The 121896-nt window shown below is 37.0% G+C and overlaps 11 protein-coding genes across 14 annotated transcripts; 4 read left to right on the forward strand and 7 right to left on the reverse strand.

Annotated features, from left to right (window-relative positions):
* Window positions 1–10579: 10579 nt before the first annotated feature.
* LOC129569779 (phenoloxidase 2-like) lies at window positions 10580–13710 on the reverse strand. The gene is made up of 8 exons (XM_055448945.1): window positions 13356–13710; window positions 12988–13300; window positions 12761–12866; window positions 12056–12485; window positions 11811–11923; window positions 11377–11719; window positions 11175–11312; window positions 10580–11052 (listed from the first exon to the last, which is right to left on the reverse strand). Exons 1-8 carry the CDS (start codon window positions 13654–13656, stop codon window positions 10736–10738), a joined length of 2061 nt encoding a protein of 686 aa, XP_055304920.1. The 5' UTR covers window positions 13657–13710; the 3' UTR covers window positions 10580–10735.
* Window positions 13711–52983: 39273 nt separating this feature from the next.
* Window positions 52984–55842, forward strand: LOC129569728 (dorsal-ventral patterning protein tolloid-like). The gene has a single exon (XM_055448866.1). The coding sequence runs from the start codon at window positions 52984–52986 to the stop codon at window positions 55840–55842; it is 2859 nt and encodes a 952-aa protein (XP_055304841.1).
* Window positions 55843–59261: 3419 nt separating this feature from the next.
* Window positions 59262–59627, reverse strand: LOC129569729 (outer dense fiber protein 3-B-like). The gene has a single exon (XM_055448867.1). The coding sequence runs from the start codon at window positions 59625–59627 to the stop codon at window positions 59262–59264; it is 366 nt and encodes a 121-aa protein (XP_055304842.1).
* A 349-nt stretch (window positions 59628–59976) lies between these two features.
* On the reverse strand, window positions 59977–60618 carry LOC129569742 (outer dense fiber protein 3-B-like). The gene is made up of 2 exons (XM_055448885.1): window positions 60357–60618; window positions 59977–60278 (listed from the first exon to the last, which is right to left on the reverse strand). The coding sequence occupies exons 1-2, from the start codon at window positions 60549–60551 to the stop codon at window positions 60108–60110; spliced, it is 366 nt and encodes a 121-aa protein (XP_055304860.1). The 5' UTR covers window positions 60552–60618; the 3' UTR covers window positions 59977–60107.
* Window positions 60619–70374: 9756 nt separating this feature from the next.
* Window positions 70375–72875, reverse strand: LOC129569734 (uncharacterized). The gene is made up of 8 exons (XM_055448874.1): window positions 72793–72875; window positions 72632–72735; window positions 72497–72568; window positions 71914–72430; window positions 71245–71834; window positions 71120–71177; window positions 70889–71063; window positions 70375–70826 (listed from the first exon to the last, which is right to left on the reverse strand). Exons 1-8 carry the CDS (start codon window positions 72872–72874, stop codon window positions 70391–70393), a joined length of 2034 nt encoding a protein of 677 aa, XP_055304849.1. The 5' UTR covers window position 72875; the 3' UTR covers window positions 70375–70390.
* Window positions 72876–73139: 264 nt separating this feature from the next.
* Window positions 73140–74942, forward strand: LOC129569738 (phosphoglycerate kinase). The gene is made up of 4 exons (XM_055448880.1): window positions 73140–73308; window positions 73478–73586; window positions 73667–74153; window positions 74216–74942. The coding sequence occupies exons 1-4, from the start codon at window positions 73247–73249 to the stop codon at window positions 74803–74805; spliced, it is 1248 nt and encodes a 415-aa protein (XP_055304855.1). The 5' UTR covers window positions 73140–73246; the 3' UTR covers window positions 74806–74942.
* A 222-nt stretch (window positions 74943–75164) lies between these two features.
* On the reverse strand, window positions 75165–76494 carry LOC129569740 (probable ribosome production factor 1). Its single transcript, XM_055448883.1, has one exon. The coding sequence runs from the start codon at window positions 76374–76376 to the stop codon at window positions 75261–75263; it is 1116 nt and encodes a 371-aa protein (XP_055304858.1). The 5' UTR covers window positions 76377–76494; the 3' UTR covers window positions 75165–75260.
* An 85-nt stretch (window positions 76495–76579) lies between these two features.
* LOC129569741 (peroxisomal biogenesis factor 19) lies at window positions 76580–78511 on the forward strand. The gene is made up of 6 exons (XM_055448884.1): window positions 76580–77029; window positions 77219–77327; window positions 77398–77501; window positions 77567–77745; window positions 77813–78091; window positions 78155–78511. Exons 1-6 carry the CDS (start codon window positions 76966–76968, stop codon window positions 78266–78268), a joined length of 849 nt encoding a protein of 282 aa, XP_055304859.1. The 5' UTR covers window positions 76580–76965; the 3' UTR covers window positions 78269–78511.
* A 106-nt stretch (window positions 78512–78617) lies between these two features.
* Window positions 78618–83966, forward strand: LOC129569737 (protein transport protein Sec24C). 3 transcript variants are annotated; one of them, XM_055448878.1, is made up of 10 exons: window positions 78670–78887; window positions 78956–79029; window positions 79280–79404; window positions 79472–79804; window positions 79878–80279; window positions 80357–80939; window positions 81012–81127; window positions 81209–82288; window positions 82367–82948; window positions 83036–83966. In XM_055448878.1, the coding sequence occupies exons 3-10, from the start codon at window positions 79318–79320 to the stop codon at window positions 83174–83176; spliced, it is 3324 nt and encodes a 1107-aa protein (XP_055304853.1). In that variant the 5' UTR covers window positions 78670–78887; window positions 78956–79029; window positions 79280–79317; the 3' UTR covers window positions 83177–83966. The 3 variants fall into 3 exon arrangements, with proteins under 3 accessions (XP_055304852.1, XP_055304854.1, XP_055304853.1); XM_055448877.1 differs by lacking the exon at window positions 78956–79029 and having other exon boundaries at window positions 78618–78887; XM_055448879.1 differs by lacking the exon at window positions 78956–79029 and having other exon boundaries at window positions 78652–78887; window positions 80360–80939.
* A 1165-nt stretch (window positions 83967–85131) lies between these two features.
* On the reverse strand, window positions 85132–91878 carry LOC129569739 (uncharacterized). The gene is made up of 7 exons (XM_055448882.1): window positions 91576–91878; window positions 88106–88523; window positions 87809–88003; window positions 87459–87590; window positions 87045–87327; window positions 86810–86950; window positions 85132–86726 (listed from the first exon to the last, which is right to left on the reverse strand). Exons 2-7 carry the CDS (start codon window positions 88430–88432, stop codon window positions 86680–86682), a joined length of 1125 nt encoding a protein of 374 aa, XP_055304857.1. The 5' UTR covers window positions 88433–88523; window positions 91576–91878; the 3' UTR covers window positions 85132–86679.
* Window positions 91879–92433: 555 nt separating this feature from the next.
* On the reverse strand, window positions 92434–112459 carry LOC129569733 (insulin gene enhancer protein isl-1). 2 transcript variants are annotated; one of them, XM_055448872.1, is made up of 7 exons: window positions 111392–112459; window positions 97543–97732; window positions 97329–97459; window positions 97096–97257; window positions 96357–96477; window positions 93110–93266; window positions 92434–93021 (listed from the first exon to the last, which is right to left on the reverse strand). In XM_055448872.1, exons 1-7 carry the CDS (start codon window positions 111525–111527, stop codon window positions 92821–92823), a joined length of 1098 nt encoding a protein of 365 aa, XP_055304847.1. In that variant the 5' UTR covers window positions 111528–112459; the 3' UTR covers window positions 92434–92820. The 2 variants fall into 2 exon arrangements, with proteins under 2 accessions (XP_055304847.1, XP_055304846.1); XM_055448871.1 differs by lacking the exons at window positions 92434–93021; window positions 93110–93266 and adding exons at window positions 93401–94359; window positions 94451–94829.
* Window positions 112460–121896: the final 9437 nt, after the last annotated feature.

Raw genomic sequence — 121896 nt, forward strand, 5'->3', positions numbered from 1 at the left:
TTGAGGATATGTACCGTGAAGGACGATTCGTGTATGAGCTTGGAATCGACCCTGGCGTTCGAACATGGAACGCAACCGTTCGTCGCACCGTTGCAACTGGTGATGAGACATCCGAACTCATTGTGAAAAACGGCTCAAAACATTCTTCACAATGTGTGTGTACGAGTTGAACAAAGATCTCCTGAACAATAATGTGAATCCGATTTACTTTTTCAACGCCACCGATATAAAAAATGCCGTAAACTACACATACAAACGAGTAGATACCACTGGTGGTGATGTTCTTGCACAGCAACGATTGGGTGTTCTTCTCGACGAGTTGAGACAAATTGGTGCACCAGAGGATTGCAACATTCGTGATTGGGTTGGCTGTACAAATTGGTTTCAATCATTGTGTATGTGGTTACAAATGCAACGGGATGTGCAGAAATTTCACCTTGCACACGCCAATGTTTACGCCAGTTGGAATTTATTCCACAAATACCCATTGTATGTGACACGACCAGCAGTTCCGGAGCCACCGATAATTGCGAATTTCACGGTGATACCCAAGTGCAGTTTTCAGCGCAGACACATACGGATCGACACCGATATGTTGTATAACTTGTTGTGTGCTGTGAACGAAGTGCCACTCAAGTTCGGTGCAACACTCAGTCTGGTCTCACAAGCTTGATGAATATCAAAGGACCCGAATTCGGCCTCAATCAAACTGGCAGCTGGAGACTATTTTTTGATCTCGACAAAATCGCGGCGTTGGTGAACGGAACAAAGCAATTTGACCATCAAATTGTGTCGGATGGCGTCTCAGTTACGGTGTGCTATGTACGGCCAGATCGACCAGAACCGGTAATATCGGACGACGAATTGCTCCGTGAATATAGAGCTCTGACGTTTTGGTATGTGCTTGGCATCGATCCCAGTGTGCGGACGTGGAATGCTACTGTACGACGAGATGTACGCACCGGTGAAGAGGAAAGTGGATTTATTTTCATTTTTTTCTTAAATTTGGATGAAATTTTACAATTGCTTGTGTTTTTGATGAAAATTTCATAGGTCAACATGAAAACATCGGGCAAACGGTACCACTATGACACCAAACATGGCGTTCGCAAGAATAAGGATGAAAAGATGACGCGACTGTTCACTTTTGAAGAAGAGTACGATCGCAACCGAATCCAGAGTGATATCAAAGAGATGCCATCACCACGCGGCACAAAGTGGAGCTTCTGCGTTCAACATCAATTGCGGATGATGGAAAATGGCATTGAAGCGTACACAGCTCGAAGCTATGCTCGATTACGACTGGACAAGCATATTGAATGGCATCGAGCGATTGATTTATTCGCCGGTCGTTTGGTAAACCACAGACCAGCACTGCAAATGAAACGAGCAATTGAACGAACATGGCAAGAGATGCGCGATATGGGCAATGTGATTGCAGCAACTCTAACTCAATCGAATACACGACGATTGGTGTCGAAGAAACAACGTTTCTCGAAGACATGGCAACCAAACGCAAATGTGAACGACAGAGTGAAGGATGCTGCTCAACCACAACGATTACACAAAACGGTCTGGCACCGTGACATGTCAGCAGCGAAACTGATCCTGTATCGAGGTAAGTGATTTTAATGGAAAACGCTTTGCGACTTGTGGATTTATAATTGTACATTTTCAATTTGATCATAAATAGGTCTTTCTCAGCTGCGTGGTTTACCGGTGCATCCAAAATTCAAACAATATCGGCAATCCATAATGATGACATCGTCACCAGTATTCATTTCAATACCAATTCTTGATTGATGAAATTAGTTTTTAACGATCGTTAGCTCGCTAGCCTTGTAATTTGTGGGCTAGTGTTTGTACTAGGTGTAATTTTGTCTAGTACCGATGGTAAATAGGTGTTTTTTTTAGTCAACATTTGATTTTCCAAATAAGTTATATTCAGAAATCGGTTTGAAAACCGCCTAGTCGCGTCAAGTAAAGCCGTTTTTTGAGTATGCTGTTTACAACGGATCAAACAGAGGTAAGACATTTGTTTGTGCATGATGATAACATGATTGATATTCGGACTTTAGAACAGTTTTCTTTGTTTCGGGAAGTGCGAATATCAACCGCAACATTGTATAAATATTGGGTCTGGGAATTAGTTTTGTCGATTTTTTTAAATTTTCAAACATTTATTTGAATACCAAAATGAAATTACATTTCAATCAAAATATTGTCCATCGGAAGCGATGACCTTCTGCCACAATGTGGGCAATTGACGGATGCCTGCCTTAAAAAATTCCTCATCTTTTGAGGCTATAAATGCATCGAGCCAATTTTGAATTTCTTCAACTGAAGAGAACCGCTCTCCGTCCATATGGTTTTGCATCGATCGAAACAAATGGTAGTCGGAAGGAGCCAGGTCTGGGCTATACGGGGCGTGAGCCAAAACTTCCCATCCGCTATTTTCCAAGTAGTTTTTGACCGATTTCTCAATGTGTGGCCGAGCATTGTCATGTAGGAAAATCAATGTCTCTTTTCTGGTCTCCCATTTCGTGCGTTTTTCTTTGATTGCTTGTTTCAAACGTATCAATTGTTGTCGGTAGAAAGGCCCATCGATGGTTTGACCACTTCTCAGCAGCTCATAATACACCACTCCCTCCTCATCCCACCAAATAGACAGCATTACCTTGTCGCCGTGAATTTCTTGTTTTGGCTGTGATGTTGCTGGTTGGCCGGGCTTAACATACGATGCTTTGCGCTTGGGGTTATCGTAATGAATCCATTTTTCGTCACCAGTGACAATTCGATACAGAAAACCTCTTTTTTTGTGCCTTGCGAGCAGCATTTCGCAAGTCACTAAACGCCTTTCAGCTTGCGCTGGCGTCAATTCATGTGGTACCCAATTTGACAACTTGCGAATGAAACCAAGGGCCCTTAAACGATATCCAACAGTGCTTCGGTCAACATTCAATGCTCTGGCAAGCTCATCTTGAGTTTGACTCGAATCTTCATCGAGCAATGCCTCCAATTCCGCATCTTCAAACTTTTTTGGCTGGCCGGGACGTTCCTTGTCTTCCGTGCTAAAATCACCACTTTTGAACCGTGAAAACCACCGTTCACATGTACGTTCCGATGGAGCATGCTCACCATAGGCTTCCACCAACATTCGATGCGCTTCAGCCGCAGTTTTCTTCAAATGAAAGCAAAAAATTAATGCTTGCGGGAAATGTTGCTTTTTCGGTACAAAATTTGACATATTTAAGGCCCAAAAAAAAATGTTTATCCAAACTTCGATGAAATGATAGATGATGATTTTTGTAGTTTGACACTAGACCACTCATGTGAAAAAGAAAAAAGTATTGCCCGATACAACCATGCAAAGTTACGCCATCTTTTGAAAAATCGACACGATTAATTCCCAGACCCAATACCACCAACTGTTACAGAATTTGCTACTCTTTTAACTGATGCCTACCATTTTTTCTCTTCCAGATTTGAAAAACACTCTACTGTACATATAAACACGGCGCCACGAATGTATGACCGTTCATTTTATCACTAGAAGGTGATTTGGAACTCAATTTTCTCCCAATCAAATTAAATGCACAATAATCGGCTTTGAACCATTGAAAATAACGGAAAAAAATTATGATTTGATGGAATCGGGAATAGTTTCCTTTGTGGCTGTAATATTCTGTATAATACATTTGTTTGAACATATTATTAGGCAATGTGTTTAATATGCGGGGCCACACGGTACTGTGTCCATTGTGAATGATTCACAATCTTTTGTTTGAAGCAAAATTTTCCCCAGAACATTGAAATGAAACACACAAAATATATATTCTATTTTTAAATGTATATTGCATGAGCTGCAAGAAACCATCTACCTCAGTGCAACAGAAATAACATTAAACACAAAATAGCATTCACCTACAGACGCTCCATTGAGTGTCTAGTATTCATACATAAGGTATTTTTGTTGCGCTCTTTTAGAAATCAAATTTGGTTTTGTCACGAATTCAACTTGGCTGTCAAAGGAAATATTTTCATAAAAACATGTTTCCATTAAAGATAGGAGTCTTTCCAAACCTAAGAAATATTTCGAAAGGACAAGTGATTCACAAAATCACAAAGTATATGCTTATAGAAAGAATGTGTGTTAATTTCTGAATTCAAGCACGCCATCGTTGGCAGTGTGCGTTACATGCACTTGCACTTGCAATCGCACATCTATTATATCCTTGTAGCGGGACTTATTACGATTCCTCTATGCAATGTCTCTGAACTTGAGATCATTATTTTCAAATTATACTACGGAGATGAAAGTTTCAGATGCTCTGGGAGTTCATTACCAACTTTGTGTAATGAACATGATTTAAGAACAAAAGCAGCGGAAAAGAACTCGCATTCAATGAATTAAGTGGAAAAAAAGTATTTTTTTTTCTTTTTTTTCTCTCGCTATCCAAGTGTTTTTATACGAAGAAACGTCTCCCTTTATTGATATATCACATACGTATTCACTATTCACCATGCAAAGCGCCGTCAATGGGCGTGAGCGAGATGAAAATTGTAATTATATGAAGAGGAAAAAAACCTGATGCAACAAAGTCAACCCCAACGAATTCAAACGAGGGCTTCTCGCTCGTTTGTACATCAATAGAAAGAACGTAGACCCCGTTAATTATATTGTCGAATACATTTGGTTTCGTTGTGTTTGTCCAATTTCGTTTCAAACCGACTCCGTTCGATAGAAACGACCCTTTGTTTCCGTTGCATCGTTTTTAATATGCTCGATAACATACGCAACGTGTTTATATTCATGTATCTGTAAAACATCATTGAGGGAGTGAGCATTTGAATGGGAACAAGCGATTGAACAAGTGATGTTTTTTTCTTGCTCTCACTCTGTGGATCCGAATTATTGATGAAGCTGAAGGTGATGTCTGCCAGCCAGCAGACGAAATACATTCATTCCGTTGTGAATGCAAAACTGTTCTGAACGTGTTAGCTAGACATCGTATGTAGAATTCTCCGCTACAATCGAAACTTCCCCGCGTGAACGAGGGGAAATTTTATACCAATTGCAGTGAGAGAATCGAGAGAGCGAAAAGAGAACATGAGAGAGTAGTGAAAATGAACTGCCAAAGAAAATCGGTTCATTTTGCTTTTCTGACAATGTAGTCAAGTTATGAATTGGCTCGGTTCCATTTCAGCAAATCAAACAATGATTTTGAGGTCTCACTTTTGTAACTTGTTCTCTTATTAGTGCTCCGCTATCGTTACTATAGCATTTCGGTTCATTTTACGGGATGAAAACGGTTCTCGACTGCTGAAAAACTCGCTTTCGTTGTAAAACGCACACAATACGAGACAGATATCTGATATTAGGAGCGCACTTGAGCGTTGCGAAATACAATATCTTGTTTGGCGCGTGTTATCCGAACACTTGTACTATTTATTGCACCCAGAGCAGCACAAGGCATATCTATAATTCAATACCAAAATACGGCGAATACGAATCGGCACGTTGGAACACTGAATATTTTGTCTCCGAAAAAGAAAATGCAGGCGCTTTTAGTTTTATATTTTACGAGTATCACATTAAACACAGTATCGAAAAAAATGATGAGCATTCAAAATATTTCCCGTTTGCAATTCCATTTATTGCTTGAATAAAGAGAAGAAAAAAAACGCCTGTCGATTCGGCAGTGTCGAACCAATGGGTGAAAAATGAAAACGAATGTCGAATTTTCGGTGTACGTGGCATTATATGGTCTTTTTGTTTCGAATATTGTTTGGAAAATTGTATGTGGCAGGCATGTATGAGATATGTGGCACAAGGAAAAACCATGATAAAATCTTGTGTTTTCATGCATTGCCGTATATGAATGCCATACACAAGAACATGTTCATAGCTGGAATGGAACGCATGTTTTCATTCATTCTTTCGCTTTTTATTGTTCCTTTGGTTTGCATTTTTCTTTCCATTCCTCTGAATTCTGAAAGCACACAAATTGAATAAGGGTGAAGCCGATTTCCCTATCAACGAAACGCACGCACACGGTTCACGGTTTACTTTTCTTCTACGGCTATAGACTAAGGCGGTTTGCATGCAGACAGCTCATGAACAAGTGAGAATTTCTATTTGCGCCAAATAATCATAAACGGGTGGAACGTATACTGGTAAATTTCCGTCAATAAATATGATGAACACAACTGGTAATTTAGCGGCTTTGTGCTGACAAATCTGAATTGAACGAAAAAAATCATAAATATATATGATCATTATGTCGTGCACAAATTCAATTGTAATAACAATATGGAAACACAATATCGTACTCCAATAAAACATTGAATGGTCATGAATATTAAATATTGGATCGTGATTTACCAATCAAACAATTACTTTATCAATGAAATAAAAATGACTATATTTAAATTCAAACATGCTATGAACACACATTCAATATGTGCTGACAAAATTAAATATTCATTCAATATAAATTTGGAGTTTTTAAGCGAAAATTACCGATGAACGTAACTTGAAGCATTTTTTTTCTTCATACATTTGCATGATATATCGACGTATCAGTCGTGCATATCCAAATCTTTACCGGTTACAACGACTCGATTAGAAATCACAACAGAAATACCCAACTGAGTTGAAATTGTACGGTGTAGCGAATGCTAGCAAATCATTTCCTCTTCGTTTGGGTTTGCTCGAGAATAAGTGATTATGATTTGATGTAGCGTTATGCTCGTGAGCCTCGAGCGCATGAAAATTTTTCTACATCACATTCCGATGAAGCGACAAATCCCTGTGCATTACGTACAATTTATGCAAATAACTTTACGGCTGGTCGAATGTGAAATTGTATATTTCATATATATATAGTAGAAAATCAACGTAATAAAAAGCGCATGCCGTCGTACTGCAATACGCTATGCATCGATGTTATAACATAGAAAATGAATTTCAACAGTGCTGTTGCGCTGGGGTGACATACACACGGTGAGAAACATGAAAATCAAATTAGAATTTTTTGAAAATTGCCCGCTTCTCTCGCCGTTCAACTCGTTCGTGCGAATGAATCGATTGCTATCTGCCCAAGCCAACGCTACCATTAGAGCTTAATGATGAGACGCACATGAATGAATAAAAAAAAACCGTAGAATTTTCCTCCCCCGAGATACAAAGTCAAAACGAAACCGAATCAAATAAAGTAGATTTGATTATATAATTTGCTCAGGGCGTCGGTGTGTGTTGTTTGCTCGACTCAGTACGACATGTGTCGAACAGATATCACAGCATATACCGAATATCAGCGACATGGCATTTTCAGCCACCGCCACCACCACCAGCCTTGTGGCCAATATTATTTATGCGATAAAATGTAGCATTTCCGCCTCCTCCGATCGATCGATTGATGTATGATGTGCGAGCAAATGCTGAAAATGCGATATGGTTCGAAATGTGCAGCACGGCTCTCTCACTCGGAATTCGATAATTGTATATCCAAATGTGTAACAACGCGTGTATTCGTTATCGCGCCCGATTCATCCGTTTCGTTTTCCCATTTTATGATGATGGCGTGCGCGCGTTAATGATAAATATGATGTTCCATTCGCTTTTTTCACATTCAAATTAAATACGCAGTGCGAATGCAGGCATACGAAGCGAATAGGTAGACTACACTCGTTGCCGCTATACGACACCCTTGTTGCATATTTATAAAGCGACACCGAGGGGGGGGGGGGGGGTAGAACAGCCAGGACGGAGAAAGTAATTAGTTTTTTTTCCCTTGCATCGACGAAAGTACTTACTTTGCAAACTGTGCGCTATTTTCACGCACATTATTTCATCTTTCCGTGCTTCTAATTTCTTATGAAAATAACGACGCCTGAATAAAAGTAAATATTTTCGCTCAGTATGTAATCCCACAAACTTCCATTCTCGTTGTTGTCTCACCGACTTTTCGACATCGCAGCTCAAAAACTGATATTCACGGGAGCTAATATTATTCGATACATTTCGCCGGGCTTCATTCCCATCTCCCTGACGTAAAGTTTATTTTATGCATCTACAGCTGATACTATAGCCGTAGTAACGGCAATGAATTTGTTATATGTACATATTATATTTCGTCATTTTTTTTTTCTGTCGTATCCACTGAATGGCCTGGCGTTGTCTCGCTTCATTTTATTGCCATTATTGCATTTTGTTTGTGTGTACCGAAAAACGGGAAAGCACACGCATAGGCTTTTCGCAAATATTGATAACCAGGAACGGCAAACAACGGGAAAAAATTGCTTTTGTTTTTTCCTCGTCGCCTTTCATTCACAGCCCGAGCCCATCCCCTCCACCGTTGCTTGTGCATGTATTCTCTCTGGCTGAGTCTCTTGCGTTCCATAAAAGTGGATAAAATGCACGATAGGAAAGTCAAATGCCATACTTTTATCATAAATTATTTCCATTTTTATTCCTCATCATGGCAAGTTTGCGTTTTAGAGATTGTTTTTCGTCGTATAAACTTGCGGTTTCTTCACGCTCATGATTTCATGCAAATGAAGCACAACTCTAGCTTTATTTTTATTGCACGAAATAACTGTCACACATTTGTTATTTCCGTTTTGATGTATGGCGTGAGGCGATATGGCAGCGAAAATGCATTAGTACACATGATGTATTTGCTATTATGAAGACGATAACGATAAGATGTGCACACATTGGCACACTCAAGCACTACATGGTGCCTTGCTCCATCAAACAGCTCTATCCGAGTTTTCAAGCATAATAATGTTAATACGCTTGAGTTTATATGTGACGAGGGAAGGATATTGAACTAAGACTTCGATACTTCACTTCCTTATGCAAACAAACTTTTTTCATAAACAAGGTGTTGTCGAGAAAAAAATAGGAAAAGTTTGTCGATACTTTGATTTTTAGCGCACTATAGGCACCTTAACGCTGCTGGAGATTATAGTTATTGGCACAACGAAAGCATATCCTAATTGTCGGAGAAGATTCATAAACAATTTGCCGCAACTAGAAAATCCCAAACGAGAAAACTTTTCTAAGCACATGATGCATCACAGTGCTCATAAATGCTTCATAATAATTGAATTATTTCACAGTTCACACTGTATTCCATTGCTGCCGCAAAGGATCTAATCACAAACTTTAGCTCTGGAATTTACAGCTAAAGTATATTTTAATTATGAAATTTGCACCACGCATAACTTTTTTGGCTCGTTTTTTTCTTATGAAAATAAAACGTTTCATGCTTACGCGGCTTAATTTACTCGTAATGAAATAAAACTTCAAACTCATCATTACCGTACGCCTTGGAAATTGCGGCTGTTTTTGATTTCACCATTCCAAATTGAGTTTCTACCCCAAAAAAAAATGTAAATTGCTTGCGGAATGGTTAAAGAGTTTGATGTACGGCTTCGTCTATATCGAACCCTAAAACTAATCCATACCGAACAAATCAATATGCAATGGCTTTGATTTACTTTTTTCGGTAAACATTTCACAAGCTAAATCTGTCGTTCAACTCGAAAACAAATTTCGCATGAAAAGAAAACTTCTGGATAAAAGAAAAAGGAAACTTCTCCAACCATAAGATTAATGGAAATGTTTGGCAGCAAGTTTTTTTTTCCTCCTTTGCACCTTTCTAGCTGAACGAGCATTCACTCAATTTCGTTTTTCACCTTCCATTTTTCATGTTTAACCAAAGCTGTTTTCTGTTTACAATCCATTAAATGAGAAACAGAAAGAAAAACTGAAACGCGTCGGTCTTTGGCACAAAAACGGCTTTTACTCAACCCGGAATATATCGATGCATTTTTCATGCGATACAATGCGGCAAACGAATGCCACTGGAGGCATTTTCAGAGCAACAGAAAAATGCATTAAAATTTTTTGGATGAATACAATTTTATTTGCTTTCGGAATGTATGTGTTCTGTGGCGATATTCGAACGAAACCTAAAGAAATACAAAAGAAAATACATGACACATTCTTGCTAAAACGGCACTACACACCTTATGGAATGGGTGTATTGAACTCACCATATCACGGAACTAAATCTAATCGATACGTGCATATGTTTTTTTCATCAACTTCTTCAATGTACGGCACATATAGCAACGACTGACATAAACTAACCGAAGTAGAGGACGCAATTCAAATTATTTTCGGAATTCACGTTTCTTCTTATCGATTGAAGCTTGTACATATAGCCAACAAATAGGTTTGCATTTTTTATGCATGCGATGAGGATAGACCACAAACAAACCATGCCAACGGATTGTCCGTTAAAATTCATTAGCCAGTATATTGGTTATGTGTCAGTCATTTTGTCATCGACATGTTTTTCAATTACACCAATTATCAGTTTCAATCGTTTAGTGATAATTGTTCCCTTTGTCGACTATAATTAAAATTAACTGTGAGAATTATCAACTGTGCGCCAGTTGTTCATTCGTATTGGGCTTGTTTTCAAAGTAAATGGAAGTAATCAATGATATTTCCATGAAAGCAAACCAATTAAGTGATTATTTTTTTTTGCAGTTTATTAAACGATAAGTATATTTGTAGTTTAGAATATTCAGTAATGAGAGGCGAGAATGAATAGTTGGATAAAAGTGCATCACATGCAGTTATTCAATGGTTTTTATAAATATTGAAGGATTCAATCAAAATCATGAAATAATTGCGAGTGATTTGTCATTAAATTCATGGTCGTCTGCGTTGCACCGTACGATCTTCATGCACAATGGTGCATGGGATGCTATTCATGTTGGGAGTTAAGAATTGTTGCAAGCGATCAACGCCTTGACGTGCCAAGCGGTCAAATGGATAACCCATCGATCTACGGTCTGGATACAAGCGATCACGAACACCACAAAACGCACTCGCATCGGAGCACGTGCCCACCAAATCTTGATCAATTCTGTCATCATTGTAGTTAGATACCATTACAAACAGTACACATTCAAAGCCCCTTCCCGTTCTTCCTTTTGGAATGAGCATATGTTGGGGCCATCCACAGCCTATACTTTTTGTATGTGTTTTGAAATATTTGGAAACAGCAACGAGAAAAAGATGTTTGAGAGAAAAAAAAAATGATATTTTAGAAAAAAAACTCATTTTCAATGGATACTGTATAATTTACCGCAGAAATTGAATGCTTCCAGCTCTTGTGTATTGTCACCTGGCCGATTTGTATCAATATCGCGGAATGTACGCTCAAACGGAATAGTAAGGGATGAGTCAGTCGAACGGCGTCTGATCAAATTATCACCAGGATTTACTATAGAATCGAAAGAATGCGATTACCCTTTGCTAGGAGATATCAAACATGTAAAATAACTTGCATGAAATAGTGAATTTGTCCAGTTCAATCATGAGAAGTCGTTGATCTCTGAATAAAAATGGTTGGCCTCTCTCGTCGTTTCGTGGACCCAAAAATATGCGACACGTGCCCATAGCCGGGCGACCAGTGGTGTTGTTCACGTTGATGTTATAGGTGAAGTCGGCATTTTGCAAGTGTGTAAACCGGGCAAATACATTTCCACGGGGAACAAAATCAAGACCACGCGATAAGTCGACATCAGATTGTTGCCAGAATGTTTGAAGCACATTTGGTGGGCCACGATCTGTTCGCACTTGGATATTAGTTACTTGAATACCTGGATAATCAAGCTGCCGAGTTGTGTACTACAAAAAAAGTTTAGCATGTTACTGTGAGCGTTGATTCATTCGCATGTGCTGAAAAGAAGAAAGACGATTTTGAAGTATTTGAATTTACTTGAGGTAAGCGCTGCTTGTGCTCTTGGAACATATCATCGACAAATGCATGCCATCTGAAGAACGATGGATCTCTGAGTGTGATTGTAAGATCGCCCATCACGCCAAATGATTCTACGAATGAAAATAAAAATCATCGCTTTTGATTTCAATGTGTCATCGACCGAAAGTCAAATTTACTTCCATTGAATACACTCATGAGTAATGAATCTACTTTGAATGCTCAAAATTACATTGAATACACACCTAAGTGACGATTATCTGGATCGTGAGCGTACGAAATGAAGACATGGCCCATGCCATGCAAGTTGCCGTAAAGATCACGATTGATTGAAATAGATGATGACTCCATGATGTCACCCAAAATATCAATCCCACGAGTTTCATCCAATCGAATACGATTGCCAGATGGATCTTCAACCCAGCCCTGATGACACGCTTGCACAAAACGACTGGTCCAACGATCTAAGTCGTTGATATCATATCGAATTTGGTCCAAATCACGGCTCAAATCGGATATCCTGGTGTTTGCTGGGCGGGCTGGCCAAGCACGCGAAGCAACGAGTGAGTCCAGTTTTGGGAAATATCCTTCCTGAATTGGCTCTCTAAAGTTGTTGAAACGCTTTACACGTGACAGTTCATTGCAGAAACGCTCAAGGTTATAACGGGCAATAATCTAAAACATGGGAGAATGTTCAAATCTTCATTCAGAAATAATTATTTGTGGGGTTTGGAGCGAAAATGTCATACAGAAAAGTTGAGAGGAAAAATGTCAAATGAAAAGAGATATCTATATAGTTCACTATAGTTTACCATACAGTTTACTATATAGCTATCCCTTTTCCGCTCATTCATCATCGACATTTTTCCGCTCAACTTTTCTGTATTACATTTTCGCTCTAAACCCCTCATTTTTCTTTCAAACTGACAAAAAATAAGAAAATGTGAGACCTGTTGATGCATATAATAGAAAAGTTCACCACGTCGATCCTTGCGAACGATAGCATCATTGTTCGCATCGGTAGGGTACACGAGATGCCAATGCCAATGGTGCAAACTTTAATTGTGGAATATATGCAATTTTTCGAATTTTGGTTCTCATCAAAGGCAAGGAATCATTCCGAACTCTGACAGAACGCTTGAAATAATAATTTATTTATTAATTGATCGAAACTTACTTGAGTCCGATGTCCTCACGGAAATACCACAACCGATGCTCTGGTTCAAGATCGGAAGCAGTGTAGTCCGTCGGAATGAGAATGGGCACTCGTGATTCTTGTGGTACAACGCTGACTTCTTCTCTGATTTGGCGAAATACTTGCGAATCCATAAATTTGCCAGGGAATAGCTCGGAGACTAACGGAATATTCATGTCTTTAGTGTCTGGCCGATGAAGTATGGCCACCGATATGGCATAATTGAATAGCAATGGATTCACACGATCTCTGGCGTACACCGCCACCGTTAGAAGATCATCAACACTTCTCAATCCTATCAAAGTAGAGTTATTTCAACATTTCTAAAAAATCTAGATAGAACTACGTACCCATAAAAATGTCAATCAATGCACCAGCGATGCGTTTATGACGAGGAATAAACAATGAAAATTGTTCGTCTCGGCCCAATGACATTGGAACACTCAAGTTTGGAAGGGAGATGTTGTCACGAATCGTGACTCGCTCTCCAAAAGGTTCGCCGAATCGATCTTGAACCTCTGGCCGTCCCTTGTAACGATCACTTAAAAGTCTGGGTGGCACATCAAACTTGACGTTCTTTTTCCCTTTCTCCATAAACACTGGCTCGAGCGGACGCTCCATCAAAAACAGCAAATTACGTTTGGCCGACATTTCACATAAACTATTCAACTTCAATGCACTTTAAGAATTCAGAAATAACTTGCACCACTTCTTTAACTGACCGGAAAAAAGTGAATATAATGGGCCGCAACTTCGATATTTATACAAAATTTCAGCTAAAAAAAATCTTCCATCTTTGCGTATTAACGATATGAGAAAAAAAATTGCACATAGGCTAACCAATGACCACAAGACCTAGAACAAAACGGGAAACAGATAATTCTTATTGTGCAATATTCAAAATGCAAAAAAATTCAAGGATATGGCCACAGATAATCAAATGTTGTAGAATGCAAACCATGATGGAAAAACATTCGAAAATGAACTCAGCTCGACGAAGGGAAACAATGCAAAACCAAATGTGGTGTCGGCACGGTCGAATTGAGGCTGTAAATGAGTATCGTATTATGCTTATCTGAATTTTTTCGTGATTGAACCAAAACACATCCGTAAATTCATATTTGCTTCATATGCATTTTATCGGTTCGTAATGCCAATTTTGTGGCCATTGCATTCAAGACTGGTAAAACCCGGCCAATTAAATTATGAACAATTTAACCATATCTCGATTTCATCAAATGATGATCGTCGTCAGATAGATTCTATAGCTAGTCAACATTTTGAGTAGCACTTGCAACAGAGTTGAAAGAAAAACGTGAATTAAAGTAAAAGTTTCTATTTCGTGTAATTCGTATGGGGTTTTATCAAGATTCTATTCATCATATAAATATAACAGACGCCAACGCCACATTTCCTTTTGATAAATGAAGTTGAATTATTAAAAGTACAAGCAGAAATTTGGTATGAATGTTAAATAATTCTTTATTTTTATTTTATTTCCATGGTATTTTATCGAATGATTCCAAGTAATTATAGAGGTAAAAAAATTAATTAATAGCTTCGGTCACATTAACGCAAATTCACATTCTTCATTTTATTTCACAGATTATTTTCCCTATATGCAACAAAAATTGAAAACACTTCCCAATGGTTCTTCATTCATCATTTGTCAAAATGGTCTCCGAACATCCATACAAAACTAGATGAAGTTCCAATATTTACCTCTAACCATTTACGATTTGCCTTTAGAAAGTCGTTTGGAACATCGACTGTACTGTTTTCAACGTGGATTGTCACTTTGACACGTCTTACCTTCGCTAAATCCAAAATCGATTTGAAGTCATCCAAGTCAATTGTGATTTCATCTATGTCTACTATAAGAACCGATAGCCGTTTGCCATATTGCAAGGCTTTCTTAATACCCATAATCGTCAATTTTGGGCTTATTGGTGCAATCATCTCTTGCAATGCCGGTAAATTTTTGACGATATTGATGAGTGCTTCATCCGTAATTTGTGTGAGACATAGTTTTTTCAGTGATTTAAGTTGTGAGATATTCAATTCAGGTGTTGAATAGTCTTCCACATCATCCATAGTAATTGCTAAAAATTCTATCGGCACATTATTTTCAATGAGAGAATTAACCAATCTTCCGACTGGAATTTCACTGAACGAATGAAGACCCAACGACTTCAGCTTCCGTAATTTGCTTACATTGATCAAACGTTCATTGGATTTGGGTGATGAGTTATCGGCAGTTTCCCAAAAAGATAGTTTTTCAAGGTTTGGTGTAAGTTTGGCAATGTTTTTGAAAAGATGTGGTGTTATTTGTCCACAATATTTGATATTCAGGTTTTTCAACTGTGGATTTAATTTTAAAAAGCCAATGGCCTGATTACATTCCAATTGATGAAGGATGTAGAATTTAACGATTTCCAATTTTGGAAATGCTTGAAATAACCAGTCAAAATGAGTTATGTGCATTCCTGAGAGCCACAATCGAGTCAATTGTGAGTGATATTCGAAATTGAGGATGTTCGTACCGGATATTTCAAGTTCTGCTAACGCTTGTAGTGGTGATCGAGTGTTGAAGTTAACCAGTGAATTAACTTCAAATGTCCTCAAAGTTCTTCCGCAATAATCTGCGATCATATTTTCAATATCGTTGTTAGGTCTTTCATCGAATTCCAGTTTTGTGATCAAATGGCCAAAGATACTGAGGAAACTTTGCACTCGATCCACTGTGACGGTATATGCAAGTTTATATAATTCGCTGTCGTATAAATTTAAATGACCAATTCGAATGGTTTTGTACTGTGACCGAAACAAGAGCTTCGCATTTTCCTGGAAACGGATGCAAGTTTCGGCTGCACTCAGGAAATCTAGCAGATTTTTCAATCGGTGAAAAATTGACTGAATGCAATCATCATTTAAAGCGTTTAGAAGATGTGTTGACGCATCTTGTGCCGGTGGAATTCCAACATTCATGACTAGAAATTTTAAATGAAAAATGAAAAAAAGTGTGATGATATTTCTAAATTTAAAGTAAGTAAAACTAAAGCGAACTATAGAATATCAAATCGAACCTTTTTACTCCTACTAAATAGTATTTTTGAGTTATTTCCAAAATGCGACAATTTGACTGATTTTTTTATGAAGAATAAACTGAAACTGCTTTATTTCGTTTAGCAAATAAAATTATCTCAGATCAATCTGTTATGCTCCAGATAGAACGAGAGTGTTTCGGTTTGAATGCCGAAAAATCGAATGAGGTGATGTTCCAAATGTGCAGCTATATGTAGGCATTGTAGAGCGAGGTATAACCAAATTGGGCGTAATCTATTCCAAAGAATTGAGTAAACCATATTCCACTGGTTATTCCTAATCTCATTAAATCCCATCCTTTTCTGTATTCTCAATCCATTCCAGGTATTTATTTCAACATTTGCAATGTTAATTTTTAGCAGGAATACGATCAACAATTATTCATAGTTTTAAATTAGTTGAACATTCTTCAGAAATGTAGGAATAAAATCTCACCCTTTTTCAAATTCAACGATCAAAAATCATGTCTAAGTCACGATGCCTTCTTTCATTAACTTACTGTCGACTGTCGAGACATTTTTTTCTTTGTTTCATCGTATCGATAAATTTCACGGTTCAATCGAAGAAATAAATCGTTTAGACATCCATGAACTTGCAAATTGCAATTACGTCGCACGATTATTGAACATATTATTCCTTCGAACGAAATCTGCGTGCAGATGAATGTGCACGTATATTTTCCATGGGTTTAATCCATTCTTCGAACTCAATAACAACGATAAACACAATACGGGGGCAATAAATGAAAATTCGTTTGAAAATTCGCGTTTTTTTAGTCAATCGATCGAGCCAGAAACTCCTACTACTGCTGAATAATCGGATCAATTTTTTGTGCACGCAACGTGAATAAATCTATGTAACTGCAGCATGCTAATGCATGGAAATAAATTGCTTTGCTGATAAAAAAAACTCTTTCCTGGAAATGCATTGCTCTTGTAAAAATTCAGGAGCAAAAAACGCATATAAATTAAACGAGAAAATGTATGGAGTGTGGTTTTAGCATGGGCATTTTGCGTTTATTGACCGATAAACATATCAATGGATTATTGAGTTATTTCTGTTTCGTTTCCATTGCTCGCCTATGAATCCCTTGTCGTTTATTTCGTTTGGAATCCATAGCATAAAATAGCATTGCAGAAAAAATTGGCTCTGAAGGGTGGATGACTGAAGGATAACATATATATTCGGGTTCAACGTAAAATGAGTGGCAAACAACTTTTTCTCTGCTTTCATGCATAAGCCGTCAGCAGAATATCAAAACTCTTTGCAGTTGACATGATATAATAAAAGATATTTGATTTGACATCGAAGTGACTGGGGCTAAAGAGGGTATAACTTGGTATTTTCTATTAGAAGTATGATAAAGTTTTTCAGGACTTTTCGTCGATATCGAACATTTTCTATTTTCCTTCTTATGTAAAGCTTGTCGAAATTTCGGCTTAAGCCAATTTCGAAATGGTAGAATAATAAAGAAAAAGTCATGGAGTGAAGCGACTTTTCTTCTTTCTATTTCTCAGCTCGTAATTCATACTATCCGCAATTTGCATGAATAAAGTTCTTCTAATCGTAAGCGTCAAGTGAGTCTTTTGCGAAATAGCGAAATAATTACCACTGTTTTATCGCTTTCAGAGCCGTGATTCGTCGAAGTCGAGTGTATGCAAAGAAGCAAAAAACCGGCGGTGGTACAGCGGAAATGCAAGCGTCAATGGTTCTCTTTTTATAAATCACTTCAACACTTGCGACGTTCGACCAACAACTTCCAGCTTTATTCAGCCAATAATACTAATGGGCTAAAGTGTTGTGATTTATTGCCGCAATTTCCCATGATTACGGTGGCATATTCCTCGCCCCATTATATTTGAACCGGTTTTTTTTTCATTCAATTTTACGTCGTTTCTAAAAAAATGGAAAAACGGAACGCAACGCGTCGGTTCTTTTAAAGATTAAATAATTCGTTAGCCATTCAACGCTTTCCTCCTACAATGAGTTGACAAGTATTATATAGTGCAGGAATGAAAGACGCAGCTGCCGCTGTTTTTTACAACATGTTCTACTGGCTTCAGACAAGTAAATCCACTCCGTTAAAATGAATGCGAACGATATGTTCGAGTAAGTCGGTGGCTCAACAATAATTGGAGCAAATATAATTGAAAATCAATTTTGCGGTAGATAACTATTTGCGTATTAGTTGGTGCGTGAAAGTAGTTCTTGTGACCACCAAATCACTTATGCAGCAATTACGGCTATTGTGGCCGAATCGTACAACTGTGCCGTTGTTGTTCGTTGAACGGAATTCATTCACTGAGCATACAATGAGTCGTAAAAACTACTTGACGTTCGAGTCGGGCAAACGCCAATTGATTGTCTTTTCAATTCCACGTTCGGTATGGGTTTTGTTTCCCCCATTCGAGTGATTGGTTGCATGGGTTTTTATTCGTTTAATTTCTCCATCGATTTCAATTGCCGTTTTTGCCAACTGATGACCATTGTAGCAAGGCTCTAACGAATGTTTTCTGTGCTGTGCTTCCCATTTCATTTCTATTTGCTTTGTTTTTGACTTTTTTTCCTCTGGTTTTGTTTTTTTAACTGATTGCAATTCCTTGTTGCACCGGTCTCGATCAAAATTCGTTTTCGACTGCATTCGTACAGAGGTATTTTGCACACTTGATGATTTTCGAGTTTGAAAGTGTGGTGCTGACGTGAAAGAGAGGGCAAAAAACAGATCATTTATTTATTTTTAATTCGATTGAAGTGCATAGCGCGTGTTGTATAATTCCATTCCAACGAATTTCAATTAATTACGGGCAGTTTTTTGTTGTTGTTGATGCGTTTTCATTCCTCCATTTTTTTAGGTGTTTTTCTTTTCCATTTGGTTTTCATTTTTATCGACTGTTTGTCACAGGTCGGGCCAATTCAATGGACGTTTCCACGAAAATATTTATTACATTATTCAATCAGTCCCGATGAAATTAAAATCTATCGACAGAAATAGAACGAGTCGCAGTATTAAATAGGTTTTATTGTTACGGTGGTTTCGTATTGGTTGGCAATCTATTAAAAAAAATCAATTCATTTCAATTTTTCAGTTCAAACGACATGAACATTTCATGCGAACCATTTGGTATTTCAATTTTGTGGGGCGCTTCAGGTAAAATGGAAAAAATAAACAAAAATAAATAAATTGAGCGAATTTCATTAGATTCACAATTCACAGAATTTTTTTCTGGGATTGTTTGAGCTTCATTCTTATTTTAATATTTAAAATGACTATAGTTTTTGGAGAACTCAATTGTTATCTCGAATCGAGATTTTTGATATGATGTCTTGATGAATGCAAGATTTGTTCAAAGAAATATTGTTTGTTTTATTGCAATATTGTCTTACGCTTTGACCCATTGATGTTAGACTCGGAATCATCTTAGCAATTTTATCCAGAAAATCAAACAAAGACTTCGAACTTAACAAAATCATCCACATTTGAATAAAATTTATGCATTTATTTGAATTGTACGCAAGAGTCTCAAGCGTCAGTCATATGGAAAGCGCTTTGAGCGAAATGCTTCACTGTCAACGGACAAAGGCAACGAGTGATTCGCTTGCGAGTATTCAATAGATCTCTGAATTTGGTAAAATGACACAATGAAAATCAACAAGAACCCCATAAGAAAACAGCAAACGCATAGCTAGCGCTCAGCTTCGCATCGCCTGAGTGAGTACTCAAAAATGAGTAAAAACGAAGAGGAAAATTTAAATTGAAATTTACTTTGACCATTCGAACAGAAACAGTGAACAAACTTCCTTGTTCTTCCGTCTACCGCTGAACGCAATTTTCCCGGCACAAACAAGGCACGGAAACTGCAGCCAACCGTACTGTTTTTTCTACTGTTGTAATGAAATTTGCTTTTTATTTTTGTGGTTTTACGCTTCCTTTACGTGTGCGAGGCTATCCATTTGGTGGATACAACTTTTTTGTGTGTGTTTGAATGTTTTGGGCATCAGCATTGGCCAAGAGAAAGAGAAAAAACAGAGTCAGTATTAAAAACACATACACACAGTGTACGCTCTCCAAACACAAAGCCATACATATCATTATTATGATAATATGAATTCTTGGACGACGTTCAGCAGTGATTTTTCCCTCGTCCTCTCTCTCTCTCTTCTTCTCTTTCGTTTGTCTTTCGAAAAGCAAACATTCACAAAATATTTTCTGTTTGCTCTGAAAATAATAAAATGTAAACAAAAATAAAATTCATTTCGAACAGATATCAAACACAATTCAGCTTATTATTTTTCCCTAATGCTTATGATGCCATTCATTATACTCGTTCCGTATGCATTTGACTCGGTTGATTTATTTTAAAAAAATTCGGTTTAAATTCAACATGAAACAACCAGCCCGGCGTTGAATATGCTGGGGGTGCCTTTCTTACGCATTAAATGGAGAAAAATGAACGTTCATATATGATTTATGGTTTATTGACACTGTAATCAATTTGTGAAAGGCAGATATAAAGTTATATTATTATCGATATAATGCCTAGTGGCTGCTGCTGATGTGCTGCCAGATAATTTTCTTTTTTGTTGCAAGAAATTGTTTTGGCCAATCAATTTTAAGCATCGTTTCTGTAACGATACTTTAAACGGACAAGGATTATGGGCTCAAATTACTGCTTGCAAAAATGTGTATTGCCGAAATGTATAAATCTTACCGGTGACTTCAGAAACACTTGAGCATCGTTACAAAATACGGAGAACGGCAGCCCCGAAAGCGAAACAATTTACGCGTATAACCGAAAATTGGCCCAAGTAATTGGCTCTTTTGAAATCATTCATGGTGCCAGAATGTAAAACGGATTTCTCACCTCCCCCACCGAGTCAAGTTTCACGCTTTCAACTCAACCCTGGATTTTTCAGACAAAAAAAAATTCCATTTCATGTGCACGGTTGATCTTGAGAGTTTCAAGCTTAATTAATACACAATATTTAGATTTTTCATAAAAACGATTATGGCCGAGTGAAAGTCCATTTCTCTCTGTTTACTTTGCCATTTACAAAAAAAGTCTGTTCATTGAAAAAAAAAAAAATCTTCAAGACAAAAATTAATCTTGTCACGTAATCTCAAGTACGTTTCCATGGGTCACTTGGCAGAGAAGCTCCTTAATTTTCGTGAAAAAGTTAAATTGATTTCGTAAACATTGCCACGGGCTACTGTAACCGCGAAGCTACACTGGTGCACGGGTAATTATTTATGTTATTTTGACTTTTCGCTATCTTTGGCCTTTCATTTATTCAATTGAAAAACTAAACAAAAGGTCTCATGAAACGAAACATCACGATGAATCGCGGTGAAAATGAGAACAGTCTGGATGAGTTGTCAAAGAATTTCGACCGCGGGGTGAAATGAAGCATTGTTAACAAGAATTGCGCGAAGTTCATATCTTGTTTTGTTTCCAATGGAACCAACGAAGAGACGACAATTCCACGACATATTCCAAGAATATTTTCCTTCACTTTCAACCATGAATTACTTACTGATGAATCAGGTGCTGTTTGTTAGATAAATAGCCTTGGCAGTTTCAAATATGCTGACTATAAGTTGTAAAAGGCCAGTGTTTGACATCATCCTTATTTTAAATTAAACGGTCAAAAGTGTCTGCATTGTGGCGAGTTTGGACATTGATTTATTTCCGTACCCAAACATTTTCAGAAGATTACTGATTGACAGAGGTTAATTCCGCATTTTGCATGTTTCCAAATCGAATACTCTTACTCCTACGTCGTATCTGCTAAATCTTTTTTACTTCTCTATTGTTTGGCATTGAGTTGGATTTCTCCGAATAAGTACCATTTTTACGGTAGCAATCCATTGTATGCGGCCAATTTGTTGAATTTTGATTTCAGAGCAAGATTCGCACAATGTTTTATATCGAGCATCCATCGGTGATCCGAGTGATTGCATCGGTTTGAATATATTGCTCGTAATTTAAATGCTGATATTACATTTCCAGCTTGGATGAGTGTGTTGTATCAACAGACACGTACACGTGCTGGGGCGTGGGAGGGGTGGATGGGAAATAATCGATGTTGCTTGTATTTGTCTAGATATTTTAAACCAAAAAGTAAAATCAATGCAGTCACTGTGATTGAAATCTACAGCTCGGATTGCTTTGCTGTGTTTAAGTAACGGAAAACCCCATCAAAATGTCGACAATGTGCACGGTTCAATTCATTCTGTTTATATTTTATAGATTTAGAATTTTGGGTTTGCTTTTTTTTGGTTTGTGCTAGTCGAAGAATGTAAAGTGGATTGGGAATTCAAAAGCAAATCTCATTACATTCGAAGACAATGCAAATTCAAATACTTTGATTCTATTCGTATATCATTCGATTCTGCTACCTATCTCTCTCTATATTTCTATTCTCTTGAGCGTTTGAATCGAACAATGAACGGATTACGTTTCGTAAATGTACAGGACGAAATTCTTTGTCGTAACAAAGCACTTTAATCAGTATATAAATTGAAAACCCGTTCTTATTCATACTCATTCCAGTCAGATAGTTTGAACCGGTAAAATAATTTGCTATTGTTATTTTTTGCTTATGTATGTGTTCAAATTGCGCACAGTCCCAGCCGAATGGAAACCTATACACCGCTGAGTATCCCATGAACTGCGATGTGAAAGAGCAAACGACCTATGAAATAACGCTCACGTACAACGAAACTAAATATCCGACCGAACAAATAAATAGTCGCAAAGCAAATATTTCATTTTCTCCCAACGAAATGCCGTAATTAAGTAGCTTTAATGGGAAAGTAGTAACATGCTCATAAAATATATGTGTTAGCGAAAAGGGATGGAGCGAATGGCAGCACATTGAGGATGTGTACAATGCCGCGATAGTTTGACTAAACAATTCCAAGTTTTAATTCCTTTCTGAATGCCAAGTGTGTATGCGGGAGCCGAATTCAGATGTCACATAATTTTCGAACAAAAAAACGAAAATGAATCAGTGTGCTTTAGTGGAGTGCGGCAAACGACGAAGGCACATGGAGCACATCGAATTCATTTCATTCTTTGAACAACAATGGAATAAAAGATAATAATGGATCCACATTGAGTTGGAAGTCCATTAGGAAATGACGAACAAAAGCTTGGGTGCCCCATCAGACACAAATGAATTATAGATTGAACCATGCTGAATGTTTTATAGTTGCAACAATAATTTAGTGAATATTTCGTACGATGTGACTTAGAGTGACTTTCGAACAGCTGCTGCATGCATTAAAACAGCCAAACTACTGGCACATGCCTGACGCTAAAAAGGCACAAGATACAGTTTCTTGTTTGGAGACAAAAAGAGAATTCTCTTTATCTCTAATCCGCCTGTATTTTCTCTTTCGCAATCATTAATCACACATTCTTAGTCGAATCTCCTGGAGCTACAGCGAAAAGTTGTGTATGTGCTTGTCTGTTGCAAACATGTCACTTGCATGCGAATTGCATTCGTCTTTCTACTATGCACATAGTTTGATGCATTTTGCTTAAAGCGTCACAGTTTGCATTAAATATTTTATCACACGCGCTTCGAATAAAATGCAGTGCAATCACAATTGGAACTGTTTCAAAATGTTTTCCTGGCTTGGTCGGTGATGTTCTTATACTAGGTAGCTAAACAGTTTCACTCGATCCGATTTTACCAAAATTAGATTTGGATTATTCGAGATTTTCGCCATATATTTGTGAAATGTGATACTTTTTGCGACAGAAAATATTCTGCATAAATTTCGACAACCAAAGGCAGCTCAAACATTTGATATAAGTTTTAGTTGATAGTTGCAAAATTCGAATTAAAGTCTGAAACTCGATATCAGCAGCTGTCAAAATTCCAGTTTCTAAAATGCTTTTTATAACGCATGCATTGCAGCCAAATTGTTGCTGCGGGTTTTCTAACGCGTCAACATCATCGATCCTGGAATTTTGAATTATATCCGAAAATTCCGTGATAGCAAATGAGGGAGAGAAAAAAAATTATTTCCTCGCCATGCACTACGAATGGGAAAAAACTAATGAAAATCATGCCAAGAATAATTTTCGCCCGTCATCAATTTCTCTCCAGGATCAATATGTAGTCAATAAATTAGAGTGTTATTCGAGGTTGATGTACCTGTGTTGAGTTATGACGCTTTGCTCGCAAATATTCCACGAATTTTGCTGGGTACATAAATCTTTGCGGGAGTTGCATCATTTTTCGTCGATTCCGCTTTGGTTCGTTGAGCTCGGCTTTATCCACTTTCATACGTGGTACGTATATATCATCGACAACATGTTTGTCGAATGAACATGGGACGGTCTGCAGCAGGTGATTTTTTTTCTTCCTTCAAATTTCGTATCCACACTTCACAGACCGAGAGTGAGAAACGAGAAAAAGAAACAAATCAACAAAAATTTCAACTCACGAAAATATTAGCGTGAGTTTTAATTCTATGCTGCTGCTGCTGCTGCTGCTGCTGCTGCTGCTGCTGCTGCTGCTGTTGCTACCGCGTTATATTCAAATGACCATAAAAGTTTTATCACCGCTGAAAACGACACAAAAAAGCACGCAAACCATCATGAAATATTCGATCATTAATTTTATTTCCATATCATTGCACGAGCTCATGGCGCGTTCATTTGCATTTCGAGCATTAAACAACTTCGAAAAACACACCGGCAACAGAAGCAACAGCACCACCACCAAAAATCGAATCGCCGTGAAAAGCATGAAAAAAAAACAAACAATGGAATAAATGAGCTGGGGACGAATCAGCTTATAAAATACGTAATTAATGTTTTTTTGTGTGAATAATGGCGCACACACACAATCAATGGGGTCAGTGAATGGGGAGCATTCGAGATTGTAGAGTCGATTTTCAATCCAGAGGTAGAATTTCGATGACCACCAGTTTACAGGGTTTTAGATGAAAATATATAGGTAGGTTCTATGTTTTAATACTTTTTTCTACACCAGAACGGGGTTTCATAAACAAACAATGAAATGAAGCCGAAAGCGGTTTACATGGGTTACATAAAAAGGTCGATGACACTTTGTTTTGCGTCAGCCATCCCGAAAATAACGTTTAAAATTTATATTCCGACCGGAAAGTCATTTTTAGTAGGATAATAAAGTATTTTGTACGACATAAAGTTTGACTTGACGTTTAGCGACAGAGATTACGTGAATTGCGTGCAGTGTTTTTTGTATGGAAAATATGGATAAGTTAAGCAAAACAAGGCGCACCATACCACGAAATATGAAAACATGTTAAAACTTTGCTCCAAATTTTATTCTGTTCCAATTTTCATTGGACCGGCACTTGGCTCATAACGACCAAATGAAAAAGTTCGCGGAATATAAAACGCATTATATTCAATTAGAGCGAGCTCTTGTAATGGCAAACAAATACACAAACGTATTATGAGAATGTAAACAAGAAAATAACTTCTGTTGAGTGGCTTTCAGGAAAGTCAATCGCAGCATAATGAAACATTCCAAAAGTAAAAATATTGTAAAATGGGTTTTTCGCTCAAATCCAAACGAACACGATGTGTGCATTGAACATAAAGTACCTCTCAATGTCGGATAAACCTTTTCCATACTCGAGCATTCTCCAATTCGGATAAACATTTTTGCTCCGAATTATCGAAAGTATTCAAAAAATGTACCGACTACCAACGAGCTAAATTCAAATATTCTGCTCTTGAGCCACTTTTTCATATGCGCTCATGCTGAAGGCTTTAAATTTCCTACATGCTACACAATAACTGTTATGATATTGTGTTGATGGGAATAAAAGGTGGATTACAGATACGTTCCTAGAAGAATAATCATAATATTACGTTCCTGTTGAACGCAGATTCACAACGCGTTTTTAAGAAAACATCATTCATTCTGCCAGTAATATATCTGTAATCCAACTTTTACTCTTAACTCCACAATTAAATATATTCATAACATTTGTGCGAGCATGGTGGGAACTTTATCCGCGAACGCATTGCAATAAGCAAATCGGATGATTTTCAAAATGCTTTGAAAAATATTATATGATACATGTATTTACATTAATGGTTGAGATTTTAGCTACTCAAGTAATCTGATTAAAGCATGTAAACAATTCGTAAAATGTTGAATTTGAAGTCGACCCAGTTTCAATTTCAGTTCAATTACATATTTAACTCATTCGGCGAAAATCTCGTATGTTTTGATCCCAATCATGATGTGCCTTATTTCATCAGAGCAGTTGTACAAATAGCAAAAATAAACATCAGCGAATACGTGCCTATAGGCTATACAGGTGTGATTCTCAGGCTTTGGATGGATTTCTGAGAAAAAGCTCGTTCTTGTTTGAATTCATTACTTTTTAATTAAAGAATAAAATTTGATTTCAATTCAAAGACAAAATAATAAATATTTGGTGTTTTTGCAGCACTTTTTCTAGAAAGAGAGAATACAGCTGTATTACCTAGGTAATTACCACTCATTATTTATGAACCTTTCCAAACTCGTCCAGAGAATATATTTCGTACGGTTTTTATGTTCTTTGAAAAGATCGTCGGAATAAAAACAGTTCCTTTAGATTATTCCGACAAATATTATTTCAGGAAAAACGACATGTTTTTAGGGAGGTTGTTTATAATAATCACGCTTGAAATGCGTCGCTCTTCCTTGCTTCGTAACAAACACCCCATTTTTTTCTTCGGCCAAGATGAGGAAAAGCTAAGAAAGAAGTAGATAAAAAAGAAATCCAACATTTAATGGGAATTAATTGATGTGCATAAATATTTTTCTGACATTTAATGAGCGTATTTCGTTGATAACAGCGACCGTTAAAAAGTTTTTCGTGAATTCAAAAAATGAAGCCAAACAAAAATTAATCCAATAAATTATTAAATTTAGACGGAAAAGTTTCCGACCAAGTCTAATGTGCGTTCGTAAATGAAAAAAAGTCGGATTAAGTTTGGTACCAGTGACTTCATAGCATGCTATGGTGCACCACTCTTCAAAACTAGATCCATGATTTGTTATAAAAATAAGTATTTTGCCTTTCATTTCTGGCGATGATTGTATTTCCTTGCCAAAATATAAACAAACCATTTTTGCAGCATTGAGCTTAGATTATGAAAATATTTGTCGGAAAATTTAATTAGAGCAATGGAAAGAAAATGTAGAAAAAACAGCAAAAACACGTTACAGTGAAGAGCATTCTGTTGACTTTATTCTTGAATAAAAAGCAAAACTGTAAAGTATCGTGTGAATGTGTTCACTTTTCGATGTTTCATGCTTTTGCTGTGCGGCGATTTTTCGTACGAATTTTTTTCTATGAAGCAACCATCATATATCGTGAAGATTACGGCTTATATTCTTATGGAATTGTATGTTTTGTCACTACGGGCTGCACTGAGTTTGCAAAGCACAACAAAGTATAAATTAAATGGGAGCATCGCAAGGAAAAAAGAAATAAAATGAAAAAACGAAAACAAAAGCTGTTCATTATCCAGTGCGTTGATTCGTTTATGAATAAGATAGTGGATTTAACATGCAAGTGTTATAACAATGCGGCTACAATTTATGTAAATGTTGAGAGAGAGGAAAAGTGGCGCATATCATGTAAACATTTTACCTCCCTGTCGACCATCGTACTCGTTTTTTTTTCTCGTTCTGTATATTTTCCACTTCGATAACGAAGAAGTTGGATCAACACATTGTTATTCTAAGCATCGACATTGTTGGCGATTACTTGATGTGGAAAATGTTCGCCCAGTAAATTGATGCGAGTGGCTTGAAAGTGATTCTACGAACGATTAAATTCACATCAAGTACCATCGTCAGTTTATATCGGTTTGCGTGTAAATCTTGTAGAAAGTGCGGAAAATCGACTTCGGCCCGTACACTTTGGAAAATTAATTTCGAATATATTTAGTTTGTTGCTGGACCATATAAAAACTATTTTCGTTTTAAAGTTTACAAGCAACACGCGTTGTCTGCAAAGGGACGACACGTTTTGACGAAGTCTAACGCGAACTCATGAACTATCGAAAAGTCAATACAAAATGATACGAGAGTTCGTGGCGCTGTGGGCGCTCAAATGATGTTTGTACTGAAGTGTCGTCAGCTTGGTTGTCTGCCGCTTTTCGATGTAAATGAGAGAGCTGGATAAACCGGCATCGTGCTTTGTTAGACACGAAATATACCGTGGTAAAAGTGCAGTACAGCTTAAGATTAAAATTGCAACAGTATAGTTAGTATCGAAGTGCGAAAATTGAAAGCGGACAGTGGATAAATATTTGTAAAAATGGGCTTTGCTTCCATTGTTTTCACGGAGAAAATACCTATGGTTTGTATATAGGGATTAAGCTTCATGCCAATTAATGTAAATAATATCCTCTCGAAAATTGAAATTGCCGAAAAATAAACAATTTGGATATTCCTGTTTACAAAAGCGAAATAAGCTGAGCGAGGCTAAACGAGTCGAACGTACGTGAAATGAATTCCGTTTTGAATTTACAAAGTCGAATATAAGCAATCACAATGTGTATGTTCTTTCTTCCGCAAATGTCTAAAGCCATATCGCTTTAACCGTTCGTTTTTTTTTCTCACATTTTTCGTAACGGAAAGAAAAAAATACAATTTTTGTTGGTTTACATTACACTTGATTCGCATAGAAAAATCTGGTTGGTTCTTTTTTGCATGGTAATGCCATGCATCTGCTTTTGAAAATCGGGGCAAAGAGAAGCGGCATGATTGCGCACTTATCCAGGAATGTTATTATCGCACATGAATAACCTGCGTTGAATTTTGATGCAATTACAAGCGAATACAGGCAAATGCACATGAGCACCGAAAGAAAGAACTGGGAGAGAAAAAAGTAAACCCAAGCCCGAATACAAACCGGAGTTTGAAACAGTGAGAAAATAATAGTTTGTGTGATTGCTTGAAAAACATTATGTAAATGAGTGTTCGGGTTCAGCGTTGCTCCATGCAAATAGAATGGTGCAACGACAACGAGCAAAGAAAAAGCTTAAGCCCAACAATGCAAAGAGGAAAACTTTCAAGCACCTCGAAATGCATTTATTTGCCAATGAAGTTTCGGGATGATAGTGCAGTTTGTCTGTGTCAATGTGTCGCAGTGTAATAAACACGTTTATTATGGAAATTAAAATTACATATTCGAATCTGGCTTTTCTGGGCGACACGACACACACGGAATACATGCCACAACCATGGAAAATCCAGTCGAAAGACAAGAAAAATGACAGAAAAATTACACACAATTTTACACACAGCGTAGCATTCCATCTTTCCACAGCCGAGAAAAAAAAGAAAATTTGCCACACATGGTGGTGTGGTTCGTGTTTGGAGGAGAACCGTGGGCGCAATTATCAATGACATTAAAGCGGAATTAAACGGGATGTCAGTGTGCTGTTGAATAATCCAAAAGATTTAAATTTATTATCTTGATACGAACGCCCATGTGCTTGTGCATAGCTCCACGTTCATGTTTACATTCGTTTCGTACGTTGATATTGTTTTCGCATCGTATTTCTCTTCCTCGTTGATTCACACAAAACGCAATCACGTACAACATGCGATGCACGATTCCATTCACACTCAGAATAATAAAATCGTTTGGCGTGATGTTTCTTTGTACATTTTTGCACTGTTGCCACAAGCATTTTTACGGACAAATACCATTTATTTGCATGCAATGCAATAAGGCTTCGATTGCTACATGATTTTATCTCAAACGAAATGAACGAGAAAAAAGGTGAACGCACAAAATAACAACAACAAGCAATTGTACCCAAAAAGTTTGCGATTCCTTTCATTTTATGATGCCATTTTACAGAATGGGCTTTGAAAATGTGTTAAAAAATCGCAGCGCTTGCTGTGTGCGTGTGAGTTTAATTTGGTGAATCATTTTAGGGACGAAAATTAATGAGTTGGCATCCAGCACACATCGATTCAGCTGTCTAGAACACCAATAATGACATTCAAAATTGTTCGGATTAATTTAGAACTGAACAGACAAAGCAAAGCGAAAAAAAAGTCCTTTGATGTCCCCAATATCTGGATAACCAAATGTTTGACTATGCGAAAATCCTTTCCGGATTCGGTTTACAATTGTTTTGCTGAGCACGGGTCGGATGCGACGTTGACAATGTCGGCATATGGGGGATATCATTCTAAAAATCGATATAAATGGGCACAAGTTGAGACAATTTCGGAAAATGTACAAAAATAAGAGCCAAATGTTATAAAAATTTATGGATTTTATTATTATATTTTCCTTCGGAAGACCGGAACATGGAAGAGCTTTTAAATGCTTAGTTAAAGTACAACAAATCGTCTTACTTACTTATGGATCATTTAAAATCAAAACCGTATATAATAAGCGACAGCAAGATTGCATTTGTCGGAAGAGAGACAGAAAAAATGTGCCCCATAAAAATGGCTCACTTACTTCATCCACGAGACGATATTTGTGCCTTGATTGTATCGAAATATGGTACACGTCGGCACATTCGAAATATTGAAGCGGATGTTTTCATTGACGACACACACATACACAACATAATGTGAGCATGAAGCAAATGCTGGTTCGTGTTTATGTTGGCAATATTATGGGCCAAGCCAAATGCTATTTTGACAAACTTGGTTACCGTATAAAAATAAATTGTGGATAATATTACACCAAACATTTCATTTGTGTTCAATGACTGGATTCAGTCAATGTGAAATGTCCAGGAAAACCATGTTTCTACATCTTAAGCGCTTTATAACTACCAAGCCAGCGTGTATACAATGTGGTCGGCACCAAATTTCAGATTCACAAAGTACAAGGCGATTGTATCGCTCTTAGTGTCGAAAGCATTAAGCATTAAAACCACTGTGCGGCTGGTTTGCTCTGATGGGAATATTGAACCACTGGTGCTTTCTGGAAAAAGTATCGGTTTCACGATTAACCACTGTTAAGAGTGTGCATGTCTGCCCACTTAGGGGACTATAAAATGTTGCAAAATATTTTCTTTCTCTCAATAACTCTCACACACACACACACGCCCACACTTTGATGGTGTACACAACACCATCGAACGGATCATCGTTGCTAATGGCCCTAAAAAAACGAATCAGCAATGCTTGCATTTAAGATCGTTGTGAAAATCGATATCAAACAAACTTTATCAACTTTTTAATGAGCAAAATAATAACAACGAGCGGAAAACAAAACAAAGCCACCAAAGGCGGAACCAGCTTTTTTCGGTCAGTCAATATATACACAGAAACTTTGATGTTTTTGAAGAGAAAAACTTGGTAAAGAAAAACTTCTTTGAATAAATGATGACAAACTCTTGCAACCGAATGCCTCTTTTCAACACATTTCGCCCCTTCTATCACTTTATTGGGGTCAATGGACACGAGAGGAAAATAAATACATGTACCAATGGAAAATACATATTTTGCTTTCGAGTCTTGTTTGTTATCGAACATTGAAATGAATAGGCAATAAAAAGAGCATAGACCTAACATAGGAAAAGTACATGAAATATATTCGAAATAAATATTTTACACACTGGCCAAAACGAATGCTAGTCCGGTCGTTTTGCTTATGCAATGTGACAAAGTCAAGCTTATCGAATTGCAACATTCAACAACGGAGTTATTTCACAAAGAACTCTCACATTCAACCGATTCGAAATATGCCCAATTCATTCAAAGATTTTGTATCTTGAAATTGACCAAACTTTTTTGTGAATTTAATTTTACTTTGAAGTTGCAATTTGAACTGCGGTTTTATTATCTACAGAACGTTCAAGTTCTTATCGTGGTTTCGGGTGAAACTTTTGACATTTTGCCTTCAGGGATATGGGCGTATGCAATAAAGACGTCAAAGACCAAAAATCCGAGCCTAATGTTGAAGCCTATTTTTGCTTTGAGTTGGCATCTAACCATTAGATTAACTCTTTACCAAAAAATCCGCGTCAACAACTTCTATGAAAACCGCAAATTTTAATAAAATTCAGCTTCGAATGTTATTTGCCACGGACACCATTGGGCTATTTCGAATAGGCTGTCTTGCTAAAATGTTCACAGTCCCAGTATTCGAAATTGTAATCGAAATGTCACTGCTACATTCAAAACTTCGGTATCAAATACACAAACGATACACATTCTTCTGTGGGTGTCTCTTTTGTCCTTAGCAAACAGAATTTTGTGTATCTTGTGATTGTTTAATATATTTTCTGTGTGTGAAAACCACATCAATTCGGGGCTATGACGTTTTTTGTTATGCAAATTTTAGATTCCATGCTATCTCCGTTGCGTGACAGTCGAGTCGATTGGATTTTGGGAACGGTTGGTTGGTTGGCGTAAACAATGACGCTTTAAATCCTGTCACCGAAAAAAAAACATAGTCAACATAGTCTTATCTATTGTGAAAACACCCACAAGCTAAAAAGAATATTGGCAAGCATTGGGCGAAAATGTACATTCACGCCAATTTAAATATAGAATTTGGAATCGATTTTCCATGACCGAAAATAATTCCCGACGCGTTAAAATGGTTCGTATTTAGAATTTATATATTATTTTCAAGATGCAGACACAGCAATTATAGTCGATGGTTTGAAAGGTGCGGCCCATCTCGATTGAATTGCCCACGGCAGTTATTAAGCCATCCAATTATAACGATGTGTACGACAATCGTTTACAAACGATTTGACAATTGGGTTAGTGTTTTGCAAATATTCCAAGTGTGAAGATGCGATTAATCATAAATCGGATTAAAATTGGAGCAATTTTCATTTCGTTTTCCATTGTTATGCATTCAACGATACAAATGGAGACGCAACGTATGAAATCGCCTGTGTGTATTTCTAATCTGGATATTGTCTCGAGGGAATTGACGTATGTCGCATTCATGGATCATTTCATCGGGCTAATGTGTATGCAACCGGCGATCAGAATATAACAGGACACATAACAAGGCGACGGGTTTGAATGAGGTGTCTGTCCATGTCCACACAAAAAAAATCAGCCATAGCAAAAAACAGAAGAAAAATCGATGCTCATGAATTATGTAGCACAAAATATGAAGCGAGAACGTTTATAATGGCACAACGCAACAACACACACACACACACACACACTCATAATATATACAGTCATGGACAAAATTGAGCGTACGCCTATAAATTTTGTGTTTTATTTTTTCCAGTAACTTTTCATCTCAAATGTAATATATCAATGGGAAGTACATAAAAAATCAATAATATTGGCAATTTTGAACATCTAAATTGGCCGGCCAATAGGCGGCTTATGGCTCTCGGTAAAAATGGCCAAAAATTCAACTTTTTCTCCAGCCTTTCGATTTGAAAAGTTTAAATGCAGTTTTGAAGGCCTTCAGGAGCAGATACTTTTAAACGCTGAAAACTTTCGGATCGCCTTCAATTTTGGCAAGTTATGGCCGTTGGAAAACCCAAAAAAATTTTGACGAAAATTTTCGTACGCCTATAACTTGGTTAAATTGTAACCGATTTCTATGTTTTATACTATTAAAATTATCTTCATTAAATGGGCTTTCCAACGACATATGACATTTCGCAATCAAACGCTTGGTTTAATTTTTCGAAAAAAATCGGCCATTTTTGCAACGGCCATAACTTGGCCAAATTGAAACCAATCAGAAAGTTTTCAGCGTTTAAAAGCATCTGCTCTTGAAGGCTTTCGAAACTGCATTTAAACTTTTTAAATCGAACGGCTGGGGAAAAAGTTGAATTTTTGGCCGTTTTTACCGAGGGCCATAAGCCGCCTATTGGCCGGCCAATTTTGATGTTCAAAATTGCCAATGTTATTCATTTTTCGTGTACTTCCCATTGATATATTACATTTGAGATGAAAAGTTATTGGAAAAAATAAAACACAAATTTATAGGCGTACGCTCAATTTTGTCCATGACTGTATATATATAAATTGTCCAGTGGTGATAGTTGTGCCTGTGACGCAATTCTCAACGAGACACAGATAACAATTTATATACATTAGCACTGATGAGAGAGGATTGTTTGCGTTGGTCGACCATTAGATGTGGAATAAATTGTACTGGCATTGGAACAACGCACCAGAGAGACGATATTTCATTTAAATAGAATTAATGGTATTGTATTTCATGGCTCGTTAAACTGTCTTTTGTTTTGACGAACGTCCAACGTGTATTACTATTCTGGTGCAAACGACGACTTGAAAGACCTAAGCAAAATGAAAATGGCTCACGAATGACTTGATGCAATAATAATTTGTCAACGGAAATTCCAAAATTGGACACCATTGATGCTTTATTTCCACATTCTTCTTCGATTTAAATTCGCTCCAAGTCTGTCTAAGTATGGAAATAAATTGTGAATGATTTAAATCAACCGTTTTTATTGGCAAGAAAACACACTTTGAATACATATATGTATCGATCTGAATTGATCCAGTCAAAAATTCGAATAAAAGCCAGTTTTATCATTGATAACAAAAAATGAAAATCATGCGATTTTTTTGTATGTCAATGCTTCACCATTCCACTTGTTGTTCTCCAAATGTATGTGTTGAACGTTGCATACAAAAGGCATTTTATGTATGCCGAATTAGATTCACTCCTTCGTCGACTGGTGCATTGGTAACCCATTACACAGGCCATTTCATGTAAATGGACACTCAATAAAAACCGAACCAAACCCAAAATTCAATGACGGTTTTCTTTTGGGTTCACTGAATATTTTCACAGGAAATGAAACTAATCGGAAAACGAAGCACACCGATATCATTCGCTCAAGTGAAGCTCAAAATCGTCGCCAGATTTTCGGTTTTATTGGATTGGCTCAAACCTTTTCCTCGTCGAATTTGACTGCCGGGTCAATGAAGATTACATTTAAATGAGAATGAAAACACATAACACATTTTTATGCACGTTTACGTCGTCAATCGATGGGAGTCGAAGGATCGCAACAACATTGAGGTAATATGCAACTGGTAACAATCGAAGGAGGGAGGGAAAGAGGAAGAAATGACAAAATCTTGTCAAACATTAAGTGAAATCAGTAAACATGTCGAACAATTGAAATGGCTTTCATTGTACCTCCGATTGAATGGAGCGGCGGTTTGATTCACGCATTTTCCTTTTTTTCCCTTTTTTATTGGGTTCGCACATGACTTTAACATTGAACACCATGCCTAACATTTTCTATCAACCGTGTGCTTCTTTTTCCATTCTCATTTTATCGAAATTGATTTTCTTTTCTATTTCCATTCATTTTTACGTTACGTGGATGCTCATGACGGGCACGTACTGACTTCAGTCGACCTGCTTCACTTTCGTTCAACTACATTGTAGATAAACGATGACGGCGCCAACAAACGATGAAAGCACAACGAATGTAATAAAATGATGCCCTTATCTTGTTTTTGTTCTTCGTTGCTGGTCTTTTTTTCCTCTTTTTCTCTATCTCTCCTGCTCAGTTGATGTACTTTAGTTTTCTTGTGCAGCTTGTTGTTTTTCGCATCACTTTTTAATATCGTGTACACAATATTTTTTAAATGTTATTCATTGCTTTCCCAATTTGTATTTTTATGATGCATAACGCAAAAAAGAGCTTCCGTTCATTTGCAGTTAATAGAAAAGAATGTTTGTGAACATGAGTGAAATGCGAGAGAGAGAGAGAGAGGGAGAAAAAAAGCTGAACACGAAAAGATTTCGTTCGTTAAAGATTGTCGTTCGTTCATAAAAGGAACAAAAAACGACCGAAAACAACGTTGAATCGAATGAAGCAGAGAAGAAAAATTTAATTTTTGAGCAAACAGCGAAAAATTTTATTGACAACTTTAAATTGAATTTGCTTTGCTCTTTTTTTTCGTTGAACGTTTCCAACATTATGACATGAACTTGTGAGGAATGTTCTGTTCGAAACTAGAAAAAGGGAAATCTTGTCAAGTATGCAACGAAAAAAAAAATACCTCTGACTCATCTGGAACGGTTCACCGAGGATATCCTCAATTTATCACAACAGTCTCAGTTTGTCGGTGTGGCTTATTTTTAAATGAAATTTCGTGCTATTCCAACGCAATGAAAAGTGCACTTGCTACAAAATTGCATACTTCAATCATCATTTTTTCTCGCAAAATTAACAGACACTAATGTATTTCGCTAAATTTATCTTCTTTTAGCCGCGTCACAATTTTGCGATACGACGATACTACATTTGAAAATTCCATGAGACATCAAACACTGTCTTCGTTCGTTGTCCAGCTTATCGCATAGTTTAATACACTTTTTTTTGTGTGTTGCATCCATAAAATAGTTTATTGCATTCATTTGTTTATCTGTTCTGCGGGGAGTTGGAGTATTGCGAACGATAAAATGGCAACGCTTTGCAATGTGCATCTATTTCATATCAGTTGTCTAATGGCATGAAACGTGGACTCATAAAATGCGCGAGTACAGAAAAAAGTTATCAGTCGCGTCGTCGGACGTTATTATTTCCCAACGCGTCCGATTTATGGAGTATTGTGCGGTTCAGACAATAACAAAAAATTTGGGCAAAAAAAATTGCCAAAAAAATATATATTCACTGTACCATGGTTTGAAATTCAACAATGGCCGGGCATTATATTGCAAACCGAAAAGATCATTAAACCAATGCTATTTCATCATCGCCGCTACGGTGGCATTAAATGAAATTATTTCGCATTTGGCCAGTGAACGCCCGCCGGAGTGCAAACAAAAGCGTGCATTTTAAATAGCACTGCGGATAACCATGATACCTCAGCTTTTTTTTCGGTCAGTCATTCCCCGGATGATAGGCGCCTTTGTTACCAAAACTGGTTGCCATACAAAATTCCAAGCCAGGAAATGAGCAAAAAGTGTTTTTTTTTTGTTTGTTTGAAAGAGTTACCAACAACATCAATTACATCATTCTTGCCAAAGAAATTAATTACGCGTTTTCAATGGAGATTTATTATTCCGTCAGCAGAAACGCACTGTACGTACATTCTAGTAGTTTTGCTTAGCAGTAGTGGTATCTTGTTCCATGTTTGCATGCAGAACCATCGTGTCTAAAATGTTCGCTCTAGCGCCTGCGCATGCTGTTCCATACGCTGTGCGGGGACCTGATGTTCATTAGTTAGAATTAATTTGGCTGAAATTGAATTTTGAAACGCATTTCGAGACAAGTAATTGAAATTGGTAAACATCATTATATAGTGCAACGCGCAACTGATACACTGGTTTCAGATACAATATGTGCGTCGCGACACACTATTACGCCGACAAAATAGAGTGCGGATTTAACGAAGTGGCTTGAGCTTGGCCGTGCAAGCACAATGATAGCTGATGGTTGTACACAATTCTGGATCATTTTTAATGAAACGCCATGGTATACTCTAAGCGCCGGAATAATTTTCATCGGTTTCCGCAAATCGGCCCGTAAAAATTCGCATGTCATAGTTAAAATTGCGTTTGTTGGCATGGTTATCGAAACGGATGCACCAGATGACACGACATGACACGATGAGCTCAACAATTTCATTAATAATGAAATAATTTTGCATTTATAGCCGTACTATTGATGTACTCTAAATGCAGAACACGCATTTCAATGCAATATCCAATGGCTGTTGTGCTGCGTCGAAAACTTCTTTGATGTATTGATAGATGATTATCATCATCATCATCGGAATGTTTTGCATAGATGTACGCTTACAAAGAACGAACCAATCGAACCGGCCAGGACAGCATCGAACATTGTGATCCATTGTATTTTGTGACCGACAAACGATGTACAAATGTTTTATTATTTAATGCGATACATTCAAAATGGATAACATTTTGACCGACAACATTCAGTTCAATTAATGCGTTCAGACCGAGCAAGTTTTTGCAATGAAAATGTATAAAATGCCCTGCAATTTAATAATGCATTTCCATTTTTTTGTCGTTGATGTTGTCTGTTTAAGCCAGCTTCGCATTTCAATTTATTTTCACTCATGCACACCAACATTGTGTGCTTTAAGAGGATTGTAATGAATTTTGCACAGCTTCCGATGTGTGGCACCATTAAAATTGCGCGTGTGTGCGTGAGAGAGGGTGCGAGAAAAGTGGGTATTTTACAATTAAAAACAATTCATGGATTAAATGATTGTATGTTTGAGTGCACAACTGCACAATGCACATTCGCAGCTTCAAGACGTATTAAAGCGAAACATATTTTGATAATGCCAAATCCCTGATTCCCGGCTGATAAAAATGCACACCGAATAAAAATCGCATTAAATTACACCGCAAATATGCGAACGCGTGTGCTTACGCTCACTATTTTCTCTCTTCGTTTGTCTCTCTCTCTTTTTTGCTGGTTACAATATGAACATGCGAAACAACACTATTAATTATTCATGTATTTGCTGTGAATTATTTAATGTGTTTGTCCCGAAATGACTTTCATCTCCGACGCGTTCATTTATTTTCCCATGTTCATTCTAAATGAGCCCTTTGCGTCGAACGAATTTTAATTAAAATCATTCGAAATGAGCCCGCGCACAGCGTTCAGTTCGCATGCAGCAATTTGCGAAACACCAAATTCGCGGTAAAGGCAAAACCAATTCGATGCAAACAATCGCAATTATTAAAATGGAAATATCACCAAAAACCCGAATGACAAATTAACATCGTATTAAAAACGCCACGCAAAAAGCTCTCGAACGAGTGTCATGTTGCGAATGGATTCGTTGCTGTGGCTTACGCTGAATCGCGATTGTGGTGATCAAAAAGCGTAGTTATTGGAAAGAAAGTTCCCCGTAAATCGTATTCATGTTTATTGCTATCGGTTATTTGAACTTAAATGAACCAACGCATGAATTAATTTCGTGTGCATATTGAAATTCAAGAGAATGCCAAACCCAATGACAAAGTGTCTTGGTAAATATTATTTTTCCGTTTGAAGTCAGCATGTTCATTCAATGTGATATCACATTTCTCAGCAGCTGTTTCTTCTCTCTTTTTTTCAGCTGAAAGGTAAAACACATCGCATCCATTTCATCGATGTGTGGTGGGTGCGTTACGCCACAGAAATATTGCGTCGGAGTCTAGATAAATTTGATGAATATATAAAAAATCATGAGACAAGAGAAATCATCAGAAATGGAAATTAATTAGATTCTTGCCGTTATACACTAATCATATTCCAGGGCCGACGATTGAGAAGCATGCGACTAATGGACGGCATTCATATAATGGGAAATAAAATTTATTACGCCGTATATGAATAAGTGACGGTTATGGTAAAACATTCGCATCCTGCTCCAGTTCGTCTGCAACATGGATATAATTTATTATATATTATTTCGTTGCTTATTTTCCGGCGGCACACACACTCGGTGTGCGGAAGTATTACATGTTAACGTACAGATGCGAAGTCCCCAATGAATAATAAATTTTCGTGTATACAGACGAGCAAACAGCCTCTCTATCTGCGTAGACTCGACAAGTGAAACACGCGATTATCGAATTCGAAGCTCGAATATTGACATTGGCAGTGTTGAGTTGTTGCTCAATTCCATCCCAGCAAGAACCTCTTCGAAATGCCAAACAGAGGATACATCAGCGATGGAACTACAGCGTTATCAGACGACTACTGTGCAAAGCTTCTTTTTTTGCTTGTTCAAACGATTTATTCTACTTCATGAATTTGCTTAGCATATTTTTCAGCTAGTCTGACTCCAACAAAGAAAAAAAACCGCCGAATCCTCTACAACGCGAACAAAGAGATAAACAAACGATGTTTTGTACCTAGAGAGACCTCACCTCAATGTGTATCAGAACGAATTTTATCAGAAGCATAGAGCGAGAGTCATTTGAATGTGAAAAACGTTGTGAATTACTATGTTCGAGAATAATTTATGAGCTTCCCTAGAATACCTTTTTCGATTCGGTCGCGTTTTTTTTCACGTCGCTGATGTTCTCTTTCAGGCTCATTGCCTGCCTTTTCTTTGTATATACTGTAGTCATTGTCAATCTTCAGCATCGACTTGGCACACAATCCAAATATCAATCGACCCACATTGCATTACAGTCGAAGTTGTAGACAAAGAGGAATTCTTCTTATTATGATAAAAAAGAATGCGCTAAAAGATAGAGAATAACAAATGAACGGGAAGATCCCCCTCAACGTGGAGTTGACAACAAAGTAATTGTGATTTCACATAAATTTGGATGAATGTTGTTGAAAGCAAATTCAATTCAGCAACAAAATGTTAGCAAATATTTTAATGGTAGCTAAAATTACTAATAACCTTTTGTTTGCCATTTAAATAGAGAACATTGTTGGGCAATTAATGTGGAAAATGGGGATAAGTTGGTTCTTGCGTTTAAAACATGGAACTGCCCTAAATTCTGCATCATTTCGTATGTTTAAAAAGAAAAACTAAACAAATAATCAATCAATCATTCAGTTTTAAGATCACAACATACGTACATGACATTATGCGTCCATTGAATGGAAAAATTAGGTGAAGAATGTTATTGGGATTTTTTCCTGTTTTCAACACCATTATAAATCAATAAAAATAAAAAAAAATAAAATAAAAATCACTTCCATTCGATGTGTCGTGACGAAAGTGAAGACAAAACCATTCGGAAGAACATACATGTCCTCTTGTAAATTTTGATGTCAAAATTTCGACTTAATGATGAAAATAGCTGAATTTTCTACATCGGTTACTTTGATATGTAAGGAATTTTCAGAGGCACAAGTCCAAATGTAAATGTTATGACCTTTTTCACGAAAACATTTTATTTTGCAGTCAAATTTCTTTTTATATTATAGAATTCATTCATCTCTTGAAGTTTCTCGGTTATAATAATAATAATAATACACCGCCAAAGACTGGCTGTTTTTATTGAAAAATATAATAAATATTGTAAATAGAAATGATTCTGCATAGTTACATTAAATGGAATGAGTAAAAAATATACATTTTTCTGCTTATAGCGTAAATCACATTTGGTTAGGAAAAAAATGCGTGTTGTAGGTATTAGCTAATGACTTTAGCCTGAAGACATTATCAGGAATCTTTTTGAGTGACGATTTAAAGTTGTTGCGTGAAGACGATTGTTGAAACAATGGTTTAATCAGGTTTGAGTATGAACACATTTGGTTGATAGGGGCGGTTTTCGTGATACTTAATCGCTGGTCGACAATTTTAAATAAATCTGAAATTCGGGTATTCCTTGCGTTTGTATTCTGGGTGACGAAGTTTTTTAGGCGCGGGCAATGAACAATATCATTGATGAGATCGTAGAAGAACATCATTGAAGCGTTGATGCGTCGTCTTTGTAACGATTGCATTTCGAGTCTAGACAGTCGTTGATCGTAGCTCGAAATCGTGTAGTTGTTCGCTGCATTCTGATATTCTCTCAACGCAAACATTGTAAATTGAATGAGAATACTTTCGATTTTTCCTTTGTGGCATTCATAGAACGGGAGCCAAACCACACTGCAATACTCCAGTACCGATTGAACTAAAGCATAGTAGAGTGACTTGAGTGTGCAAATATCTCTGAAGTCGTAGCAAAATCGCTTGATGAAACCCAGAGTTGACGCTGCTTTAGCAGTGATGGCGTTAATGTGTTCGATAAAGTTCAGTTTTGAGTCAATGAGTACACCGAGATCCCTCTGTTCGCTGACTCTACAAAATTCATGGGCACCATAAAAGTATTTACCAATTACGATGTTCACAGTCTGACGATTTATAAGCACATACGGATAAGCAAATACCAACCATATACAAAATGGCATTAATAAACGCCAAGCCCTGTAAAGAAACGTGAACACGATTTACTGAAGTTTAAGGTATGATATTTTTATGAATGTATTACTCACCGATGAAATAGTATATTTCAACAAAATACCGCAAGAACCGTATAGCGCCAGGGGAGGATATGCTACTTTAAACCCTCTATTAGAAAGATTCGGTGCCATTTGTATAGATGAAATTTGATGAGCATCGCCATCAACACTAATAAACATAGAAATAAAAAAACCCAATGATGCTACTGTCATGAAAATTGCAGCCACGCTGTTGAAAATTATTTCCTAAATAAAAAAAAAACATTAAGTTGATTTTACCTCATTCAAATGATACTCATAATTTCTTACACTGAATGGTTGGGAAAATAGCCTTGTAGCCAACAATATAAATGTGCTAAAAAGCACAGTTACAATGATGTTATGGAAAAAGAGTTCGAACCCGTACACAATAGGAAAATACACTTCATTTCTACCGCAGACTGAGGAAAAACTGATGATGTTCAACGCCCGGCAAGCAATTCCTAGAAGCTGTTATTCAATTTATTAGCGAATAGAAAATATATTGTTGTTAATTAGATGGTAGGTCCTATTAAAAACAAATGGATGAAAAAAAAACTACAAATCTTACATACAATTTGGATAATTTTAAAAACTCCCAACGCTGATGATAAATAACTGCATTCCATTCTGTTGCCCCTAGTTTGTTGCTCCTAGTCTGTTGGTCTGGTGTGATGAGCTGAAGATAGTTTTTTTCCGTATCTAAAATTGCTGAAGTCGCTCGAAATTGCTAGTAAATGAATTCTTTTGAGTGTGATTGAATAAAATGTCAAGGCTAATCTGATTTCTAAACTTTCGATTCACAAGCTAATAATATTTGCTATATTGGCATAGAAGCTAGCGCCAATTAATGTCATGAAATCTGAAGTTGTTTGTTTTTTAGCCTCGAGCCACAGTGCGGAACAAAGTGTCATTTCCGAAAGATTAAATGTCGGTGCTTGACGAGATTATACTGTAAGAAAAATTACCTACAAACGATTCGGGTCCAAAAATGTCGTTTCGTCTATAAATGAGCCAAGCACATTCAGTAGAAGAGGGACTTTCGTCATTCGTCCGTACAGGCTGTTGTTCTCTTCTTAATACAGAAGCGTTTTTTGGTGCGTCTTTAGGGTCGTCACGCACTTGTTTTTCATTGATTTTTAAGAAATGTTCAAAGGATCAGGTTGAGTGAACTCGCATCTCCAACAGCAAAGATGATAAATTGCTGTGCCGCAAAATAGCTGGCGCGACAGTTGTTCAATACGCGTGAAGGGCGGTGTCCACTCAAAAAAAATATAGAAAAAAATACATGAGAAATAAGTTTTAAACCATTAGCAACAAAAGTGAGCGAGGATTGCAAAGTGTCAAAAAAGTCTGGGTCGAGAGACGAGAAAATCGATAAACGAAAGCAGCTCAAAATTAAGCGCACGTAACTAAGTGCATACACCGTGGAAGGCGACGCGGCGTTGTACAACATCATGTCAATTTTGAATGAGGAATGGGAAAAGTAAATGGAAGCGGAACGAAGGAGTAGCTTAAAATTACATATTGAAGAACTTTCAACCGAATGAAGTGTCACATACATCAAACAACAACTACCCAACCTCAGACCATGTGCTAGTTTATGCTTTTTCAATGTCTCGAAACCTACGTGTGTCTATAAATATTTCCACTTCTCTTCTGTCTGCACGTAGCACAAAAACTATATATGTGATGTCAACTAAATTTCTCGATATTACAGAGGTCTACACGGCATTCTATCCTCAACAGCGGCCTATTCAAATAGTTGGATTTTGATGAGGAAAAAACTTGCCCAGACACAAAAAGTGACCTTTTAAAAACAAATGGCAATTGCAAATTTAAACAAAAAGTTAATTATATTTGCGTTGGCTGGCTTTTTGTACACAACTGTCCGGTCTATTTGAATTTAAAATGAGCCCTGCACTGCGACAATCAGTTTGACTTGTTTGAATATGAAAATGTATCGTTTCACAAAACGGGCGAAAAGAAAGTCAAATGATGAACCTTATATTGGGCTAACGGTAAATTCAATGAAACATGCTCACAATTTTGCTCGTTCGATGTCCTTTCTGATGAGTATCACATCGGTTAGACGGCACGGCGAAAATACTACACCGACGCGAACATATAGTTTATATGCATCATGGATTGAGGATAAAAAGTAGCAACATGCTAACGCGACACGACGAAAACAACAACAACAGCAACATAAAAGAACTGTGAAATAAACGTTATGCTCAGGCTGTCTGGAGGTGCACAGCTGCAAGTGAAACGGTACATAGACCTTTGTTCAGCTAACAGACGGCATTAGACAGATTACGGTGTGTTGCCCTTGTTTACTCTTTTTTTTCTCTGCACTTCACGTGCATGGAAAGAGGCCTTGCACTTCTTCTCTAAATGTGAACGTTAAAAGTTCTACAGACATTTACAAAAGTTGTTGCTTCCGTAAGCCTGCACTTTATCCCAACGTAGTGAGACATACGAAAGACTGTGCCGATGCAGAATGGAGGAGCCGCAACTCTTTATGCTAAATCTATTTCGAATAAGCAGGTGAATATATATATTTTTGTCTCCAGTGCATAATCCTTTGACTTTAGCTTCACGATAAATAATACAAGTTGTGATGAAACTCTTCCTCTGTTGGAATATAAGATCTAACTAGCTTATTTACGTAGCATAACAATGATTCGGATATTAATATATCAACTATTTATATTAAATGTATCAATACTATATAGACTATGGTATTACATAGATTTCCGTGCAAAATGCATGATAATCACGCAGTATAGCATAAATGAAGCACATATATGTGCTTATACATAGCTTGTTGCATATATTATTAGCATAGTAGAAAGTCTTTAGGGAAAAAAATACACGATAAACCCGTTTTCATTATATGCGTTTATATAAACACTATATTGTCTCGTCTCTATTTATTTTTTCCCAGTTTGATTATTTCCGTTGACATCGCGATGAATGCTTTATTCCGTACTGAATGAAAACACGACGTTGTAAATTGAAATAAACCGTTTAACCGTGTTAGCGTGAAAATAAAATGGTTTCTACGTGACAAACGTAATTGAATGTGGAGCAAATGATTTCACGTCATCGAAGCCGTTCCACATAATTTCTAATCAATATTAAATGAATCCTTCCGGTAACAACATGCGTTGCGGAACTCCAGAATTCAATTCGAAGCCAATTTATTTCGATTAATTTTCCATTAAATTATTGTGTAGCCCATATTTTGACATATGAAATTTCTATCGTTAGAGAATACAAAATGAAAGAAAATTAAAATGAATCACAAGAAGAACGAAAACATCTCGATTCTCTCGTACCTATATGGATTATCCGAGTTAATTCCAAAAAAAAACTCAATATTCTACGAAGCAAATCTTTTCCGATTTTATGGCAATTCGTGTGCTATATTCATTCAAGCAAATCCCAATATTTTCCCATTACATTTTTTCCTCTCCTTTGGTGAATGGCCCAATTTCGTTTTTTCTCTCTCAATTCGCTTTCTTCACTTGGCAATTTTACAGAAGAAAAGACGAATTGGGATGCCATTCGCTCTCTCTCTCTCTCTCTCTCTCTTTCTTTCTCCCTCTCTCTCCTTTTCTCTTTCGAGAAAAGCCCTTAATGTACGAAAATTTGATCTCGTCAACTAGTGTCGAATGATACAAAAAAATCGATAATTCAATGTTGTGGTGAGTTTATGTCAAGGCGGGAAACGGGAAGAAGAGAAATGGAAAATATGTTGACACCAAACTGTCGAATTGAGTTTTTCTCAATCGGCTTTTTCATTTGATGCAGTCGATAAAACAATGGAGTGATGATATCGTGCGCAACGAAGATGAAATTCATCAGGAAGTTGGGGGGGAAAAAAGAAGAAGACAGAAACGGCAACTATACAATACAAATGTCAAAGTGGTTTCATATTGAGCAGAGAATATTTGTTGACTTTTGGCTGTCTCATTACGATTGAAGTGAGTTTTGTGAACAGCATTTAATACGAGACGAAATTTATTTTTAAATATTTGCTACTCCATGCCATTCGTTGAACTGTATATTTTCGGCAATCGGCATCTTTATCAAGATTTTCATTCCATGTCGATGTCTACGTCGACGTCGTCGTTTATTTCTCTCATTCAACATTTTCTTTTTATCGAGCTTTCGATTTATTGAGGAAAGCAGAAGTTTTTCTCGAGTTATGTCCTCTCGTTTCTATCGCAGAACGTTTCCAATTGACTCAAACAAATGCGAATAGACAAAACCCGACGACGAAAAATAGCAAAATAAATATTAAACAATAAAGCAAAAGAACTTGGCACGAGATTATAAACGAAATTGTGACAACATACAGCGACAATTGTTCGTGGAAAAGTTTTTGGTACGCGGCCCAAAACTTTTCTCCCATTGTATTCATTTAATGCCATTGATATATATATATATACACTAAATTCGTGAAATGTTCTAGAGAATATTACTCAAATTTTATTGGGATTCATTGAGCAATGAGCATTTATTGTGAAAATTAATGTTAGATCAATTTCAATAGACGTAAATAAAATTGCCATTCGCCTTCACTTACTTATGATGAATGAAACAATTTCGGTCGTTTGTGTGTGTGAGTTTGTGCATGAAATGGGGAGAAAAGCAAACAAATGGAATGTGTGTTCGACGTTATGTGTTTGGTATATTAATTACAATTATTGCTGTTGCTTCTGTTGTGGTTTATTGTTGAATGTTATTTGAAGCGCGTTGTCAGTGATTATTAATTGTTTCGTCAATGTTACTCTCGTTCATTTGTTATTCCGTTTTTGTGGTCATAAAACCCATTCAAAGCCCACAAATGTGATGAATTGTGAAAAAAATTCGACCCAATCAGCTTGGAATTCACAGCATAATCCATTATTACTTTTCTTCGTTTGATAAAAACCATTGTTGGCATACAGACGCACTTGTTTCTAGGTCATTCGAATAATTACCGCTAAACTCGCAATTCCTTGTTGCTGTAAAAATAAAATTAATGATTTCGTTTCAGCTCAGCGGCTCAAAAAAAAAAGTCTACTCATTTTCGTGGGAAAATGAGAAAGCTTCTCAGCATGAATCTGGATGCAAGAAAAAAGAATCAGAAACACGAATTATATTGAATCCTTTAATCGGTTGGATTAGTTGTTTGTGGTAGACCATGAAACGAGTCGCAGCAGTACAGCCACATTGTGCCTCGAGCAAACCCGATTAGTGCAAAAACCATCAAAGCTGCCTGAAGCTTTGAACGTGCGCCATCATCCTATTATTGGATTCATTCTCATTCAAGTTTTTGAGCATTCGAAAAAAAACTCGCATAACTCGTTAAAAATTGGGACAGTTTGAACGTAAGTCCAAATTCAGAAAAGTTAAAAATGCGCATATTTAAAGGAAATTATTCTCTTCTTCTTACGACTATACGTTCGTTATCTAGTTTCCACTTTTTACATCTCTCTCGGCATTATTAAGGACAAATTGAATCGAGACCCCTCGCTTCTGTTCGAACATTTCTTTCTTCAACTTCTATTGCTTCGATGCCAAATCGGTGATTTCAAGGACACACAAAAAAGTTTTCAAATTTATTCTTACATTCCCGATCTCTCCTTCGGACGCACCACGCTTAATGGTATAACGTAATCAATGGAATTAATTTATTTGATGGGTCTCGTATTTGAAACTCAAAACAATTGAATATGTAAAGTAAATGCGAAGGATATTCAAAACGGAGTATAAATGTTTAGAAACGTAACGACCTGCTTCCGTTCGACCAATTTCATTTGTTTACTACGAGCGATTCGAGTATAAGCTGAAATTATATTTGGCCGAAGAAAAGCAATTGCTGCCAATGTTCAAAATGACAGACTACATATCAATGAAGCTTAGCGATTGTAAATAATGGCGAAAATGGATGCTGCGGAGATGTTTCACATTACTTGCTTTTAGTCTTGCTGCCACGCAATAAATTTTCCACTAAAGCATCTTTACGATTTTCACAACTATTTATTGCGCAGACGAAACAACAAATTTATTACGGGCATTTAGTGAATAGAGCATCGTTAGACTATGGTCTTGTAATAGTTTAGTTCATTCCTCCTTCTATCGAAATGTTTTTCTTCAAAACATTTCATGTCTTAAATTAATATTTGATACGCTGTCAAAAAGAGCAATGATAATATTTTCCGTTGCCTGAATTTTATTTACAATAAATCAATTCGAAAATCAGTGGAAAAAAACTGTCTCGAATTTATCGCGTTTATATTCCAGTATTCGACATCATTTTATATTCAAAATATGCACATATGTCGCACCAAGAATACGAGAAATGAAAAAAAATTACGGTATTCGTATATTATATAAAACGTATGTGATTTTTTTTTATTGCGAAACTGTGGTTAAAGTCATTCGACGGAGCAAGCAGCAAATAATGCGAAACCAGAAAAATATATAGAGCGTCCGTGTTCGATTCACATTTTTTTTCTTTCTCTCTGTGTTTGTTCTGTTTCGTTATTCAAGCATAAAGATTTGCCTTTTTTTCATATTTTGCCAGCGCAGTTGCATACGCTTGAATATTCCATGATTCAAACCGAGAATGATTCAAAGCCCTTTCATTATAACTTTCGTACAGGCAAATCAAATAATTTCCCATTCCGGTTTTCATCAGTTGAACAGCGTATCGCCGGCGGACCAAAGCGTGTCAGGAGAAAAAAAAGCACATATTTATGAATGAAGGAAAAATGCCACAAAAGGGCTGGCAACAGGAAGAGCGAATGTGTTGGAATGCTCATTATTCTTTTGGGCATGAAAAATTTATCTTCCGTTGTGGTTTGGTGTTGTAACACTCACAGCTGACCGTTCTTTGAGGGTAGCTGTGCCTTTGTATGCAGCTCATGTCGTGCGGGCATTTCATAAATTCCACGAGTATGTACTCGTATCAAGCCATCCTTGTGTATTTGTGCATAATAAATGCGGAAAACACCATTCAGATGCCGTTGTTATATGCTGGAGTCGCAACAGCGGGATGAAAAAAACAAACCAACTGGCAAAGTCGAGCCACAATGCGATTTTCCGATGATGCTGATTGAGAATACCAAGTAATGTGCGGTACGAATAACACTTTCAGCTATTTTTACATGGTACATTTTTTATGCACGACACCGAATTCGTGCCAACATGTCAAATGAGATTAGAAAATACAAACCATGTATCGAATGAATTATTTGCAATGGGAGAGAGAAATGCATGGCAACAATACGTGATTTCAACGCACACAATTTCCATTCACCGCACTCCACAATTTGCCATGGTAAATATTTGTCATTAGTTAGAGCACAAGCTCTCGCATCATAATTCAATTTTGAGATTGCCTAAAAAGACCCAATAATGGAGCCACTAACAATTTTTCAATCCATTACGACAGATTGTATTTGAATTACAAAACCACTTAAACTATTTCCACTGCAAAAAAGAATGTGTGGTAAAATATTCCGACTAAAAGTTCTGAAAAGATTGTTTGCTGCAGCAATGCGGGGAGCAAGTGGTCGATAGTTATTTCAGACTCAAGTAAAACCGCCGTTGCCGCTATTTCAATAACATCTAAGATTTCAGCAAACATAAATACTTCAAATAATGTTGAATGCCCTTTTCATTAAATGGAATGGATCCGGGGCTATCAAGCATTTTCGCCATACACACACACAAACACAATTCGACGCAACAACATTGTTGTAAATTGTGAAAATCATAAAAACTTTTCCATTGTATAATCAGCACGTCAAAACTACTTTACATTCAATTATAACTTTAACCAGTCTCGATGTACAGTTCCTGCTCGAAAGAGAACAAAATTGTATTGCATTCGGAGACCAGACTCATGGATTGACACAACCGGCATTTCTCTTCTATCTATGGCAACATCACAATGTGTGTTCGTGAAATGTAAAATTGTTTGAGTTATTTTGTTACATTGTCCTTCCACATTGGGAATCGTATCAGTGATCCTGCCCAGGAGTTCAATCATATCAGAGTGACGCGTTCATTGGAAGTTTTAATTGACTATGCTCGCTCACAGAAGTCAATACTTTTTCCATACTTTGTACTCGGACAAGTAAAGGGTTCATTTGCAGAAAAAAGTCCACAACTGAAGTTGTTATTTCATTCAATTATAGCGAAAATAGTTTGCATTGGTTTTTTCATCAATGCAATTATTTTTGAATGGGCACTGGGCAGCCAAATGTTGAAATACAAAGATATACTCAAACATTTTTCATCGTTGCATTTACGGATTATCCCCGAAGGATAAACAAAAACATTTCAAACATGGAATACACTGAAATACATTCGTAATCCAACATTTTTTCACCTCGCTCGTAAAACTTTTCGCAATTAAGCTTAACAGCCGATGGTTTATGTCATGTTCATTCAAAATGTTAACTGTGTTACATTGTCCGAAATGCAGAGTCATCAGTAAGGTGATGAACAAATAGATAAAGGAGTGAATACAGTTGGAATGAAAGATAGAGCTAAAAAAATAAAGAAAATATATTTTTGTAGTAAACTTATCTAAAGGTCGCATTGAAATTAAAGTAAACACTGTCAAAGGTTCAGTAGTTGTTCCCAAAGATCTTGAATGCACATCACAAGATTAATGGAAAGTAATGAGCACAAGAGTATCATTTAACGAGCTGTCTCAGAACGAGTGTCTTTGTAAAAGCATCGCGAGTTCAATTCGAAATGAAAATTAAAGTGATAATATAGAATGGAACAGCTTGAGAGTTGAATGTCGTTCAAAAATAAGAATCTAAAACTGTGCAACTGTGTCATTTCGTCGTGGCCACTTCAACAAATATCGTTTCACAATTAAATAGAGTAACAGTAAGAAAATACCATTTGATATTCATAATATTATGGAACATTTCAATTGAAATTTCAATCTTTTTCAATTGCATTAAGAATCGTAGTGTTATTGAATTTTATCTCTTAAATAGCCATTTTTCCAAAATTGTACTTTCATTCTTCGGGATTATACTACAATGTAAAGGCAAAAACTCCGCTTTAAATTTGTCCATTAAAACCATTCATATTGTTCATCAAAGACATTTGAAAATAATTATTTAGTTTGCAGATAAATTTCACAGAAGACGTCCATTCAAAGTTTGAGACTCAAACACCTACGCTATCAGTGAGTTTCGTGGAATATAATGTTGATACGGTAACTGAGAACACTTCATTCAATGTGAATTTGTCATTACTTTGTTCCAATAAATAGCATTTATTCACGATTTGTTCTTTTGCTGGCATTTTCATCGGCAAAGTTCGTGCGCCTACACGCTGAAAATGTAATATTTATATGGATTCCATGCGGACCGATTCAAAAGTTGATAAATCATATTGCCTTTACTTGTTCACTTCAAATGATTCTTGCGTTTTGTGCTGTCGTTGGTTGCGTAGGCGGTTGAATGCAATCATTTAACTTGCAAGAACTAATGAGTCTCGTCTTGCCTTTATCTTGAATATATTTTCTTGTGTCGTTGTTTACGCACACAAACCCAGTAACAGTAAACCACGACACGAAACATTTTGTAACAGGAGGGTGTTTTTTTTCCGTTTGTTTCACCCAAAGGAATCGAAATCATTAGTCATATTTTGCGCTCCTGAATTTTGTATATGCACACCATTATGTGAAATATGAATAGCGAATTTACCCGTGCTCTGAAAAACCGTACGCACGAAAACATCGAAATATTTTCCATTCACTGCAAACAAATGGTGCCACCGTCAAGATAGAGAGAGAGAGAGATTGTTTCAGTATGCGAAGCGCTGCAAACGTTAGATAACATTGTTTAACGTTATAAATATTCTCCACAAAAACGACATTGTTTAAATATGCACAAAACGTTAAATTGTAAAGGTCCTTTAAATAGGAAGAGCGATTTGTATCACTATATTCTATATACATATACGTACAACCAGTCGTTGTAGACATAATGCACGGTGCACGCGATGGGAGCTGCAAACCTACCAAGCTCATCTCTTTCTGTATGGTTTTGATAAACGTGAAGTTCCCTCGTTGCTGTTGGGTTTTTGAAGGGGTACAACAACGATTTATTCCCAAAAATATACCCACGATGGTAATGCGCTTGGAATAGATATTCTACTTTACAGGAAGTTATCATGCGACAAACTTGGCGCGATGATTTCAAGAAATGAAGTAAGTCTTTGTATGCAAATTTCAAATGGTAATTTCACCTAAGCGAATGCAATGATATGAAATCAGTTTATACACTAGATGGAACGACCATAATCATACCGTCAAGACAACTAAAGTGATAAAAATAAGGACTGAAAATAATAAAGAGATTAGTTGCTACATTTTGATCCATGTCATTTTCAACTTGAACACTGATGCTTAATTCGTAGATTCATCACCAAAACACATGCAAGAAGAGAAATAGTGGCAGCATGAATCAGTAATCCAAACATTCAACAGTTATTCTAAGAAGGAAATGATCACATGAAACTAGGCAAATCATTCTCAAAATCCTTTGTGGTGGAACACAGCGGTCATTTTAACAGTAATTCAGGTAAAATTACAGAAAGGACATTTTGTATAATCCAATTTCAGGTCAATATTTAAATCTGGAATTCTTCAGAATGCGCCTGTTTAATTCATTGTAATGAACTCTTTTCATGTGTAAAAATGAAGCTTTAAATAAATCGCATCTTTCAAAAAGGAGTTCAGTTTAAGTTTAGCAACAGAAAGAGTCACATCGAAAGAAACTCTCTCCAAAATTCGTTTTTTTTACTTTGAATGAAAATCAAAATAAATTTAAGAAAAAACAATACCAAAAAAATGGAATCGAAACCATTTTCCAAGTTTAAATCAAAGTTGATTGCAATAGTGATGTTGACATCTTTGATGGCCATTGTAGAACCATTGTCAGTGTTGTTTGAAGGTGACATATTAATAGAACAAGACATAAAACCGATAAAAAATGTGGTAAGTAATGGTCAACCAGACGATGATCAACGAACGAAGCGTGCTGCAACGGCAAAAAAGGAACGAATTTGGGATTTTGGTGTTGTTCCCTATGTGATTGACGCAAGAGTTGGTTTCAATGGTGTTCAAAGGGCACAATTCAAAGAGGCGATGCATCATTGGGAACAGTTTACGTGCATCAAATTTGTCGAACGAAATGCCGGCGAACACGATAATTACATACGTTTCACAAAGTTGGACTGTGGCTGTTGTTCGGTCGTTGGTAAACAGGGATATGGTAGTCAAAATGTGTCGATCGGTAAGGGTTGTGATGAATTTGGTGTGATTGTACATGAATTGGGTCATGCAATTGGATTTTGGCATGAGCACACTCGACCAGACCGAGATGAATACGTAAAAATTCTGAGCGAACATATATCCGAGGGTCAAGAGCATAATTTCAAAAAATTAACGGCTGAAGATGTGGATTCATTGGGTGAACCATATGATTATGGTTCAATAATGCATTATAGACGAAACACTTATTCAAAGCATTTGTACGACCCAAAAATAGCGACAATTCAACCGAAGCGTAGTAAAAATAGGAAACGACATAAAATTGGTCAACGAGATCAGTTGAGCGAGAGTGATATTAGACAAACGAATAAATTGTACAAATGTCCGAAATGTGGTGGCACATTCCTTGGCCAAAATGCTACGTTCACATCGCTAAACTATCACTCAAAGTCTGGCGCACCGTTCCGATGTGAATGGCGCATTTCAGCAACGCAAGGCGAACGGATTCGATTAAATATCACCGATTTGGATATCTTCGATTCAATAGATTGTCAAACTAATTATTTGGAAATTTTCGATGGGTATTGGCATAAATCACCGTTACTTGGTCGTTTCTGTGGCACTAATATCAGCGTTCCAGTGATAATGTCCACTGGAAATCGCATGATTATAAATTATATTTCAAATAAATCAGAGCATCGGGGATTTGCGGCCAATTACGAGGCAATTTGTGGCGGTGACTTAACCATTTCCAATGGCAACAAAATTGAATCACCCAATTTTCCACGGTTCTATCTACCGAACAAAGACTGCATTTGGCGTATTTCCGTGCCACCAAGTTATCAAGTGGCCATGGATTTTCATTCGTTTGACTTGGAATTGCATCCAAATTGTCGCAACGATTTCATCGAAGTACGTGACGGTGGCAGTGCGAAATCACGTTTGATTGGTAAATACTGTGGCAATTCATTGCCTCCGATTCTAGCATCGACTTCGAACAAAATGTACATTCGTTTTGTATCTGATGGGACGAATGAAGGACGGGGATTTTCAGCGACACTATACCGCGAAATCGATGAATGCGCCCTTGAAGAGCATGGCTGTGAACAAAATTGCATTAATACCTTGGATGGTTACAGTTGTGCCTGTCGTTTTGGCTATAGACTGCGTGACGATATGAAAACATGTGAAGTCAAATGCGGTGGAGTCATTCAGGCTACCAGCGGTGTTATTGAAACACCATCATTTCCAAACCCATATCCACCGAATGAGGAATGCGTTTGGGAGATTATTTCTGAAGAAGCACATCGAATCACGTTAAATTTTAACCACTTCGAACTTGAAGGTAGTCAGTTATTGCAGGAGGAGTGTGACTATGATTCAGTGACCGTTTCGTCAAAGTACCGTGACGGTCGATTGGTTCAACAGGGTATTTTTTGCAGTGAACTTCTTCCATCGCCCATCACATCCGAAACAAATATCATGCGCATTAAATTTCTGTCCGATAAAAATGTGCAAAAAGCTGGATTTTCAGCAACATTTTCCACGAGCATCGATCGTTGTGCCATAAATAACGGTGGCTGCAAACATCTTTGCCGAAATACATTGGATTCAATTCAATGTGCGTGCAAAAGTGGGTTCGTGCTGCACGAAAATGGGCGAAATTGTGTTCCGGGCAAATGTCGCTACGAAATCGCTGCGCCGCAAGGTGAAATTCGCAGTCAGACAGAGGACAAATATGCGAAGAATATGGACTGCATTTGGCATTTTAAAGCCATTCATGGTCATCGGCCGCACTTGGACTTCCAATACTTTGATCTTGAAGACGATTATGAGTGCACAAATGATCATGTGACAGCGTACATTGGTGTTGACCCATTGCAAAGTACTTGGGCCGCCAGTGACACATTTACTTTGGGGAAGTTTTGCGGTTCGAAATCAATACCGGATTCCACAAATCTACCGTTTCCAATCTCATCGCCATCGGATGATCTGTTCATGTCATTTCAAACGGACAACAGTGTTCAACGAAATGGATTTGTTGTCAAACATTCAACTGTTTGTGGTGGTACTTTTGTGGCCACTTCTACCGTTAAATACATTTACTCACATGCAAGATTTGGCGATACATCTTATGATGATAATACTGATTGTGACTGGATTATCAAAACCAAACAGCCCGGATTAAGGATTCATCTGAAGTTCTTGGAATTCGATGTGGAATATGATCAAGAGTGTGTGTTCGACTATGTTGACCTGTATGAACAACGAGATAGTCGGGAATGGGTCTTGTTTGGACGGTATTGTGGCTCAGAGCTACCACTGGAGGTGATTTCGCCCAGACGATTGAAACTGAGTTTTCGAACGGACGATGCTGATCGCAAAAAAGGGTTTTCCGTTTCGTATAGCGTTGCCACAGCTGCAACAGTTCGAGACTTCCGGAGTGGATCCACGAGATTTACACGGATTCCAAGAGAGGATTTTTAATGGACGCAAATTCAAACAAATTGATCAATTATTCAAATATTTTTCCAACTTTGATTTATTTTTGAACTATGAATATTGTTATCATTTAGAAGATAGTTAGAACCAATGGTCAGTTTTGTAGTATATTTTCACGAATTCCAAAATTCCTTATTAAAATGCTTATTCAAATGACTATAGACAGTAGACATAGTGAAAGATTTTGGAAACATAAAGATTTACGAACAACTTTTGTATCTTGAACTTCATTTTTGGAAATAAAAACACTTTGAAAACAAAAAACATTTTTTACATATTCGAAATGAATTGAGCCAAGCGTGAATGACTTTCTTTGTAATATCAATGGAAATTTTCAACTGGATAGTATCCAGTGGATACATACAAAGGGTCCTGGTCAAAAGTTCAAAGCCTATAACCAGACAATGTATTTGGCTAATGTCAGCTAGCTAGCTGAAAACATTCTGGCTGGGTCAGCGACTGGATTCTATGCGTTGCGTTTTATCATCGCAATCTGTAGTACAGACAGTATAGTACAGGCCATTAGAAATGTAAAATGTTCGCCATTTATTTTTACATTGCCAATACATTAGTTATAGGAATTTTTGTTTTGTTTATTTTTTGTTGTTTGTAAACAAATCTCCCTATCTTTTTGCATTGCCGCTGCTCATTTTTTTTGACGTTTGACAGCTACGCTGACAGTTGTGTTTTTTTTCGTCTCTCGTCTGTGTTTACATTATTTTATTGTTTTAAAATATTTATCGTCATTGTTTTGTCACAAATTTTATATCATTCTATTCGTAAAGACTTGCTGTATCGAAATATTATAAAGTTCATCCGTGTCAACATCAATTTCATTGTTTTCTCGCTTGATAATTTGTGGACATTTTTGGTTAAGTCGCTCTCGTTACTCACGTCGTTATCCAGTGCTATTGTTATTGTTTTTCATAACCATAAAATGGCCCAATGTGCGTTGTGTGTGAAACCGGTTGCCAATGACAAAAGCATTTCATGCTATGGCTTGTGAGGCAATTCATTTCATTTCGCCTGTCTCAATAAAGTCAATGCCACCACTATATACAATGAAACTCTGACAAACTATATGGCGAAGATTACTGGTTTACAGTGGTATTGTGACAGTTGCCAGCCACACACATTGGGTGGCATAGTAAACAATTTCAACGAGTGTTCAAGTTTTATTTCGGACCTTAAACGCTCGCTCGTGCCTCTCATTGACAAAGTGTTGTTCGCTGACTTACCGCAAAAAAGTGCAAGCAACCAAAATGAGCAAAATACCAGTGCTGCCGAAGTGATTGAAATCGACGCAAATATGTTGTTGCATTTGGCTGGCAATGCCAATGACACCGTACACAATGAAAATGTTGTGATCGACGAAACGTCAGCAGAACCGATGGACGTGAGTGAAAAAAACGATGACTTGGACATTACAATCGTCCCAAATGTCGAATCGGGTGGTGCTAGATCGAGTGTTTATGCGGACACTCCACGCCCGAACCAAAAACACGGTAACCCTAAAATTGGTTGCCCAATCAACGAAACGATGAAACGTTCGTGCCTCACATCATCCGTTGATAACGCTGCTGATGAAATCACCTGGACACCATCAGCTCAGCAGAGTGCAAGGAATTTGCGCAATTTGGTTCAAGCTCCGGCCCGCAAACCAGTTTACATGAGAAAATTGTTTCGTCAGCTAAACTGTCATCTAAACTGACGAAGAGCGTTCACATCTCACGCTTGTCTATCGACACCACTTGTGATGATATTTTGAATCATTTGCGCTCCATTGATTCCACATTTAACATTGTCAATGAGATTCAATGCAAAAGACTGACACGTGGAGGCCGGCCCATTTCTAGCTACAAATTCATAACGTTCAAACTGATCTTTCCTCGTCAAAACTTTGAACGTATTGTTAACCCGTCGATATGGCCGAAATCAGTTACTGCCTGTGAATTCGTTGACAGAAAGAATCCTCCCTCGTCCTCCACTGAACCTCGCGTAAATACAAATCGGCAGTCAAAAAACGGGGAGCATCGGCATGGCAACGAGAACAGAGCAAAAATATCAAAATCAAAATAAGGAAATCGGTCAAGAAATCCCAAAATCGACCTCCCATCGAACGAGTACATTTTTATTAGGAACATTGTTCCTATGACCATTGTCCTTATTGGAATCTGATACAAGCACCAAAGAAACCAGCCTTTGAAATGAAACACCCATCTTTTGGAAAACACATGGAACGAGATAAAGTTTTGATTGACGCCCGCAACAATCAGTTCCCAGATTTTATAGAAGAACCAGATACCGAATGCACAATCCAGATGCTTGATGTATGTCGACATGGTTTGGAAGCATTAATAAGATATTAATAACTTTTCTTCTTAAATTTTAGATGATCAAAGAAATGCTAGACCACGATCCTGCGAAGTGCCCAATTGCCAGAAAGATTGAAAATGACTTGGCTTTAGTAACTTGGTTCCATGAAGGGTTGAAAATCCGTAACAATATGTCACCTGAGGAATGGAGTATAGTAACGGAAATGAATCTATAATAGGTTGACCTTTGTTTTATGTTAGAAAAAAAAAAGTTTTTTTGAACCAAGCAATTTCGCAAACATGTACCTATATAGATCTACCCGGAATATGATGAGATGGTTTCAAGTAATGAAGCAGCCTTACAAAATGCAAAATACTAATATCAATTGTATTATTTTATGAAAATAAATTTAGTGATTTGAAATCATTTTAAACGTATTTAGTCAAGTTAACTGAAAGGAAATTTTGGAACAGAAAAAATGAAAATAATAAAGCGATTAGTTGCGACATTTTGATCCATTCACCGTCTCAGAGGGTTTGAAACAAAGAAATAAAGACGAATCTGGCTTTGGTATTCACGCGAAAAGTTTTGTATTCGTCGCTGGAAGAGTCACAAGAGAATGAATCGACATCCAAAGAGGGCTGAACTCTGTCGCAGTCGCGATTTCAATAGCAACAATTTCTATACATTTAAGTAATTGATTTTAAGTCTCGCTATCCGATTCATTCAATGTTCATCTATTGTTCTCTCGGTATTTAATTCAACAACTTCCTTTTGTTGGATATCTTTGCAGTCGTTTTCAATTGATTGTTTGAAACATTTGTTCAGCTGAATGAAAATCTTTTAATTTAATCCGAGAAACTCGGAGCAACATTAAAACAATAACAAGTGAAGTAATGCTTGGTAGTTTGTTTGAATGATTTTCCAAGAATACCGATTGAACTAAAGAAGTAAAGTCTTGAATGGCAACCAATATATTGAGGCGCAATAGTTCATTAGTTTTATCACATTTCTTTTTTAGTATAAAATATATTGTTTTCATTACAAATGATTTTGCTCGTTGAAATTAATTAAACTAAAATTTTCGATCAACATTCAGTGGTCTCAGATAGATTCTTCAATTTAGCGCCCATGGTATAAGCTGGTGCTCGTATTCCAGGCTTGAAATTCTGCAAAGAATATGCGTTCGGTGCGGGGGATTGGAAAGCCTCCTTTTCCGGTAATCGTTTATGCATGCTATGCGCTGGAGCTCGTTGGAATGTTTGGTCTTGACCACCAATTATTGAAGGCAATTTATAGGCGTTAGGCGCTGGTGTTGTGAATGCATCTTTGTCTTGCAAACGCAGTCCAAATGTGTAGGCCGGCATTCTGTTCTTTCGAATATCGTGATTATTGAACCCAACGGTCGTTGGCAACGAGTACCGGGCTGGACTTGGCGAACATTTTTTCGACATTTTTTAACTATTTAAAAATAATTTTTTCAACTATTTTAACAAAAAAATTTATTTTCAACAAGAAAAATGTCACAAGGCAATATTCACGTTGCCTATTTTGATTTGTATATGAAGAATCAATGACACAAATATCGAAGGCATTGTGATTAAGAATCATAGATACTATAGCGATTGTTTGAAATTCTGTCATCGTTTTCGTTTTTCTTTAGGTATGTTTTTCAACTTTTCATAGTTGTATGCCAAGAGATGGAAATGAAATCCATTCGTTTCTTCTATAGTTCGTGCCAACTGAGCGTTGAAATTGAATTGTGACTCACAGTCTGTGCGACCAAGAGTATTCTAAAACGACTTTTATTTGCAACATCCTTTTTTATTCAAAATAAATTTTACATCGTTATATATAATATACATTTAATTTCGCAATCAAAGTTGTTCGCTACAAATTTCGGTACTATGCCATCCATAGCTAAGGTATCCAGTTCAACATTCGGTTGTTTGATGCAATGGAGGTATTTTCGCTCCTAAAGTATAAACGGGTGCTCGTGTTCCCGGTTTAAAATTTTGTAGTCCGTAAGTGTTTGGTCCGGGAGCGAAGATATGATCCTTTATGTCGAATTTAGCATGCATCGTATGCGCTGGGGCTCTTTGAACCTTGAAATTTTATTTGTTGTTTTTACTCTCGCTATATTTGAAACATCATTCTATTCTACAATCCAAAAGTGCACTTACGGTTTGATCTTTTCCGGCTAGTGTTGACGGCAAACCGTATGTATTGGGGCCAGGGCTTTCGATTTTTTCTCGATCGGCAAATCGCGCTCCAAATGTATAAGCCGGCATCCTTTGCTTCCGTATATCGTGGCCGTTGTAACCCACGGTTGGCGGTAGTGTGTACCTTGCTGGACTTGGACGGCAATGTTGTGACATAATTTTGATACTTTTTTTTTATTTTCTGCTAACAATGATTTGAACTTTATCTTCGAACAAGTAATCGAACAATTACTTCGATTACTGCTTACAATTACTGCTTACTTCGATTCACAGTATTTGATTTAGCATTCTAAATATTCTACAATCGTCAAAATCTGAGTTGGCATTTGAATTGAATTCTTGACAGAAAATAAATTGACATGCTCCCAAATGGGAAACCAATCCATGATCTGTATTCCCTGTGCAATACCTATTTATATATTTCATTTTGAACGATTGACACATTGCCATTCGACTCACTTCCAGTGCCAATTGCACATTTCATACAAGTTTAATTAGAGAACAATAACTCAATTTTACATCTTCCATTGACAGCGAACAACTCAGTAGACGAAGGTGGAACCAATTGAGAAAACTCGATCATGAAGTTCTGTCATTGAAAAGCTATGATTGCAAAGTCGATTGTAAAGCTCTTACTGCCAATTTCATTGCGACCCTATTCGCGGCATAACTTTAGTTTGCTACATACAGTACATGCTTGCGCTGATAACCATCAAATAATTAAATTAATTAGTGAGCTCAATTCTTGTGCTAGGTTGCTTTTAATTGGAAATTTGTTAAGTAATTTCTTTGAAATTTAGTAGAATTTAATAGCTTTTCAAGTGCCTCTTTGTCACGCATTGGTTTTTCCACGCATTCGCTTGAAAAGAAACTTGTTATCTTTCAATTTGGAATTAGGACTTCAATTTTGGTGTTCAGCCAGAATAAATGTAGTGCCAGAAACTTATTTCATAGATCGAAATATTTTCAATCCGAACGGAACAAATTCAAATGTTTCGTTTCTATTATGTCAAAATTGAACCCACCTCATTTGTTATCGAAAAATGTTTTCTTTGTGAAGAGCATCGTGTACAGAAGTCGTTTAGCTGCAGGCCATTAAGTCGTAATCGTTGTATGTTTTTTTTCTCTCTCTCTCTCTCTTTCTCTCGAAAATAATCAATGTGGGTAAGTATACGTGCTCTAATCGAACGGTACCCACCACAATGGAATACTTCAGTGCATAGTTTGAATACGCTCAGGGAGTTGAGTGCATGCTTACGACAACATTGTATGCTGAAACTTCAAATTGTGAATTGTTGTTATTTCCGTAAAAGCAACAATGACCGCACTTCAATTTCAATTTGTGGTCAAAATTGTCGTGTGCATTTGATGTGCGCACAGTGTTTGAGGCATTCGTCTCCGCAATAAGATTTTATCAAGCAACTTCATATGCAGTGTGCACGTGTGGTACCTTCATTTTATCTCTATGGGTAAAATTGTCAGTGTTGAGCTGCAAGAGTGTGTCTGTGCATCAGCAAATATATGACAATCATCCGAAAAGCAGTTCAATAAACAAAACTGTCGTCCATTAAAAGTTTTCGATTTGCTCTACCATTTTATTGCACTTCATACCACCAGCAAAAACCCAATTTGGAATCCATAGCAAGAAGAAGGAATGTGAAGAGTAAAAAATAAACTTTGAACACCTTTTCCAGTACCAGAAATCCTGTTGTGTTAGCTGCATTGCGCTCATGGCAGCACATCGTACATTGAATCGAATCGAATCGATTGAATGACAAACTACCCGGCACGTTCGTTCAAATTTCCTCCAGTGCAAAATTACTCTCAATTTGAAATGATTTTTCCGATGTCGAATCGATGTTCTGCGAATGTAGACTTTGGCTCTCTTTTTTTTCGTTCACTGTATCCACCCTCGCGCATCGCAAAAATCCATCAAGAAAAACAAACAAGAAACAGTCGAATACTTCAATCCGCAGACATTGCCTATCGGCATTATTTTAGTTTATATTTTCTGTCTGTTGGCGAATGCGTATAATGAATTTTCAATCCAATGGATTACGCTGGATACATACAAAAATGGCAGTGAAATAGAAAATCGTAATAGTTCGTATATTGATGATTGAATGTGAATGGGTAATTCATCTATTCACTACAGATTCGTAACCATTCAAATGCAAAGATAAAATCCACTCATCCAATTCAGTCAATGTTGAAAAAAGATAACGGCTCAATCGCATCTTGCATTTTTACTTCAATACTAAATACTGTTTCTTCGCGTGTGTACCGAAAAGAGTGTGCACTGTGCAGTCTATCCCATTTCACAGCGAATATTAAACATCGAGCACTTTTTTTTATGAATGACTGAAGCCACTGTTCATTTCAGCTACCGCGATGCATCCGCTTTCCGTTAGAAATTCGTTTCATACTTTTTTATCGCATGCACATTTTGTCTGTTGATTGGCTCCATTTGATGCGATTGAACGATGCAAATCCCGTGCAGAGCAATAATTGAAATGTTACCATCCAACGACAATGTCGACGTCATCCATTCGATGCGTTCTTTTTACTTTCGAAACATTTCACATTCTATTATTTATCATCGAAAAAAAAACTCAAACCATTTACTTGATGCACTCAAGTGATAAGCATTCACCAATGTAAAATTCGATAAAATAAAACAAAGTTACAAATTTATGAACAATATATTTCAACGTATAAAAGTTTGAACATTTTAGATCCCAATCTGAAGTTTTTTCTATTCGAGTGTCATTTATTTATTCTATTTTTATGTCTACAAATAATTGAAAACCGTATTGATGGAATATTCAAATTTTACACGCAGGCAACGAAGTTATTTATTATTTTATAGAAAATAGTGTTTCCTACCGTTGCTTTCTTTGTCATTGTCGCAGTGAAAATCTAACATTTATTTGCTCTTGTGTAATGCATTTATATTGTATGCCACAGTATTGGCGCCATTATGCAAAGACTCTGTTCGAAGTTTGAAGCAATTGCAATGTTATTTGCTGAGATCGATACCCAGAAGATATAGAATTTATGGCATTGGTTAAGTTTTATGAAGCGAACGGACGGCAAGTCAACTAAGCTTCGATATAACAAGCATGCTCCAAGTTACAGTAAACTAGCAACTTTGTGTTGTACAATGTACATACTCGTATGCGGTCTCTCCTACTTTTTCTCTTTCACTCCCATACACTACGACTACTGTATCAAAACGATTCCAAAGCACGAACCGTTTTTATTTTCACTACGATGTGGTCTATACCAAGGGCGCTCCTCACGCATAACAGAGGAAATTGGACCGTTGTTGAAAAACAATCGGAAATTAAACCGGAACAAAATATCGAGTAATTGCGGATGTTTTATGTTTATGAAGCAGACAAATGGCATGCCAAATATCTATTCGACCGCATAAATTTCGGTCTATCCGATAAAATCGAATGCAGTGTGTTCAATGACTTTCAATATTTGATCCAATATATAATGCACAGTTGCCGATAATGCAGAAAATCATAAATTTTTGGATGATTCCAAATATTGGCTGGTATGCTTGCGGTTTGAATTCAATCCAACATTCATTTCGTCTCCTTTGACATTCAAAATGTTGATGACTCTTACCGCACGTGCTCAAATACTGTTCAGACTCATTTAGTTTTTCGTTCGCAATAAATTCACGATAGACAATTTTCATTGATCTCACAAATCCCGTAAGTGCAATTTTTTTCCATGCTGGGATAATACTGGATTCTAATAAATAAGTTTTTCGTTTCGTGTAATCTCGATAAAGGTTGGTATCAGCAAAAGAAAAAAAAATCGATTCGCTTTTCTGTTTCAGTTTTACTAGGGAAAAATATCGATAATAATCACAACTTAAGATTCGCTTATTCGAGTGACATTGGCAAAAGTATTTTGCTTAAGGAAAAAAACGAAAGAGATACGTTAAATCAGTTGTCATTTTTTTCCGACTTTGCAACTTTTTCCTCCATGAAAAGCGATAAAACTTTTGACCGATTATGTTGGTAATCACGTAGCCACGACGAACAACTGCAAAATGGGCACAAAACCAAAAATAAAACGGACGCAAACAAACAACCAACCAGAAAAAAAAACTCTTCAGCCGAGAAAACTTTTGCTGTGTAGCACATCACGGAGATACGGAGACGTCGGAAACAAATGGCTGGATTTTTTTCGCATTTCTCGTTGAAATAAATTTTATTTCAATGCGGAAAACCGTAAGATCAAAGAAGAGCTCGGTGTCAATGGAGGATGTGTGTGTATGTGTGCTCGCGAGTGAACGAATGTTTTTATGCTTTGGGTCATTTTTCTTACAGTTATTTATAGCTGGTGAATTTGTTTCATTGTCAACTTGATAATACTGCGCCACAGAAGTGGCTTTGAAGCTTTCTATTTTTTGCTGATGAGCTCGATTTTTTTTCTTCCCGTGCATCTAACCACTTGGAGACTATTTCCAAATCCAGAAATCCAGATTATGATGTTGCTAACCTACATAAAAACCATAACATAGTGTGTGGCATGAACATTTGGAAAGCCAACATCTGTGTTTGTTTCAAATTTACTTATGATGCTTTTTGTTCGTTCACAGTCTGACTGATGGCTGCGTTAATTTTCGGTCCAAACCCGACCGAGAAAAAACATATTAGCACCATCGTTTGCCGATTTCTATACACGAATTAGGAACACATTGAATGAAATAAAATTCCCTTTTACCATCGGCTCAATAAAAATACTTTTTGAATGTATATTTTTTTCTGCGATAAGACCCAAATAAAGGCATGTATGTGCTTATTACTTTCATCTGCACACTGCGGACCAGTGAAAAACATTAAAAGGGTCGAAAAAGTGCACAAGCATTTGAGTTAATGTACGTAATATATATTTGAGCATTATACCATTCCCTTTTCATCTCCTTCTCTCTTTCACAGCGCACATTTTCTTAATTATATGTCATTTTGATCTGATGATAATATTTTACGGACATTCGCCAGAACTCACAGAGCAACATATAGTCATGCACATTATTTGTATACGTTTTGGCTGTAAAGTGTTTTTTCGTCGAATAAAATTGGGGGGCTATGGAAGACTGATTTTATTCAGACCCTTAATTCCTAATGGAATTAAGCCATACGTTTTAAAATGATGGGCTGCTTATGAATGCCATCACATTAGAAGAATCCTTTAATTTACATTTGCTTCCAATTTGAAATGGTTCAAACGTTTGGTGCAAACAACCCATTTTTGTGTAAACCAATTCACTTTGTCAATATCTATAAATGATTTCATATTTATCTGCACGAAACATTCATCCCGGCTAAATAACGAAATAATCCAGTTGAAAAAATTTAATCCATCCAACCTCAGCTCGCAAATATAAAAGTCTGACGGATGGGAATCCGTGTGGAAGGAAAGTGCTAGCATTTATCTGACTTTTTTTTCTCTCTCTCTGTCTGACAAACAGAAGCCACAGACGGAAAATTTCTTAATATTTTACTAATGACTTCGTTTTTTTTCTCGCCTGCACGACATGCCGCATTGTGATATCATTTCATTGCGGAAAACGATGCTTTTTCAATATACTGTTATTTACAAAGCATAATGAAAAAGGATTTGCTGCAACTTTTTCCTCGGGAAAATTAAACTTTTTAATTAATTAAGTATTTTGTTTGTTGCGGTTGAACCTGCAGATATACGTTCTCATTTTATTATATGACATTCACGTTTCGTTCCTCTATATCGTGTAGAACCGCGTCGTCAAATACGACGACTTCATATGCACGGGGATTTTATATGATTTATATTGAGGTGCATTCCAAAACAGTGAGCATTAAGCTCATGAGTTGTAAAAATTAAAAGTTTTCCATCACCGGAGAAAATCTTTCGGGGTGTCAAAGTAAACAAATCGCATTAAGTTCTTGAAATCAAAATTAAATCACTCGAAATTGCTATATCGTCTGGGGTGGTCTAAGTGTTGGCGTGTGAAATTTGTGACAAAATGTTCCACGGTAATTTATTCGATGTAAACGAACATCGTAATTACAGTGCGAAAATGTGCACAGCACAAGCAGACGGAGCACCGCATTCGGGTGTGAGATGAGGATTCAACAACGATGATGAAGGAGGTTATTGAAAATGCGGCATTTTGTTGTACAAGAGATACACTGTATATTTCATGCCGTACGCTTTGAATATGGTTTCGATCTCAATTACTAAAAATCATATCTCTTCCCTCGTGCCGTTGCGCCGAGAGACATTCTCGGCGCACATTGTCATTCGGTATATATATATATGTGTGTGTGTAGATATAGCTGGCAATGCGATGAAACTTTGGCTCGTCACTTTACAAACAGGGCGAAATGGAGTTCAAAGTTTACGTGTTGAAATTTAATTTTCTTAAAATGTTCGCTAGTTTTAAGCTTAAGTGCGAACGAAACAGAGTGTTCGCTTGGCTGTTTCGTGGTTTTCATCATCGAAATGACATGAAAGTTTACGATGAAAAATCAGACAAGCGGTAAATGCTAACTCACCGAAACGAAGGAAGAAAAAAGAAATGGAAAAGAAGAAACTTGAGTCGTTCGCACAACAAATAAATGCACAGAGTGAAGCAAACTTTCAAATCGAGTTCCGTTTTTTCGAACACAACCAGACGAATGGGTTCTTTTTTCGTAACAAGTGTGAGAAGAAAAATCCGGAGTAAATATAGTTGTCAACTTTTTCAACTCTTATTTTGCTCTTGCCAGCAAAATTAAAATCAAGAAAATTTGTTGTCAAAAACGCAGCGACAGAGATTTTACTTTGCGTCATAAAAGTTTTAATATTTTGAGGGATGTTTGGATAAACGAAAAGTTGTAAGAATTTAAAATTTCTGCCAACTATTTCAACACCATGTGTTTGACAGCAAATGGTGTACATGTCTTTTCATGTTCCAAATTGATTCGTCACTTACTCACTCTTGACATATTTTTTGCGTCATAATCATGCACTGCATGTGCACCGCATTTAAATCGATTGACAGAAAAGCAACCAGAATCGGATTGTCATTATCCATTCGCATTTTCTACAAAAAAAGTAAAATCATCATCATCATATGCACATTTTGATCAAAGAGAGTTCATGCAAGCATGAGCTTGCAAATAAAAGTAATGTATTCTAAAACATTTATATGCATCATAAGGATACATGCGTACATTCCGAAAAAGTGTTCTCCTTAATTTTTCAGAAGCCACTTTTTGCATGCATCATGTTAAATTGTACATTCAGTCGCATTCCGCATGCAGTAGTTGTTTTCGAGCATCCAACAACAACTCGATTAATTCCGAACGTGTAATTTGAAATGTCTGCACCGAATTTCGGTGCGTGAATCATTTACATCAGGCCATTTCCAAATTTTCAGCTTTGCTTTCGCTTTTCGGTTCTGCAACTAATGTTACTTTCATAATAACAATTTGTGTTTTGTTGTCTCATCATAGCAGACGTCTGTATTGTGTGTTATGATTACAAAATAATGGTGCCGTATCTATTTTTCTCTCGGCTTCTTTTAACAAGCACCGCATTCTTTTGCACACAATGAATAGCCCGAACGTGATGTGAAAGTACAACAAGTTGTTTGTTTTATTTTGTGAGGTAAAATCGGAACGATAGCATTTTTTCTGGGGAGAAAATAAGCGAAACAATTCCAATCGAAAGCAAAATGGGAAAATAGTAACTGAATTATTACTGAATGTGTTGACGTTGTCGAAAGCAGAAAAATGAGCGCGCTACGAAATACACAAACGGAACTGAATTGAATTCATGTCATTCCATTTTCTTCTCATTCGTTTTTTTCTCGCTTCCTTGTTTCCACTTTCATTTGTATTTTTTTGCGACGTCTATGTTTAAAGCATACTCGAGGCTGTATGTGTGTGTGTGTGGATGGAATGATGCATGTACGCTTTGAATTAAAATTGCGAACATTTTTTTCTCTCACTCTCTTCTCTTTTTTCTCTTCACTGAGCAAACGAGAAGAGAATAAACGATTCGGTTCTGTGTGTATTACCCTGGAGGCTGTTCGCCTTGAATGACTTGCAACATCATCTCCAGTCTGCGTTTCAATTGATTGATTACATTGTTGGTGTTCGGGAACTGGTGCCGTATATTTAAAAAATAACACAAAAACCAGGAACGTCTCTCACTCACTCACTCGCACGCATCACACACAAAAAGTGGCTCGTTTTCGTGGAGTGTATTAAGCTAATTCAAATTCATCAGACGTCGAACTTTTTTTTCCACGCTAGCACCTCTTTTCACCATTCCCCAAATTAAAATGGGAAAACGACGCAAAGGGATAACAGTTCCAGTGAAAAGATATTGTTTTCATATCGAAATGCCTTTTATTAACTTCCTTCGATTCAAATGAAGCACGACAAAATGGAGCGAAAATCAACCAAAGACCCAATTGGTCGTATATTGGTAATCTCGATGCTGGGTGATGAAAGATCAATAGATAGGAGAAATCGATGACTTTTCATTTTGTGTTTGCTTTCATTTCCGGTTATTTTTCACATGAAATCACAAACTTTCCGCCAACTCATTTCGTACACTGACATTTTAATTATTATTTATGACCAATCGTGGCGTGGCGTGGTGATTGTGCTAAGGCGAAACGAATGAACTTGATCAATGTTTTGACGTCTCGCCGGAAACAAATCCGTACACATCATATAAACGATGCATTGATAATGTTTTGACACCTTAGGCGAACATTCTTCGCAAATATCTTTTCGGAATATTCCAATCACATTTAAGACCAAATGATGAAACTTTTATTGAAGAAGCCAGGTTATATTTAACATTCAGGTAACATAAATGAAATTTTCATTCAGGAAATGCTATTTATAACGAAACGACAATATGTCTCTTGTGGTCGATCCATTGCATACCTGTCGAAACGGTGGCAAATTTTTCCACAAAACGTTTATCGATTGCAATTATCAGATTGTCTTCAGATGTTCATAAGTTTGTTTTGTAGTTTGATTGATCGATTCAGTTGGCAAACTTCGCCACACATTTCTTCCCACTGCCTTCTTCCCACCCCATGCCATGAACAATTTTATATACACTTTTAGCATCATCTAAATTCAATTAAATGAAATATGGATCGGAATATATGTCATTTTTTTTCAAGTGATCACTTCAAAGAAGACGACAAAAAAATACTGAAATTGGAAATATTCAGTTACCATGTTTCTTGCTTTGTGTTGTGAAATAAGCTTTTTAGTAGCAGACCTGTTGTTGTTGGCGCATCAAATATTGGGCACTGTCATACACACACACGACGGTAACAAGCCAGCAACCGAAAAGTTATCGCTCGGAATGCTTTGCTTTGTGCGCGTTCATAACAAGTATAAAGTGAGTGACAATTGATGCGTGATTTTGATTACACAGACTTTTCAATTGAATTTTCCATATTTCGAGAGGGGCTTTTTAGCACTTTGCATATTCCACCTGAATACGTCCATAAAGTTTCGTTTTGCGCCAGCAAATAGAATCTAGACAATTTTATCGGAAGTTTTGTGAATGATATTACGCCGCCGTTGCTGCGTTCAGTACTTCACGTTTCCACATTCAGTTGATTCACATCTCGGCGAACACGATATTCAATTCAAAGGAAATGATAATTTCGTTTTGGCTCATAGCACCAGGTGAATGCGATCTCGTAATGATTCAAAAAGTTTTTCGCCGTTGATACGCTTTTATTATTATGCCAAAAATCTTCATTATCACATCAACGGCACGGTGCGAAGGGAACTCTTGATAAATTGGACTTGTGCTCTTATTTCCACCGAATTACGGAATGAAATTTCTATATCAAAGCCAAACTCTTTGAAACTGGTGCAAATAAATGCAGATGAATTGAATTAGAATTCTATTTCAAATGATTACACAGTGAATAGGTGTCGTTTTACACATCTCAATTTGATTTATTCGGCATTACTTTTTTCAGTGGTATTGTTTTCAATACTTTTAGCGCTAACACTTGGTGCTTCGCCAACCTCTGATCCTTCCACATCTTTTTCAACATTTTCTTCTACATCTTTCTCCCCATTTTCCGTTGGTGCTGTGCTTTCAATTTCGTCAGCTTTGCTTTCGACTTCGTCGTTAGCTTTGCTCTCGCCATCCTGTTCACCTTCCTCTGCACCTATGCCTTCTTCACCTTCGTCATCCTCCAATAGCCCCTCGAATTTCATCTCGGCTTCAGCTTCTTCCTCAGAAATACTGATATAGCCCAACGGGAATATGACATCGCACTCATCTCGGCCATCGAGCTCGTTTTGGCTCACAAACTCCGGTTCCAGTTCAACAAGTGCCAACAAAGCTTCAGTATTCGCAATTACTTTCAATATAAATTTGTCTTCACTGGAAAAAATATTTTGTAGTGAAAAAAACACGTGGAAAACACATAATTGGTCAAAATTTACGGTTCCATGATGCCCATGCGATACTCTATTCCCGTTTTGCATACGAGTACCGTATTTTCATAATTTTCACCATCAACAAAGCCTCTGAACAGCCCATGAGCCAGTATTTCCTTGTGATATTCGAGATGATCCTTCATAAAGTCCAAAATTTCCTCATGTCTTGATGCGGGAAAAACTATTGAAACTCGTTAGAAAAAAATGAAAAAATGCAATGAAATTCAACAGTCATACCAACAATAACATAACGATCGGCGCCTGGTGGATCCATTGGCAGAAAGAAGCTAAGGAGCTGTTTATTGGAATTTGAAATGAAAAGAGTTAAGATTTTTATTTCTTGGAAATTGTGATAAAATTACCCTTCGAAAGTATAGATAAAGGATTGATGCATGGGATCTTGGCGTCGGTGGAGTCCAAACTGGACAAACATGTGCTGTTTCTTTATCCTTTGGATCAAAAATAACTTCACCTCTAGCTGACGATTTGGACGCCTTTGAGGCTACCTTTTTCTTCTTATTTGGCTTCTTCTGCTCTCCTTCTACTTCTTCTGGTTTCGTGTTTTCAATCACTTCAACGAGCGCCTCTTTGATACATTTGTTATGCATTTTGGTAATGCGTTCTTCAGTATACACCATTATACTTTCGCTGAGTAACTTTATTATATCTTGGTCCGATTCGATGAACTGCAAATCAATCGGCTCAATTTGAATTGGGTCGGCTTTTGCTCGTTTCAAATCCATCAAGGGAACTGGTAACATTGGAAGTTTAAATGGTAGCGCTTCTTGTTCTCCCTCTTCAACTTGCACTTCTTCGACTTTGACTTCGGCTTCCTTCTTCGTTTTGGCCTCTTTCGGTTTCTTTCCTTTCTTTCCCTTTCTTGCCTTCTTGTCTTTTGCCTTTTCAAATTCGGCTTCCACTCTTAATGACTTTGCAAATTCAGCAAACATCTCTGGAATTTTGAGCAGAACCAACAGACATTTTAACAGATGAAAATACATTGAATTTCGAAATTAAAAGCATATTTATACCATCAATCGGACGTAACTCCCCTGAAGCCATCTTCCAGGCTATAATCAAAACCTCCCTATCTCTGATGTGGTTGAATAGAACTGGTGACATATTTTGGGTGTCAAAATTAATCATTTCCAAGTCTTCTCTTGTGATTTTCGTGGTCACATTGGTTTTCATAGCCATATTGCTCTGTGTCGATGGCTCGATCAGGTTCCCAAGCAATTTATCATCTAAAACATGTGGCATAAACACTGTGACACCAACATCGGCCACATTATCCATTATGCTATCGGTTACGCTCATTCGATAATCGTGAACGAGTTGAGCCTTTTTCATTTGATCTTGTTTCCTATTGAAAATCATTTCGTCTCGTTTGGTTCTGAAGCGCTGGCCCTCGAGTGCACTCATTTCACGTAGTTCGAATGTCTGTCGTCCAGTTTGCGCACCTGATTTAAATAGAGCAATTTCCTCCTTCAGTATACTAAGAAGCTCAGTTACATTTGTGCCATAGTACGAATTGATTATGCGACCATCCTGATCAAGTCAAAGAATATATTTCAATTTAAAACAAATTATTCTTCAAAGTTTTTTGTGTCATACTAAAACAATCAAGTAGGCTGGTTCACTTTTGTGTCGAAATCGCCTGAAAACATCAATTTGATCCGCGTTTACCTGCAAAAACCAAATACAGCTAGTAGAAAATCCACGAGTGACTATTTATTTAATTGGACTCACACTTGTTACTTGAAGATCGTCACCAGCATGCACCATTTTAAAATCGCGCAGATTCGTTGCGATGGCATTGCATGGGCCAAAAAATCCGTCGTATACATTTAGCACTACAAAATATTGAGTTAAAAAATTCAGTATAGAAACTGACACATTTTTATACAAACAATGAACGCATTTCGTTTTGAGAAGCTCGTTCAACTCTTCATTGGTTTTAATATCGGCCAAAGCTGCACCTCTTCTCGCCATCACGTTTGCTGCAACCAAATAATATTTCGATAAATGCAAGTATTTTATTCAAAATCAGAAAATCTGTGTTGTAAAATAAGTTTTAAAGACAGAAAATTCAATGTTTGCTTGCGTTTTAAATTTCCGTTGATTTTATTTCTCCAATTCCACTTGAATTATATGTGACGAGCTTTCCATAGGCTCATTTGAAAGTTCTTCAAGAGATGGCATTAGTTTCTTCGTATCTACAATATTGATTCGTTTTGAAATGACATTGAGGTGACATTTACACTCCAATTGATAGCATTGGTGCAAGAGTTTTTGCGGTGTTTGCAGCAAAAGAGTTTAAGTTCACGATCACTAAGGATTTTTCGTAAATTTCAATTAGCAAAAATGGCATTGAACAAACTTAGCGTTGAAAAGGTCGATGTTGCTGGAAAGCGCGTCTTGATTCGGTAAGTTTTATTGAATTTTCAACGAATTACAGTCATATCACGTAATTTCGGCTTAGCAACATGCAATAATGTACTGAAGTGCGATTCAAGTTTTGACACTTGACTTCAATGAACATGAACAAATCTTGCGGAGTGAATGATTGTATGTGACATTTTTGCGTTATTTCAGCGTTGATTTTAATGTGCCAATGAAAGAGGGGAAAATCACGAGCAACCAACGTATCGTCGCTGCTTTGGACACCGTGAAACACGTTTTGGGCAGAAATGCTAAGTCTGTTGTAAGTACCTGTTACGTAATTCATTAGTTACTATTTCGTTAAAAATCATCGATATTCCAAATATATAAATATGATTTTAGGTGCTCTGCTCACATTTGGGTCGTCCAGATGGCAACAAAAATCTGAAATACACCTTGGCTCCAGTTGCCGATGAATTGAAAACATTGTTGGGCAAAGACGTCAAATTCTTGAACGATTGCGTTGGCGCAGAGGTGGAAGAGGCTTGCAAAGACCCAGCACCTGGCTCCATCATTTTGTTGGAAAATTTGCGCTTCTACGTCGAGGAAGAAGGTAAAGGTGTTGATGCCAATGGCGCCAAAGTCAAGGCTGATCCAGCCAAAGTAAAAGCATTCCGTGAAAGTTTGCGCAAATTGGCGGATGTCTATGTCAACGACGCATTCGGCACAGCCCATCGTGCACACAGCTCAATGTTGGGAGAAGGTTACGATGTTCGTGCTGCTGGTCTTCTCTTGAGCAAAGAATTGAAATACTTCTCACAAGCCTTGGACAACCCATCACGACCATTTTTGGCTATCTTGGGCGGTGCTAAAGTCGCTGACAAAATTCGTAAGTAGTAAAAACAGTTGTTTTTTTTCGGATTTGAATTAATTGTGTTTGTTTTGTTACAGAATTGATCGAAAATTTGTTGGACAAAGTTGATGAGATGATCATTGGCGGTGGTATGGCTTTCACTTTCTTGAAAGTACTCAACAACTTGAGCATTGGAGGCTCATTGTTCGATGCAGATGGTGCAAAAATTGTACCAAAATTAATTGAAAAAGCAAAAGCAAAGAATGTTCAAATCCACTTGCCAGTCGATTTCGTGACCGGTGATAAATTCGCTGAGGACGCTGCTGTTGGTAGCGCTGATGTTAGCGGCGGTATTCCAGATGGATGTATGGGCTTGGATGTTGGACCAAAAACCAACGAAGCCTTTTCTGCTGTCGTTGCACGCGCCAAACTCATCGTGTGGAACGGACCACCAGGTGTGTTCGAATTCAAGAGCTTCGCCAACGGTACCAAATCATTGATGGATGCTGTTGTTGCTGCCACCAAAAATGGAACCGTTTCCATTATCGGCGGAGGTGATACTGCTTCATGCTGCGCGAAATGGGGAACAGAAGAAAGCGTTTCCCACGTCTCAACCGGCGGTGGTGCTTCACTGGAATTGCTCGAAGGAAAAGTCTTGCCTGGTGTAGCTGCTCTGAGCGATAACTAAATTGTTCATTCTATTCACGTGAATTTTCGGTTTATGAAACCACAATAACAATAACGATTGAAATTGTATAAATGTCATCATTTAATTAAAAAAACAAAAAAAAAATACAATAAAGTAAAGTTCTGATTCCAAAGAAATATGGAAATGCGTTTTTCGGAAGGTAGCATAATTTTCAGATGGAGCGATGATGAACACACCTAAAATTGTTAGATTTTAACAAGCTTATTTGTAGACTGAATGTGTGTCAGCCAATAATGTATGAATCTACATGCCAATAAAAGATTTAATGGGGCTGATTGATAAGTCCAAAATTGAAATATGTTTCAAGAGAATAAACAGCTTAATAAAAACTAATGGACTTTTTCTGAATAATTATCATTTTATTTAATTTATTCATTCATTCAAAGTTCATACATTTTTTTGTTAAAACAATTTGTTTAGATTCTGATGAAAATTTATAAGAAGAATCGTCGACGACCTTCCATTGCGTGTCGTTTGTTTGTTATCATCCAGTCGTAATCACCGTATTTGCTGTCGAATGTACCTTCTTGAACTGATCTCAACTTCAGCGTGAATCTCGGCCCCAATTCTCGGAGTTTAGCTCGGCTTCCGTCTTTAGCGAATTCGTAGCGATGGTGTCGGAAGAAAATGTAATCACGTTGATTGTGAAATGTAACCGCACGACGTCCTTTAAATTCTGGATCGTGGTGGAACAATGCGCCCAGCATACGACCAACAGACAAACCCAAACGTGTTGTGAAATTCGTTAGAATCACTTCCGGCCGATGTTTGGTGAATTCTAAATGACTACGACGAATTTCCTTAGTGATACGTACATTGCTCAATTTGAAGTGAGCCGTTGGCCCATTGGGCAAATGAACAACTACCATACCGTTTGGTTCACGATTATTCTCGTTGATAATGATGATATCGGTGAAGTTCTCTCGGATCGCACTTTTCACCATCTTCTTAATGGATGACCGATTTCGGATTTTAGCCAACGCATTTGGAATGATACGGGCCAGTTCAATGCCAAATTTCCTGGTTTTGGTAACGGGGTTATCGGCATAGGTGATCAGCACTTTGGGTGTGTATTCACGTGCAAAATATTCGCTGAAATCATCAATTTCCAACTCTTTCCGCAACTCTTCATTGTCGGAATCTTCAAGATTTTCGACTGTTGTGTGGTCCTTTTCACGTAAACTTTCGATTGTATGACCGGTGCTGCGTGGACCACCTTCCAATTTGCGTTGTTTACGCGCTTTTTTCTGTTCTTTTTTCTTGGCCTGTTGCTGTTTCTTGAATAACTTATGACGAATTTCTTTATTCCTGATCAAATTCAGTGGATTGATGCGCATTGTTTTGGTTCTTTTACCCTCGCCTTCTTCACCATCCTCATGCCCATCGTCATCGTTATCGTCACCATCACCGCTTTCTTGTCCACCATCATTGTCGTTCATATCGGTTTCTTTCCATTTTCCATTCACCTGCTTGATTGTCTTCTTCTTCTTCGCTGGCTTCTGCTTAACCTCCTCTTCATCAAAACTGTCCATATCACTTGTGTCCGACATTATAAATTCTTAATTTTAGTCTATAACCTGATTGAAACAATGCGAAACGATTCGAAGTATTCAAAAATATCAAAGCAGCATGGTCGGTCCTAAATGACATGTTCGGTTGAACAACATTGAAGTGAGACAAATATATGGTGCAACATCTTCTGTCTCTGTTTCGACCACGGGCGACCTCTACATTTCCAGGTTTCGTTCAGTTGAACAAAAATTACACAAACTATTTAATGAGTATGCACCTAATTGCATAGACAATTAAAGTGAATGGAGAATTTTGTGCTTGGAAGTATTTTCCATTAAAAGTCATTACTCGTCTCAATTGTAATTAAAGACTTAATCGATATTTCAACGTTGCATTCATGCCAAAATATCAACACGAACCACGAACTACGATCTGTCACTTTGACACTTGTTTATTTGTCGAGTAAAAAAAACACCCACAGAACTTTTTTTTCCTTCGGTTCACTGCGATTTTCTTTATGTCACATCGTGAAAGTTATATCGCAGTTTTAGTCTACTAAAATCGATTCGAAATAATTGGTGTGACACGAATTTCGTTCAACTCAGCCGCACATACGAAATATTCAGAATGTCGGACAAGGCGTCAAATTCAAAATCAGTGAATGATAAAGATTTGGACGATTTATTGAATAGTGAGTATTCGAATTTACGACGCAGTCTGACTCATTTAATCGGAAGAGCAACAATTGCGAATGCAAATTATGTAATTTAAATAAATTTCAATTGGATGTCATGTGTTCAAATGGAACGGGCCAATTTCTCTTTTCGTTCGCTCTAAGCAAAAGAACATAATCAACAATGAAATAAAAATCGTATTTTAGGCGCCCTAAATGATTTTGACGCTGGAAATCAATCGAAGAGCGGAGATAAAAGTGCAGATGCTTCGGAGCCCAAAGCAAGCGCTGAAGTATGGAATGAAGAATTCATCACGTGAGTCATCTTTTTCAGATTGTTTGCATTTTCATCGAAATTCATAATGTGCTTCAAATGATTACCGTAGGCAACAAGCTAAATTGTTTGAAGAACGCATGGCCAATGTGTTTGGCGGAGTTGATAATGCTCCGTCTGGAGATCAAATTAACATGACTTTCCAAAAAATGGCTGGTATGATTGAAACAAAGTCTACTGTTTGAAAATGATTTTCTAACTATTGAATTTCGAACAAACAGAAGCGGCAGCTATGGCAGTGCAGGGAATGGATGAGAACGCAACTTTACCGACTGAGCCCCAATTAGCTGATAGTTTGACAGAAGCGTTGAAGTCTTTGAAAGAAGGATCAGGCCTTTTGCAAGAGCCAATCCCACCAGAAGGATTGTCTGGAATGTTCTCCGGGTTGAACTTGGATGATGTAGGCTTCGAGTTTCATTCACAATTTTTACGCAATAATTTTGACATTTATATGTTTATTTGTTCAGGATTCCGGCGATAATCCATTCCTGCCGGTGATGCAAGGCATGATGCAGTCTTTGCTAAGTGCCGAAGTTTTGTTGCCGAGCCTAAAAGAAATGCTTGAGAAATACCCCGCATGGTTGGACGAGAACAAAGATAAAATCAGTGAAGCGGACAAAGACCGATATGGCAAACAACAAGAGCTCTTCAAAGTCATCTGCACGGAGTTGGAGAAGGAGACGCCAAACGATTCGACTGAAGTCAAAAATGAACGTTTCAAAATTGTTTTGAAGAACATGCAGAAAGTATGTCCATAAATGAAGATTAATTACTTTTATGGAAAACTAACAGACAATGGTTTTTTACAGTTGAATGAGTACGGACAACCGCCAGCCGATTTGATCGGTAATCCAACTGCAGGCGGCATCCCAGAATTTGACCCAGGTCAATTCAGTGACCCATCACAATGCAATCTCATGTAAACAATCAAGGACCACGGTGCATTTCAGAAACGAAACAAAAATATTTCACAGATTTATCATGCGCATAGTTTTTATTTTAGATTAATGGGCATTACGTTATTTGTTTGTTGGAGATTTCAAAAATATTATTTTCCTTTTTCTTCCCTATTTTTTTGGTATTGTGAAACAATCAAAACAATTTTCTATGAAAACGAAAAAAAAACTGAGAAATAAATTTACAAACGTACCAAACAACAACGCGAACAATTTGTTGTTTGTTTTCAATTAGCATACGGGAGCATTGAATGAAATGTCAAAGATTAAGATAAAGAAGAGTATATGAGATGAAACCTAACCTCATTTGCATCACCGTCATAAATGTCATAGCAACGATAGGTCATCCAAGCGTTTCGTTCAGTTCCATATTGCTGCCACGCAGGCGACGACTGACAGAGACAATATCAAAGTGTACATATACTAGGTATTTACTGCATGAAAGCAGTCTGACGTGGAAAAGTATTGCTTGCAAAAGTTTTTAAACTCATAAAAGAAACAAAACGAAGAAAAATAAATATTCAGCTTGTGTCTGAAGAATGAACATTTTGCCGGCAGCAATTCGCACGTATTGAAAATCAGAAAGGTAAATTAAATGCCAGCAAATAAATAATCAAACGGGAAAAATCACTAAACGTAAACGAAATTGTATAGCGAAAATTTCCCCAGTGCATAAAGTGAAAGTTGCTTTTGACTTGGAGTGTTCAGAGAGTCTTCAAACGATTTGTGTAATTTTTCAGAAAAATATTTACTTTTTGAGTGAAACAATTGTTCAAATAAAAATAAATTGAAGAAAAACAATCAAAACTTTGCTTTTTCATGTCTGTGCTTATGTGTACCGGATATTACAAAACGTATTTTGTTGGAAGCAATTTTTAGTGACGTGACAACATTCAGTGTTTCGAAACATTTAATCAATTTGTTTTTTTCCCCTCTAAACGACGTCTGGATCTAATTGGTGCCTAACTGTTTCCACAGATTTTTTTGTTTAGAATTAATTCATCAATCGATCGAAAATGAATCCTCAATATAGTCAGCCGCCGCAGCCAACTCCAAATTTTCCACCACAACCGAACTACAATGGCAATCAACTGCCACCGAATGTAATGTTATTTTAATGTCTTATTTTAAATCGAAAAGTAAAGTGATTGATTCCTTTTCAAAATACAGAGGTTGCCGAATCAAATGGCTGGTCTGTCGCTGAATAATGATTTTGCATCGGCCAAAGCATCGCCAAGACAAATGCATGCAGCTCCAAATCAGCCACCTTTTGGGAACTTGCCACCACAGGCTGCGTATGCAAATAAACCAGTGATGGCACCGCCGGTTGCACAACAGCCTCAATTGCAGCAACAACAACAACAACCGAATCAAGCATTAAATAACAGACCCCCGATGCCCCCTAGCAATATCAATCCAAATCCATATGCACCGCCTACGGCGAACGGTGCACCACAAGCGCAACCACCATTCAATGGTTCGACCAGTCAATTTCCACCACAAGTAAGTCTGAACCTAAACATCACAACTAACATTATCGAACCCTTGATTAACAATTTGTTTTTTTCATTTTTAGCCACAAGCACCATTACAACAGGGTCCGCCCAATCCACAACTTCCACCACAACAGAATCGTCCCCCATCTGCAAATCCGAATTTTGCACACCCACCATTGCCTGGACAGTTATCTGGTCAACTGCCTCAAGCTAACGGTCCAGACAGTCAGCTAAGACAAGCATCACAACCATTGCAGCAGTATCCACAGGCATCGTTGCAACAGCAACCCCAGCAACCGATTGCGCAGCCACCATTGAATCAAGTGCCTACTAATCCAATGGGAGCACCGCCATTGCCAAATCAACATTATCCCCCAGGTCCTGCATTGGTCTCTCCCGGTGCACAGCAGCCACCATTCGCAGGCAATCAACAACAACCACAATACAGCAATAAAATGCCCCCAATGCCACAGTATCCACAGGTAAATCTATATATATTTTTTGGCCCTTTCCCTTGGCAAATAGTTGTGAATAATGTGTTTTGATTATTATAATTTAGCAGCAACAACCGCTTCAACAGATGCCACCGCAGCCCAACTATCCGCAGCAGCCAGGTTACGGGCCACAGGGAAATATGCCACCAATTAATCGTCCTCAGTATACTCAACCCGGTCCTGGACAATACAATCAACCAAATCAGTATCCACCTGGCATGGCTGCACCACCACCACAACGTCGTCTTGATCCCGATCAAATGCCAAACCCGATTCAAGTTATGACTGAAAACCAACGTTCAATCACCGGACCGTTTGTAACGAATGAAATTGGCGCCGTGCCACCATTGGTAACAACCAAATTCATTACTCATGATCAAGGAAATTCTGGTCCACGTTTCATTCGATCGACCATGTACAATGTACCAGCAACACCAGATATGATTAAACAAACTTCAGTGCCGTTCTCACTGATCATTTCGCCATTTGCCGAAACCGGCGAAGGTGAAATTGTTCCACCAATCGTTGATTTCGGTGAACTTGGTCCGATTCGATGCGTTCGATGCAAGGCTTACATGTCGCCAAACATGCAATTCGTTGATGCCGGTCGTCGTTTCCGTTGTGCAATGTGCAAAGCCACTACCGAAGGTAAGTGATGAGCATACAGGACGACAATCGCAACTTTTTTTTCTTAATCTATTGTTTGTTGAAAACTTACAGTTCCATCGGAGTACTTCCAACACTTGGACCATGCTGGTCAGCGAGTCGATAAGTACGAGAGACCAGAACTGGTTTTAGGCACATACGAATTTGTTGCGACAAAAGAATACTGTCGAGTAAGTTTCACTTCTATAGATACCAAATGCCACTGTATTTATTCAGAACTAATGGGTTCAATTCATTTTTCATTTGTTCAGGAAAATAAACCATCGAAGCCGCCAGCATTTATTTTCGTAATCGATGTATCTTACAACAACATCAAATCCGGTTTGGTGCATTTGTTGTGCCGTGAAATGAAGAATATTTTGAAAAATCTCCCAATCGACCAGGGTCACGATCGCTCGAAAATGAAAGTCGGTTTCATCACATACAACAATTCGGTTCATTTCTACAATTGCAAAGAGAATTTGGCGCAGCCACAAATGATGGTTGTGGGTGACATTCATGAAATGTTTATGCCACTGTTGGACGGTTTCTTCGTTGATCCTGAGGAGTCGGGCGCTGTTATCGACGCTTTGATGGAGCAAATTCCGAAAATGTTTGGCGATACACGTGAAACAGAGACGATATTGTTGCCAGCCGTTCAAGCTGGCTTGGAAGCAATTAAAGCATCCGAATGCTCGGGCAAATTGTTGGTGCTCCACTCATCGTTGCCGGTATCAGATGCACCCGGTCGTCTTCAGAATCGCGAGGACCGTAAGCTTCTCGGCACTGAAAAGGAAAAGACTATTTTGAGTCCACAAAACAACGCATACAACAATTTGGGACAGGAATGTGTTTTAGCCGGTTGTTCTGTAGACTTATTTATTTTTAACAATTCATACATCGATTTGGCTACGATTGGTCAGGTGTCACGTTTAACAGGCGGTGAAATCTATAAGTACACCTATTTCCAAGCCGATATCGATGGACCGCGAGTGATTTCCGATCTGATCAAGAATGTTTCGCGTCCGATTGCCTTCGATGCCGTTATGCGTGTGAGAACGTCAGCTGGAATTCGACCAACCGAATTTTATGGTCATTTCTTCATGAGTAACACCACTGATATGGATTTGGCATCCATTTCAAGCGGTAAATCGATTGGAATCGAAATTAAACATGACGACAAGTTGCCGCCCGAAGAGAACGTGTACATTCAAGTAGCACTTTTGTTCACATCGTGCAGCGGTCAACGTCGTATTCGAATCTTGAATTTAGCCATGAAAACATGCACTCAAATGGCCGATTTATTCCGATGTTGCGATTTGGATGCGGTGGTTCTCTACTTTGGCAAACAGGTAAAGTGTCACCCTAATTTATTGTCACCTCATCACTTTGCTCATTTCGATTTGGTATCTACTTTTTACTAACTATAGTTGATGACCAAACTTTTGGATTCCACACCGCGAGCTGTTCGCGAAGCACTCGAAACAAGATGTGCCCAAATATTGGCATGCTATCGCAAGAATTGTGCATCGCCAACGTCGGCCGGCCAATTGATTTTGCCCGAATGTATGAAACTGTTGCCGTTGTATGTGTCTTGTATGATGAAGAACGATGCGCTTTCCGGTGGATCCGATATGTCTTGCGATGATCGCTCGTATGTCATGCAATTTGTACAGATTATGGATCTGCCGATGTCAGTGTTCTACTTCTATCCACGGCTGATCCCAATCCACGACGTCAATCCAAACGATACAGACATTCCAGCACCGATTCGATGCACAGTTGAGAAATTGGCCGATGATGGGGCATATATCTTAGAAAATGGCGTTCATTTGTTTGTTTGGATAGGTTTAAGTTTGGCACCGGAGTTCACACAGGCCGTATTTAGTACGCAATGCTCGCTACAAATTGACACCGATCGACCGGGCTTACCAGTATTGGACAATCCACTATCGAAACGAGTGCGTGGCATCATCGACAGCATCCAAGCGGAACGGCCACGTTGTATGAGAGTAAGTTGACTGCACGATGAGTCTGAGAAATCAAAACCAATTCGCAGACATTCATTTTAATTCATTCAATTATTGACACGTTTCTAGGTAACGGTTGTGCGATCACGCGACAAACTGGAGAATGTATTGCGACACTATTTGATTGAAGATCGTTCTGGAAACGGCATGGCTAGCTATGTGGACTACTTATGTCATTTGCACAAGGAAATTCGAGCCCTCTTAAGCTAGCTGGAATCAACGTCAGTGCGTGATCCGAACGTAACGACTTACAGTCGCAGTATATCACAACAACGCATGATAAATACCCGTTATCGCAGATCATTGATTGGCAGATAGCTCAAATAAATCCGTATCTTTCTAATTACCCGATTGCAATTCTTTCGAAAAGAGAAGAACCCACTAAAAATCACTCGTTGTAATTTCAATTTGATTATTTTGTTGCTAATAAAAATAAAATCCGAAACGTATGAGATCGGAACTATTGTAAGTGAGGGAAATACTTCATGTTTGCATTCATGAAAAAATATAAATCGCTGTAAATGTTCGAGGGATAGAAACTTTCTTTCAAATGTGGCCACAAAATAATACAGATTATTAAAAAAAAAACGAATTGTTTGCAAATATATGTATGTATACAAGGAAGAAAGACAGAGAGAGAGAAAGGGAAATTGGATTAAAATGAAATTTTGGTCAACCCCCACACTATCAATACTTTTTTGTTGATTTTTAATTTAATTATCTTTTTTTATATTTCAATGTTTCTGCTATTATTTTTTTTTCAATTTTATTCAAATTAAAACTAATTCTGAGGTCGATATAGTTTCAACATCATTATAAACAGAGGGAAATTTATCAATTTTGTTGTTGTATGTAATCTTGCTGAAGTCACGTCCGATCAAAAGCAAGTTAGATAAAAAAAAACACTTTTTTGGAAAACAATTTATTATCAAGAATTTTAAAATGTTATCAATATACAATTAGACACATATAAATAAATAAATGAAAAGAAATGGGAAAATGTTTTCACGTTTCACTTTAAATATGTTTTGATGTCCAAAGGTGAGCTCTTTCAATGCATCAATGCATGCTGATGGATTTTACTTACAATGTTGGGTTCTATTTGGAAACTGAAGCAAGTTGAAAACGATGTCGGTCCAACACAGGCGGATCTAAACAGTGCCTAAAAGTTATGCCGCCCTGTGTCTTTCTTGCCGCCCCAGTTTATTGAACTTCCCGCTTCGGTATGACTTGTGCCCAGATCCAGTACCGGTCTCACGTCTACATGCTTTTTTAGTTGTTTTCATTCAATGGAGGAATTCTGACTCTACCTAGGTATATGCCACAACATAGCTGTGCCTAAAATCCAAATGAAAAACTCAATTGCTTGTTATTGTTCGTTTTGCTGTTAATTCCATTTCCAGCTTTATTTTCGATTTGCATTTCAAATTTACATTTTTCATCGCTATCAATGTGTCTTCGTGTGTTCATGTTCATGTTTTTTTTTGTTAGTGTTCAGTGTTCACATACATAATAAATTTGATTGATCGTTAAAATTTCGTTCACATTCATTTTAGTTAAATTGTTGTTTTAGTTAAATTGCCAAAACGAGGCAAATTGTTTTTTTTTGTGTTTATCGTAAATGAAAAAAAAACACATGTTTATGTTGCTTGTTCAATTCGATTTGTATCGACTTACCTTGATAGTTTATTTTTTGTGTTAATATATAATAATTTTCATTTTCGCTAAATGTTTGCTTTGTCTTTTTTTTTGTTGAAACATTCGATTCTCAATAAAATAAAATATTGGATTGTCAATTACATCAACCATCCATATTTAATATGCATAGATTATTTATCATAATTTTTTTTTTCGTTTCTAAAAACTAAATCAACAATATTATCTTTGTTTTCTTTTATTTTTTCCTCCATCTCACCATTATATTCCAATGGTAAAATGGTTTTAATTAAAAATTGACATTTAAATATGTAAACGTGACGTATGGAGTTTCCGTAAGACGAAATGAAAACAAAAAATTATTGGTTTCTTTAAATAGACATAATTTAATTAATTAAAGCGACGAGTTCTTGAATGGGATATTCTTTTTTTTTTGTGTTAATATAACATACGTGAAAAACAGACTTTTCTAATTTCATTGTTTGTGGTTGTTGTTGTTGTTGTTGTTGTTGTTGTTGTTGTTGTTGTTGTTATTTTTATCTCTAAATTAGCTTGAATACTTGTTCAATGGCGAAATAAAAAAAACGCAACTTGGTGTGTGCCCTTTGTTATGTTATATATGACGTTAAACTGCGATTCATTTCTGGATTCAGCTGAAGTATGAAGAGATATCGTTTGGATCGAAAAAAAATTCCTTGGTTGATGATTGTTTTCAAGTTGGAGATTTTGGTTGGTATGAAATTGTTTTGGAGAAGAAAGTGATGAAATGTGTTGATTTTGTCATGAAATATTCTAACTAAACAAAAATGTGTGGTTGTGTTTGTGCATCATCAGGCTGTGGGTGCGAAAGTGGCTTCTGCAATGCTTGCTAAAGGCATTTTCATAAAGCCCGGAAAAATGTTGATGATTAATAGATCGAGAACCGCCTTCGAAATTCCATAATATTGAAATGATCTTTTCGGTTTGCAAAACGAGGCAAAACTTTTTTTTCTCGACAAAACTATGTTCAAACCCAATTTGAACCTCTCCAAAAACGTGTTGAACAGACACTCTCCTTCTGTTTTCAATAAATTCATTTTTACAAATGTAACAACAAAATGAGTTCAAGAAAGAAAGAAAAAATCACAAATCAATTGTAGTTCAAATCAGCATTTATGGTGTATTGTGTTTCATGGACAGAGATCCGCTCATTGAATTGTGTGAATCGCGCATCGAAAACGTGCCATCTCCGCTAATTTTACTATTTCACTCCATTTTTAATTCAATGTATAATAATCAAAATGATAAAAGTGACCCCTTTGTTATTCCTATCAATTTAAAATTCTTTTGCGCTGGTGCATTTTCAAACAAGATTTCGCGGCAAACTGTTCAAGGCGGCAAGTAGAGCACACGCCTTGGGAAATCTTTCATTGTGGATTTGTGCTCGAGCTTTTACATAGCAAATTTTCTATCGATTTTATGGGCACCATTTTTTTCTCTCATTATCCCACAAAACATGGTGTTTTAGTTTAATCATATGAAAAATCTAGATCTTCGGCTACGTGTTTTTTTTGTGTGTGTGTGTGTGTGTGTTATATTTTCTGTCTCAATTTCCACGTTCATCAGAATTACTCCGACAAAATAAACGAATCGGCTTAATTCGGTCGATGATTCAGCAATGCGTTCGCATATCGATGAAACCGTTGGACAATTTTCACCAAATTCGTTTATTAGAGTAATTTTCTCGATTATTATTTTTTATAAATATTTCTTTTCTTTCGCTAATTGCATAGATCATTTGATTATTCATTTTTTTCAGTTTTAAATAAATATTTTTTCCGTTATTTTTTTTTTCTTTTAAATATCGATTAAGCTATATATGAATTACATAATAAATCGTTATTGTTTTAAATTTCCTTTGTTGTTGTTGTTGTTCTTGTTGTTGCTTTATTGTTGGTTTTCATATTTGGTTTTGTCCTCCATTTTCATTTAGTTCATTTACTTTTTACTTTCAACTATACACTTTGAATATTTTGGTTTTACCGAAAATTAACAAAATCAATATTATGTAAATTATATCACGCACTTGAATTACAATTGGATTGTGATGGTCCGGGTATTGGATCTGCAAGAGGCAAGAGAAACCATAAACAGGTTTGTTTGAGTTGATTTTAATGCGATTCCTGAATTGATCGCAGTCATAAATACCTAAAACAAAAGTGGGACTGAGATGCGATGTCGATGCAACGGGTTGATAATGATATCCTTGCCGGTATCTGTTGTTCGGCCTGTGGTTTTGAATATAGCCAAGTGTCGGTCTTCGGTTATTTGCTTTATCAGGACGTTTTTCTGCGAGAATAAATTGAGTGTTAGTACAAAAACAGCTCAAGAAAGGATAAAAAAGACAAACAAACATATAATAAAACAGCAGTCATATCTTTACCAGGTATATAAGGCTTTTGATTGCACTCTGGTGATGATATTGTATTTTGGGTACAATTAACGTGATTATTGTACGCGTAGCCATTATCATTTGCACCATTGATATTGTTCGTATGATTGGGGTAGTCGCGATGATTTGTGTGTGTGATTGGGCTCATTTCACGGCATTTTCCCGAGACAAGATCAGCTTCATCTTCATTAGGTACTTGACGGTATTTGCTGCTTGTAAAATGTGCCATTAATGTTAATGCTATCGCCTCGATGGCACACACGTATCCAATCATCTAGAAAATCAAATTGAATTTAAGTGAAATTTCAAAAATGCACCATTTGTTGAATTTTTAAGCACCGTGCTACCACATACAAGGAACACACCGCACTCCGAACACAAATGCAAACGTCATAAATTACTCACCGCTGAAATAAATAGCGTGTCTTTCGTGTATTTCGGCACCCAAACAAATTCTTCGGCGAATAAAACCGTGTGCAATATTAATGTGGACGAGATTAGGAACAGCATACCGACACAAAAGTAAAAATACGTGTTCTATAATGGGATGGAAAGGGAGAGAGAGAGAAAAGCATAGAGAAACGGATCACGTGAATAACAAAGCGCAACAATGGCACACTGCCGTACTGCAGGTATTTCACATCAATTATTAATTGGCACGTAAAAACAATGAATGAATGAATTTAATTAGTTTAGTTGTTCATTTTGCGCTTTTTCCGTTTATTTTCTCGGTTCGAGTCGCGTCGAAAACTTACCACTTTACCCCAATTAAATGGAAACATCAGTGCAATAGCGGATACATCTAAGAATATGAGTGAACAGGTAAGGAGTATTGAAATGAGTGCGGAAAACATCATCAATCGTAATCGTCCGAGTAATGGCAGTAAAAATAGCCCAACTTGCACAGTACCAGCAGAGCATTCGGTGAACAAACACGCGGCTGATGATAACTGGAGGAAAATGATTCATTAATCGACAAAGATAATTGGGGGAAGAGCAGCATTATCTACGGTAATCACAATTCAATAAAAAGAGGATTAGAACACACTTACCACTAATAATATTCTAACGATCCCTGTACGTGATTTGAAATGTTTGGCATTGCAGTGCAATGCAACGCCCCATGCAAGCGGCGTTTGATTCATGTGATTTCTATAATTGATGTGCGAGTCCCATGATGTGATGGTACCTATTGGCGATTCTAATTCAATTGGTAGAGATAGTTCATCGGCTCTGCTGCCAGCGATATCGAAATCTTGTAAGTCTTCCAACTGGTAGCAGGCCGGTTCGAAGTCCTTGATTTCCTCGAGTAACAGATCTATTTCATCTGTGATATATAAATCAGATACCGAATGTATAAAGCGCTGGGTCTGTTGCATTTCCTGTTGTTTGTACAGAAAATGTCGCCATCAACCATGTGTGTGGTTCGACGCATTCACTATCCTAGGATCCTAGCAATTAGAGAGCCAACTGGACGAACGGATGAATGGTTCGATGGATGGAACGGATCGACACAAATGAAGTTAGGCAACAAATTAGACGAACGAAATGGAAAAAGAGAAAGAAAAACAAAACATTAATGGTTAACAGCATTTAACAGGGCATATTTGTTAGCATAAAAATAGAAGCGAATCCAATCAATTATTCACGTTCGAAGAATACGTTAGATAAATATTTAATGACATTATCAAATATGAACGGCAAACGCGCACAGTTAGTTTATTTTCGCTTATAATCTCTAATTCGTTGCTGTTCAACGAGAGCCAAATGTCGAAATAAACTGTGGCAGCTCACTGGTGGTATGGTGTTCAATGTTTATAACGAATGAAGACTGGCATGCGACATTTTGTCTCTCGTATTCAATTATTATCATTAATGAATTTTCACCGCGCATTTGTGCTCTCTCTCTCTCTCTCTCTCTCTCTCTCTCTCTCTCTCTCTCTCTCTTTCTCTGGCCGTTCATTCGCCACCATCATCGTCGCTGTCGTCGTCGAGTACACTACGTGCGCTTATTCAATTTGATTCATGTTAAACACACATTTATTCCGTTTAATGACCGCACACCTTTGGACCGGAATGCCTGCCAGTTACAAGCGACTTTCATTGGAAAATGGATTTCCACACATAATTAAATACAACACATATCCAGTGAATGGGCGCAAATATTGCAAGAATTACGATACAGGAAAGACTGTTAACCACAAGCATTTAGTCGTTGTATGCTTAGCGTGCCCGGAGTTTCGATTTTCCATTTCCGTTGAACTTTCCTTACGGGTTCTTTTTTTTTGTCATAGCAAGAATATTTCTTACGCTGACGGAATCAAAATTGGCACACGTACACACACAGTCCGCTCTCACCAATACGCTAAAACTTAATTCGAACCAACAAACGAACGGAATGAACGAACGAACGGAAAAAAGGAACTACACTGGATGGTTATGAACAGAAAATGATGTATCCAAATTGAATAAATTGGAAAACTGCGGCAGCAGAACACCGGACGCGCAAAGAAAATACTCCAATGGAAAAAAAAGAGAGAGATAGAGAGAGAGTCTATTTAGTTGGCCCGAACGAATTTCCATTAAATATAAATCAGAGGCTTTTTTCTACCTAGTTTTTTCACTACTGTACATGCGAGTACATTTGGCTCGCTGGTCATTATACCCAGCGAATAGTTAAGCAGTAGCACTCAACACGGAAAATTCTTTTTTTTTTCCACTGTCTCTCACTCACTTTGAGTTTGTCAGGAAGTAACTAAACAACTGAAGGTGAATTCAACATTTCGAACGAAGCATAGTTAACGTCATTCAATTCCTCAATATCTCTTTCGCTTCATTTGTGTTGGTTCGGTATGTAAACGTTCAAAAACGGATATTCGTTTGAGCCGCACAAATTTATAAACAACATTCATTCGAATAACTCACACATTAGCGCACACACGCGACAAATAAGAATGAGTGTCATTATGAATTTGAATAGTATACAACCCATTCATTCCAACGTTTTCCGAGTCTCTTTTTCCCATTTGTTTTCTTTGGTTTATTGTTTCTATTCGTTTTTCCATTCGCTCCGTTCTCATACCGTTCTCATATCAACACATACACACCCAAACACGATATCAACACACATAAATTTATCAAGCAATTGAAACGCCAATTAAAATGCTCAATTTCAACAATTTTCCATAGCATTCGAATGTATTTATGTCAAATTAATTTGACTCATGAAACTTTCAAGTTTGCTTTCACGGACGAAGGGCTCTCCCAATTTAAACGGTTGTTATCATTTAGATTTTTTTCCCTTTTTCCTTTATTCTTTCAACTCGCACAGAATAATCACTCCATTGTTGGAATTATGAAACAATTGGCTTTTGAAAATATTGTTATTTTTTTTTCTCTCTTTTGAAAAACACTTTTTTATAGTTGGAAAATTGTGCCGTTAGCATACAGTGGATTGGTTGAGGTTGATTCTGTCTAACATTCTTTGTCTCCCTTTTTCCCGTCACTTTTGAAAAAAGCAACGAAATTGAAGCAATATTTGCACATGTATACACATGAATGTGTGCTTCGAATTTCGATTGAAAGCACTTGGCATGTGTACATTTGGAGTTGACTTTAAACGAATACCACCCATGCAGAAGAGAGAGTGAGAGCTGGAGAAGAGGCACACGCACGCACACCATATCGAATTGGGAAGCAGCACACTCAACATCTTTGTTCTTGTACCATCATCATATTCCAAAGTAGTAGCTATTACACACCGAAAAAAGCGTATTTTATTCAACACATTGACGCCAGTCCCCTGTTAATGCACATATATATACGAGGATATATATATATATATATATATATATACGAATGTACGCGTAGCATTCCGATCCTGACTCTGATTCTGAACACATTCAATCACTTTCGCACGACACACTTTTAAAAGCACATTGTAATCTGAACAAGATGGAAAATAAAAAGAAAAAGAAAAACAGAAAAAGCTAAGCGCACACAAATCCCAATATATTTTATGTATGGGCCAACATGGAGAGCACACACCATACAATCGGAACAAATTGTAGCGATAGCAGCAATGGAGTAGCACCAAACAGCTCTCTCTCTCTCTACACATAACAATAATCATCATTTTCAGAGGGGAAAAATCAATAATGCTAAAATATCTATCGTTAATGTGAGCGCTTTTCGCTGTGTACCATTTAATGTATATATCACCGAGAAAAAAAACTCTTTTTCTCTCTCTTCTTCACCCGTGAAGAGAGAACACAAAACTATCTCTGTTCTTGTTTCACTATTTCATTCTCTTTTGCTGGCTCAGCTTTTTTCAGTTTCATTTCACATTGTCTGTCATTAACTTTAAGGCACTAAAGTTTTATTAGTCCAAATGATTTTATTATCGTCATTATGATTTTCCATTTTTTCGCTTCGATTGTCGTTGTCAAACGGGATGAACCAATGTTGAGAGCAAGAAAATATGAGTTTGGCCACAACGGGCGACCAACAAATAAAAACCTACCACTTTGATTCGTCTTTTCCAAGCACACAACATTCAAATTCCAAAAAACTATCGCCTCCAATCCAGTTCCCTTTCATCGTCGTCGTCGCACCATTTTTCAATCACGTTTCAAGAAGAGAAAAAATTCTGCTCCCGATTTTCTCGAATTATTTCGGATTCGATTCAGAGACACACTAGCTCTTCAAATGATGGTGTGAAAAATAATTATGGTAACGTGTCGATACATGGGTCAGACGAAAAAACGAAAAAATTGGAAAAATATTCTATGTGTGTCAGAACGAATGCGAATGAATGCTGACACTATTCGTCTGTTCAACTGTTTGGGGGCACTTTCTCTGTGAAAAGCCCGCAACGTGCATGTGTGCCATGTAAAACATAGGCCAGAGCAGGAATGTTTGCGTTGCGCCATACAACCGTAAAGCTCATACTCACCCAACATGTTTGAATGTCTGAGAGCCAACAGAATAATATGCATGTGCGCGCTTTTTTCACGGCGGAGAATCTCACATTCATTTCTCCTGCCATACACACGATTCGATTCAATGTATCCAGATTTCAAATCTGGCCATTTAATACTCACGTAACCAAATGTATTCTGTCAACGCGTTGCACTGTCAAAGTGCTCAAAGTGGTGTTAGTAGTGTGTCTCTGTTACGCATGTCGGTCGTACAGATTAAGCTTCGATTCCCCTCCGAACAGTCATGTTCGTCCATTCGTTCGTTCGTTCGTTACACACCTCAGCATACTTACACGGTTATTCAACACACCAAAGCTCTTGGGACATTTCGAAGCGACCGGGTTTTCAACGTTCATTTAATTATTATGAAAGCGATCAAAAGAACATTACGTAAGCATTTATTTGAATATAGCATTAATTTGTCATAGATTCTTAATCTTAATTAGACTTAGTCTCTATCATGGAAATTAAAGTAAATTAAATATAGAATTAGTTTTAGTTTTTTGAAATTCACTCATTTAAATTTACTTAATTAGAGAGATAAATAAAAAATTACTTATGAAAATGCTGTCGGTTTTATTTTTTTCCAAATGTTCAGTAGGTATATGAAAATGATGTACATATTTCCCAAGAGAAAATTTTGATTTTTTTTCCCATGGATTGAGGTGTTAGTAACGCAAATGAAAATTGTGTTCGATAAAAAGTTCAAAAGGAGATGGTCCGATTGGCTGAAGAATCGTTTCCTTTTGTTTATTTGGACTGGAGCTCCGGATGATTTCTGTGTTAGCCTACACCAACTGCATGAATTCGGAAGGATTGGTGTCGAACGGTTTAAGATCTTCTTCGGGTAACGACATGTTGTTGAAGGCTTGCCATGGATTATTGTATTGATGAACGTCCAATGCATGACCGTTCATCAATGTGTTCGATTCAATCGGCGAATGTGCAATCATCTTAATTCCAGTCTCATAAGATATTTTCTGTCGATCCTATTCATTAAGAAAATTGACATTTAAATTAAAATTTTCTTGGAAAGCTGTTTTGAATGACCATTTGAAATCAAAACTTGTAACTAACCCGTTCCTGTTGCATTTCCTGTTTGATTTGTGTCTTTTTGTCTTTGCATCGTTTATTTTGAAACCAAACACGAATGACCCGCGGCGACAATCCGGACATCTCGACTATTTGCTCCTTCATCAGTGCATCCGGTCGTGGATTGGCTTTGTAGAAATTTCTGTGTAACATGAATAAAATAAAAAGAGACAATGTTTGAGTCACGAAATATCAACAAAATACTTAGAATCGTAATCAAACGTATCCTTATTATCAAATAGAGGTTATATCAGATAGAATAAAAGTCTAAATGGATTTTCATTTGTTTTTTATGCTTATATTTTGTTCATTTGGTTAGAATTACATAATTCTTAATTTTTTCTGTTGATATCAATGTACAATTAGGAGTAATGTTTCATTCTGTTAATACGTCATAATAATAATAATAATAATTGTTAGAATTCTATCTCTGTACATATTCGAAGTTTAAAACTATGTTTTAAATATATATATATATACGTAGAATGCGATTCATTTCATTTTCTGTAGTTTCATTTCATTAAATAAAATTTCATTAACTATTTGAGTATACACGTAAGGTTTCTGAGAAGTTGTATAGCCCATTAATTTTTTTGCTTTTCATTTTATGTTCAACCACACCCGAACTGTGAAATAATGCTAAAATTCAAGTTAGCATTTTTATTCTGCGAATGAATTTTTTGATCGGTTTTTGCTATTGAAAAATCTTGTTGACATTGAAAATAAGATCTGTCTATAAAGTATCATACTCATATCAAAAGGCTATAAAATAAATCGATCTTCAACTCAAAAACAATTGTTTGTTCGTTTGAAAATGTTTGAGTTTTTATTAACTAAGTGTTTTCTTTCAAATCGAAAGATAAAAATTAATTTTCCTTTCGAAATCAACAATTTCTTTTTCATTTGAGTTTATTTATTTGAAATTAATCGCAGGCTCTAAGATCTTAATGTAAAATAATAAATATGGTTAAGATATATTCGTAGTTTTCTACAATGTACACAATAAACTTTGCGGTATGTTTCAGTTAAAGTGGTTAAAGTCGAGCTAGGCTGGCATTTGAGAAAATCTGGCTGATGGCTCATTAGGGACTGCCCGGAATACTGTCATCGCTTTCGAGATACGTGACATATGAGTCGGTGCTATCGGGATGATGACCGAGTGAATCGTTCGGAGGTACATGTTGATGAGGAGGCATGTTATTGTGCATTGGCTGCATTGAATCATATCCATGCATCTGGAATTGTGAAAGAATAGTAACGCATTTAATACATGATTTCAATTTCAATGCAACTTCAAAGTCACATCCAATGAAAAGATTTAGCTACCTGATTGTATAGTTGCTGGAATGCTGGATTGTTGTGCGTGTTCATTGTGTTATTGTCTAGATCAGCATTCAAGGCAAAGTCCGAAAGGGTTTTCCATGGTGGTTGATATGATGTCACCTCGAGCCCATGCAGATTCAACGGTGAATCATGGCGCACTGGTGAGCTAGCAACCATCGGTATGCCTTGCATTGCACCATAACCCAATTTACGGCCATCTTTCTCCTGTTGCATTTGCAACTTCATTTGGATTGTCTTCTTTTTGTCTTTGCATCGTTTGTTCTGGAACCAAACTCGTATAACACGCGGTGATAATCCGGTCATTTCGACGAGCTGCTCCTTCATCAATGCGTCGGGCCGTGGATTTGCATTGTAACAAGTTCTGCAATAAAAAAGAAAACAATTTAGCATTGACGGTCAACCAGGAGAGGTATGGGATGAATAATCGATTAGATACTTGTGTAAAATGGGGCCCTTACAAAATCCTCTTGCTTACTGATTAGTGTACACTCACTCACTCATCCATTTTTTCACTCACGCACAAAAAACCATAATCACTCACGGAATTTATTTACGATTTCATTGCATCGAAAACTGAACTATGGCTGTTTCTAATTAGTTTTTCTTCTTCTTTTTTCACACAGTTTGCAATTTTTGATTCCAAAAGTGGAACGTGAGAGAAATGACAACAAAAAAAGGCGATCAGACAGTATGTCGATTCTGAGAAAAACGATTGATTCTTCGTCGCAATTGCGATCTTATTCAGATTTTTCAGTCGCTGTTATGATTTGGCATAATGAAGAGGTGTCAATTGGAAGTGTCAATATTGATTGAGCTTAAAGGTCGAAGTATGATAATTACATGTGTTCAAGCAATTTCTCTTGACCTGAACGTCGTCGCCGTTGTTATCGTCGTCGCTGTCGTTGTTGCCGTCATTTTTTCGCGTCTCAAATATTTGTGAATCATAGTCTTCATTTCTTTTCACCGTTTCCATAATTATTCCGAATGGATGCGAACAAGAACCAATCTCATTCATAATTTTCTTCGCCGTTACAACAGTTTCCATTTTGAATTTTGTTTTTTTCACTGGCAATACCTTTGTGGTTTTATTGACGTTCATATTATTTTCGCTGTCATTTCACTAGATTCGATGCGATTGTGTTCAACGGCGACGACAAAGATCAATACGCAATACAATGTTCATTGTCCATTTTTGGTTTTGTTTTGATTTCAAATTCACACATTGCTCATGTCTCCCAGACAGAGAGACACAGGCTAGAATATTATCGAAATAATATACCTTACCACGTACGATGGTCACATCTTATTAAAGAAAATATACCGTATTTTAAATGGTTTTGTTCCTATTTGTTTATCGGTTACAGAAGTTGTTAGCAGATAGTTAAATGCTATTGTGCTATTGAACATGTTTGCACGATGACTACTGACTACACACGAAATTCAAACCTTAGCGTCAACGTGAATCTTTTATTTGATTTCAGTGACTGCTTTGGGCTAAATGAAACGTACAGTCTGGCGGATGATTTCACATGGGACATCGATAGCAATCGATGTATCGTTGAAAAAGACGATGAGAATGGTTTTTTGTTTCTTCACACGCATTTATTAGATGTTTGGTTTTTGGCTGAATAGCGGCAATGACAATCAACAGTCGTAAAAAATCATACGCCAAAATCGCGATGACATGTGAATTATGAATTTGGATAAACAAGCTGTTTTTCTCGACTTTTTTTTCTCGTCATTTCTCATCGAAATCATAGAAACCGATCCATGGGAAAATGATTTTCTCTACGCTTTCGCGGAGACTACTGATGCCGCTTCGTTTTTATACGGCATCAATGTGACTTTTTTTTTTAATATAAAATCGATATTTACACAATTTATTTACCTTAAGGTGTGAAGTTGCTTCTCGTTCAGTACGGTTCGTACACGGGTTGGTTTACCATCTGATGGTCCCGATTGCCGTTTGTCGCGAATGCTTTTGTGTGAACCAGACTCACTACCTGAATCTAACGAATGAAAAAAAGAAACACGAACGATAAATTTCTATACTTTTGAGCTATTTAATATGAAGAGAAATTGCTCCCGTTTTTAAGCTTCAAAATTTTCCGTCATTTTCTATTACAAATATTTGCACTGTGATTTCAGAAAAATGGTAAATCGTCGCTTTTGGCGCCGTCACTTGTCCAGCCACACAATGACAAAATAAGCGATATGTATCTCAATTTGAGCGCATTATTGTTATGGGTCAAAGAGAAGAAATGAATCGATAGAATTCCAGAGTGATACATTGTGCGATGATGCAAAGCGCGTCCACTGAACACATATTTGGCTATCTAATCATAATTGTTTGTTTATTCAGCGCGAGAACAATGAAAACGCTTTGGTTCACAGTTTATTAACATGTCAATTTCGTTTGGATGGCGACGATTTTGTTCTCATCGCAGTAAAAATGTTGATTATTTCAATTAGCACAGGTTTGTTTGACGTAGACAACGGTGGACATAGTGAATGGAGTCTCTTGTTAGTCAACTGAATCAAATCGACTGGCAGCCGTTGTCTAAATTCGATAGACTTTTTTCTCTCAATGGGACGAAGTCAAAGGAAAGATGAACGGAATGGCTTACCTGACATTGAACCTATTTCACTGGAATGATTGTTGTTGTTCAAGTGTGTATTATTGTTGCTTTCAATGATTGGAGCCACGCGACTTTGTGCCGATTTTTCCAAATTATCGTGATCATTTTTACAGTACAGTGAACCTCCTTCGCGCAACGCAAATTCATCACCTGCAGGGGAAAAATCGATATTTGTTATTGCAAACATTTGAGACCAAGTGCTAGAGAGCTGAGCAACATACCTGGAACTAAGTGTCTTGAACAAGCCGAACATCGGAAACAATCGACATGATAGATTTTCGTTTTGGCCCGCATCACGAAATCACTTTTATTGAACGAACTTCCACATCTATCACATTTGGTGCCAAATAATCTGTGAATCGCGAGACAATAAACATTAAATCATGATCACATTTCGCAATGAACAAATATTTAAGAATGAATTCACCAACGTACCTAACATAGTCCCGCTTACAATATGTTTTCCCATCGCGTACGAAGCACGTACACCGTTCATCAAGGAATTGCCGACATTCTTGACATTTTAGGCACGCTGCGTGCCATTCTAAATCTGGAGCTACACGTAATATGTATTGATCATGGATTTGACCGCCGCAGCCGACACAATTGGAGAGCTCTTGTTTTTCTGTTTTGTGAAAAAGAGGGGAAAAGATGCAATAATTAATTGACATGAATCCATAGTAAAAAGAACTTCGGCACAGAGAAACGTTCAAAAAATACACAGTCGTTCGTCCATTTTTACTCTATTTCGACTCGTAAGCTAGCTTAGCTAGGTTATCTAGAAAGAAGTATCTCTGCATTATTTATACACTTCAGACGGTTGGACTGAGTATTTATTGCTATTATTGTAGCTCAAGTGAATACAAACGAAAGCGAAAATATCGCAATCGAAGATGAAGTAGCGAAACAAATCATTTGTCTAACATTGAATGCATCATGTGGGAAAGTATGAATACACTATTCGATGGTGAATACAAAGCGCGCGCGACCCGAATGCTGAAAGCAAGCAAAATAAATCGATCGACATGAACGCCAAATGCAGTTTTTTTTTCTTCTCTCTCCATTTGCCGTTGTGAGCGTTACCACGGCGGTTCTTATTGTATGTGCGTCGTCGTCGTTCCTTTACCTCATTTTATTTCGTTCTTTTCGATTGTGTATTTCCGTTGTGTTGCATGCGTATTGTGGAATCATGCACATCATAAAAATCCATCTTTATTATATTTCCAAGATAAATATTCTATGCGCTTATGAAGTGGAGAGACAAAAAATAATATAAAAGAACGACGTTTTCGTTATGTTTTTTTTTTCGTTCTCTGTGCTCACTCTTCGGTCTTCTTGAAATGAGAGGAGAGAAGAAGAAAAAAAACGACTGAATCTAGAAACAAGAATATTGTTGCATGATATGAATAATTTATAAAGGCGTGTTTCATTGAAAGGCCCGCCTTTTGCGATGAATTATGTTACTCCAAAAGACAAAAGATATCGTCGGGAACACGATAAGAAATGTAAAAAAAAAACGAAGAAGAAATTACACTATACACACGGGGGGAGAGAGAGAAGCAAAAAAGTACACAAATATCAAATCGTTCCGTTTTTAAGCGGAATAAAAACGAAAATCGCATTCAGAACGAATGTAAGGAAAAACAAGCGCTGAAAAGTTACGTACAATAATTTCAATTGCTTTCATATCTTTTGCAGCATTTCGTTTCGCTTTTGATTCTTTTGTACCGTCACTGCTTTCGCTCTCTTTCTCTTTCTCTCCCGATTCAATTGAAATTTTCGATTCGTTGGCTTTTCTGCATGCAAATGCGACGGACGAAATAAAAGAAGAAAAATAAAATGAATTTTATTTGGATAAAAGAAGAAGTTTTTTTTCATTCCTTTCAGTCCGTATTTTGGGCAATCGCTTCTGCAAATGGAAGTTGAACGCGTATGAATGTCGCTCATTGAATTATCTCCGATTCAATAAAATAACACAGAAAATCATGTCTTCTTCTTATTTTCGTACAAAAGAGTAGCCTTTTTTTTCGATCGAACATTTGCAAACACGGTTTATGTGTCTTTAAATACCATTTTTGGAAACTCCCAAAATCTGGAGACCGAGAAATGCACAAATACGTAATATCTCCAGAAAATAATTATAAACTATGTCGATAATAATCTTCTTTTTTTTACATCATCAAACATTCAATGGAATTGATCAATGCCGTGTGTGTGTCGCCGAAGGCATTTAGGTATTAAGTACTCTTAACCGTTGTGAGTCAGCACAGAGACACTAATAAACTAATCATAACTGACGCAACCAACAAAAATCGACTAGACACAATGAAATCTAAACAACAGCAACAACAATAATAACCATAACACAAAAATAAGAACAGAAGACAAACGCTTCAATGAAACGAACAAAATACCGAGATGCGCTGTCGCGCCAAGATAAAACCTTGCGCCAGCGGCGCCAACAACAATCATCTTCTTTTGCTGGTTACCATTGAGTTCACACTCGAATATTTCGATTCTTGTTACACATCTCTCCATCGCTTCGACAAACTAATGAGACAAAGAAACAACACAAAGTGTGTGCATCGTTTATTTTGTTAGTGTTTGACATCCTTTAGGTCATTGCTTTTCTCGATAATCTTCGTTTGATTTCCAAGAAAGGGACATTCTCACGCACTATCCTCTGGTTCACATAGTCTGTAAGGGTTCATTGAGATAATATTTTCTTTTATCGTTTGAATGCTGACTCATGCCAACTCACAACGGTCAGACAAATGGAGTCAATTTGGTTGGTAGTGAAGAAAACGATTTTTTCGAAAATATAAAATAATTTATTAGGTATTAGAAGAAAAAAACGTTGTCATTTACGAAATATCATATTGAAGAAAACCGCTTTGTACCAAACATCAGGCGCTCTCTGAACAATTTGCTATTTTGTAATTTGATTTTAGAATTTTCGATTTTAAAAATTTCGCAACGATGATCATATTTTACGACGTTTCACCGGCAGTTTTTAATTAATCGAAAACATGTTCAACTTCTGAACCCGGCGAATAAATTGATATGGAAATACTTTCGATTAGAAAGACGTAATCCATGTACATCACCGATATACATATATGGCAGCAGTAGACCAGCTATTCAAATGAGGTTGATTTCAGTTTCTGTATTGTTACAATTGTTTGTGTATTCCTTTTCGCTCTCAGATTGGTGCCGGGAGCTGTTATTTCAAGCTATCGTAACTTGAAACAAAACTAGGCAAGCCAACAAACCATGCAACATGGTGCTGCGCTCAAAAGCAGTCAACTTTTCAGGTCACAACGATCGCAAGAAGCAGAAAATGTTGCATGTGATTTGTGTTTCGCTTGTATCTCCAAAGGGTCAATAGTATTTAAAGTGAATACAAAATTGCTGTTTGAGCTTTGTGCCAAACATCAAGCGCTCTCCAAACGGCATATTGACGAAGAAGGAGTGTAGCAGTGTATAGTCGGAACAGTGTGCTGAAACAAGTACATCTGGTTTTTTCGTGTTTTTTTATGTGCGTTCGATTGTGACGGGAGGAATAGTACACACAGTTGCTTTGAGCCATCTATCGATCCGGCAGAACTCCAAAGAAGAGGCCGTGTATTCTTTAAGCCATAAAATTTTTTATTGGAAATTAACCGCACAGTTGATACATTCAAAATATAATTAGATTTTATTTTGATAGCTCAAATTAATGTTTTCGCCGTATTTATGACAAATATTTTCAAAACAATGTATATTTTAACGATCGGATAGCGCGTGCGCCAGTACACCACTGGGTAAAAGGTCAAGAGATGACGGCGATCATTTTGACGACAAGTAATTCGGTTTTCATTTCTATTGAATGAGTGATTCGACACAAATCTAATGAATTCAACGCAATAAATTGTCGATAAGATTCCATTAATGGGCGACAAAATCTCAGCAATAGGCGTGCTAGACTTGTTCTTTATTTTCTTTCAAACACCGTAATACTAAAAATCCGATAATTACCGATGGTGATGATTGTATCATTATAACCATTTCATAAGTGTTTATGGTTTGAACATCCACATTTGGCTAAGATGCGAGCAAATTGTGATTAATAAAACGCCAGTATTTTGTTCAAAATGATTCTTGATCAAATGTAGTTGTTGCACTTTAACGAAGTATTGTTGCTTCGTTTTTTTTTTGTTCATCGTCGTCGTCGTCTTTTGTATTTGTTTTTGTTTTAACGGTGAATGTTTTGTTTGAACATGTATCTGAGGCATTTGATCTACGTGCTTTCCCTGGAACATCCTATACAAACATATTTAAGACACTCATAAAAATAAAAACGAAGCTAAACAACCGGGTAAACAATGTGACGATCCGGTGCAATAAAGTGTCCGACTCTTGATCCAATCGCTTTGGCATTCGAATTTTATTGATCTTCAGCGTTTTTTTTTTTACCCGAAAATAAACGACCAAAGAATACACACGCAACCGAAATATAAATGATCTTTTATTCAGTATTTGAAAACAGGTATGTTGATTCGTTTTCCTTCATTTTACATTTGGCTGGATGAGAAAAGAATTGGCATTTCAGTGTGTTTCGTTGCTGGTGCTCGAAATGGCAAGCAAATATTTATGATGTCTGTGTTTTTTTTGCTTTTTTTCACAACATAAAATGGTTGGTTGGGTCCTCGTTTCATTTCACCATTTCTTTTCATTCTGACGCGCGAAAGGTATTTTCAATGACCGCAAACAACGCTGTGAACCGAACACGATACATCAAGTAGTTGTGAGCCAGTGGTCGACAAATAGTAGCAATAGCGGCATCATGAAAATATTATACCACATCCTCACTAAATATATTGTAGACATATTATTTAATTTTTAGTAGGTGTGAAATTCTAAATGGTTTTTTTTCTTCTCTTATTTTTGGTGTTCCGTTTTCTTTGCTCCCACCGCATTGTCGGCCATGGACCGCCACAGCTCAAATATTATTATTCAAAATATAATCATTTTCACAAATATCTCACATATTATTTTGCTGTGTCGAAACACTTTTGTCTTCAAAACGGTCAAATGAATGTGGTCCACACCGAGTTTTTTCTCTCTTCATCTTTCATGCACTTTGTATTTTGAGCTGTAACTGGCCATTGTTCTAGGTGAGTTGGAACACATGCACGAGAAATGTATGAAATAAACAGTGAATAATGAAATGAATAAAAAATCACGTATGATTTATTGGCCTTCAAGCCACTTCACGGTGTCTGAACCCGTGAGCCAACCGTTGGTCGGCTCGCTCTTTTGTCTTGTTTACCATATAAACGATGCGATGAATGTTTAACATAACGTAACAATAAAAATTAATAAAATTGAAATAAAAACGAATATCCGAATAAATATTTATATTAATCGTTTGCTTTAAAGCGGCTACTCTTCATGCCGACTTTCATTTCGGATTGTGCATGAGGTGTCACATGCATCGCAATAAACGGACGCTGAACCGATCAACAAAGAGAGAATAACAAACATCAAAATCCGACGAATTGAAATTGAATATGTGATGATGGTTCGATCATCGTTATTCAATCAAAAAGCCACTGGAAGCCGAGGTGTAATTAAATCCTCTATTAACTCTAATTAATTAACTCATTTTGGCTGTGAGGAGCAGGCGAATCACGACTGAAAATTGTTCGGAATTTCTTTCGATCTTCACCGCATCCTGTGCCATGGTACAATATTCTTGTTTTTGGACCACTTGAAGAGAAACCGAAATATTTTTACGATTTTACAGCCGCCGATCGTATTTGAACCTCATCTGACACAAACACAGAAAAGTGTCGTCTCTAGTTAGTAGCTCTCATTCATTCCTGTGATCGTCGATACACATATAAATCAAGTTGAGTGACTCGGATCGGTATTAACAGAGAAAAACCGAGAGCGCAACCTGGTATGAGTGTTCCATTTTCATTCCAGATTTCATTTGGGCAATGCAGAGCGATGACGAAAAGATCAAATCGGCCGTAAGAGAAACTCATTTGAATTTGGTAGTAATTTTGATTCATACTAGTTCTTCCGTTTGTGTTCTTCAATGTTTTGTGTCAGAAAAAAAGAAGAAGAAAAGACGATTACTGAAATGTTCGTCGTTCGAAAATGTTAATCTCCAAAGGGACCGAACTTTTGAAAAATTGATCTCGTTTTTCTTTCTGTATTCAATTCGATGTGAAGTGTTTTCTGTCAACATATCGGCGCCTTCATTTCGTGCGTTTGGAAATCAAAGAGCAACGCCGCTCTTCAAAATAAAGCAATTGAGTGATTGTATAAACGAAAAGATCACCATGTTTGGAATTGACTGAACATCGAAATTGCAAAACATTGACACTACGATCAACCGAGTAAGCAGATCATTTATGGCCAATAGCTAATTACTAGGCAGCTCATTAAGCATTTTATTTCAATTTAGTCCCACGCTTACGTCAATCGATTGTGATTTAGATTAGGCATCATTTAGTTGGTGAATTCATCAACATCATGATATATGCAAGATAACTGTATTCCACAGCGAAATGGAAAGCAAATCGGTAGCACCGGTTGATACACAGGCGCATGCAAAATTGTCATTGATATATGTTGCGTAATTAAATTTAATTATATCTCATAATTTAAACGTTTATCATTGTTTGTGCTGCCAATCGTATTATATCCGCCGCTTTGCTAATACGCGATATCGTTTATTCTTCGAATTTTCGTTATATATCAATAAATTAGAGACCAATTCGGCGAGATCAAAGGAATATTATCGTCACGTGAAGAGTCGACGAGTCGCAAGCCAATTTTTTTGCACATTTTGCCCATTTATTCCGAACTTTATTTAAGGAAATTAAAACGAATAGAATATTCTCTGTTTGTAATTATTGAGCCACAAATTTCAAGATAAAATGCTTCCGCAACGAGCAAAATTCGCCAGGACGAGAACTTACATTTAAAAAAAATAATAATAAAAAAATGCAGAGAAGAAATTAAAATTATAAGAAAAGTTTCCGAAGTTTGTGAACGAATTCAAAACAGAATAAATAATTAAGCAAACGCATTCGGTGGCATTTTCAGCGAGAAGAGGAAACAATGAACGATTTCATTTTTGTTTGTAAATACCGTCGGAATATGCGCACATCGACGAGCATCGGGCAGAAATGCACATAGCAGCGAGTAACATGGAGCCCAACACCAACACCTCCATTCGCTGTCGCACCAAAAGTGTCAAGAAACGCAAATACTAATAATTTTTCATACACATGCGCCGAATTACAAGGACAACTATCCGTCTAGCTGGCGAACGAACCAGACAATACCGAAGTCAAAACTTATTGCAAATGAGAGAATAAAATGCGGTTCTAGGGCTGTCGATACCGTTTGAGTTGCCGGCCAGTTGTAGCAAGCAAAAAACAAAAGTACAAAATTTTTGTATTTCTCGTGAATATATATAGTGTTTCTGGACCGAAAGAGTGGAAAAAAATAAGCTATGGAACGCGTTTTCTCGCAGCGAGAAATGTGAACGGAAAGCGGCGGAAGAAAAAAGAAGTCGAAATGTTTTAATTAAGCTCATAAACACTTTCTGGTGTCTTCACCGTCGTAATTTGGCTTATTGCTGCGATGTGTTTTCTCCCTCTCTCTCTCCCTTTTCTGTTCCCCATTCGCTGCATTCTACACAGGCTCTCGTTCTAGTCGAACTTTTTTTTTATTGCAGTGATGCTGACGGCCGGTATAAATGTTTTGCATATTCTGTCAATTTAACATAAAATTCGATTCGTTGTGCGTCGCAAGAGTCGTTCTTTTTACCACAACTTGTCGAAGTTGATATAGATGGGCATTTCTTCATTGGTCTTTGGTCGCTGCTTGCCGCTTTTATTTATGATATTTTTAAAACTATTTTTATTTTCATCGTGTTGTTTGTTGTTGGGCTCTTTTCCTTTTTAATTTACAACACGGTTGATAATATGTTTCGGACTGTTTGGTTTGTATTGATCGTGATTCTCGTTTCTTTTTTTATTCATTTTGCCTTGCTTTGTCGCTGGTCGGTACACCGTGTGGCGATGGCACGTTTAAGTATTTGGCGCGCACCGCAGCCCAATAAACAAGCTATTAGAATACATTTTGACCACGTTGATTGTGATTCAAGATCTGGTAGATTCAAATCTACACAATCAACGATTGAATTTGGTCAAATCAGACTAATTTTCAATTCAGCTGCTACTTTTCCAATTTCAAAGGAGATGTGTCCGATATCAGTTTGCGTATCGGATAGAGAGAAAGAAAGAAAGAGCAATTCTTGGCAAAATTTCGATTTTAATTCGCGCGTTGAGATAAAATCAAAATTAAAGCAGTACCAGAAGCCCAACAAATCAATAACACAATCTCAGTAGGTCGATCTGGTTTGACTCGCTTGCTCACTCGCTCGTATATTTATCACATTCATCTGCAGCTCTGTAGCAAGTGTGCATCAAACTATTGATTTTTTCAATGGAGTAGCATTAGCAGCAGTATTAGTAGTAGTATCGCCATTTGACTTTGCTGCCGAGCACAATGTGTACGTGTATTGAACGCACACTCATCAATCATAGTCAGTCAAAAGTCCCCAGACAACCGTGTTAGCCAAAGGATCATGGTTCGCTCTCGGTGAACACCTTCTGGTGCGTTTTATATGTGAGAAATCCACAAAACTTTCAATGGCATTTTAATCCGCATTCATCTCACGGATATACATAAAAAATTAAGCCCCAATAGGAATTTTGTGTACGAAACGTCGGCCAAAAGAAAAAAACGAACATGCGTCACATTCCTACATCATCAGGGCTACAAAAGCCCCACGAAAATAAACAAACAGCAAACGAAACATGGTGAGTGTGCCATTTTCTGTTTTCGTTTATTCCCTCTCTGTCCTGCGCTTCATCGGTTCTTGTTTTAACCGCCGAAAAATTTGCTCTAAATTAAATCAGTGACAGAGGAGGGCTAAAAATTTGAAATTCAACCGATTTTTTTCGCAGTCGGTCATTTCAAACGCAAAAAATTTGCATTTATGTTACATTCGCCTTGGTGAAGCGGAGAATGAAAGGACAAGATGAGAGAAAGAAAAAAGTCAAAGCGCATCTCACCTCAACATCTTCGTGATGCCAAATTCTTACAAATATTCCACATAAGCATTCTTGCGTCGATCTTTATCTTGATTTCGGCTCGGGTATTTTACTATCACGAATCGAAGACGATCTATTTTGTTGTTGCAATTCAGTTTGAGATTTCTCTATCGCATCGAAACGTAGCTCAGATTTACTACATCAATCGAACGCGATCGCGTTGCGTTGAGATACCTGATTAAGAACGGTAGTTAGATGCGATATATCGAAAATACATTCATCTCGTCCGTTGTCGATGTGAAGGAGGCTATTAAATGGGTGATTAAATGATGACAATGACGACAATGATCGTAGTGACGATGTCGATGTACAATCGAACGCGTTCGAAAAACACGAACAGTGGAACAGAAACAAAAGAGAGAAAATATACGGGCAATGCGATAAGAGCGCAAACCAAAGATTTTCATAAAAGAGATTTCCGACTTGATAACAAGTCAGGTTCAAGTTCTTTGCGCTTGTTACTATTCGTCTTGTGTCTTTTTCATTACGCTCTCCGTCTTTCCTGTTCGAACATTTATTTAATTTGGTATCTTCACCTCGGACGAGGGAAGAGTCGGTTTTTACAACAGAGAAATAAAAAGAAGAAGAAGACGGAGGGAAAAAACCATTTCATCGAATGTTCTTCTTGAGATAGACACTAGTAGACACAGCGTTGCTTGAAGAAGGCATTGCCTGTGTGTGTTTGTATGTGGTTTGTTCAATGCAGAGCACACAAACCAATGAAATTTGCATAAATATAAAATACTTGCATTTCGAAACGAACAACAGTAATCAAACATGAGGTGGATCGGAGACCAAGCGCAAAGCTGCTAACACCAATGAGCCGAGCCACAGAATTACTGAAAAACACACGCAGCAAAAATCAAAACAGAGAAAAACGAGTAAAAAAGCGAAAGAAACGCACGACGAGAACATTGAAATACAACAGCAGACACCTCAAAAGCAGAAAAACATCGATACAAATGCACTGGTGAGTGCTTGCACTCGCACTTCCAAACAGAATATGGAATCTTCTTTTGAAAAATAGCCGCACTCATATAAAAATGCTTAGTGATTGCGCTTGTGCTGGGTGCGTGTTTACTCGTTTCTTCTTCTTCTTCTGTGTAGTCATTTGGCCGCGCTCATTTTCATTGTAATATACGAAAACGATCTATAAATTTTACATAATTTGTACGGCAAACATTTCCAAAGCAGCAAAACGAACTTTAACATGGACGGAGAAAAAAGAGAGAAAAGAAAACGATGGAATCGAAAAGTAGCAGCGCAATGTTATACCAGTGGGGAAAAAAGACGAACCGTGGAAGAACAAACAAATTAAAAAACAAAACCTTCGATTCGGCATTTTTTCTGTTATCTTTTGATGTTGATGTTGCCATTGATGGTTTGCGGTGTTATCGATTCGTTACTATTGTTCTTGTCTTATGATCGAAACGATTTTTTTTTTCGCCAAAAAAGGGTGGAGCAAATCATAACATATTCGTTGATTCGCTTCATTTTTTTTTCTTTTAACAAAAAATATTCAAAACTCATGGTAGTGTGTTCATACCCAAGCTGATTTGCATGAATTATTTATGACCGTAGGGGGTTGCCTCGAAATGTGAAGCAACATTACATCAACTATGAACTACTCCAATCATCTTATCATACATTATATGGACCCACGTCCATTGCACACATCATCTACGGATATGAAGATGGGTGAATTAACTTTGTTTTTGAATTTCAAATGAACAACGAAAAGAAAATCGTTTCGAGTCAAGGAGTCGCAATGGTGTGGTGTATGAATTCCAGATGAAACCCGATATTTATTGGTCTTTAGCACATTTGCAGACGATGTAAATCATAAAGTGATACTAATTTCTGACAATTATAATGTCATTGCTAATTTTTCCAATTGAACTGCTATTGTTTCGAATAGAATCGCTTTCCTTTTGCCGCGATATACTGTTCTCTTTGTGTCAGGTCTCTCACCTTAAGCTACCGTTATGCACATCAAACTGTATTATTTAAAAAATGGAAACAATCAAAAGGTTTTTCACACTCAATTGCCTTAAAAATGTTGCGTTTTTTGACAACTCCAATTTGGCATTCGTTTATAACAGAGCGAAAAATGTGTCGAAATTGTACACTACATTGCTGGTTTCCACAAAGAGTGTGATCGCATTTCTATTATCCATAACAATGAGTAACATGACTGAAGGCAGTCATCATAAACATCCAACGTCACAACAATTTAATCTGGCAGATTGTAAAATTCATGATTTTATTGTCTGATTTCCATTTTATCTGTAATGTGGTTTTTTCCTCCATTTTCATTCGAAATGAATGATTTTCATGAAATTCCATGCGCGAACATTCGACTGAACATGTCTGCACATTCATTTCTTAGATCGAATCTCGAACAAATATTCCACAGACATATCCAGTGTTCATCTAGTGTATTAATAGGCAATTCATTCAGCAAAACGAAAAAACTAAAATCGAATAAAAATCACCTCAGTCTTTCATAGTTTTAGAGTCATAAAGTAGTAGCTAAATGTTTGCTACTTCTAATCAGTTATTTATTATTCAAAATGATAAATTGCTCTTCGGATAGTGAGTTATGTTCCATAGTTTCACACAGGCTACCGTTTCTTTTGCAACCGTGTCTCTGTGAGCGATTGATGTTGCAATTTGTTTAAAAGATCATTTTGTTCTACGCAATGCTATTATTCGTGTCTGCTGTCGGAAGATAATAATAATCAAAACCAACGAAAATGACGCATACAACGATATTTGCAAACGTCACACAACACAATGACTAATGCATCACAAAACGTGATTTTGATAAATAGAAAAAGAAACTAAGTAAGCGAAACATTCGGATTTGTAATTGAGTCGAAAAATACGGGATATTCGTCATTTTATTTAGCCACAATGAGTGAGATTCAGAATTTTTAATTCGCGTCATTTTAAAAAGTGACTACAAGCAATCGAGCAAAAGTGCTGAGACATGGACACACAGAGCGCACAAGAACAAAGCGACCATTTCCTCGTGATAAAAAAAAGATTGTTCAATGTGATAAACGCATATCATATAAAAGATGAATAATAATTTCCTTTCCTGAATAGCTGCAGCTTGCTTACGCTTCTTTTCTTTTATTCAGCGACATTGCGCAGTATTTATACTCGTTTTGCTAGTTTTGTTTACTTTCTAAGTCCTTAGTCTTCTTTTACTTCTCAATTTGTCCGATACGTTTTAAAAATGTTCATTAATGCAGGAATGATTGTAATAAAAATGGCATTTCTATCTTTTGAAAATGATCGAAAATAAAAAGAATTACATTCGTAATCCCAAACTTTTCTGTACCGTTGTCCGTACTTTTGGGTTTTTCAATATTCTTGAAAAATCGGTGACTTTAACTAAAATTTCGACAATTTTGTATGGGAGGTACCCGCAAATAGATTCCTATTGCCTTTAAACTTTCTGAGGTTTCATTTTTTGAAGAAAAATTAAGATTCTGAAAGTTTCATGTTGATCTCATTTGCAGAAGTTTGGTTTTTGCCCCTCAACTTTTTCCAAGAAAATTTCGACAAAAATTGAGGACAATTTCAAAAATTTCATATGGGAGGTACCCGTAAATCGATTCCGATTGGTTTCAAACTTTCAGAATCTTATTTTTCTCTCAAAAAATGAAATCCCAGAAAGTTTGAAGGCAATCGGAGTCGATTGACGGGTACCTCCCATACAAAAGTGTCAATTTTTTTAGGTTTTTCTTAGGGCAAGTACCCCAGGATCAAATCGAAAATGGCTCATCTTCGAACTTAAACTAAGTTTTTTTAATACAAAACTTTTGGCATTTCCAGATTTTGATTATCTCAATTATTTTTTGAGTTATCGTGTTAACAAACAGCTACGACGACGACAACGACGACGGCACACGAACGGAAAAGTGTCTCAAAAAGTGGTTTTCTACGCGTTTCATGAGTTTTTATGATGATCTAAACCAATTTTGCGAAAAAAGTTTTCGGGACCAATTCCTATACTTTTCCTTGACACGTTGTGTACGGAAAAGTAAAATTAAATGAAGTGACCGGAACTTCTATAACTACACTAACAATTGCATTCATTTTTTGGAAAAATGTCCAAAGTTAGACTTGAGCTACACATCCAAAATATGACATTTAATCATCATGATGATAAGAAAGTGCACATTTTTGCATTTTGTATGAATAGTGTATCTAACACAAAACTTTTGAGTGGAATGTAAACTTTCAGACGCACCAAACATTCCTTTTGATCAATTTTTTCACTATTTGTTTACTACATCGAACTATGTTTTTCATAAATGTTTATATATTATATAATTCACTTTGTTACTCTGTGAAGAAAATCAAGAATTCTTCTATCGAAAAATAACTGTTTATATTATTCGATTATTGTTTATTTGAAAATCATTGAATTTAGCTCGTGTCGAGTGTTATTTGATCCGAATAATCCGATGTAGATATTTTCAAATTGTCAGTTTGAAAATTTGTATGGAATGCGAAATAGCGTCGGCAAAACTTCAAAACTTTCCATGCCACACACATATGTTGGCGATAAATTGAAACCCAACGATAAATACTGGAGTAATCGACAAAATTCTGATTTATATCAGATCCAATCATAATTGGATCAATTAACAAGTGATTTCGAAAAATTATTAGCTTGTAAATTTGTTACATTAAATTTTCGGTGGAAGAATTTGTGGAATATGACAAACTCGGTCTTTATTGGCCTGTTGAAAACGATTTGAAAAACGTGTTTGAAGGAATCAAAATGTCGTTTGGTCATTTGAATTGTTGATTTAGTCCATGTGAGCACTGCATTTGGATATGTTATAATTTAAACAGGTGTGCTCCACCCAAAATAAAGTCATCGCTGTCATAAAATTTGATTGAGGTGTATATTTAACCTTTACAAAATTTCGAACCACTAAATAGAACTAAAAATACTCTAGACAAACAAAGACAAACACATACAGAGACGAATTGAATTTGATCAAACTGTTTAAAATCGAACTAATTCACATTTTGCCAAAGCTAGTTTTACATTCTGTCATTTTGCAATTGAAACTTACTAATTCGAATGTCGTTCCCATGGCAATCCATATCCAAATGATGGTTCATGACAAGCGACGGTTGTACCAAACCGCCACGGTGATTGTGCAATGGCAGCTGATGTGCCATCGGATTGCTAATATCCGTCATTGCCATTGCTAGTGTTCGTTGCAGTTGTTTCGCCGGAAAATTATTTGAAATTTTAAAATTTCACCCGAAACAATTCGTTTGCACTATTTAATCGTCGTTTATCAACACTAATGAAGATCAAAAATGGTCAGCTATCTCTGCTACTTTCCAAATTCGGCGAATGTTCAGAAAATTTCAGTTTTTCTTTAATTTTGTGGTTTTTATTGCTATTAATTTGTAACGTACGTTCGTCAACCACTAACAATTTTTTATGGATAATTTTCTTTATTCTTTTCGGTTTGTTACGGAGGAAGGCACCGGTGAAATATCTTCACAAATATCCTACATGACATTCATATGTTTACCAAAACTGTGATATTTATTTATTTTATCTTTGACTGTCTCTATTTACTTCTTTTATGTGATCGCGAAACAAAAGGTGAGAATTGATGTTTATTTTTAATCACAACGAGCAAAAATTACTCTCTTTTTTTTTTAAATAAATGCGACGATCATGAGGAGAACTTTTGACTTTATTCTTATTCATTTGTCGTCGTTTTGTTTCTTGTGGGATGCGTGTTTTATTCAAAATAGAATTGTTGATCTTTTTGTTGTCTCCTTCAATGCCTTTATTTATATTTTATTTTGATTTACAATGTTTTTGTCCGAGCCGGTATTTGACGAATTCATTCAGCGTTCCAAAGACTGATTGGTGAATTTTTTTTATTTTGTCTCTGGTGAAATGTTTGTTTTTGTCCGGACTCCAACACAAACTCTGACACACAGAAAAAAAACCCGAACAGAAACAGCACTTTTTTTTCGCTCTCCCAAATTTATGTATGGTATATCCAAAAAAGCAGCAGTGGAACGAGAAATCAGACAGCGATATGTGACACGAACCAAATGTATCGCACTAACACGCTTCACGATGTGATCGTCGCAACTACCAACAAACTACTGAAGTCACTGTGCTTGTGCACAAACGTTTGAGGTACGGTACACACGGCAATGTCGAGAGCATGGCTCATTTGTTGTTTGAGCCTGTTTTTGTTATTTGTCGATTTTCGTTTCGTTTCTTTCTTATTTTTCGTTTGTACAAACGAACGCTACACCAACAACACACACTGACGCTGCTGCTGCTGCTGTTGCTGTTCGCTACAAGTTTGTATTGTTTTATGTATATGGATACATACGTGTATAGTCGGTCGTATCCTCGCCGAATATGTATACAAGCAACGTACATTGACTGGCTCTTCGGTGTATGCCCGTTCTCTCGAATGCCTCTTGGTGCGTAGTGTTCGTACGTGTGTATGTGTGTGTGTGAGCAACATTATTTTTTATCATTGCTTCGTTTGGCGTTGTTTGTGTGCGTTTCATGTATTCAATTTTTTAAGCCTCGCCCAGAAATCGATTTGATTGGTTGCTATAGCATCGCGCACAGTCAACGGTATGAGAGTGGAAGTTCCTTCAAACTGAAAGAAAGCCAGCGAGAGAGAAAGAAGAAACAACACACACGAAATCATAACACCAAACAGCATTTGATATTTCAAAGCGAACAAAGGTAACAAAATGGTCGGTTCTATCTTCTTCCTATTGTTGACGCTTTTCTGCTTTCTTTTCGCTTCATACTTGTTCTTGGAGATTTTATATGCTCCTCTGTTTTTCTTCTCTTTTTTATTTTTTTTTTCTGCAACTCAGCAAAAAAAAAACAATCACAGAAATGATTGTCAGAACATTTGTGTTGATAGAACGGCACGGAAGACGATGGAATAATAGAGCGAACAAAATAAACAAATATTTCAACGAATGTAAATTCCGAATGAAGAGAGAAAAATTCAATTGATAAAAGAAAGCAAATAGAGCGGAGCGAAAACATTTATGTCAACGCCAGAGCATTTGATAACAGCTTGAGCTTGGAAAATGGGGCCGTTTGCTGAGCTGAAGTCGCTCACACAACGATTCGATGTTTGTGAACAACGAAAACAAATATCTTTGGAATATTCTTGAAGCGACTTGACTTATTTATCGGTTTGTATGGAAGTAGAGTCGAAAAGTCAGAAAAATTGATAGATAAGACTGTGGCATTTTTAAGGAAAATGTTACAACAACAAAAACGTCCAACATTCGTATACATCCGATGCGTAGACAGTACTTAGATAACTAAATAGTTACCTGTTGTTTCACATCGTAAAATTTATTTTACCAAACTAACACAAATCGATGACACACAAAAACGGAAGCCATGAAAATGTAAATTTTTTACCAAAACGAAACAAAAAAACGCAAAAAGCCGCTCATAGTCTGACCACCGACTTTGCAACAAATGCCAGAATACGATGGCCATAAAAATAGCCGAGGCTGGTGAAATTAGCCGCGACAATCGCTTCGTTGTAGCATAGTAGCATATCGCACCGTAGACACATCATCATTTTCTGATACATGTGATTGTTAGACAGCCTTATCCATTTTTTATAACCGAACATATTTCGATTTTTTGGATTCTGGTTTTGTTCTTATTTCCGAATTCAAATTCGTTGTTTTCTCTGTATATTTCACGACAGTTGAGGTGTTATCGATTTTCTATCTCGTTATTTCAATGAACCCGAACCAGAACGGTTTTCTCGTTCGACACAATCCACATTTTGGCCCACATGTAACGAGCAAGTTTTTCCTCAAATCTTTTCCCGAAATGTATCAAATAGATGTGACAAACACGAAAGCAAAAGGGGTTTCAACAAACTCAAAGGAAAATTTGGTAGCGCTCACATAACAGGAGGATAAAAAGCGACACAACCGAAAAATGTCGAGTAAATAGTAAAGTCTGCAAAAGCAAGTGTTGTTTTTCACCGTTTATTTTTTTCCCGAAAAAAAGATCGATATCCATTAGGAAAATTAAAACCATTTTCTCTTTCCGTGTGCGTGTGTGTGTGTGTGTGTGTGTGTGTCGGGGCGAATGCTTCGCCGTTGCGTCGTATTCGATGGTGGCGTTCTGTGTGCGAATGTAGGTTTTGTTGTTATGTATTTCCAAATGAAAAGTGCTCAATGCTCATAGTTATTCAGTGGTTTTCCTCTTTTTCTCTCTCGTTCTCTGTTTATGTAATGGTGTCGAGAAGACGAAGGGCACACTTTAATGTCGGCCGTTCCGGCTTTTTGTTTACGTTGATTTTAATCTTTTTTCCCTCAGTGTGTATGTGTTTGTGTTTGTGTATATATTTCAGCGATACTTGATATTTCGAGGCCTAGACAGGACATTAATTTTATCTTATGGAATATGCATTTAACTCGATTTTATAGTGTTTTCAATTAAATTCATAATAAACGAAACAATGTTTGCGACGCTTTAAGCCGTTAAATTTATGAGGATTCAGTCACTTTTCAACAGATTGCCAAAAAGTCTTCTTCATCGCACCGATTTTGGCTCAACGAATCATTGGTTCCAATGGAAAAGAGCAAAATGAATGGAAATGTTTAGATTTCATTGAAGAACGGAAAAAAAGTGCATTTTATGGAATGCATTATCACAACTTATACGGCTGAAGCTAAAATGCGAACAAAATTTTCCGGGAAATGTAATGTGTTACGGTATGAAAAGGTTATGCGACGACATATTTATGATTTAGCGCAACGTGTAAACATTCGCATTTGTCGTTTTCAACTACAAAAGTGAGTGAAAATCTCCTTGAAATCACATTACATTTTGGTTCATGTTTATTCTCGATATATTTGCAGATTGTTGCCAATCCGTGTGGCTTTTACACAATATCGCTTTACTCTCACTCATCATCATCGCTTTTCACACTCGGCAACAACGAGAAAAACTAAAAAAAAGTCTGTCTAAGTGCACGGTAGACAAGAGCATCACCGTATTTATTGTGTGGATGTTTTACAGTTGTGTAATTACACAGCGAAATTCTAGCAAAAATAATAAAAACGAGAGAACGTGACATACTCAACTCACATATGTGTTCTCGAAATTTCGTACAGCATTTACATTCACTTCACATCATAATATTTGTGCTTTATTCTACTTAAGGGATAAAACCGACTCTCGGCACAAACGCAAAATTCATCTACGTTCTTGGGGCTTCTCTTGTGCTGTTGCTGCTGTGGTGCGAACACACATTTTTATGGGCCGAATGTGTTTTGTGTCGTCTTGACGATTACAGCATGCGTGTCTCTGAGTGGTTAAAGATCATCAGAAGAGAGATACCGTATAGGTTATTTTTGTGGCGAAAAACCGGGTGTTTTCTGTGATTTTCTTCTCCTTACCTTGAGCCACTTACAAGCACACATATGCTCACGTTTCATTTATATTGGGCCATGTTGCTGCGAATTACGGCACGAAACATTCAATTAGAAGTAACGCAACACAGTATCAACGTTGTGCTCATGTTTGCAGCGGCATGGTATAATGGAAAAAAACTTACAACAAATACCAGCGAATAAACACTGAACAATCTGTGTATTGAACGAGGATTTTCACAGATCAACATCGTGCACGAGTTGCGTGAAATCCGCGATATGAGGTAACAACACAACAATACCGATTTAACCGAAGAATATTCCGCGTAACTCGGAATTAATGCGGTGAAAATCGTATACGTATAGACTATAGCTACCAAATCAAACTTTTAGGCAAGAATGGAATTGATGGTGCGCATGGAATCGCGTCGAATTTCTTCATTTTTGTACGGAAATGTGGAGAAGTTTTATTTTTATTTTGCGATGTTAGCATTTGCAACCGAATACGTGCTTCTGACTCAAACTCAACGAGAAAAGACAATTTTAGCGTTTCTTCGAACAGATTAAACTGTGAACAATAGCCTATACGTACGGTGGTGCAACTTGATTCAACTGAAAATCGTTTTCGTGCAGTCGCTCGCTCTCTATTCGCTGTGTATATTTTGATTTTTATAATTTAACGTTTGATGTCACCGGAACAAAAGTCCATAGAAAGTTATAATAATAACGTACACAATATACTCGAGAGTTAACAATAGCAACAGCGACAATTCACACTGAATGGCACTCTCTCTCTCTCTCTCTCTCTCTCTCTCGCTTGCAAGAACACTGCATTTTGCACACCGAATAGTCAATATTGTCGCGCGCGCTCGTTCACAATACAATACATTGTGTATGCGTTTTTTTTGCTTACGCTTTTGTTTCGTTCAATCAGGAAAAAAGGCCAAAAATATACGCTGCTTGGGGTTGAATACAGAAGTTGACTTCTTTCCACTTCATTCATAATAAACGCTGAAAATCGACTCTTATTATCAATGCGACAGTTTTTTTTGTGTGTTGTTTCTTTAAGTGAAAATCATTTCATGCGTCAAATAAATATGTTTCTCCCGCACAAATTTCATTATTATGGGTGCTGAGGACAATATTAAAAACATTTCTATTGCTTAGCTTCAATTTTCGCAGGAGACAAAAATACCTACCGATAATTACAACCGTCATGATAGAATGCGACACAATAGGCTGAATCTTCCGATTTGCAATTGACAAACGCTCAACAAACCCAAACAATGGTAATTGTCATTGCACACGTGGTAGAAAATTGTAAGCGAAAATTGATCGAAAAAAATTGCAAAGTTGCTTCCCATTTGAAATAATCACCGTGACACATTTGGAGAAAAAAAATGGGCACGCAAATTCAAGATTATTCAATCTAATTTGAAAGTATTTACTTTCAATAACAGAAACGCGACTCAAATATTCGATTATTCATTTCTAAATGTATCGTAATAAAATACGCACAATTCCGTTAACACTGCATCAAAGTTCAAGGAATTCAATTTTATTCTCAATGAAAAGTGATTTTTGCATGTTTGAATTGAACGCGGGCTATAGATGGTAATCTGTAGTTGGGCGAAGGGAAAGAGAGAGAGAGAGAGAGAGAGAGAGAGAGAGAGAGAGAGAGAGCGGAGCATAATAAATAGCCATATGTGCAGTTGGAGAGTGCGGGGAATTTGTGTAGCGTTAAAATGAACGCTGCAAACTAAACGTGAATACGGCTTTCCCTTTCATCTCGACGATGATTTTATCTTTTAGCTTTGTGTAAAACAAATTCGATTTGTCCGATTTACGCTTTGATAAAGCCAAACTGACAACCCATCTCGTGTGCGCGCGCTACACTACGCACACACCCGCCTTCCAAACAAGTGTACAAGTGTACATGATATTGTTTATGCAAGGCGATTCCGCACTCACACTCACTGCTGCGCGTATATAAACGCCATGATATCGCCGGAGCAGCACAAATGAAATGCTTTTTAATAATTATTTTATGATTATCGGATTTATTTTGCCGGTGTCTATTTTTCACTTGCAGCGTTTGATGTTTTTTCTGTGTGATTTTCTCTTCCTCTCTCCACTATGTTGTGTCTGGTTGATTTCCCTCTGCTGTGTTTTACTTTGTGTACCCTGTTATCTTGTTCGAAGCAACGTGTTCTTTATTCGGAGTTTTCCATTGCAATACAGGAGCTTTGATATAATTTGGCATTGGTAATTCAATCATGCGTTTGATTTCCACTCTTATTTCATCAGCACTTAGACTTTAACGCACAAATGTTCTTGTCGATGAAATTAAAGAGCAAAAGCCTATAATATTTTTCCGCCCGGACATAGTGGCTTGAAAAAGATTTTCGGCTGAGTTTTGTGAAATGGAACTTTTTTTTCCAGCCAAATGCACTAAATCACAGGCTCGCACACTATTTGTATTCACTTCGTACGGGATCTTAATTAATACATTGAACATTAGGCCAAATGTTTTAATCAAATGGAATATTTCATCAAAAAGACTGACGAATCGAGAGGAATACATGGGAATGCATAAATATTAGTTGGACGATATTCAGTGTATTTGTCCCGGCTCTGGCGAATGGAACAGTGTGTATTGAAGGACCATCATAATTTATTCATTTATCTGGAGTAACTGTTGACAAACAAGCTAAGCAAATTTGTGGATATGTCGTCGTCACATTGATAGATACACACATCGTTGTTTGTAATATATTCTATTGCCCCGGGATGGACAGTGTGGCTGGCGGCAAATAAACATGTCAGTTTCAATTAAATCGTCGATTTTATTTTGACGATGAATGGTGTTATTAAAATGATGATTTAGCATTGATTTATAAAATTGTTCGAAAATTTTCAAATAACAAATCGAACACAAATCTAAATTAGCAAAATTGAATGCGGTTTATACGGTCAGTGGTTTTCATTCGGAATCACCCGAATGAATGCATTCGTTTCCCGATTCTTGTTCGAGTTCATGGCATTTTGTACATTTATGCGGAAGTCATAGAAAAACCGAAAACCGGTACGTTTTTTGTCAATCGCGTCAATGTGATGTATTGATCGATTTTTGTGCATCTTTTTCGATGCATTTTCTTGTTTCGAATTCAACGATTCCACACTCAATAATGCATTCACGGTTCGAATAAACGAATGAAGTGCTGAAATAGTTTATGGAAAATATCAGTAAAAAAGCAGAAAAAGCCGACAAAAAAGTACGCACATATGGTGTGCCTAAAGTAGCGGCGTAAAAAATCGACGTATGATAATCTGATCATCGTATCAACATACATAACACAAAAAGATGTGAAAATACACGGTGGGACTATGGAGAGGAACGAAGAAAAATGGATTCGAATGCGTCTAATATTAGTTTCAACCCGAATTTAATGCACACACGTATTTATTTTTCGAATAGCGATGAATTTTAATGTTACGTGTTGTTTGCATCGGTACCGCTCATAAATTTACCGTGCCTGACCATGTCTGCCCGCCTGCACGTATTGTATCGAAGATGCAAGAGAAAATACGAATCAAAAAAAAAAAAACGAATCCTGGTCGCCAGTGAACAAATATTAAGTGAATTTTGGCTGAAAATTGAAACAACCTCTCGAAGTGCAATAAAAACACTTCCACTAAAATTATTTATGGTATCGAGTATGCATTTATAATTTACATCGCTACCCGATTTTTTCCTTCATTCTCCAAATAAATGAAAATTGGTTGGTGCGTAGTGTGGTGGTAGCAACTGAATATCGTCCCGATGCCATTGCATGGCATTCGATTGAGAGAACGAGAGAGCGTGAAATAAAATGTAAACAAAAGAGACAGTGGAATAAAAACTGGGGATTACCACTTACTTGTGTGCGATCACATCAATTTATGCAGCATCATGTCGGCTGATGTATTTGCGTTAGATTTCCTGCTGTTCATTTGTGAATTTTCACTGTGAATGATCCGTGTTTATACTTATTCATTTGCATTTTTGCTTCATAAAAACATTCCGTTTTCTGCAAATCACTTCGACACAATTAATTCTCATTTAATTGCATGAATTTTTGGATTCATCTTTGCATTTGATTCCATTCAATTGCTGATATTCTTGTTACTATCGTGATTTCACTGAAATCCCCCCACTGCAGGCACAGAAATTTTCGATTTCAAAGGCAAAATTGCTCCGTTAGAAATGGATGTTCGGATTGAAAATCACACAAAGAAACCACGTTCAGCATGTTCAATACACTAAAAGAGAGAGAAAGAGTAGATTTCTTAGACACCATTTTTCATCGCACATGTTTTTCACAACGAGCCTAGATTTTTAACCAATTTTTTTTCTATACTCTCCAAAAAAGCAGTACTCTTGCGAAGGAGTAAACGAAAAAATGATCGAGAAATGTGTGTGTGTGTGTGTGTGAAAAATGGTTCCATAATTCCATAAAACAAAATTTGTTGGATTCATATTTTATGAATTCAGATTTATAGATTGTGGTTTTAGATGTTTATGGAGAAACAAACTGAAACCAAACGAATATAAAACATAACAGTAAAATCACATACCCACATGCTCATAATATTTATGTAAAAAGCATTGTGATGTCGTGCCCGTGATAAACCAAAAATAAATTTACCATTGTGATATAGTGTTTATTTATGGATTGGATTATTCCACGTTTTTTTCGCTCTGTGTGCGAGTGGAAGCTTAGCTGAATTCAATTTGGACAAAACCACATGGCCATAATGCACATACACGCTGTGTGAGTGTTTCAAATAAGTAATTCGGTTTCGTGTACTGGCTAAAACCTTTGTTCCTAAAAATGTGAGAGTAATGGGATGTTCGTTATTAAATTGTGGCATACTTTTGCGACATTTTTCAACTTCCTCTCATTACTATGCACATCAGCAGGTAGTTTATTTTTCAGTTGTTTATACTTTCGAGAAATGGGCCAAAAATGCAAAATATACACTTCCGAAACACCAATGTGTGTTTCCGAAATGACGAGAAAAAAGTAAAATGAAGTCAGGTTGACTAGTTCCAGGTGCAATATGTTATCGAGTATGGCGTCAATGCCAAAACACATACACAGAAAATCGAAGAAGCCAAGCAAAAAGTTTCGTTTCTCCAAGTATTAATGACATTTCTCCAGAGTTCAAGGTTGGAAAACATCGTAACATTTGCAAACGTTTGAAAATCATTTCATATGCTCAAGTGAAACAAAACGAAAAATTATTGACTTTTCAACATCAAACAAGTTATTCTTTTTTGTTTATTTTTCTTTAAACGCGCCATTTATTACCGTTAGGTGGCCCTTCCGTTGGGAAGAAGAGGAAATTTCAAGGGAAAATGAGGAAATCATTGTGTTATTTCGTTTGTCAATCATTAACGTCCGTCGTCGTTCAGGTAAAATTGGCACACAAAACTACCTGTTTTTTATGAAATCTGCCAGAGAAAGTGCATAAAACATGAACAACGACCGGAAGAGAAAGCGGAAGGTGAGCTAACAAACGGATAGAAATATGCGATAGGACTCGTTGCATTGGAATTTCCGGATCTGATGTCTGCAATTTTTTTGTTTCTCTATTGGTCAATATATATTTGATTGAATTATGCTTTCATATTGATAGAATTCACAATTTCAAGTTCAACTCAATGCAGCGAAGCGCCGATTCAAATTACCAAGCGACATGTGTACCTTGAGACTCGTTCCAATAAATTATGCAAATCTACAATGTAATCAATTTCCTTGTCTCATTACAATGTGCCAATTCAGCGTCAAAGCAGAAGCACCCCCACAGAAAAAATAAATAAATATGTGTATGCAAACAGCAACACGAACTGTGCCGTCTGTTAGGACTGTCTCGCCCAAGTTACAATCAATTCACGAGTTGATGCGCATATGGCACATACCGGACTTCAAATCGAATCAAGGTGTGTACGCGATATTTTCTGTTTAATTATCAAATATCAAACACCCTGATCGTCGCAGCGATGTGAACGAACGAGCAAGAACGCTCATCACATGTTCATATTTAGTCAACAAAATGATTCACCGACTATGTACAAGCGATTATCGCCCTGCTCTCCCAATGACTTTCA

The sequence above is a fragment of the Sitodiplosis mosellana genome, unplaced genomic scaffold (genome assembly GCF_009176505.1).
Source record: "Sitodiplosis mosellana isolate CC-2019 unplaced genomic scaffold, AAFC_SMos_1.0 Smas_scaffold_42, whole genome shotgun sequence".
NCBI lineage: Eukaryota > Metazoa > Arthropoda > Insecta > Diptera > Cecidomyiidae > Sitodiplosis > Sitodiplosis mosellana.

Excerpts from the sequence above, each read along its gene's own strand:
- LOC129569734 (XM_055448874.1), bottom strand. The coding sequence starts at position 72,874 with ATGGCGAGAAGAGGTGCAGCTTTGGCCGATATTAAAACCAATGAAGAG. Across the intron at positions 72,736-72,792 it reads CAAAACGAAATGCGTTCATT|TGCTAAATGTATACGACGGA; the intron begins GTTTGTATAAAA and ends AATATTTTGTAG. Across the intron at positions 70,827-70,888 it reads CGCATGGGCATCATGGAACC|TGAAGACAAATTTATATTGA; the intron begins GTAAATTTTGAC and ends TATTTTTTCCAG.
- LOC129569738 (XM_055448880.1), top strand. The coding sequence starts at position 73,247 with ATGGCATTGAACAAACTTAGCGTTGAAAAGGTCGATGTTGCTGGAAAG. Across the intron at positions 73,309-73,477 it reads GGAAAGCGCGTCTTGATTCG|CGTTGATTTTAATGTGCCAA; the intron begins GTAAGTTTTATT and ends GCGTTATTTCAG. Across the intron at positions 74,154-74,215 it reads TAAAGTCGCTGACAAAATTC|AATTGATCGAAAATTTGTTG; the intron begins GTAAGTAGTAAA and ends GTTTTGTTACAG.
- LOC129569728 (XM_055448866.1), top strand. The coding sequence starts at position 52,984 with ATGTTGACATCTTTGATGGCCATTGTAGAACCATTGTCAGTGTTGTTT.
- LOC129569729 (XM_055448867.1), bottom strand. The coding sequence starts at position 59,627 with ATGTCGAAAAAATGTTCGCCAAGTCCAGCCCGGTACTCGTTGCCAACG.
- LOC129569733 (XM_055448871.1), bottom strand. The coding sequence starts at position 111,527 with ATGGCAATGACGGATATTAGCAATCCGATGGCACATCAGCTGCCATTG. Across the intron at positions 97,733-111,391 it reads TGGGAACGACATTCGAATTA|AAAAACAAGAGCTCTCCAAT; the intron begins GTAAGTTTCAAT and ends TTCACAAAACAG. Across the intron at positions 94,830-96,356 it reads AAGCAACTTCACACCTTAAG|AACTTGTTACAATGCAAATC; the intron begins GTAAATAAATTG and ends TTTTTATTGCAG.
- LOC129569779 (XM_055448945.1), bottom strand. The coding sequence starts at position 13,656 with ATGTCGGCCAAACGTAATTTGCTGTTTTTGATGGAGCGTCCGCTCGAG. Across the intron at positions 12,486-12,760 it reads TCTATTATATGCATCAACAG|ATTATTGCCCGTTATAACCT; the intron begins GTCTCACATTTT and ends CCCATGTTTTAG. Across the intron at positions 11,924-12,055 it reads TCCAGATAATCGTCACTTAG|AATCATTTGGCGTGATGGGC; the intron begins GTGTGTATTCAA and ends TTTCATTCGTAG.
- LOC129569740 (XM_055448883.1), bottom strand. The coding sequence starts at position 76,376 with ATGTCGGACACAAGTGATATGGACAGTTTTGATGAAGAGGAGGTTAAG.
- LOC129569737 (XM_055448877.1), top strand. The coding sequence starts at position 79,318 with ATGAATCCTCAATATAGTCAGCCGCCGCAGCCAACTCCAAATTTTCCA. Across the intron at positions 79,805-79,877 it reads CCAGTCAATTTCCACCACAA|CCACAAGCACCATTACAACA; the intron begins GTAAGTCTGAAC and ends TTTCATTTTTAG. Across the intron at positions 82,949-83,035 it reads AACGGCCACGTTGTATGAGA|GTAACGGTTGTGCGATCACG; the intron begins GTAAGTTGACTG and ends ACACGTTTCTAG.
- LOC129569739 (XM_055448882.1), bottom strand. The coding sequence starts at position 88,432 with ATGCAACAGACCCAGCGCTTTATACATTCGGTATCTGATTTATATATC. Across the intron at positions 86,951-87,044 it reads TCAAAAGCCTTATATACCTG|AAAAACGTCCTGATAAAGCA; the intron begins GTAAAGATATGA and ends TTATTCTCGCAG. Across the intron at positions 86,727-86,809 it reads CAGTCCCACTTTTGTTTTAG|ATCCAATACCCGGACCATCA; the intron begins GTATTTATGACT and ends TGCCTCTTGCAG.
- LOC129569742 (XM_055448885.1), bottom strand. The coding sequence starts at position 60,551 with ATGTCACAACATTGCCGTCCAAGTCCAGCAAGGTACACACTACCGCCA. Across the intron at positions 60,279-60,356 it reads TAGCCGGAAAAGATCAAACC|GTTCAAAGAGCCCCAGCGCA; the intron begins GTAAGTGCACTT and ends TAAAATTTCAAG.
- LOC129569741 (XM_055448884.1), top strand. The coding sequence starts at position 76,966 with ATGTCGGACAAGGCGTCAAATTCAAAATCAGTGAATGATAAAGATTTG. Across the intron at positions 77,030-77,218 it reads TTTGGACGATTTATTGAATA|GCGCCCTAAATGATTTTGAC; the intron begins GTGAGTATTCGA and ends ATCGTATTTTAG. Across the intron at positions 77,328-77,397 it reads TGGAATGAAGAATTCATCAC|GCAACAAGCTAAATTGTTTG; the intron begins GTGAGTCATCTT and ends TGATTACCGTAG.